The 143,748-nt window shown below is 34.6% G+C and overlaps 14 protein-coding genes, 1 long non-coding RNA gene and 2 pseudogenes across 23 annotated transcripts; 10 read left to right on the forward strand and 7 right to left on the reverse strand.

Annotated features, from left to right (window-relative positions):
• Positions 1–2,489: 2,489 nt before the first annotated feature.
• Positions 2,490–9,089, forward strand: LOC142528663 (uncharacterized). Its single transcript, XM_075633752.1, has 11 exons — positions 2,490–2,758; positions 3,244–3,564; positions 4,065–4,242; positions 4,317–4,545; positions 4,952–5,091; positions 5,336–5,625; positions 5,729–5,941; positions 6,034–6,552; positions 6,965–7,636; positions 8,018–8,569; positions 8,752–9,089. The coding sequence occupies exons 2-11, from the start codon at positions 3,301–3,303 to the stop codon at positions 8,971–8,973; spliced, it is 3,279 nt and encodes a 1,092-aa protein (XP_075489867.1). The 5' UTR covers positions 2,490–2,758; positions 3,244–3,300; the 3' UTR covers positions 8,974–9,089.
• An 8,397-nt stretch (positions 9,090–17,486) lies between these two features.
• LOC142528899 (multiple C2 domain and transmembrane region protein 16) lies at positions 17,487–21,214 on the forward strand. The gene has a single exon (XM_075634167.1). The coding sequence runs from the start codon at positions 17,991–17,993 to the stop codon at positions 21,072–21,074; it is 3,084 nt and encodes a 1,027-aa protein (XP_075490282.1). The 5' UTR covers positions 17,487–17,990; the 3' UTR covers positions 21,075–21,214.
• A 2,643-nt stretch (positions 21,215–23,857) lies between these two features.
• On the forward strand, positions 23,858–30,941 carry LOC142529562 (syntaxin-132-like). The gene is made up of 13 exons (XM_075635124.1): positions 23,858–24,013; positions 25,268–25,378; positions 25,552–25,608; positions 26,500–26,548; positions 26,891–26,979; positions 27,063–27,136; positions 28,029–28,071; positions 28,171–28,231; positions 28,328–28,353; positions 28,438–28,515; positions 28,796–28,876; positions 29,690–29,755; positions 29,884–30,941. Exons 1-13 carry the CDS (start codon positions 23,996–23,998, stop codon positions 30,055–30,057), a joined length of 927 nt encoding a protein of 308 aa, XP_075491239.1. The 5' UTR covers positions 23,858–23,995; the 3' UTR covers positions 30,058–30,941.
• An 860-nt stretch (positions 30,942–31,801) lies between these two features.
• On the forward strand, positions 31,802–44,869 carry LOC142528640 (ubiquitin C-terminal hydrolase 12-like). 2 transcript variants are annotated; one of them, XM_075633723.1, is made up of 32 exons: positions 31,802–31,983; positions 32,355–32,442; positions 32,691–32,838; positions 33,045–33,202; positions 33,515–33,780; positions 33,891–34,109; positions 34,208–34,316; positions 34,396–34,511; positions 35,028–35,126; positions 36,091–36,200; positions 36,926–37,000; positions 37,239–37,317; positions 37,404–37,541; positions 37,636–37,716; positions 37,797–37,916; positions 38,706–38,828; positions 40,445–40,522; positions 40,631–40,719; positions 40,801–40,909; positions 41,052–41,120; positions 41,237–41,347; positions 41,592–41,647; positions 41,763–41,940; positions 42,108–42,209; positions 42,300–42,371; positions 42,461–42,526; positions 42,873–42,938; positions 43,273–43,359; positions 43,535–43,651; positions 43,772–43,846; positions 43,967–44,053; positions 44,326–44,869. In XM_075633723.1, the coding sequence occupies exons 1-32, from the start codon at positions 31,954–31,956 to the stop codon at positions 44,365–44,367; spliced, it is 3,363 nt and encodes a 1,120-aa protein (XP_075489838.1). In that variant the 5' UTR covers positions 31,802–31,953; the 3' UTR covers positions 44,368–44,869. The 2 variants fall into 2 exon arrangements, with proteins under 2 accessions (XP_075489838.1, XP_075489839.1); XM_075633724.1 differs by having other exon boundaries at positions 32,358–32,442.
• Positions 44,870–46,059: 1,190 nt separating this feature from the next.
• LOC142528642 (uncharacterized) lies at positions 46,060–47,651 on the reverse strand. The gene is made up of 2 exons (XM_075633726.1): positions 47,618–47,651; positions 46,060–47,112 (listed from the first exon to the last, which is right to left on the reverse strand). The coding sequence occupies exons 1-2, from the start codon at positions 47,634–47,636 to the stop codon at positions 46,352–46,354; spliced, it is 780 nt and encodes a 259-aa protein (XP_075489841.1). The 5' UTR covers positions 47,637–47,651; the 3' UTR covers positions 46,060–46,351.
• A 769-nt stretch (positions 47,652–48,420) lies between these two features.
• LOC142528641 (ubiquitin C-terminal hydrolase 13-like) lies at positions 48,421–54,423 on the forward strand. Its single transcript, XM_075633725.1, has 17 exons — positions 48,421–49,072; positions 50,002–50,079; positions 50,188–50,276; positions 50,358–50,466; positions 50,609–50,677; positions 50,794–50,904; positions 51,149–51,204; positions 51,320–51,497; positions 51,665–51,766; positions 51,857–51,928; positions 52,018–52,083; positions 52,430–52,495; positions 52,828–52,914; positions 53,090–53,206; positions 53,327–53,401; positions 53,522–53,608; positions 53,881–54,423. Exons 1-17 carry the CDS (start codon positions 49,058–49,060, stop codon positions 53,920–53,922), a joined length of 1,419 nt encoding a protein of 472 aa, XP_075489840.1. The 5' UTR covers positions 48,421–49,057; the 3' UTR covers positions 53,923–54,423.
• A 1,207-nt stretch (positions 54,424–55,630) lies between these two features.
• LOC142529942 (uncharacterized) lies at positions 55,631–57,829 on the reverse strand. 6 transcript variants are annotated; one of them, XR_012815996.1, is made up of 3 exons: positions 57,660–57,829; positions 57,270–57,339; positions 55,631–56,715 (listed from the first exon to the last, which is right to left on the reverse strand). XR_012815996.1 is itself a non-coding variant. In XM_075635665.1 (2 exons), exons 1-2 carry the CDS (start codon positions 57,236–57,238, stop codon positions 55,955–55,957), a joined length of 780 nt encoding a protein of 259 aa, XP_075491780.1. In that variant the 5' UTR covers positions 57,239–57,253; the 3' UTR covers positions 55,631–55,954. The 6 variants fall into 6 exon arrangements, 1 of the variants encoding a protein (XP_075491780.1); XR_012815993.1 differs by lacking the exon at positions 57,270–57,339; XR_012815997.1 differs by lacking the exon at positions 57,270–57,339 and having other exon boundaries at positions 55,631–56,773.
• An 827-nt stretch (positions 57,830–58,656) lies between these two features.
• Positions 58,657–65,261, forward strand: LOC142529509 (putative E3 ubiquitin-protein ligase BAH1-like; annotated as a pseudogene).
• Positions 65,262–79,070: 13,809 nt separating this feature from the next.
• Positions 79,071–83,041, reverse strand: LOC142528758 (uncharacterized). The gene is made up of 5 exons (XM_075633908.1): positions 82,888–83,041; positions 82,262–82,615; positions 81,228–81,383; positions 80,451–81,140; positions 79,071–80,299 (listed from the first exon to the last, which is right to left on the reverse strand). The coding sequence occupies exons 2-5, from the start codon at positions 82,613–82,615 to the stop codon at positions 79,331–79,333; spliced, it is 2,169 nt and encodes a 722-aa protein (XP_075490023.1). The 5' UTR covers positions 82,888–83,041; the 3' UTR covers positions 79,071–79,330.
• Positions 83,042–106,794: 23,753 nt separating this feature from the next.
• Positions 106,795–107,294, forward strand: LOC142528251 (pyridoxal 5'-phosphate synthase subunit PDX1.3). Its single transcript, XM_075633289.1, has one exon. It carries the CDS (start codon positions 106,944–106,946, stop codon positions 107,265–107,267), a length of 324 nt encoding a protein of 107 aa, XP_075489404.1. The 5' UTR covers positions 106,795–106,943; the 3' UTR covers positions 107,268–107,294.
• Positions 107,295–107,378: 84 nt separating this feature from the next.
• Positions 107,379–109,806, forward strand: LOC142528248 (uncharacterized). 2 transcript variants are annotated; one of them, XM_075633285.1, is made up of 4 exons: positions 107,379–107,440; positions 107,609–108,505; positions 108,607–109,145; positions 109,221–109,806. In XM_075633285.1, exons 2-4 carry the CDS (start codon positions 107,644–107,646, stop codon positions 109,803–109,805), a joined length of 1,986 nt encoding a protein of 661 aa, XP_075489400.1. In that variant the 5' UTR covers positions 107,379–107,440; positions 107,609–107,643; the 3' UTR covers position 109,806. The 2 variants fall into 2 exon arrangements, with proteins under 2 accessions (XP_075489400.1, XP_075489399.1); XM_075633284.1 differs by lacking the exon at positions 107,379–107,440 and having other exon boundaries at positions 107,500–108,505.
• A 4,332-nt stretch (positions 109,807–114,138) lies between these two features.
• Positions 114,139–115,618, reverse strand: LOC142528507 (uncharacterized). Its single transcript, XM_075633557.1, has 2 exons — positions 115,364–115,618; positions 114,139–115,305 (listed from the first exon to the last, which is right to left on the reverse strand). Exons 1-2 carry the CDS (start codon positions 115,616–115,618, stop codon positions 114,139–114,141), a joined length of 1,422 nt encoding a protein of 473 aa, XP_075489672.1.
• A 549-nt stretch (positions 115,619–116,167) lies between these two features.
• On the forward strand, positions 116,168–118,928 carry LOC142528250 (protein WVD2-like 4). Of its 2 annotated transcripts, XM_075633288.1 has the most exons (9): positions 116,168–116,315; positions 116,795–116,917; positions 116,960–117,356; positions 117,449–117,501; positions 117,622–117,702; positions 117,801–117,879; positions 117,963–118,034; positions 118,132–118,239; positions 118,306–118,928. In XM_075633288.1, exons 2-9 carry the CDS (start codon positions 116,811–116,813, stop codon positions 118,642–118,644), a joined length of 1,236 nt encoding a protein of 411 aa, XP_075489403.1. In that variant the 5' UTR covers positions 116,168–116,315; positions 116,795–116,810; the 3' UTR covers positions 118,645–118,928. The 2 variants fall into 2 exon arrangements, with proteins under 2 accessions (XP_075489403.1, XP_075489402.1); XM_075633287.1 differs by having other exon boundaries at positions 116,795–117,356.
• Positions 118,929–121,110: 2,182 nt separating this feature from the next.
• LOC142528972 (fasciclin-like arabinogalactan protein 17) lies at positions 121,111–124,268 on the reverse strand. The gene is made up of 3 exons (XM_075634285.1): positions 122,831–124,268; positions 121,403–121,559; positions 121,111–121,319 (listed from the first exon to the last, which is right to left on the reverse strand). Exons 1-2 carry the CDS (start codon positions 124,140–124,142, stop codon positions 121,486–121,488), a joined length of 1,386 nt encoding a protein of 461 aa, XP_075490400.1. The 5' UTR covers positions 124,143–124,268; the 3' UTR covers positions 121,111–121,319; positions 121,403–121,485.
• A 14,093-nt stretch (positions 124,269–138,361) lies between these two features.
• Positions 138,362–140,768, reverse strand: LOC142528707 (calcium-transporting ATPase, endoplasmic reticulum-type pseudogene; annotated as a pseudogene).
• Positions 139,980–140,688, forward strand: LOC142528709 (uncharacterized). Its single transcript, XR_012815713.1, has 2 exons — positions 139,980–140,088; positions 140,285–140,688. It is a non-coding gene; the product is annotated as an uncharacterized LOC142528709 (long non-coding RNA).
• Positions 140,769–141,399: 631 nt separating the features above from the next.
• LOC142528508 (secreted RxLR effector protein 161-like) lies at positions 141,400–142,116 on the reverse strand. Its single transcript, XM_075633558.1, has one exon. It carries the CDS (start codon positions 142,114–142,116, stop codon positions 141,400–141,402), a length of 717 nt encoding a protein of 238 aa, XP_075489673.1.
• Between the last annotated feature and the right edge of the window lie 1,632 nt (positions 142,117–143,748).

Here is a 143,748-nt window from a genome sequence, read left to right on the forward strand (position 1 = left end):
CCCGGGTCCCTTCTAACGGTCTTATTCCTGATTTCAGGCTCGGGGCAATCTCGAAACCTGCGTCTGGACTAGTAACACCCGGTCCCTTCTAACGGTCTTATTCGTGATTTCAGGCTCGGGACAATCTCGAAACCTGCGTCTGGACTAGTAACACTTGCTGGAATCGGACCCTAAATTTCTCGTGAGTATCATGAACAATGTTGACTCGTTTTATAAATAAAGATACGTGAAATCATCTTAAAAAAAATGTATTATATATTTATATGATTTTTATTTAAATTTCCATAATGAGATATATTTCGACAAAAAAAAATTATATGTTCTAAAACAAATGTTGGTACCACCACGTGGTTGATATAAGTTATGTCATATTTAAGGTTTGCACTTTTAAATTCCTCTTTTGAAAAATAAATATCGAAATAGGCTTCAATTGTCATCGTCATCCCCGCCGACAGCCATGTTACTCTTATTAATTAATTGAACAAGTTTTTTTATGAGATAATATAATAAATATTTATTCATGATGATCAATTATGTTTTTATAATTAAAAATAAAAATAATAAATTTGATATAAAAAATAATATTTTTCATGAATGATTTAATAGAATATTTGTTTATTAAAATTGATTTGTAATGTCGACCTACAGGAGTTTTGTGTAACTAATAAATACATCCTAATTAAGGCACAGTTTGAAGTCTCACGTAATTAATCACTTGATAATTTATCTTATCATATCTCATGTTTATTTGGTCCTACTATTTATTCATTTACTAATTATTTATCTTAAATCAATCAAATCATTGAATTAAAATTATAATATTATACTTAATAAATAATATTATAAATAATTTATTAAATATTAAAAATAAAAAATCAAAATCTATCGTCTTATCTCAAAATATATCAATCAAATTATTATATATCAAATCAAATAAAAAAATATAATTTCTGTAGCAAAATTATCGCATTTTGAATAATGCATGATAGTACATAATAAATTTACAAATGATGTTCTTAACACTAAACTAATAAAGTTCGTAGGTCAAACATTACGTTGCTTTTGGTGTCCACTCACTTTCTACATGCAACGCATTAATTTGTTAGTTTCATCATAAATCATTTTCACAATTTTTTTAAAATCATAATTTTAAATATACAAAAACTCTTATAAACCGTCTCACGTATCATTTTTGTGAGATGAATATCTAATCCGACTCGGTTCATAAAAATGTATTGCTTTTATTTGTAAATATAAACTAGATTAACTCGTCTCACGAATATAAATTTGTGATACTTTTGACTTACATTTTTTTCACTTACTCTTTTAAATATATATCTATTATTATATTTTCTAAAATAAATATAATGGATTAGTTGACATCATCTTCTTCTCTTAGCCCTATCCACTAAGGGTGATATATTTAATGTAGGAGATTTATTGATTTTTAATGACTTTCAGTAGATTTTAAAACTCTAAAAGTATTCAATTAAAACTTTTTCATACTCTATAAAAGTCTAGTGATATTCAAAATAAACTTTCATATAGTTTTAAAAAGTCAATTGATATTCAATATTGACTTTTAAAAACTCTATAAAAATCTAAAGATATTCAAATTTCCAATAAACTTTTAATAACTTCATGAAATTCATTAACATACAAACATTAAAGTTTAATGTACAAATATAAAATGTCAAAAATTGCATTTAGTTCAAACCAAAAATTTGGATCGATTTTTAAAACTTCTATCAATCAGCGCCATCAAATCAGTCATTGGGGTGAAGAGAGGAGGGCAGCCAGCGCCATCAAATCAGTCATTTCGAGTTAATCCCTTTTACGAACCCATACTAAAAATTTCACTAATTTTTCTGATTTTAGAATAAATGGAAGATGGGAGTATCTGGTTCCAAAAGTGAATTAAATGGTGCTGATTATAATGCCTAGTCGATGCCTCAAGCAAATAATTTTAGAGATTCTTTAATTCTAGTGAATATCGAGCATATTTTAAATTATTTCAATTAAATTTAAATCTCAATTTTTTTTTATTCATCACTCGAATATCTATTACTATAATATTCATTTAAAAATCTAACAATTCGGTGAAGTCATTTTTCTAATGATACTACAAAATTGCAAATGCAATCTTTATTTTTAATTAATTTACAATTTGGTTGATATAGATTTTATTAAAAAAATTAGAAAGAAAACTGCTTTGATTTTTTTAAAAAACTATTTATTATGAGGATAAAATTTTAAATTACTAAAAATATTAATTAATATAATATTTCACGTGTCGATAAACCAAGCTGCCACAGTTGTCCTTCCACACGAGGGACACTCCAGACAGAAGAGAGAAACCGTGGCAGCTCCGACCCGACCCGTCTCTCTCGCGTGTCAATTCTGACAGAATCCGGGGGCAATTTGGTCTCCCGAAAAATCACGAGATTTGACCAAGCTGTCCTATAACTCCACGCATTTGCTTTTTCTTCAACTACCCCACCCTTCCCATTTTGCATCTTTTTGGGTTTTTTGGGGTATATTCTTTCTTCACAATTTTCTGGTTTTTTTTTTTTTTTTTTTGGGTTTGCAGTATAAAAAATCTTGAAGTGAGTGGTCACAAATGTGAATTCTTACGTCGTCTTTGATTTGTATATATACGTTTACTTATTCGGAGTTCGCTGGATTTTGAAGCCATTTCTCTGTCTTCTGCAAATGGATTAGTTCTTTATGGGTGATTGATTTGTCCCGTAAATCCAAGGTGAATCCTTTACATTATCATTCAATATTGGTTTTCTTTTGCATGCTTGTTTTGTTGGGATGTAAAGATTTTTTTTTTGTTTTCGTAATTCTCAAGCTATCGTTTTATGATGGTGGTTTGGGACTGGGGGACCTCTGTGGCGGTTTCAATTAGTTGAAATTGAGTGGAGTTTTTTGGGTTTTATTTTGGAATTTTGATAAACGCATGGAGTTTTGATGTTTAGATCGTCTTAAACGCAGAGATTAGTCAATTGGGTTTTAAGATTTCGTCGTTTTACTAGGAATAATTAGGGTCATTTTTATCGGATCGTGATTTTAAATCCAAAAATATTTGTTAGGGCTGGTATTCGAGGTTGTAACGCTCAATCGTGTCTTCTGGATGGGCTTTGCTTGATGCATTATATTTCTTGTCAATGTTCAATTTGATTTAATTTCTCTACAAAACTTGGAAGACAACTTCTTGACAGTGGTTTATTTTTTTTAAAGGGCGACGAGTATTGGCTGTTGATCAAATTACAAGTCCTTATTTAGTAATATATTTCCATGGAGGATTTGGTTGTGTCTCCATGCCAGAAGCAGACCACACATGCTTCTCGAAGAAATTCATTTTACAAGGATCTTTTGCTTGTTGCTCGAGAAGGTTCCGTCTCTGATTTAGATTTGGCTTTGTCCTTGCTGAAGAAAAATGGTGGAAATGTAAATGCAAGAAACTCATTTGGTCTCACACCTCTTCATATTGCAACTTGGAGGAATCACATACCTATAGTTAGAAGGCTGCTTGAAGCTGGGGCAGACCCTAATGCTAGGGTACATTTTTCTCTCCGATATTATATTATTTTCTATTCTACTCACTTTAAAGTCCGGTGCACGCCAAGTTATTCTTAGATGCGTCATATGTAGTTGTGGGTTTTTTGATCTCAGTCAACATGAGCAGGTCTTTTTTCTCTAATCTTCGAAGTATTTATTTGTTTTTCTTTTTTATTCCGTAATTGCCTTGAGTCGAGGCACTGGGTAATCAGAATAGATTTAATTATGAAGACACATCTATATAGATTGGAGCAAGGAGAATGAAATTGTAGTTCCCTGTTGCCGAAAATAAAGAGCTTTATAACAATCAAAATGAGGAAGATTAGTTCAACGATTTAATGTTTTCTCAAATTAATTCACTTTCTTGCGTAGTCCATTAGCTTGTCAGCAGTGGGCGATCATTATAATTCAATAAATGGGAACTGTGTTTATTTTAATGATCATTTACTTGTGGAGTTGGATTGTTACTATTATCTAAAATGAGAGTGGTCCCTAGTCAGGACGGGGAATCAGGGTGGAGTAGCCTTCACAGAGCTTTACATTTTGGCCATCTAGCAGTTGCATGCGTTCTCCTTCAATTTGGTGCCTCTTTTACATTGGAGGACTCAAAATCCCGGATACCTGTTGATCTCCTATCTGGGCCTGTAATTCAGGCTGTTGGGAGTGAGAACAATTCAAGTATGTCAATTGAAAAAATGAAATTCTTATTTTGTTTTGATCATCACTTAGGATGACTTATTCTACTTTTTCAGTTGCTACCGAGGTTTTCAGCTGGGGCAGTGGTGTTAATTATCAACTTGGAACTGGAAATGCACACATTCAGAAATTGCCATGCAAAGTTGATTCACTTCATGAGTCATTCATCAAATTGATTTCTGCAGCAAAATTTCACAGCGTAGCAGTTAGCTCCTGTGGGGAAGTCTACACCTGGGGATTTGGAAGGGGTGGCCGACTTGGCCATCCTGACTTTGACATACATAGGTGGGTGGAAATCAGTGTGGCGTTGCCACTCTTCTACTGAAAATTTTAATTATCATGGAGAACTTGGTAAACCCTTGTGTGCTGCTGAGAAATCTGAAAATATTTTGTATGATTACTCTTATTTATCCTACTGGATTTTGCTTCCGTTATGTCAATATTTGAACTTCTTGTCATTAAGAACTGTGGGGTTAGTGTTTCTTTCATTTCTATATTTATCGGTGTATTTTGTGATTTCTTATATAGAAAAAGAACTTCGGGGATTACGTGTATGATGTTTTCTTTTCATGATCCTAACATACACCTGAGTTTCTTTTCTTCGCTTGGTTTAACTGAACAATGGGGAGGATTGAACTGAATGTTTCTTGAACTTTCAATGAGATTAACTGTATGTCATGTCATTTTGCAGTGGGCAAGCTGCAGTTATCACTCCTCGTCAAGTGACTTCAGGTTTAGGCGCACGTCGGGTCAAGGCTATTGCTGCAGCTAAGCATCATAATGTTGTTGCTACAGAGGGTGGAGAAGTATTTACTTGGGGTTCTAATAGAGGTAAATTAATCCATGGATGTCGTGATCTTGGTGTCCTTGTGTTTTAATTCAAAATATTCGTGTTTTTCTCTTTAGGAGAGGCTGGATTGAAAATAGACTAGTTGTAACCACATGGATTTTCAGTTTATTTTAGATAGAGAGTAGAGTTACTGGGGGTTGGGGAATAACATGACCGATTAGCATTTATAATCATCACCATTCATCTTGTTTTACCGATTTGACCTATTCCTATGAAAATTTTCAGAGGGACAACTTGGCTATACTTCTGTTGACACCCAGCCCACACCTCGAAGGGTAAGTTCTTTGAAGGCACGAATAGTTGCTGTTGCAGCTGCTAACAAACACACTGTCGTAGTTTCGGAGGCTGGTGAAATTTATACATGGGGTTGCAATAAAGAGGGCCAGCTTGGTTATGGCACCTCTAACTCAGCATCAAATTACACTCCCAGGGTGGTTGAGTACTTGAAAGGAAAATCTTTTAGTCGTGTTGCTGCAGCCAAGTATCATTCTATTGCCTTAGGATCTGATGGAGAGGTATGGAAATGTGATTTAACTACTTCACTAAGTCTCTAGGAAATATGAATTTTTCTTAAAGGGAGAGGTTTTAATAATTTGGCTCATCTTTGATGGTTGGCAGGTGTTCACTTGGGGACATCGACTTGTCACTCCAAGACGTGTAGTCATTGCTAGAAGTATAAAAAAAGTTGGAAATACCATACTTAAATTCCATCGCAAGGAACGCCTCAATGTGGTTGACATATCTGCTGGAGTGGCACACAGTGTAGCTCTAACAGATGACGGTGCATTGTTTTATTGGAAATCATCTGATCCCGATCTTCGTTGCCAGCAGGTTTTTGTTTATATATGCGCGTGTGTTTGTGTTATTGGATTTTCTCCTAAATGAGGCACTTGATAGTTTTTTTATAATTTTTTGTTGCGTAGCTTCATTCACTATGTGGGAAAAGTATTGTCAGTGTTTCTTCTGGGAAATACTGGACTGCTGCTGTTACCATTACTGGTGATGTTTATATGTGGGATAGTAAGAAGGCAAAAGATGAACCACCCGCTCCAACTCGAATGCATGGGGTGAAAAAGGCAACTTCTGTTTCGGTTGGAGAGACACATTTATTGTTAATTAACTCACTCTATCATCCAGGCTATCCTCCTAGTACTGCTGACAGTGCAGAGGAGCTAAAGGTCAAGGATGAATCTCATGAATTGTGTGAAAATTTCATGTTTGATGATTTAGAGTTCGAGGACATATGCTCAAATGTCCAGAAGGATTCTGTGAGCACAGGCCTGACAGATCATAGAAACTTCTCTGAGAAAAGAGGTGTACCTACGTTGAAAAGTCTTTGTGAGAAAATGGCAGCAGAACATTTGGTGGAGCCTCGAAATGCTATACAACTCCTAGAAATTGCAGATTCACTTGAAGCAAATGATCTTCGGAAATATTGTCAGGCATGTTTTCAAACCTTATTTACTGTTCATGGCCCTTGATAAAATGACATTTTTTTTTCAGTAAAACTGGTAGTCTTATTTTTTTTCAGTAAAACTGGTAGTTTTTTTTTATGTGGTACTTTACTCGAGACCACAGGCTTTACTTGAAGTTGTCTATGGCTGCAGTCTCAGTTTTGTCTTAAGAATAATTTTTGTATCACTGTTATAGCCTTACCACTGAGATAATTGGGTATCAAATGATGAATGCGTGCAACACCTCTAGATAATGTGTTGACTGTCGTCCCAATAAAAAGGATCATGTGATTCTTCACTGAATTGCCTATCTTATTTGTCTGCTGTAGAAATTTGTTTTGGTTTGCTAGTGATTCTTAAATTCTTCTTATTTATTTAACACGTACAAAACTTACTGCAGGAAATCGCAATTTGCAACCTTGATTACATTCTTACCTTGTCAGCACAATCTTTTGTAAGCACTTCATTAGATGTTTTAGTAGATCTTGAGAAACTTTTAGATATTAAGTCATCAGAACCTTGGAGTTATCGCCGGCTTCCTACCGCGACTGCTACGTTTCCAGCCATTTTAGACTGTGAAGAAGAGGATCGTGAGAGTGAAGTTTTTCGTACACGTGATGATGGTTCAAAGAGATCGCTGACTTTCATGAAAGATGGAGCTCAGAGATCAGAAGGCTTTCTGCATGCCTTTGATGACGCAAAAGACGGCATCCCCAAACAAATAAGAGCTTTGAGGAAAAAGCTGCAGCAGATTGAGCTGCTAGAAGAGAAGCAATCCAAGGGTCATCTTCTCGATGATCAGCAGATAGCAAAGCTTCTGAAGAGGTCAGCTTTGGAAAGTTCCCTTGCCGAGCTTGGTGAACCAATCGAAACAGTGCAGTCGAAAGATTGTTCATCTATTTCTATTGATGAAAAAGGAAGTAAGAGAGGGGAGGTATCTAGAAAGCAAAGAAGAAAGAACAAGCACAAGACATCACAGAAGGAAGAAGAGGCTAGCAACGTCGTAAATAATCTCAACTCAGGCCTTGAAATAGGTTTCTTGGATGTTGAGGCTCCACAAGATGCCAATGGGGTGCGTACAAGTATTTTTAAAAACTTCATCATCATTTTGGTGTCAATGGCTCTAATGAGCATTTATTCACGGTCTCTTGATTCTTACTTTTTCTGATTTTTTAAAATCGCTGCACTTTTTTTTTATGATCTTGGGTTAAGATTTATATGTGGTGAAATGGGTAAAAGGGCTTCTGGGCAACTAAATTTTAGAACTTCTGACTTTCGGAAACTACTAGTTTATCACAAGATTTCATTAATGTTGAGCTCATTGCCAATAGAGTTTACTTTATTTTTTAGTCTAGTGTTAAAACGGTCTCACGAGGTCACTGTTTCTTTAGCATACTTAATTCTTAATTGTTCTTCAAATTTGTTTTGAAATATATTAGTTTTCAACCTATAGGAGAAAGATGTAGATTCTGAAAGTGCCATGCCAAGCCAAGACCCCAAGGAAATTCTTTCCAGTGATAAGAAAGCAATTAGAGACCGGGCCAAGGATAAAATTGCTACATCTGCATCATCCAAGAAGAAAAGCCGAAGAGGCGGGCTCTCTATGTTTTTGAGTGGTGCCCTTGACGACACACCAAAAAGCACCCCTCCTCCTGTGATTGCCAAAAGTGAAGGGCCAGCATGGGGTGGCGCTAAAATCTCAAAGGGTCTAGCCTCGCTACGTGAGATACAAGATGAGCAGCAGATCAAAACTAATGAGATACAGGATGAGCAGATCAAAACTAATGAGACTAAGGGTACACAACAGATAGAAGAGCTTTCTGATAACATTATTATAAAAGGGAAACTTCAATTTAGTTCTTTTGTGCCTTCCTCTCCGATACCTATGGTCCCTCCTCAGAAAGCACAGGTGCCTACTGCCGAAAAAGATACACCTCCTTGGGCTGCATCTGGTACTCCACCTTCTCTTTCCCGTCCCTCTCTCAGAAATATCCAGTTGCAGCAGGTATGCTTCCTCTCTTTGTCGTCAAGTTCTCTATTTGAATTTCTTTGCATGGTTGAGTGATGCTTGTATGATTTTCTTGCGGGCCAACCTGAATTCTAAACTTGTCAAAGATTGCTGAAACCTTTTTTCGAGATTCTTCCTCGTAACAATTTTCATGTGCTAGTACCTTATGATTTCTGCAGGGAAAACAACAGAACATTTCTCATAGTCCAAAGACTAGAGCCACTGGTTTTTCCGTAATGACAGGCCAGGGATCACCATCGGAGAATAGCGGCGTGAACCGCTGGTTCAAGCCAGAAACTGAGACACCCTCTAATATTCGTTCGATTCAGATCGAAGAAAAGGCTATGAAAGACCTCAAGCGATTTTACAGTAGTGTGAAGATCGTAAAGAATCAGTCATAGCAGGACAAGGGGTAACTTTATTTCCTTCTTTTCTTCCCTTGTTTAGGTATCATTCTTCTGTAAATTTACTTGTACAGATAGTTTCTTAATTTTTTTATTCTAAATCATCTTCACCATGATCATAATCTATCAGTATAATATGCATTTCTTGCATGACCTATGGTTCCAAAAATTAGAAACTTAAATTGTCAGAAATGATATTTTTCTATCAAGTTTTATCATGTAGCTCCTACATAATCTACTCAGACATCTTTTAACGTTTGATTTTTTAAAATAAAATTGTATGTTTTTTGTGGATCGTGCACATGTGGCATTGGAGCGAAGATTAAATCTACAATTATTAATTATATTGTGTGATTTGATAGTGATGTTAAAAAAAAATCAGAGGGCTTTTTATAGATTTTTTTGAAAATAATACAGAGCTTGAACAATCCCTCAATCATCCCGGCCCCGTACATGCGACGTAGGCTGTTTCTTTCTTTTTAATTTATCCTTTTGAAGTTACATACATGATACATAGAATGTTTCATATAATTAATGTTTTTTTGTATAATATCTAGAATATATAATATGGTTAAAATTAAAAATATTTTACTTATACTTTTATAAATTTAACGGGTACGTAGGCAGATTATTATAATTTAATATCATTTTACAACAATTGCTAATTTTGATTCAGACTAAAATAAATTAGTCATACTTATACAAATGTAAAAGGTATAAATTTTAGAAATTTGAGTGAACAGAAACTGAATCAGGCAGGCGAACTTCTCAATCACATTTTGGATCGGTTCTAAAATCAACCGAACAAAAAAAAAATTGATCGGTTTTTAAATCGACCTAATCAGAAAAGTGTTTTAGTTTGAAGTTTGTATAAATAAAAATCATATTGAACCTAATCGATCTTGTAAAATAAAAATCTTACTGAACCAAATCGATCTTGTAGATATAAAAATTATATAATATATTTTGTTAGAGAAATTCAAGAGAACTATAGTTTGTTATAATCGATTTTATTTGTATTTTAAATTTGTTTCTTTTTCTTTACTAGCATTTCATTTTGAGAATTTATAATTTTTATTTATAATAATTTGTATTGTCATTTTATTATATATTACGTTATTAAATGTTTTGATGTTAGTACTTACATTGTTATTTGTTTATTTTTTTAAATATAGAATCGATAGTGTGTGGATACAAACAAAGTCTCGTATTGAAAATACGTGAAGAAAATAATGAGTTTATAAGATGGAAAAATATTTCCGAGATCTTTTAGATAAAGTTCAAAAACAAATCCATGATGACTTAGATTCAAAATAAACAATATCACATCAGTTTAGAGTTATCTGAGTTTCATTATACAACAAGTGATATAAAAGCCAGATTTAGATTGAGCCACCCACAAACAAAGGAGGGGGGATCCCAATAATTCCGTGATACACTGAAAATACACATGAAAGATCATATGAATAAATAAGATGAAAAGATATCTCCCAATAAATCTGTGACATATTAGAAATACACTAGAAATAAATAAGATGAAAAGATATCTCCCAATAAATCTGTGACATATTAGAAATACAAGAGAAATATAAAGTGTAAATAAGATGAAAATATAACTTCATTCATACGAGCTTTTTGGGTGAAGTTCCAAAACCAAATTCATGATGGCTTAAGCTCAAAATGGACATTATTATACCAAGTTAACAATATTATACCATCATTGAGATACATGGGTTCAATTGCATAACAGGATAATCAAAATAATTCACTTGAAAAAAAAAATCAGACAATCAAACTGAGAATCTAGGTTTGGTTTGATTTGTTTGTTTTAATTAACGATTTAGTTTTGTTTGTTATTTGGCAAAATCGATAGGTTCGGGTTTTATGAAAAACCGAACTATTCTGCATTGGCTCACTCTAAATAGATAAGAAATATTTTAAAAACTTTGATAATTAATTTTTAAAAAGCAAAGCTATGAGATACGTGGATTTTTGTAAATTAGGATTTTCGATAATTTTCACCAATGAATAAATTAGGAACACTAACACTGCTGCATGATTTACAATGATCAAATATAATTATTTCAAAAAAAAAAAAAATGATAATTTCACGAATGAAAAAAGGGACACTAAACCTAGAAAACACGATTTATATACATACAAAAACAATGACTACGTTATTAATTAGTAATACAAGAATAATGAGACTTTTTTCTTGTTTGTTTGCTCATGTTTTATAAGCTTTTTTGATTTTCTCATTTATTTATCGACTGCAATAAATAAATATTTTCTCAACTCAAAATAGTTTCACAAGAAATCGGACATGACCGGTCGGTTGGCCGGCCGGCCGGATTGAATCCGGTTCCCAAAAAAGGTTTTCGAAACTTACCCGTCGATTTATATTCGTTTAGACGACAAAAAATAATTATTTCTACAATGTATTGTCTTGTACATAATCTTGTTCACTGATGAAATCGACATATACATAAGAAATAACACAGAAGGACATCATATTCAGTACCATTGCAAAAGTAGGAGACATAACTGGTCAAAATCATGTTAATAAAGATGGCATATTGGCATTACTTCTCTTTTCCACTGCCCAATTAAATATATATAATCTGAATGTACAAGTATTTATTAGTGTGTATGTGATTTGATTTGATTTGATTTGATTTGAGCAAGTGAAAGAACGATGGAAGTCCAAAAGGGAGAACAAAGAGGAACAGAGAGATTAGAAATGTTGTGGAATTGAGGAAGCTCAATGTAAAGTTGAAGGTTAGAGACATATATTTGTATATAGATATATATATATATCAAAGCTAAATGCTCGACTTGATTCTTTCGATTGGATAGATGTAACATCAACTCTACATTTTCATGATCAAATGCATTACATACAATCATATAAATTACAGAAACTTGACTAGAAAGATCATTGAAAACAAACTGATATAAAGAACTAACTAAATTTTAGGCATGCCGACATTTGAATATGTTAAAGTTCGTCGTCATATATGGACCTCAAATTAAAGAATAACAAATCGAGCTCGAGTCGCGAACTACCAAAACTAACCAAGATCTTAATTTTTCAAAAAATTGATTTACAAAAACTAGCCAAACAAAATTATTATTGGATTGATTAGATTAAATTAAATTAAATTTTAGCACGAGATACCCCACCCACAAAACAAACATATAACTCGAGTATAGTAGCATGCGAAAAAGCGAAAACAAACAAAGAGTCCATATAAAGCGAGAGAATAAGGCAAAGACCAAAACTCCAAAACCCCATCAGCCTTTCATTATTCTAAGCATCAAATGTCCTGTCTTATCATGTGCTTCAACATCCCACCCATTAATTTCCTTTTATATATATATATATATATATATATATATATGATTCTTGCTTCATTTTCTGTGTAGTACTTTATTATTTCTTTTGTTCCTCCCTAATCTCCCCCACTCTCAGGTTCCTTATAAGATTTAATGACATAGCTGCTACTATATCATATATGCTGTGGAGTTGAATTGTTTGTAGGGTTTTCTTCACTTCTTCGATCCATTGATTGCTCAATCGTGAACAAGGGAGAGGAATAAGGAAAGGGTGTGTTTGGAATGGAGACTGCTCCAAGATCTTTACTTCTCTTCATGTGTGATATATGATAGAGTACGCTGAATGATCTCGGACCAGGCTTCATTCCTTACTCTCCAATTTCCTCGCTCGAACATGCATATACTTAGTTCTTCATCTTAGGACAGGTAAAATATACTTCCCTTTTCTGGTTTAGAGTTATGTTTTAGTGATGATGATTTCGTTTTAAGGGTTTTGAGATTGTTGCATTCCTCGTATATTCTTGTCAACATTTCTATATATCTTGTAGCTAAAGCTAGTTTACCTAGGCTCTGAAGGATGCTTGATTTAGTTTTTCCGTGTTTGTCTTGCCAATATATGCTGCGCCTACACAAAAATATGAAATGTGAAGTCCTTGGATATATAAACCTATGAGATAGATATATCAAATAACAATCGCTTCAATCAAGAAAAAGTTCAAATTTTTATGTATATAGTTTCTTTTGGAAAATCTAAAGTCTCATTTGTGGTTCCTTGATGAAAGAAAAATTGAATCCAGCCATGATAAACATCAGTAACGTATCGACTTGATCCTTGCCCTGAAGTACTGGTAGTTGAATCTTCTTCATCGGGAGGGGATAAGTGATTAAACTATATTCGAGTTTAGGATAAATCGGGTTCTGGGTAGCTTTTGATTGTATGCCAATATTCTTCTTTTTTTTTTTTTTCTTTTTGAGTGATGATTGAATACTTCTTGATTATATATTATGAGAATTTGTTGGATCAATTTTATTTATATGAGCTTATATGTGAATAATTATGTATGGTGGGTTGACTATTAAGCTAAGTCCAAAATAAAATGATCAACTAAGGTTTCAGGTTATTGAGTTTTAATGTATCTAATAGGTTGTGAGTCTTTAATGTATAGAGACATATCTGTAATTTATGTTTTTATGATATATTAAAACAGAAATATAAGAAGATAATGATAAACATTATCTATATATGGGTCATGGTCCCCGGATCACTGAGGTACAGCGTTCCCTATTCTCTTTCTTCATTAAAAAAATAGTTCAGAAGAGAAAATTAAAGGATTCTCTCAAGAAAAGAGTGCGTAGATCTGGAATATCAAAACACGTTATAAAGAATTCAGAATTCTGGCTTCAGGTACGCTTACGCTTAATATTTCAGTCAAATTCTTAATGATTTATCATGATAGATTTTGCGGTTTATGAGTTTTCCCCAACATATTTAACCAATGGATTTGAAACATTTTAGGGATCATTAATCTTATAAATTAGCATGAAACCCAAGAAAGGGAAAAGAGATCACCCTTTATAGGGAAGCGAAGAGGGCTTTATTTCCTTGGATTCGACTTGAAAATATAGGTGACAAGTAAGCTGCATGCATGAATTATAATATTCAATCATCTCAATTTATTTAAAGAAACTGAATATATCATATATAGTTTTCTTTCCTCGTGATATATGTATTTTGGTTAAAGTATAAAACTATATTATATTGTTTGGATCATTTTGAATGAATTTCAGTTTATGAGAAAAATGTGGTTTTCTACTTTCTAGTATACTATCAAAGCTAAGAAAGTACACAAGTGCAAGAGCTCTACTGAGCAACCACGTTTTTCATTTAATTTATGCAATCTTAGGGGTTTTTGTACGTAATATTCGGCCAAGAAGCACATTTATATATGTTTTGAATAATTTAGATATATAAATATACACCTTTATGTTCGCTCTTGAGCTGACATTCACTTATTGGATGTGATGAAACGTATCAAAATTGTACAATCTGTTAGATGAGTGTTACATCAAAAATATACATATTGGTGAGCAATATACATATATATATATATGTGTGTGTGTGTGTAGTATATATATATTGTAATTTAACCATTAATCGAATTATGAGTTTATATATGACGTACAAAAAGCATGAAATACTACATAATAGGAGAAAATACGTGCTATTTCCTGCTTCTTGTACGTCATATATAAACTCATAAATTCGATTAATGGTTAAATTACACTTGCGGTGAGTTCACATTCTGCTTTAGCATTGGATCGACCGGGTTGTGACTTGTGATGAATGTTGTTCAAAATAGATTTTGTGATATATTAGTATTTTCTTATATTTGTGATTTTAGTTCTATGTGTTGTCAAATTTAAGTTTTAATATATCATTATATTATTTTTCGTAATTTTAATAAATTTTATGTGGTGCATGTTGACATGGCGCTTTCCAGTATCACGTACACACTCCAAAAAAAAAAAAAATGCAAAACAAAGGATACAATATTCCAATAAATGAGTGGTATAAGATTAAACTCAATTTTACGACATAGTTAACCAAAATTGCAGAAAAAACGCAAAAAAAAAAATGTAAAAAAAAAAAAAACGATTTTCTCTTTGTTGATACTAATCATAATCTCATTAGAAAAGTGATTCAGAGTTTAAAAAAAAAGGTTAATTAATTATTTAAGATAGAATATCGATCTATGGTTTTACAAATCCGGAAAATTTATTTTATTTTAAAAATAATCAAGTAACTAAAGTAATATCGAATTGATTCCAACAAGATAACATAAAGTATGTCAAATTAATATTGAAGTTAATTTTACAACATTTGTAAATACGAATTAAATAATCCATCTTATTATTTGATCAATATGATCATTTGATGAAATAATTTACATTAGTTTCAATTTATCGTTATTAAAAATGATTACATAACAATTTATTTTATTAAAAATATTGTTTGACAATATATATTGGTTGCTGAAAGGGAAAAAAAATTACATTACATGATTTAATTTAATGACCTCATTATTAATTCTGACAAGGTAGAACTTGGAAAATGAAAATGAAACTTTAAAAATACATTCATCCAACGAATTATAAGATAATTAATTAATTTTATATGATTTTAACTTGTAATATTAAACATAAAATTTTCTTCCAACAAAATTTATTTGGGAAAATTGTCAAATCCGTCATATACTTTGTCTTGTTTTCTGGTTTCGTCCGGTAAGTTGTCAAATTTGGGTACCTTAGTCATATAACTTTGTTTGTTTCTATTAGTTTTAAGTTTAAAAATCAAAAAATAAAATAAAATTATAAGATTAAGATCCAACCTTGACAAGGTATAATAACTAAAACATGACATTTAAGATAACTTAATTGACTATTTTTAACAATTTATTTTATGAGTTGTAGATTTTCCCGACACAAATATGAAACAAAAATATGAGGAAATTGTTTTTTGTCTTTTATGTGTAACTTTTTGTGATTTTGATCATCTACTGTTGTCAAATATCAGTTTTAGTTGGTTATTTTTTTTTTTTTTTGACAATATTAGTCTTTTTTTCAAAATGATGCTGATGTACCACCAATATAATACTGATGTAGTGATGTGTGTAGCGACGCACTAGCAATCTGTTGAAAAATAATTAAAATTGCAAAAAAATTGGAAGATGCTAAACTAAAGCTGAAATTTTATAATATAGAGCACCAAATTCGCAAAGAAACAACCAGCTCAAAAAGCTATTTTTCGTAAAAATATTAAGCATGGATGTGAATCAACATTTGTTTTTCTCTTTAATTTATTTCCTTTTATTTCTCGGATATATAATTTTTTTTTTTTTTAAAAAAAGAACACTATGAACACAAACAAATGGGTTGTGATATGTAAGGTTGAACTGACGATTTCACGTACGTACGACAATGGAACAAGAAATTAATAGAGTATAATTGAGTGATCAAGATGAGTATAACATTGAATCACAAATAATATTTATCGTATGAATATAAAGAGATAATTGGAGTTGGTTTGTGAGTATTTAATTCGATTTAGAGTGAGTTTGGGATATATAAATCGTAGTTTTAAAAAAGACACTTAAATAAGTCCATTTTAAGTATTTTAATTTTTTTAAAAAAAGCATAAACGATTTTGTTAGTTTGAATTAATGCTGAAAAGTTTTTTTTTTATTCTTAAATATAATTATAAATAAAAGCTAAAAAAAGTCATGAAATTTAACTTCTGAAGGAGCATTTTTAGGTATTTTTTTAAAACGACTTTTGTAAATAAACATTACATTTTTAATAAATGAGTATTTTTTTTTTAAAAAAAATACTTTTAACCATTAGCTTCTATAACCAAACGAACTATTAAGTTTGATCATCGACCATTTCAAGTTCTGACAAAAACTTGTTTGAGACGGTTTCACATGTCGTATCTTGTAAGACGGATATCTTATTTGGATCATCAATGAAAAAGTATTACTTTTTGACAAAAACTTGTATATTGATTATAAAAGTTTTTTCATTACAAATTAACCGTATATATTTCAAGACAAATTATGTAGTTTCAAATTTGTCCTCTCTCCCACGATTCTGTATCTCACATATGCTTTTCTCACTACATATGAATTGTTTCAAATTCCAAAATTAGCTTTTTCATTACCATTATAGTTTACTTGTATATATATATATATATATATATATTAATTAAATGTCATAATCATTAAAAATTAGTCAATAAAATTAAACTATTTGCATATTATCGATCAAAATAATATAATAATAAATCATATCTGTACGTAAGTGTACTGAAATTAGTATTCGATCAAAATTACTTCAATATATAAACGGTTTAAATTGGACTAAAAAATTTATTAGTCGGATATATATGATACATATTTAAAACATAATAATTAATTTACACTTCTATATTAGGTTGTTGAGGGGAAAAAATTATTAGTCGGATATATATGATACCAAATAAATCACAGTATTCGGTGAGACTTGAAAGAAACCAAACATGATCTAGGGTACTTGGTTTGACAGTCCAAAATGCGACGTCCATTATATATATTTATTTCAAAAAGATGTCAAAAGCAGGTGGTCTCTGGTCTCAGTCGGTGGAAAAGGGATGCTCATCTCTGTCAAAAGCAATGCATGCCATGCCACTCACTGTTGGGATGGCTAATTTATAGATGAGTTTTCCATCCAGTGAAAAAGTTAATGGGAATCTGAATCAAAGAAAAGCTCGATCCCGTAAATCACTGTATACCATCAAATTCTTTTTGTTTTGAGTATTCAAGATTTTAGCTGTTTTCATCTCCTTCTATAATACGAATCAAATGTCACTTTGATCTACAAAACGAACCAATCTCATCCAATAAATATTGAAAGAAATAAAGAGAAGGGATATTTGGTCGCAAATATATTCTTTTAAGGAAAACAATTCCCAAAGTGGAGACTTTACGAGTGGCATAAAGTCTTCTTGCAAGTTAAGTTAACTCCAGCACTGTAAAATTGCCTCGTCTATAATGCATTCTTCTTCCCAAATTTTCTCTATAATCTCAATGCATTCTTTCTTCCCAATAATCACACTTTCAGAGTGATTAATCAATAATTGATAAATGGCTGATGTTCGGAAGCTTGTGGTTGAAGTTGTTGATGCAAGAAACCTTCTTCCAAAAGATGGCCATGGAGCTTCAAGTCCCTATGTGGTTCTTGATTTTCATGGGCAGCGGAGGAAGACGAGGGCCATGATTCGGGACCTGAATCCTGTGTGGAACGAAACCCTGGAGTTCAATGTTGTTAAAGCCTCCGAGGTATTTGGTGATATGCTGGAACTCGATGTTTTTCATGATCGAATTTTGGGGCCGACGACGAGGAATAACTTTCTGGGCAGGGTGAAGCTGAGTTCCAGGCAGTTTGTGAAGAAAGGTGAGGAGGCCTTGATTTATTATCCCCTGGAGAAGAAGAATTGGTTCAGTTGGATTCAGGGGGAAATTGGATTGAGAATTTACTTTGTTGACGAGATTGCGACTCCTCCTCCTCCGGCGGCGCCAACTCCACCACCTGAGGAGGTTAAGCCTGATCAAACTTCAGCTACGCCGGACGACAAATCACCACCTGCAGAGACAGATGCAGTAGCAGCACCTCCACCTTCAGAAGCGGAAACCACTGAATCTCCACCGGCGCCGCCATCGGAGCCACCACCTGCGCCACCAACAGAAAGTGCAGTACCACCGTCTCCGGAAAATCCCATTCCACAAGCTGAAAACCGAGCTTCACCAGAAGACATCAATTCAGGGGATCCACCTCCACAGCCTACTCCACCCGTTGATCAACATCCAGATCAGGCGATGGCATCCGTAGAGCCAGGATTTGTTCCTCAGGTCAGAGTCAACAATATCAACGCTCCACAGCCAATCACTCGAGCATCATCCGTCGGCAGCTTTATTTCCGATCGATCGGACACACCCTCACTCGAAAGGTCCTCGTTCGACTTGGTCGAGAAAATGCATTACCTTTTCGTCCGAGTGGTGAAGGCCCGATCGCTGCCAACCACCGGAAGACCGGTGGTGAAGATCACCGCATCGGGTTGCCACGTCATCTCCAAACCTGCTCGGAAAACAAATTTCTACGATTGGGATCAAACATTTGCTTTCAACCGGGACGCACCTGATTCCTCCACAATACTTGAGATTTCCGTGTGGGACCCGCTGAACGCCACATCATCCAACGACATGGCAGGCCACGATTTCTTGGGTGGCCTCTGCTTCGACGTGGGAGAAATCCCTTTGCGGGACCCACCAGATAGCTCGTTGGCCCCGCAGTGGTATCGCCTCGAGGGAGGCGGAGCTCACAGAGGAGACCTAATGCTCGCCACCTGGATCGGAACACAAGCCGACGAGTCGTTCCCCGATGCTTGGAAGACTGACACTGCCGGCAATCCAAGTTCAAGATCGAAAGTGTACCAGTCGCCTAAGTTGTGGTACCTCAGGTCTAGTGTAATCGAAGCACAAAATATCGAGACGATCATCCCTTTGAAAGAATCATCATTTCAGATCAAAGTTCAATTGGGATTTCAAGTCCAGAAAACGAGATCAATGATTAGTAGTAATGGAACGCTGACATGGAATGAAGATTTAATATTTATTGCAGCGGAACCATTCACCGAAAACAATCTGACATTTCTTTTGATAGAAAGCCGGCAATCGAAACAGCATGTGATAGTCGGTGCTGCAAGTGTTCCGCTCGCGTCGATAGAAAGACGGGTGGACGATCGGAACGTGGCGTCTAGATGGTTCACTTTAGAAGATCCGACAGCGGAGAAGAGGGTTTATAAAGGTAGAGTCCACTTAAGGCTATGTTTCGACGGTGGATATCACGTGATGGATGAAGGAGCCCACTTTTGCAGCGATTATCGCCCAACCGCAAGGCAGCTTTGGAAACCTCCAATTGGAACACTGGAGCTAGGGATTATTGGATGCAAGAATTTGTTACCAATGAAATCAATTAATGGTAAAGGGTCTACCGATGCTTATGCTGTCGCTAAATATGGTAACAAATGGATCCGAACTCGTACAATTACGGATAGTTTGGATCCGAAATGGAACGAGCAGTACACATGGAGGGTCTATGATCCGTCCACGGTGTTGACATTAGGAGTATTTGATGGTTGGGAAGTGTTTGGATCTAATGGGTTTGAAGAGCCTGCCCGCACCGATTCTCGTGTCGGAAAGGTTCGTATTCGAGTATCTACCTTGGCGATCGGGAAGGTGTATAGGAGTATCTTCCCGCTATTTTTGTTGTCACCGTTCGGTTTAAAGAAAATGGGAGAGATAGAACTAGCTGTTCGATTTGCACGTCTGGCTCCAACTCTTGATTTCTTGCACGTGTATTCACAACCCTTGTTGCCAATGATGCACCACTTGAAGCCGATTGGCATGGTTCAACAAGATGTACTGAGGACAAGCGCTGTCAAGATAGTTTCCGCCCACTTATTGCGATCAGAGCCACCACTGAGACACGAGGTTGTTACATACATGCTAGATGCTGACTCGCACATGTTCAGCATGCGGAAGGTGCGCGCGAATTGGTTGAGGATCATCAATGTGATCGCAGGAGTAATCGACGTGTTCAGATGGATAGACGACACGCGTTCTTGGAAGAACTCAACAGGGACGTTACTAGTACACGCATTGTTTGTGATGCTTGTGTGGTTTCCTGATTTAATTGTTCCCACACTTGCGTTTTATGTCTTTGTGATTGGTGCATGGAACTACAGGTTCCATTCAAAAGCTTCATTGCCTCACTTTGACACAAAGATTTCACTAACAGAGTCGATCGACCGCGATGAGCTTGATGAAGAGTTCGATGCAATGCCTTGTATGAGGCCTGAAGAAATGGTACGTGTTAGATATGATAAGTTGCGAATGCTTGGGGCCCGTGTCCAGACAGTGTTGGGAGATCTTGCCACCCAAGGAGAGCGTGTGCAAGCATTAGTGACATGGCGGGATCCGCGTGCCACAGGGATCTTCGTGGGATTATGCTTTATTGTGGCGTTTATCTTGTATTTGGTTCCTTCAAAAATGGTGGCTATGGCATTTGGATTCTACTATCTTAGGCATCCAATATTCAGGGACCGAATGCCATCACCGGCCCTCAATTTCTTCCGACGGCTACCTTCACTTGTGGATCGGATGCTGTAGTTTGATAGAATGGATTGATAAGCAAGCCAATGTATGAGAAACTTTAAAGAGTAGATGGTTAAAATTTAAAGTGTAGTTCATGAGACGTTCTAAGTTTGAAACAGAAAACGAAATAATCAAACATGCAATTTACCTTTGAATCTTCGATGATCAAGTCCAAAAAACTTTTTAATAACCATTTTGTAGTTTATCTTTTTTTGCTCCGTTGCATTTTCTCTGAGTTTACATGCCAAAAACACATGTACCATGTAGATGACATAACGTAGTGATTAAATTAAAAAAACCAACAAGAATACTGCAGCAAGATATAATGTTGACCCTGAAACTAAAATATACTCAAATAAATACACATAGTCGACTTTGTAAAAATAAAGAATTCTCCATTCAAAAAGAAAAACAAGATATCCACAGCTTGTCCCTTTTTGCAGTTGGCTGCATTCAAAGAACCGCCACGTTTTGAGACATCACTTAGGTTTGTTGCATCATGAGAACCTTATACTGCACTAAGTGATGAATTATGGATGCATGGTTTTCAGGAACAAAAAGATACGGTGTTTATCATGGTATATTTTTACTATTCAGTCAACTCCAAGAGCCCTTCAAAAGTCAACGTCGAGCTTTTAGGACAATTGATTTCTAACCATATCTTAGATGATTTGAACTCGAATTACAGTGGGATCCGACAATAAAACTCATTTCGAATTTCAAATATAGGTAGCGTGACGACATGGCTTCCACTATGGAGTGGAAACACCGTTGATCAATAATTTATCCAAAACAGCAATGCAATAATTAAAATACTAACGAGAAATAATAAAAATAAAAGCGAACCCCACATGCACCCAACATACATCCTTTTCAACAAAGCAATCTCCACGACCCCACTCTCCTTTGGATTTTTAACTTAAAACCATCATCAATTATAGAGGGCACTGGCAAATTTGTTAGCTTGACCTATAAATCGAAATTGAATGCACCGCCCTCGAATTCCTACTTTTAGAAATTTTGCATTTTTTCATATATGATTTAACTAAAATAGAGACATCTTCTGATTTGATTGATGTATTTGATTTTAGGACAAATTTGAGAAATGTTCAAACAAGGTACATACTTTTTTTATATATTCGAAATTCACCACAATTATCAGTAAAACTGTTTATAACGTGATATGTATTTGATTTGAAATTCACTGGTCAATCATTTAGTTGTGTTTGGTGGAGAGCTTTGAAGCTATGAATTTCAAAAATTCATATCCGATGAATGTTAAATTCAGTCTTCTTTAACTTGTGTAAATGCAAAGATTAATATGATAAATTTGAAATTCATCCAAGATTTATATTATTTCAAATTTACCATTCAAATTATTTCTCAAATCAAATATCTAATTCCAAATCAAATTAAGCTCAACGCAAGACAGTTGTATATCTAACAAAAAATTATGAGTTTAAACTTGTTGAATTAAACTTTTTAAAGTAAAGAAAGCTGGGTTTATGTTTAAACAAATTGCATATATCCGTATTTTTTCTCATTACAAGGTAAATTAAAGGTTGTGTGTGGATTGATATATTTGAAGTGACGTATTTCAAATATATCGATTTCAAATTAATTGCTTTTTTTGGATGAACACGAGTTGAACTGAATTTCGAATTTAATCTATATTAACTTTTGCAATTTTAGGATTATTGTAAATTATATTTTAACAATACCAGCGCAACCAACTGACATTTCAAAATAATCAAATCAAATTATTTATACAATTAATTAGGTTAGTAGTATCAAGTTTTTTCAAACCTAATATTTTATGATGATGTATTTATTTCATATATTTGTTGATTTTTTTAAATGACATATTTTTTGTGCAGTTGATAGATATTTAATGACTTTTGTGGAATCCGACAGATTTATAAAGATTTTCCTAAAATCTTATAAATTTATTTTGCATTATTTTTATTGACAATTTGTAAAAATTTTCATAGAACTATGTGGAGTTATTTATGATTGTGAATTTGTTTTTTTTTTTTAAAACGTAACAATGATTTAAACATTAATAATAATCAAACTTAAAATAATTTAATTCATTTTAAACAAATTTTTGTATGAAAAAATATATCACTTTTGTTTTTGACAATATATCAAATAAAAAAATAAAACAATACAATTATTTGTACATGAAAATTGATGGGTAATGAGGCTCAAATTAAGTATAAAAGCCCAAGCCCACAATTATTACTAATTATAAAAGCCCAAACCCACTGTACACTCTCCAAAAAAAATCTATTTATAAATAGGAGATTATTCTCATTATTTATGTGGAGGAAGACTTTTGGATACGAAAACCTTTTAGCTCTCAATTACTTGTTGAGCGTCGGAGTATCCACCCCGATGATAGCCCACAAAGATTGTCTCCACCAGCTACTTGGATTCGTTTACGAACCAGCAGAGTAGTTTGGATAATCATCATTTTTGGCTACATAAAAAATAAAGAATAAATATATTAAATATTTATCATTAGTGTAACTTTATAAAATTTTAATATATTTAATTTATTTTAATTATCCTTATATATGTGTTTATAAATTTTTTAAAAGTATATCAATCAATCACAAATAATTTATATTCATTCAGCTATTATTTTCCTAAAATTAATTCTCATTATTTTTTGTTTGAAAGAAAATTAATTATTAAATTTTTGAGGAAAAAAATTAGTTACTATTTGATAGAGTGGGTTTTTGAACTTGAAAGAAAAGACCTGCCTTCACGCTCCCTCTCTCTTTTCTGAGCTGTTTATTATCATTATTTTTTAAAAAATTATATCACGAAACGCTGAAAACACTGACTGGGAAGAGGAGCCTTTTTTTTCCCAGGGGAGAAGAAGATCCTTCGATATAACAATTCTTCTCTCGTTTCTTCGACTACTGAAGATGAACGACCTTTTGTCGGTGAGTTTCTGCCTTATTTTGATCGATTAAATCTTGATCTGGTGCATAACTTATCTGAATTTGAAGTCTCGTGCCGAAATATAGCTTTTATCAGCTGGAAATGGTTTTATAAAACCTTTATGAGGCAATTTTGATAATTATTTATCTGGAGAAATTGCTTGTGAGAAGAACTGGGACGTAGATTGCTTTCATTTTTATTTTGACTCGTTTTTATTAACTTTCTATTTATTGAGTGTGGTCGAATTAGTGACGTAGAGAACAGATCTTCAAAACGTTGTCAATTCTGTTAATTTCGTTGGAATGCCCATTCTGTTGTTCGGAATTGAATGTTTATGGTATAAGATTTGGAAGGCGCTTGCATTTATTATTATTATTATGTTTTAATTTCTTTTGGGTATTTCATGCCCTCACGTTGATCCTGACACATGAAATTCACTAGTCTGTCGTTAAGCTTGTCGATAGGCCATAGAAGGCGCATGAAGCATCTGATATCTTGATATAATTTCAGTCCTTCAACTTTTTATTTGGTTTGGTGCAGCTCGATTTGCCTCTTTGTACTTGCTGATGTACCACATAGTATGCACGAAACCTATGTAATCATTTATTTAAGAGTCACATGGTTTAACTCAAATGATTTTCTTGTAAATATAACAGTGTTTGTGATGCCATAAGCATTCAAAGTAGAGTGTATTAAGTTAGTGAATCTTTTGGTATATGTTAAATTTTACACTAAAAAACAAGAGGCATTGAGCTACTCCTAGACCGCCTGTTCTGAATCTAAGCTTGAAACTTATCATATGCATGATTTTATATAGCTCCATTTTACATCTGGACTTCCAATTTGTTGGTAGAGAAATTTTGTCTCTCGCATCATGCTCGTCTTTAGCTACACAGTTGAAAAATTTGTTCACATGGATCTATCAAGTTTAGTATTTGAGTTATGGTTCCATTCCGACCGGTAACTTTTTGATACCCCAGTTTGTAGGTATGATTTATGCTTCTAGGTTGAGAAAATAAATGATTTTTAAGTTTTATCTTGATCCGTTCTTTCTATCTTAGACTTTGTATTATTAATATGAGATATTCATTTCTAACTCTAGCATCTGTAAAAGTGAGTGGACTCAGCCATTAATTTCTTCTCTGAAAATTTTAAACAAATCTTAGTTACAAGCTTTCCCTCCGATAGTTGTCTATTCAAAAGTGCTGCTGACAAGTTCATGAATGACCTTTTCCATTCTTGTGCACTTTTTCCAGGATTCCTTTGTGATTCCACAGGATCAAAATAATAGAAATGCTGATATCGAAATGGGGATGCAGAGACCAAATAATTCAGAGGAATTAGGCTTGGAAAATTTCTTTAAGCAGGTGACTATGATTTAGAATAATTAACTGCTCCACAATGATCCAAAAAAGGACCTCTTTGACTCCTTTCATATTTCCAAATACCCTAAATTATGTGGAATTATTTGCTCAGCTTATTTTTTTTAATTGTTTTTCTCAATTAAAAACTGTATTTGTCTTTGATTTTGTATTTCTAGGTTCAGGAGATTGAAAAGCAATATGAAAAGCTCAATACCCTATTGAGAAAGCTTCAGGTTTGTACTTGTCTGTTTCTGCCTCCTATCTTTTGTGTCCAAAGGTGTAGGAGAAGGGATGAAATACTTAACTAAAGCTAACTCTTTCTTATCTGCAAGACTACAACAACTGTATTGAATTTCTTGTGTCATAATACGGGCTTGCATGTTGCATTGTTTTGGAGTTGACATGATTTCTGACTGTATGGTCCTTTTAGGCAGTTCTATACTTTTTATCTGGAATCATCCTCATATATTGATTTGACAATTGAAAGAGGGACATCAATTCAAAAGAAGCTTATAATACCCTCTTTACTTGATCTTCATTCTTTTTAGCTGTTGTTAGCCATATGAATTCATTAGCATCTTCACTTCATACATTTTCCAGTATCTGTGTCATGTATGTGTTTGGTGTTTGTCTATCTTAAGGAGATATGTAATTCTCTTTTCGATATTTCGAATTCCTCCACCTTCGAGGTTTCACAGCAGTGATTTACTAGTATCACCCTCCCATCACTTTAATACTATTTGAATACTTCTGTTGTTAAGACTATTTGGTGTTATTGGCAACATGAAGTTTTTTAAAGTAACAAATTGCCGTAAAATACTCATTGCTGGACACAATGCTGATTTCTTAACGATTTTGCTGAAGACAATTTTGCAAGTTTCAGTTCTTATTTAATTGCAACCAGTTCTTTTACTCCCCCAGTTTACACAGGATTGTATGCACGCTATTAACAATCGCATGATTAGTTCCTAATGTAGTACGATGAGTTAAATAATATGCTGTCAACTTGTTGGTGCAAATTTCCCTTGTGAACTGCTTGGACTATTTTTATAACGAGTTTAAGCTTAGAAAATTTGTCAACTTCCAGCATGTGAATTCTGATCATTTACCATTATCCATGGCAGGATGCTCATGAGGAATCAAAGTCTGTTACCAAGGCTGCTAATATGAAAGGTGGGTGTTTCCATCTGACTAGAAGCTATTTGACCGGTGTTGCAATAGATGGATTTTCCAGTATATTTTGTATTTTGAAGTTTTTTCTAAAAGAAAATTGTCATTGGACATTGGTTGGACTTTATCAATCACAAAATGAATCTTTGGAAAGAGATTAGATTCTTCTTCCATATCTAAAAACATATTACGACGTAACTTAGAACTAGAGCAACTTCGTGATTGGAAAATTGCTGGGAGTTATGAACTTTCTTTTATCTTTTGGTCACATATTAGCCGCGGTGTTGAATTGCATGGAGCTCCCTCAACCGTAACTTCTCATGATTAATGTCAAATGATCTGCAGCAATCAAGCAGAGAATGGAGAAGGATGTTGATGAAGTTGGGAAAATTGCCCGTTCCATAAAATCAAAAATTGAGGCACTTGACAAAGAGGTGAGAAAATATGTCTAATGTCTTTTTGTATTTCAGCAATTGAGATTTCTAATAATAGAAAATTTTGGTATACTTTTTTCCAGAATTTAGCTAATAGAGAAAAGCCTGGGTGTGGTAAAGGATCGGGAGTAGACAGATCAAGGACAGCAACAACAGTGTAATCACACTATTTTATGATATCCTGGTTATTCTTCTTTCATAAATTGCTGATGTTTCACATGTTTGTGTTTATTATTTAAAGAAAAGATGTTTCATTTGATCATTTTGAAATCGGCATAATGTTGAGGCTCTGGTCCATGTAAAATCTTGTTTTAATTTGTGAAACATTCACTGGAACGTATATTTCTTTTTTCCTTACATAGCCACAGTTCAATTTCAGAATTTATTTTCCATCACTGTAGTGTCCATCTTTGAACTTAGCTGCATCTTACTTCTCTGCCTGTATTTGCCAAAGACATGCACTAGCTGTAGAATGATCAAGTGATTTTTGCCGTCTGGGTGCTGTTGGTAGTCATGTCATATTGTTTCGGTGAAACACTTAATTCCTAGGGAATATACATCTCAATAATTTGGTTTAACTTCTAACTTGAGAGTAAACCATACGTCTGGCATGCAAAAGCTGTTGAATCATTATCAGGTGAGTACTTCGATGGTAATAATCACAATATAGTCAAAAAATATTGAACCACAATCAATTTGTTGCAGTAGAGGCAAGAGCTAACGTTGATTACTTAGTTAGCTGGAGTTTTTAATCCATGACTGTCATAGCTGCCGACTGTCATCATTCCCTTTGTTTTTGGCTAAAGTCTACCAGTACTTTTACTGTTCGATAGTTAGATTAACCATGCAATGTCATGTTTGTAGCTGGCTAATTTAAGATCAAACAATTGTGAGACTTTAAATCTGTTATGGATCATGGGCTGGCTACACAGAGACGGGCTGCAACTTTCCACTGTTCCTGTCACCATTTAATGAATTCGTAGATAAGAGTAACATTTAATGATGAGATAAATTAAGCATAAGTTTTAAACGGTTGTGTTTATATGCAGCGCTTTGAAGAAGAAGTTTAAAGACAGGATGTCTGAATTTCAGGTTGGTCAATTGCATATTATGATAGGTGTGGTTTCAGGTTATTTCAGTTTAAACTTTATAGCACCTATTTCTCTTCGGTCATCGTAAATACTTTTGTAGACTTTGAGAGAAAACATACATCAGGAGTATCGTGAGGTTGTCGAGAGGCGTGTATTCACAGGTATTGATACTACTTGTCTACTAGCTCTTGTCACTTAATGCCACAGGTTTCTAAATTCTGTTTACCATTTGACGATTTTGTTTTCACGTGATTCAGTTACGGGCACACGAGCTGATGAAGAGGTGACTTCTTGAGTAACTTATTTAATTTCCAGAGCACCATAGTTTCTTTATACATTGTGCATTTACTTCAATCTTTTCCTGCAGACAATTGATAAATTGATAGAGACTGGAGATAGTGAGCAGATTTTTCAGAAAGCAATCCGAGAACAAGGCAGAGGCCAGGTTTGGTTCCCTCCTCCAATGTTCTTTCTTTGTTATTCTCTCCTCCCCGTTATGTGTCCTTTTTTTCTTGGGTATAATTCCACAGCGTCATGAATTTAAATAATTAGGTCTTGATACTTTTCGTTAATACCATTTTTTTTTCCATATGATGTATTACAGATTTGGAAATTTGTGCGAGGGATCTTCCCGTTATAATTTTCACGTAGCACCATGTTGGATTTGTGAGGAATGTTTTCGGTTAAGCACAGAAGTTATGTAGCTTTTGTTATTTTTATTTCAGGTGATGGACACTCTTGCAGAAATACAAGAGCGACATGATGCTGTTAGAGATTTAGAGAAGAAGCTTCTTGAATTGCAACAGGTATATTAGTATTCTATTGCTGATGATTGTAGGTGTTGCCAGGTTTAGAAAGAATGTTAAGGAACTTGTTTTGCATATCCTATGAGTGCCTTGGAAAACAAAAGAATATTCGTGATTTTGTCCGGTACTAAGTAACTCTTTGAAATTTTATCTTTTGGCAAAAAAGAGTTTAACATCCATAACACTAGGAAATGTGATTGAGGCCAACATATGTCCTGTGTTTTTTGAGCATGTTGCTACCTCATTAAAAGATTATGATGTGCATAATGCTATTATACAGCAAATAAATGAGCCCTAGTTTCATTTTCTTGTTGATTCTGATTGTACCAGTTATTTTAATGTACTAATAAAATAAGGATAAACTAAGCACAGCCATGCCCTTAGGTTTGACTGATTATGGTGGTCCCCTCTGTTTGGTTAATATTACAATGGGAGGGTTTTGGTCAACCTTACATTCTCACTCTTGTTGAAGGGGGGTTAACCTTTTATTGACTTTCCTCCAGGAGTGTGTCCATGTAACCATTCAACTCTCAAGGTTGACTTTGTAATTAGATGAATGATCTTATCATTATACAACAATGCTCCTCGGGATTTGGTTTACCTTACATTTCACCTTTTCTTGTAAGGGATTAACCTATGCAATGAAATTTCTTCTGAGGCGTCCATGTAACTAACTTCTCAAATCTCAAGGTGGTTGTGTATTCAGATGAACCTTGAGGGATTTGAATGTTATTATCGCTAATCTTAATTTGAAAAATAATGGTCCAGTGCTTCAAATTATGAATTATCTCTTCATTATTTTTTTTCGCGCAGATCTTCATGGACATGGCAGTACTGGTTGAAGCTCAAGGGGACATGCTTGATAATATAGAGTCACAGGTATACTATACCACAAGCATGCTCTACTACTGCTGCAGCTTTCTTCTGAAAAATTAGATTATTTTCTGGAATTCCGATCGACGTAGTTGATATCTTTATGAATTGTTCCTCATGGTTTCAAATCTCAGGTCTCATCTGCTGTGGACCATGTGCAATCGGGGAACACTGCCCTTCAGAAGGCAAAGACTTTACAAAGGAGCTCCAGAAAATGGATGTGCATAGCTATCGTCATTCTTCTCATTATCGTTGCAATCATTGTTGTCGGTGTCCTTAAACCGTGGCAGAATAATAAAGGCGCTTAGCTCTCCCACCGACCGGGTAATGTAATAATAACTTATAAAAATACATCAAGTAATGCAATTGGGATCATTTTTCCTGTCTTATGCTACTTTCTAATCATTCTTTTTCTTATGATGTTAGAACTTTCTGTTTGCTTGCAGACTTATACTCATTTTCTAGTCAACTTTCACTTGCTTGTGTGTAAAATTACTATATATTTTTTTAAAGAACTACACTTGTTATTTACTTGTGCTGGACTTTGGATGAGTACTAAAGTGTTAATAATATGAAAGACTACTTTACTGTATATTATTTTGTCCTAGTTACATGTGATCGACTTAAAAAAGAAGGGCACAACCAGAGTGCTGGTACGGTAGATCCCCTATGCTGCTCTATGCCCGGTGTTCATTTCAAATCCTTTGGTCTACACAGTATTAGGGCCAAAAGACGTAACCAGAAACCTTAGGAGAGCTTAAAACTAATGGGGCGAGAATGTAATAGAAAAATTAACGAGAGAAATGGCGACCAACCTTGTGGAGTTGGGGGTATGAAAGTGGGATTTGATTTCTTTGAATCAGTGTCTTTCTCGGTGAACTTGCAGTGCTTTGTATCATGCTTTGGCTCCAATGATACCTGTCGTCGCACGGCACACATCCATGGTCCATCTCTCAGATGGATCAATTGGCCACGACTCGTAAAAATCTTGGGCGTCTTGTCTAATTTGTCCGAGCACAATGGGGCATGTGACAGAAGACGATTGAACCTTTTCACACAACAGAACTCTTGCTTGTGCTTAGGTGGAATGTGTTTTTTTACACTGTTCTTAAAAATCCCATATGCCGCGGGCATTTAAACTTGCATGTAGTAAAAAACAACGAGACTGAAATAAGTACAAATTTTTATACAAGTTGTGTGATGCTATCAGGAGTGCCCTAAACCAGCCACCCGCTGTCTGATTGCACTCGGTAACTAGCGCACGAAAATGGATGGAAACAAGTACACATTTATATACAAGTTGGAAGAGTGAATAAAGTGCCGACATATAATCCCATCACAAGGGTTATACCCCACCTAACAGATCCTTGCGTAATCCGAGTAAAATCTCTTTTTGTCACATTTGTTTCAAAGGATGTTTATTCTAAAAAGTAAATATAAATTTCATAATAATGAATTAAAAAGATATAGTGTGGATTGCACTTTTTAGATTAATAATTTGAAAATTACTCGCCTCAATTTATGTCTTATACACAATTATGGAATGGGTCTATTTTGTTCATTAATTAATATTATAAATGACTCAAGATTTTTCCGTACTCGTATTAAAAATTCTGTTGTTTAACTACACCAGACTAGATTGGTCTTTTTTGATGATATATTTTATTATAATGAATAAGTTTACAATTGTCTGATTCCAAATATATATTCGAATTATATTTTTCAAAAATATTTTATTATTATTATTATTTATCTATTACTATCGTTAATGATTTGGATAATAGAGACAAATTTGATATCTTATAAAAATGAAAAATGTCATACTTTTGAACTATTGATTTACGTAATTGGAAATAACTAATTAGGTTTATGACTAAAGCTAGAAATCGACAAGTGATTCAATTTGAATACCTCTAGTTAAATGATCTGCGACCCAGACATTTAGCTAAATACATAAAATAAAATAAATAATAATAAAAAAATAATACATACATATATATATATATATTATATATTTATGTATATATTATGCCCGAAATGCTCTTCCCGTATCTCATATTTCCCAATATATCCCTCGCATATGAACTGAGACTTAAAACTCACTGAAGGCCTAGTCTCCCATACTTCGTTCAATCTCCCCCTTCTCTCAAAGATAATTGATTTCTCTCTGATTCACCGATCGAGCGGCTACAATCTATTAAGCCATGACGATGATGACTCCTCAGCCGTTGGATGTAACTCCGCTCTCTTCTTCTTCGCCCCCTTTTCTTATTAAGTACCATTGTCAATTTTCAATGTTGTGTTATGTGTGATTGCATGCAACTTTCAATCTGTGTTCTGTCATAAGAACTCTCGATTTATTATTTTTTCTTTTGCGGGGGATAATTAATTTTCGTCCTTGATTGCGCGTTCGTCTATGGGGCCTGAATGGTTGTGATCGACTAGGGTTTTGAGTGACTGGGAAGGGAGGTTTTAAGTGACTGAATTCAATTTTATCATGTTCAACAATTGATTTGATCTTTTTATGTAGGTTTTAAATTGGGAAAATGGCTTGGGTTATTGGATCAGACGTGTTATTCTAATTTTTTTTCTCGTCACACTGTAGCAGCAGGAAGACGAAGAGATGCGGGTACCGCAATCTGATTTGGTCGAAGGTCCCCAGCCGTTGGTTGAAGGCCCTCAGCCCATGGAAGGTGATCTTTTTTCCACCAGAGCTTGCGTTTTTGCTATCTGTTTATTTTTAGCAGTGCTTCCTTTTATGAAGTTTAAGTACTTTCCGGATTTTTTTTTTTATTTTTGTGAGATTTATTTACGACGTTCATTCTGACACGCTGCATGTGGTTATTGGGTTGTTCAGATTCCAGTATATGGTTTGTACCAAAGTAAGTGAATTTTATGATGTTTTGTTGTATGTATATCTTAAGCGCTTTCATTTTCCCAGTGGCACCAGCGGACAATACTGAAACTGTGGAAAACCAGGCACATGATGAACCTCTGGCATCTCGCTTCACGTGGACCATAGAGAACTTCTCTCGAGTGAATGTGAAGAAGCTTTATTCCGACGTCTTCGTTGTTGGGGGATATAAATGGTACTTGACAGCTGAATGCTACTATCTCTCTTCTTTTATATTGGCTTGTGTTTGGAAGGAAATTTATCTTGCTAGTCCAAACTAATTGAAGAACGATTCTTTATTTTTCTACGTCGCGATGCACTATAAAACTAGATTTCATGTTTATGTTGCTATGCATTCAGTAAGATCCTAATTGCCTTTTGGCACGCGTTGTTTTTTTGCAGGCGGGTGCTTATTTTCCCGAAAGGAAATAATGTTGATTACTTGTCGATGTATGTAGATGTTGCTGACTCAGCAACCTTGCCGTATGGGTGGAATAGATATGCACAATTTAACCTGGCTGTAGTTAATCAGGTGCATAACAGATATACAATGAAAAAAGGTATTTATGATGAATGACCTGTTTATCGTTCTTTTTGTGGGCCAGTGTGTATTGTCTACTAACGTACAAACACGTACTCTTGATACGCTAGAATCCAACTAGCGACTCCTAGTCTTCACCTAGACGTTAGTCGCTGTTCTGGCGCCCAACTATCGCTTAATGAATTTTAGAAGCTTGATATTTTTCTTTGAAATATTTGCTCGGTTGTTATATCATGGAACATCAATATTCAGTAAATTTTCCTCCGGAACAAAACATTTTCTGCCTGAATTATGGTTGTTTTGCACCAATCCTTGTTTGTGGGTATCACAGACACACAGCACCAGTTCAATCAAAGGGAGAGTGATTGGGGTTTCACATCTTTCATGCCGCTTAGTGAGCTTTATGATCCGAACAAGGGATACCTTGTGAACGATACTTGTGTTATCGAGGCTGATGTTGCTGTTCGTAAGGTCATTGATTACTGGTCATATGACTCAAAGAAGCAGACAGGCTACGTTGGATTGAAGAACCAGGGAGCAACTTGTTACATGAACTCTCTTCTCCAAACTTTGTATCATATTCCTTACTTTAGAAAGGTAATAATAGACTTTTCATTTATGTAGTTAAGATTTTCATATTTTCTTTAATGAATGGGCTTGTTATTAGGAGAGTATTAATAAGCCTCACTCGAATGATGTCATATCAGGCTGTATACCATATGCCAACAACAGAGAATGACAACCCCACAGGGAGCATCCCCTTGGCTTTACAGAGCTTATTCTATAAGCTACAATATAATGATACCAGTGTGGCAACCAAAGAATTAACTAAATCTTTTGGATGGGATACACATGATTCCTTCATGCAGCATGATGTGCAAGAACTTAACCGAGTTTTATGCGAAAAGCTTGAAGACAAGATGAAGGTAAGTGGATCTGATGTGACCGCCTTTCTAGATTTTTTATTTTCTGACGTACTATCTATATAAGGTATGATGTAGATATAGCTGTTTTACTGGAACAGGGAACTGTTGTCGAAGGGACTATACAAAAGTTGTTTGAAGGGCACCATATGAATTACATTGAATGTATCAACGTAGACTTCAAATCCACACGAAAGGAATCATTTTATGGTATAATCTGTTTCTTAGAGTAGCTCTTTAACTTTTTAGTGGACACAAAAATCATTGCATACACATGTTATTGTGGCAGACCTTCAACTTGATGTAAAAGGCTGTAAGGATGTTTATGCTTCCTTCGACAAGTATGTGGAAGTTGAACGGCTTGAAGGAGATAACAAGTACCATGCTGAAGAACATGGTTTGCAGGTTTGTAGTGATCTGATGGATAATGATTTAATCCATAAATGTTACTATAGGTTTGTTGTCCAAGACTATGAGGATGAATAATAGGTTGTATTGAGCTGAAGCATGAATGCATGCATGATCAAGACCCGGAGAATTGATTGTTGGCTTGTTGAGAAATTTAAATTTGCAAAAGTTATATAAAGAGGAGTTGGAAAGTTGACTTGGTGCTTATGAATTAGAGTAGCCAAATTAGAGGGTGGCTCTGAATTATGTTTATTTAGAGAAAAGCTTTTGTTATGCTGTTTTGAACATTGTTTCCAGTAGGGTGATTTTTCATTGGTGACTCCAATCATGGATGGCTGTTACAAAAGTATAATGAACTGCTATTTGGGGTTTTGGATTCTCTAATGAACATTTCTTCGAGGTTTTTGTTTATGTTTGTGTGAAAGTTGATTAACTATGTTCTTTGTACATAATTTATTCTACAATCAGTTCTCTTCTTAAGAAATCAGCTGAAATAATTTTTTTGGACATTAGGATGCGAAGAAGGGGGTGCTTTTCATTGATTTTCCTCCAGTTCTGCAGCTTCAGTTAAAGCGTTTTGAGTATGATTTCATGAGGGATACAATGGTTAAGGTTAGTGGTTATAACTTTTGAAGTTTCGTTGTTTGATTATTTTTCGTTTGTTTGTACTTTTTAGAGTGAAATTTGTTGCTTTTGTTTTCTTCACACAGTATTCTTTTGTTTGCCTCTTATGTTATGTTTACAATTATTGGCTTCATCCACGTAATGAATCTAAGAGGGATGAACAATTGTCACTTACCAAGTTAACTTCATGTTCAGTAGTTATGTCTTTGATTCTACTCGTTAATTGATCCTTGGTCTCTTTAAACCTGGTTGACAGCAAATTATAGTTTTCTTTTTAAGTTTATCCTAGACTTCTGGATTATCAGGAAAAAAATTTCATAATTTGCACGTAAGTCTTCATAATAATAATAATAATTAAAACAAATGACCTTTCTGGGTGGGTCTGTATCTGTTCTTGATTGTTCTCTTGGCGAACTTTAGGATTGTAATAGGAATTTATTGGAGAATTTTTTATTTATTTTATGTAGCATTCTCCTTCCCTTCTCTGATCATTATTGGAGGATTAAGCTGAATCTGTTCGTGGTTCTCCCTCCCTACTTTTGAGTATTTTATTACAATGCTATTGCAGCCTCAGTTTTCTGGTTGTGCTGGTGGCTGGTGTTCACTATAGCTTCCCAAGTTAATTTCAAATGATTGTTATACTTGGCACCTGTGGTCGATGATGCTGTCTAAATCTTACTCTATCCAATGTCATGTTGATGCGATTTGTGTGAATGTATCTTGACCATATGGTTTTCCTGTCTCCTTTCTATATTATTTTCAAGACATATTTTTCTCCAAGAAACAAGCTTCGTCAGAAGTTCATCTCTTTCTCTATCTCACAGATGTTATTTTAATATCCTCTACACAGATGATATAATTACTCAACTTTGGATTGATTTGATTTTATATTTTTCCTTTTCATAATGGCTTCCTTGTATGCAACTTTGGAAAAATTGCTTCATGGTTTCAGATAAATGACCGCTATGAATTTCCATTGGAACTTGATCTTGATAGAGATAACGGAAAGTATTTGTCTCCAGAAGCAGATAGGAGCATACGAAACCTCTACATGCTTCATAGGTTGTTGTGCCTCCTTTGTGTATTATCTATCTGACTAACTTTATCTATGTCTCAACCTTTTAGCTCTCTCTTTTCTTGTGGGTATCAATGACAACCACTTATTTGGTTGAGGAACATGTTAGAAACTCAATAAAAGTCGGCCTTCTCCTTAAATGAACTTTATTGCATGATGTCTCAGTTTCTCTCTGTGTGTCTTTGCTCCCTGTAGATTTTTCTTGTTTTTTGGCAACACCAACTTGAATTTGAGTTGGAGTTATTGGTTAATGACCTGCATTTCCTACTACCCAGTCCATTTTAGCCTTTTGTTATAGATGGTAGCCGGAAATTGAACTTGTAAAATGATTTATAGTTTATTCTTCTATTCAACGGCCATATCTCATAAAATTTTTGTGGCAGCCTTATAAAATAGTATATCGCTTGGTGTGTGTTGCATCTTTATGTACACGTTTCAACTATATTTTATCTTTTCAGTATTGTATATTATATCTTTGTAGAGTGAAAATTATTATGACATAATTTGATCAGTCATTAACTTGTCTCAGGTATGGCATAAAATTGTCATATTACTGATCTTTGAAAATGATAATTCTGTATTTTGGTTCTTGTGTGTGAGGCCTTGGCAAGGTCGTCCATGACATTAGCTACAACAATTAGGCCGTTACTTGTTTGGATTTTGAACTTGGCCTGCCTGACCTTTTCTTCTCATTTTCCCCCCTTCCCAACAGTGTTTTGGTGCATAGTGGTGGAGTGCATGGTGGACATTACCATGCTTTCATGAGGCCGACACTCTCTGATCAATGGTACTGCACATGCTTGTGAAGAATTTCCCCCCTCACCCATTCCTGCGCCCACACACACACACACACACACACACACACATCTACTTTCCCATCTTCATTTATTGTATGGACACAACATATATGCAATTTTTGTAATTCATCCATTGGTTCACCTTTACTAAGTTGCTAGATGACTACACTCTCTTTGGTATGATAAAATTGTTAAGGTACTGAGACTGCATGATGATTCTCCTCACAGGTACAAATTTGATGATGAGAGGGTCACCAAGGAAGATGTGAAGAAAGCATTGGAGGAGCAATATGGTGGTGAAGAAGAGGTGGCATTTCTTTCTCTTGATTTCAACCTCTTGCTTTCCCTTTCTGGTGTGTTGCTTATCTTCACTTTATCCTCCTGTTTCCACAGACAAATCCTGGATACAATAACACTCCATTTAAATTTACAAAGTACTCAAACGCATACATGCTGGTGTATGTACGAGTGAGTGACAACGATAACATAATTTGTGATGTGGATGAAAAGGATATTGCTGAACATTTGAGGGTAATTTTTGCTATCGCGAACATGGAATTGTCCCAATCTAATCATCGCTTTGCATAAGTTTATCATTAAACATGCCATACTATACTTTCCTCAGATAAGGCTGAAAAAAGAACAAGAAGAAAAGGAGGACAAGAGAAGATATAAAGCTCAGGCACACCTTTATACTATCATCAAGGTTATATTTTCATTCTAAAGTAAAATTGGTTGTGGCATTTCTAGGTATGGGTTGTTGAAGCTATTTATTCATGTTTGCAGGTTGCTCGTGATGAGGATTTGAAGGAACAGATTGGAAAAGATATATTTTTCGATCTTGTTGATCATGATAAAGTCCGCAACTTTCGAATTCAGAAACAATTAACATTTAATCTTTTCAAGGTACCTTTTTCTCATGTTCAATATATTAAATAGTTTATTACTTTGATCTATTTCTTTTAGGTCTTTAGAAAATGAATGTTTGGGTGCAATTAAAGCTTTTAGATGGGCTATATAGTATTTAGTATTAGCTTAGACGGGCTATATGGTAATTATTATTAACTATATATATATAGTAATTAGTGTTAGCATATATAGTTGCACTCTTACTTTCTGTAAACACTGAGGTGAGGTAAATGATTAGTGTTAGTACCTTCATGATTTGAATTCAAAGATAACCTTGATTGACGGAATGGAAATATTAATGAATTCAACCGAGATCTGTGGAGTTCAGTTGAGCGAAGGAGAATTTCACCGCATTTTAGGACACAGGGTTACACACACAATTTGTTGTGGGATGCTAATTCTCTAAATCTAATGAAAATATGGAAAAAGAAAACATCATGCTAGAATGTTCATGCCATTATACAGTAATTTTAAATGCATCTCGACATGTCATGCCATTATACAGTAATTTTAAATGTGTTTCGACATGTTTGTTCTTGACACTCCTTGTCAAAGCTAAACACAACTAGCTAGTAGAGATTGAGAGTGTAACTTCTTTGAGGAATTTTGCAGATTCATTTCTCAACCTTTTGGGTTTACTTATAAGGCTTCAATAATTTTATTTTAATCGTTTTTTTAATACTTCTTGCTTTTATTTTTATATTTGTTTAATAGAACAAGCTAAAGCATATGTCATATTTCTTTCACGTTCTGGTGCAATGCTAATGATCTGATGTTAATTTGAAGGAGGAGGTTGCTAAAGAATTTGGTATACCAGTTCAATTCCAGCGTTTTTGGATTTGGGCCAAAAGACAAAACCATACTTACCGCCCAAACAGGCCATTGACGCCACAGGAGGAGGCACAAACTGTAAATAACAATACAATTTAATTTCCATTTACCTCTTAATACAATCACAGAAAAAATCCTTTTTGAGAATTCATAGTGTGCTAACATATTGAGTGAATTCAGGATTTTAAATTGTGAGTTATGTGTATGATATGATCAAGCACAAATAATGCACTTTACCAGTAATTAATGGGTAAGAATGATTGTAAAATGTGTGGGCTCCAATTTGAGTGGAGGTAAATGGATCAGTCCAATGTGCGATCTTTGCTCAGAAATTATATGTTCGTAGTTATAGTCCCAAATTTTGTCTTGGAAATCTGTTATTAGGTGTGGATAGCATGAGCCTTGTATGGGCTTTTAATTCAAAAAACTTCTTCAGTGAAATTTTAGAGGCAGATTCAAACTTTAGTGGCTGTGGTTTTCTCCTTGTGCATGGTGAGTGGTCTAAATATCCAACCACTGATGTTGGATGTTTCTGAGCAACTACCAGAACAAACCAAAATCTGACCCCCATGAATAAGCTCCATTAAAGTTATTGAATTTTGGCTTGCCAATATTATCTTTCCTAATTATCATTCATGTAAGGTGAACCATTATAGTGCTGTATCAGTTGACACTTGACAGTGAGGCCTGGGTTAATGGTTGATCCTTACGGGAAACGAAAAATTATCAGCACCTGCTTCTTCGGCATCTATGCTAAAGAAAAGCGTTTGATTTGTGATGAAACTCCTTGGTTTGAAATGCCTACTGAGATCATTAGCATACAATTTAATAAGGAGCGTTAGTAGTGGTTTGATTATTTTTCTGCTCATAATGATTGGGTTAAGCTCCTTCGCAACTTTTAATTTCTCGTTGTATATATTTGGCTAAAGGGGGTGAGTTGTCTTGGATATCATAAATTGAGAATTCCTTTCAGATTTTTTCCTTTTGCCGATTCAGAAGCCTATCAATTTTCATATGTCGGTGGCATGGGGTGGGGGTGCTGCTGTGTAAAGGCATCAAACTAACTGATACCTAAATTTCAAAACCAAACTATCCACCCCTATGAATATTTATAATCACAAACGGCTGAATTACCTATAAAATGCTTACCTTGAATTGTGTGCTAGATGTCCAAACAATATTCCTTTAGAGTTTAGTCTGATGGAAGGACATAAATTATTCTCTTTATGCTTTTGGCTGTCTCTTAATCCACTAATTACCCTTTCTTTCCACAATTATATTTCTTCAATGATCTAATGTTCTATTTTCATTGCCTTCTGTGTATTCAAAGATGCAACCAATATTTCTCCCTGTTTCTTACCCTAATTGATCAAATGATGCCACCTTAATATATCTCATGGCATGACTAGCATTAATGCACATGTGAACGCATCGAAAATTTTTGTTTCAGCCTTTTGATTTTGATGCCCTTGCTTCTTGTTCAACTATTCCTCGTATCCATATGGATACCATGATTGCATTGATATGAGATACATGTCGGAGATGGTTTTGATTACTCATTTACATTCCATTTTGCCATGCTTCATCTATTTCCGTGAGACAAAGCACTTTATAAGATACTGAATTCTACTTTATTTCCTTTTGTTAATTCTCTAAAATTTTATTCAGCCTTTTGTCAATTATATGTTGTACAGGTTGGAGCATTGAGGGAAGTTTCCAATAAGGCCCACAATGCAGAGTTGAAGTTGTTTTTGGAAATAGAGGATGGATTGGTATCTTCTTTACCACATTTTATATGACCTGATCGCTGGCATTTGAATTGAACGTTGAAGGATATTCATTGTTCCTATTTTACCTGCATTTATGTTAATGAATTACAGGGTTTACATCCTGTTCCTCCACCTGAAAAACTGAAGGATGACATACTGCTGTTCTTCAAACTTTATGACCCTGAAAAAGAAGAGCTTCGGTATCTATCTGAATGTATATATTGTTTGTAATGTTCGTTTAATTAAAAGTACCGAGTCAAGTTGATTTTTGCAATTTTCAGATATGTCGGGAGACTTTTTGTGAAAAGCTACAGCAAACCAATTGAGATCCTAACAAAACTAAATGTGTTGGCTGGATTCGCTCCTGATGTAGAGATAGAAATCTTTGAGGTATTTCTGGCGCTATTTTACAGTCTCAGTTTGGACTTACTCTATTTAATCTGTGCTGTTGATCATATGTTTTTGCCTTTTGCCATTTAAGAGCATTGAATTATACTTGCATAACTAATGTCGTGGGTTGCAATTTCTCTAGGAAATTAAATATGAGCCATCTGTTATGTGTGAACGCCTCGATAAAAGAGCTTCATTTCGGTTTAGTCAGGTATTTTATGTTGTACGTTAGTAGTTTTTTTATTCAATTGGGTTCTTTTTTAAAAATTTTATTGTTGTTATGGCTGTTATTTTGTTACTCGTTCTTCCTCCATCTCTCCTCCCTAGATTGAAGATGGGGACATCATTTGCTTCCAAAAACGACCTCTGTCCGAAGTTCAAGAGAACATCAGATTTCCTGAAGTTCCATTATTTTTGGAATATGTGAAGAATCGCCAGGTCAATTTTGTACATTTTAGATGAAAATTTAATATTTGATTGCAACACATGAGGTGGCACAATTTCTGTGATTTGAATTTTCTCTGTTCTGTGCTATGGAGTTCTTCGTTATAATGATTTTTCCTAGTTGCATGGCTGAAAAGCTACTTCCTGTCCCCTTCCCTTTCTGAAAGAAGTATTTCTTCTTCAATCTGTAGTTACTTTTTGCTCGAACTAATTTCATTATATATTTGCCCTTCTACAGGTTGTGCATTTTCGAGCTTTGGAGAGACCCAAGGAAGATGATTTTTCCCTGGATTTGTAAGTTTTTTTGTACCATTGTATTAACAGTTGATAACAAAATAAGAGTAACATTTTGATTTATTCCTTGAAAGTTTCAGAAAGAATTTTTATCATGTTTGGATTAAATCGACAGAGCAAAGAATCACTCGTATGATGATGTTGTGGAAAGGGTGGCCAAGCGCCTTGGCTTGGATGACCCATCTAAAATTCGGCTTACTCCTCATAATTGCTACTCTCAGCAACCAAAGCCTAATCCTATCAAATATAGATCAGTGGACCATTTGTTAGACATGCTGGTTCACTACAATCAGGTAGCTCAGCCGTAAACTGTTTTGCCCACTTGTATTTTGTTATGTTTCTTTGTTTTATTTTTTTGAAGGGGGGTGGTGGTGTTGGGGATGCTGAGACCAGTTAGACACTTAGACTGGGTGTCTGTGTTATTGTTAATGGATTGATGGTATTTTATTTCTCGTGATAGATCTCTGATACACTCTATTATGAAGTGCTGGACATCCCTCTTCCAGAATTGCAATGTCTGAAAACTCTGAAAGTTGCCTTCCATCACGCAACAAAGGATGAGGTGCTACTATTGCTGTGCTACTTACTGATAATGTCATTTGTCTGCTTAAGTTTTATAAATTCATTAAACTTTACTACATTGTCTTTTCAGGCTTTAATTCTCAATATTAGATTGCCAAAACAAAGCACTGTTGGAGATGTCCTCAACGAGATTAAAACAAAGGTAACCTGTCAACCATTGCCTTTGCATAATTTTGTTTTTGTAGCAGCATAATATTGATGGGATCTCACATCTTATGCACCCAATCATAGGTAGAATTGTCTCATCCTAGTGCTGAACTCAGGTTGCTTGAAGTTTTTTATCACAAGATTTACAAGGTAATTCATCTACCCTGATATTGTTTCTTTTCTGGATATATTGTCAATTGTTTGCTTTTGTGCTGTTTGCAGCGACTAGTTTAGACAAAATTGTGTATCTTTATGATACACTAGTCAGGATAGTTTTTAATGAATATCTTAGATTTTAACGAAATTTTTTACAAACGATCTGACCCTTGCATGGTTCCTGAAATTCTGTTTAGAAAATTCTCCTTGATTTGCATTGGCTTGAATAGATATTCCAGTCGCTAATTTTCTGGAATTTTAATGTCGCATTGATTTTATTATCTTCTGAATTTCTGTATCCTTCTAATCTATTCCGGGTTCTGCTTTCTTAATTTTGCAGATCTTTCCTGTCAGTGAGAAAATTGAGAATATAAATGACCAGTACTGGACATTGCGTGCTGAGGAGGTAAATTCACTTCTCAAGATCTTTAACTACTTTGTTTTTGCACAATAGCCTGCACGGCTGTGAATCCTATTTTTAACTTTCAAAGTTGAAGCTTAGCCTGCAACATTAAAGATGAGTTTATTCAATATTATTTAGCAGATGAATTATAAGCAATGTCTGATGATGTGTAGGAATACACAAGCACAGCGATTTTGAAAAACCTTCCATCATGTGTTGTTTGGAGATCACTTATCTTATTTGCATTTTTTTTTTTTGCTGCTATGGCGAAAAGATTGACATAGTGTTTTTTGTTTGTTTATATGGTTTGTAATTTATAAATTTTGTTCTCTTTCAGATTCCAGAAGAAGAGAAGAACCTCGGGGCCAATGACCGGCTGATCCATGTTTACCATATTACAAAGGAGAGTGCGCAGAATCAAGTGGTACTAAAGCAGATCCTGCAGTAATTGCCATATAATGCTGTTTGGTTGTTTCTATACATAATCGTCGTTATCTGACAATAATGATCTTGAGTGATGCTAATATTCAATCTTATGCATGGATGTAGATAATGAACTGTGCAACTATTTAATTACTTGTTTGCATTATATGGAACAGCAAGTCACAAATTTTGGGGAACCATTCTTTCTTGTCATCCACGAAGGTGAAACATTAGAAAATGTTAAAGTGCGAATTCAAAAGAGGTTGCAGGTTCCAGATGAGGAGTTTTCTAAGGTATGCCGTATTTTTACATTTGAACTTCAGAGATATTTGTTCCCTTTTTTTTTTTCTCGAGAATGAGCTCCCTTGGTTTTGCTAAAATACTATTTTTGATCATGGGATTTCTTCCTTCAGTGGAAGTTTGCATTTTTGTCCCTTGGACGCCCAGAATATCTCGAGGATTCTGACATTGTATCCAGTCGTTTTCAGGTAATTTTCCTATCCAGGTCTTTGTTGCTTGATTTTCAGTATTTTTTTTGTTAGTGAATTATTTTACTTTTTCCTAGATGATAAATCAAAACAAATAACTTTCGTTTTTCTCTCTTCCAGAGAAGAGACATTTATGGCGCTTGGGAGCAGTACCTAGGGTTAGAGCACTCAGACACTTCTCCTAAAAGGACTTATGCTGCAAGCCAGGTAATTGCGTCCGACTGCTATATAGGTGATAGATTTTATATGATTGATATAGCTGATAGGTTTTATATGGTTGTCGCTTACCTTTTATTTAATTATGATTATGATGCAAGGCTATAAACAAAACTATAGAGGAACTTCATATGTTCATTCTGAATTATCTTTAAGTTTTGAACTGAATTCTCAGTTTTCCCGTATGATATTGTTAAACTGTTTATATTACCCAGATTATGGTCCGAACCTTATATCATATTTTACCCTTGTGACCATCACAGAACCGCCATACATTTGAGAAACCTGTGAAAATATACAATTAAGTGGGAAATGCACCTGAAAATATGCTTACTTTGATATCAAAACAAGAAGGTGAAAATCTTGAAGTGTGGATATTCAAAGGAGGAAACAAGCATAAAGATGCTTGATGATCGTTCTTTCTTCTCATCTCCTAGGGATCAAGGGTTGTTTTCAGTATTATCTTGTCTCACAACTTGAATTGGATGAAGGGCTTTGGATCTTTAGATGTACTTTGATTTTTTGGTGGTGGGTAGATATTATTCTGCTTCTCTATCTTCCAATTTTATCATTGGTTGAAGTACTTTCCTTTGTAAGTTATTTTACTTATTCTTAGATTTTGATTGATGGGGTTGTATAGTTGCTATAGTTAGGCCTCCCTCCATTTAGCGCTTTTTCTTTTGTTCGAGTTTCATATCTTTTTGTTTTGATTGTATTTCATGTTTTATAGGGGACATTATATGAATGTACAAGAGACGGTTAATCTTGCAAATGAGAGAATATAAAAAGTAGACCCTTTAATGCTTAGTATTTCTCTGCGCGATCTCATATTTATGTAATAGATAGATATATATCCACTTTCCCTGGTGAGACTGATAAGATATTTCTTCAGAGTGGCCTTTTGATACCATTAAGACAGTTAATCATTCATGATATTTTGTAGAACACAACTAACAAGCATGCTTTAATACCATTATACCCTTAAAAAAAATGGACTAGAGAAATTTTTGCTTATAGTTTGTCTGCTAAGATATGCAAAATGGTTAATGAAGGATACACAGATGAAATGCCCTTTCATTTATTATTTCTCACGGGCTATATACATATATATATGTATCAACACTGGAATTAATATAAACGACTCGAACAAACATTTTATTGATTTGTACGGTCATATAGATGTAATTTTGAAGCAGAACAAAAGAGATATAATTGATTATTAGCAAGGCAGTAGACTTTTTATGTAAAATAGACTTTTTATGTAAGAATTACACAAAATCTTTTAATATTATATTAATATATATATATACATATAGTTAAATACCAAATGCATGCGCCTGTAGCTCAGTGGATAGAGCGTCTAATTCCTAAGCAGAAAGTCGTAGGTTCTCGACCCCTACCTGGCGCGTATTTTGTACAGCTCTTATTTTTTTCTTTTTCGTTTTCCTTTTACAAAACTAGAAAATAGTCCACGACTCTACGTGCAGATCCCTTAAACGCGGTGGTCTTAATCTCTTTTTGTCACTTTGAATTCCAAGCATTCATTAAGAGGAAAATCACGACAAAAAATTGGTACATCATCAGCTTCATCATCAAGTTATAATTCTTGCCCCATTACATTTTCGTCTCTCCTACTTCGATTTCTTAATTTGTTATGTATGAAGAGAGGGACCCCAAAAATATATTATATCAAACATACATGATATATCTTTTCGTCCACGTTAAATATCTATAGGAGAAAGAGGCATAGAACCATACGAAGCAATAAGACCAATCCAAACTCTGGTTCAATTCAAATATTTGGGGCAGCAGAAACTACGCATAACAATAACTTGAATATATTGTATTTTGCCAAGATGGTCACGAACTTTTTACATCACGCAACTTGTTGTTTAATTTGTTGAAATGAAGAAGTACCTTCATTACAACCTCACCAAAAGTGGTTAAACCAGCCCATGCACTCAATATGGAATATAAGGTCCATATCACAGCTTAGAAAAGTACTTCATTACAACCTCACCAAACGCACTGCGGGAGCTAGAATCCCAAACCATAAACCATGCCATGCGTTTAAAACAACATTTTGAATGGGATGTCAAGGCACGATAATAGCTGCAATTTAACAGCGGCAATCCCAAATCGCAGCTGGTAGTGAAGTCGTGAAAGCGTACTGGACTTTCCCGAAAGATAGCTGACAAGGTGATGGCAGAAAGCCAACTCTATTTGTCCCACGATGAAGTGTTACTTGAGTCATACGGAGGCTTGTAGAAACACGAGAAGATTCCAAATTCATGCCTGCAGGAAACAGTGTGGTTCGCAAAGGCATTCAATGGCATGCAACAGCTTTCTCCGTGGGCCAACAGCATCTGCACCCATATCTTTAAGCTTTTTCATGTTAAGTTTTGCCAGATGAAATTTTCCAACACATCTCCCATGAAAAATATTAATAAATCTGCCGAGCCCAAGGGAAACTAGCCAATTTTCCAATCCTCCAGCCTTTTTCAGTTTTTTCCCGAGATATGATGCTCTCATCCTTTGATTCTGTAACACTCTACTTAAATCATACATCATGAAGCCTTTGCTCACTTTTGTGGCAGTACAAAGTCCAATATTTGAGTCTTCTCCAAACCTATAAAGTGGTGAATCGTCTAAGGAAATTCTCTGTGATGGAGTTGGTGGCTTTTGGGGTGTTAAAGTGGGTTCAGGAGGATGAACTGTTTCTGTAGATGGAGTGGTATGCTTGGGTGATAATGTAATGGATTTCTCAGTTTGGTGAACTAATTGTTTCGGGGAAGGGGTCAATGATGGGCATTGTGACTGGGAATTTGTTTTTCTGGGAATTTCTTGTAGCTGACCCTCCCCTGCAATAGGAAACGTGGACTGCATCTTAATAGGTAATGCTGGGATTATAATTGTGACTCGCTGTTTCTTGACCAGTGTCCAATCACCGTGATCAAGTGGATCAACTTCAGAGACACCTTGGATTTTCTTATTCTTGCCAACACCAAAGGGAACATGTCTTTGTTTTGGCTTCACCATTTGTTCTGGACCTGCATACATTGAATCACGTCAGGAAACAATTTCCACTTGGAGAATAAGAAATCATAACTGAAAGTATTCAAGTCACTTGTAAGAAATCATAACTGAAAATATTCAAGTCACTTGGAGAATAAGAAATCACAACCGAAAGTATTCAAGTCGACTAGTAATAAAGGCTTTATAGGTTTGTTTGTGTTAAGTGGTGAGCGTAGTGACCACCGTAGCTCGTGTAGCCGATGTAAAATGTAATGTATGTGCAATGTTAAGAAATAATTTGCTCATGAAAACTACATATAAAACAAGTTTAAGTCATACATTCAATCTGTAAGGGTTTAAAAAAAAAAGAAAGTACATGTTTTCTTTCACAAAAACATCATAGACCATAAACAAAACAACAGTTCTAACAGCATCAAACGAGAAATGATACCAAATACAGTCTACATCAAAAGTTCAAAACCAACCATAAATTCTGGGGACCGGACTGAATATAAACACAAAGTCACTCAAAAACTATACAATTCAGTACTGCAGACATCAAATCTACATCGAAGAGGAAACAGCGAAACCACGTAGCCTCTTATTTAATCATGTTCGACCGCCCGTTAAGCCAAAATTATTGTAGAATCACGTTCCAACCTGCTTTCCAACAGTGGAATGGGGGCAAAAAATATTAATGAATTCAACCGAGATCTGTGGAGTTCAGTTGAGCGAAGGAGAATTTCACCGCATTTTAGGACACAGGGTTACACACACAATTTGTTGTGGGATGCTAATTCTCTAAATCTAATGAAAATATGGAAAAAGAAAACATCATGCTAGAATGTTCATGCCATTATACAGTAATTTTAAATGCATCTCGACATGTCATGCCATTATACAGTAATTTTAAATGTGTTTCGACATGTTTGTTCTTGACACTCCTTGTCAAAGCTAAACACAACTAGCTAGTAGAGATTGAGAGTGTAACTTCTTTGAGGAATTTTGCAGATTCATTTCTCAACCTTTTGGGTTTACTTATAAGGCTTCAATAATTTTATTTTAATCGTTTTTTTAATACTTCTTGCTTTTATTTTTATATTTGTTTAATAGAACAAGCTAAAGCATATGTCATATTTCTTTCACGTTCTGGTGCAATGCTAATGATCTGATGTTAATTTGAAGGAGGAGGTTGCTAAAGAATTTGGTATACCAGTTCAATTCCAGCGTTTTTGGATTTGGGCCAAAAGACAAAACCATACTTACCGCCCAAACAGGCCATTGACGCCACAGGAGGAGGCACAAACTGTAAATAACAATACAATTTAATTTCCATTTACCTCTTAATACAATCACAGAAAAAATCCTTTTTGAGAATTCATAGTGTGCTAACATATTGAGTGAATTCAGGATTTTAAATTGTGAGTTATGTGTATGATATGATCAAGCACAAATAATGCACTTTACCAGTAATTAATGGGTAAGAATGATTGTAAAATGTGTGGGCTCCAATTTGAGTGGAGGTAAATGGATCAGTCCAATGTGCGATCTTTGCTCAGAAATTATATGTTCGTAGTTATAGTCCCAAATTTTGTCTTGGAAATCTGTTATTAGGTGTGGATAGCATGAGCCTTGTATGGGCTTTTAATTCAAAAAACTTCTTCAGTGAAATTTTAGAGGCAGATTCAAACTTTAGTGGCTGTGGTTTTCTCCTTGTGCATGGTGAGTGGTCTAAATATCCAACCACTGATGTTGGATGTTTCTGAGCAACTACCAGAACAAACCAAAATCTGACCCCCATGAATAAGCTCCATTAAAGTTATTGAATTTTGGCTTGCCAATATTATCTTTCCTAATTATCATTCATGTAAGGTGAACCATTATAGTGCTGTATCAGTTGACACTTGACAGTGAGGCCTGGGTTAATGGTTGATCCTTACGGGAAACGAAAAATTATCAGCACCTGCTTCTTCGGCATCTATGCTAAAGAAAAGCGTTTGATTTGTGATGAAACTCCTTGGTTTGAAATGCCTACTGAGATCATTAGCATACAATTTAATAAGGAGCGTTAGTAGTGGTTTGATTATTTTTCTGCTCATAATGATTGGGTTAAGCTCCTTCGCAACTTTTAATTTCTCGTTGTATATATTTGGCTAAAGGGGGTGAGTTGTCTTGGATATCATAAATTGAGAATTCCTTTCAGATTTTTTCCTTTTGCCGATTCAGAAGCCTATCAATTTTCATATGTCGGTGGCATGGGGTGGGGGTGCTGCTGTGTAAAGGCATCAAACTAACTGATACCTAAATTTCAAAACCAAACTATCCACCCCTATGAATATTTATAATCACAAACGGCTGAATTACCTATAAAATGCTTACCTTGAATTGTGTGCTAGATGTCCAAACAATATTCCTTTAGAGTTTAGTCTGATGGAAGGACATAAATTATTCTCTTTATGCTTTTGGCTGTCTCTTAATCCACTAATTACCCTTTCTTTCCACAATTATATTTCTTCAATGATCTAATGTTCTATTTTCATTGCCTTCTGTGTATTCAAAGATGCAACCAATATTTCTCCCTGTTTCTTACCCTAATTGATCAAATGATGCCACCTTAATATATCTCATGGCATGACTAGCATTAATGCACATGTGAACGCATCGAAAATTTTTGTTTCAGCCTTTTGATTTTGATGCCCTTGCTTCTTGTTCAACTATTCCTCGTATCCATATGGATACCATGATTGCATTGATATGAGATACATGTCGGAGATGGTTTTGATTACTCATTTACATTCCATTTTGCCATGCTTCATCTATTTCCGTGAGACAAAGCACTTTATAAGATACTGAATTCTACTTTATTTCCTTTTGTTAATTCTCTAAAATTTTATTCAGCCTTTTGTCAATTATATGTTGTACAGGTTGGAGCATTGAGGGAAGTTTCCAATAAGGCCCACAATGCAGAGTTGAAGTTGTTTTTGGAAATAGAGGATGGATTGGTATCTTCTTTACCACATTTTATATGACCTGATCGCTGGCATTTGAATTGAACGTTGAAGGATATTCATTGTTCCTATTTTACCTGCATTTATGTTAATGAATTACAGGGTTTACATCCTGTTCCTCCACCTGAAAAACTGAAGGATGACATACTGCTGTTCTTCAAACTTTATGACCCTGAAAAAGAAGAGCTTCGGTATCTATCTGAATGTATATATTGTTTGTAATGTTCGTTTAATTAAAAGTACCGAGTCAAGTTGATTTTTGCAATTTTCAGATATGTCGGGAGACTTTTTGTGAAAAGCTACAGCAAACCAATTGAGATCCTAACAAAACTAAATGTGTTGGCTGGATTCGCTCCTGATGTAGAGATAGAAATCTTTGAGGTATTTCTGGCGCTATTTTACAGTCTCAGTTTGGACTTACTCTATTTAATCTGTGCTGTTGATCATATGTTTTTGCCTTTTGCCATTTAAGAGCATTGAATTATACTTGCATAACTAATGTCGTGGGTTGCAATTTCTCTAGGAAATTAAATATGAGCCATCTGTTATGTGTGAACGCCTCGATAAAAGAGCTTCATTTCGGTTTAGTCAGGTATTTTATGTTGTACGTTAGTAGTTTTTTTATTCAATTGGGTTCTTTTTTAAAAATTTTATTGTTGTTATGGCTGTTATTTTGTTACTCGTTCTTCCTCCATCTCTCCTCCCTAGATTGAAGATGGGGACATCATTTGCTTCCAAAAACGACCTCTGTCCGAAGTTCAAGAGAACATCAGATTTCCTGAAGTTCCATTATTTTTGGAATATGTGAAGAATCGCCAGGTCAATTTTGTACATTTTAGATGAAAATTTAATATTTGATTGCAACACATGAGGTGGCACAATTTCTGTGATTTGAATTTTCTCTGTTCTGTGCTATGGAGTTCTTCGTTATAATGATTTTTCCTAGTTGCATGGCTGAAAAGCTACTTCCTGTCCCCTTCCCTTTCTGAAAGAAGTATTTCTTCTTCAATCTGTAGTTACTTTTTGCTCGAACTAATTTCATTATATATTTGCCCTTCTACAGGTTGTGCATTTTCGAGCTTTGGAGAGACCCAAGGAAGATGATTTTTCCCTGGATTTGTAAGTTTTTTTGTACCATTGTATTAACAGTTGATAACAAAATAAGAGTAACATTTTGATTTATTCCTTGAAAGTTTCAGAAAGAATTTTTATCATGTTTGGATTAAATCGACAGAGCAAAGAATCACTCGTATGATGATGTTGTGGAAAGGGTGGCCAAGCGCCTTGGCTTGGATGACCCATCTAAAATTCGGCTTACTCCTCATAATTGCTACTCTCAGCAACCAAAGCCTAATCCTATCAAATATAGATCAGTGGACCATTTGTTAGACATGCTGGTTCACTACAATCAGGTAGCTCAGCCGTAAACTGTTTTGCCCACTTGTATTTTGTTATGTTTCTTTGTTTTATTTTTTTGAAGGGGGGTGGTGGTGTTGGGGATGCTGAGACCAGTTAGACACTTAGACTGGGTGTCTGTGTTATTGTTAATGGATTGATGGTATTTTATTTCTCGTGATAGATCTCTGATACACTCTATTATGAAGTGCTGGACATCCCTCTTCCAGAATTGCAATGTCTGAAAACTCTGAAAGTTGCCTTCCATCACGCAACAAAGGATGAGGTGCTACTATTGCTGTGCTACTTACTGATAATGTCATTTGTCTGCTTAAGTTTTATAAATTCATTAAACTTTACTACATTGTCTTTTCAGGCTTTAATTCTCAATATTAGATTGCCAAAACAAAGCACTGTTGGAGATGTCCTCAACGAGATTAAAACAAAGGTAACCTGTCAACCATTGCCTTTGCATAATTTTGTTTTTGTAGCAGCATAATATTGATGGGATCTCACATCTTATGCACCCAATCATAGGTAGAATTGTCTCATCCTAGTGCTGAACTCAGGTTGCTTGAAGTTTTTTATCACAAGATTTACAAGGTAATTCATCTACCCTGATATTGTTTCTTTTCTGGATATATTGTCAATTGTTTGCTTTTGTGCTGTTTGCAGCGACTAGTTTAGACAAAATTGTGTATCTTTATGATACACTAGTCAGGATAGTTTTTAATGAATATCTTAGATTTTAACGAAATTTTTTACAAACGATCTGACCCTTGCATGGTTCCTGAAATTCTGTTTAGAAAATTCTCCTTGATTTGCATTGGCTTGAATAGATATTCCAGTCGCTAATTTTCTGGAATTTTAATGTCGCATTGATTTTATTATCTTCTGAATTTCTGTATCCTTCTAATCTATTCCGGGTTCTGCTTTCTTAATTTTGCAGATCTTTCCTGTCAGTGAGAAAATTGAGAATATAAATGACCAGTACTGGACATTGCGTGCTGAGGAGGTAAATTCACTTCTCAAGATCTTTAACTACTTTGTTTTTGCACAATAGCCTGCACGGCTGTGAATCCTATTTTTAACTTTCAAAGTTGAAGCTTAGCCTGCAACATTAAAGATGAGTTTATTCAATATTATTTAGCAGATGAATTATAAGCAATGTCTGATGATGTGTAGGAATACACAAGCACAGCGATTTTGAAAAACCTTCCATCATGTGTTGTTTGGAGATCACTTATCTTATTTGCATTTTTTTTTTGCTGCTATGGCGAAAAGATTGACATAGTGTTTTTTGTTTGTTTATATGGTTTGTAATTTATAAATTTTGTTCTCTTTCAGATTCCAGAAGAAGAGAAGAACCTCGGGGCCAATGACCGGCTGATCCATGTTTACCATATTACAAAGGAGAGTGCGCAGAATCAAGTGGTACTAAAGCAGATCCTGCAGTAATTGCCATATAATGCTGTTTGGTTGTTTCTATACATAATCGTCGTTATCTGACAATAATGATCTTGAGTGATGCTAATATTCAATCTTATGCATGGATGTAGATAATGAACTGTGCAACTATTTAATTACTTGTTTGCATTATATGGAACAGCAAGTCACAAATTTTGGGGAACCATTCTTTCTTGTCATCCACGAAGGTGAAACATTAGAAAATGTTAAAGTGCGAATTCAAAAGAGGTTGCAGGTTCCAGATGAGGAGTTTTCTAAGGTATGCCGTATTTTTACATTTGAACTTCAGAGATATTTGTTCCCTTTTTTTTTTTCTCGAGAATGAGCTCCCTTGGTTTTGCTAAAATACTATTTTTGATCATGGGATTTCTTCCTTCAGTGGAAGTTTGCATTTTTGTCCCTTGGACGCCCAGAATATCTCGAGGATTCTGACATTGTATCCAGTCGTTTTCAGGTAATTTTCCTATCCGGGTCTTTGTTGCTTGATTTTCAGTATTTTTTTTGTTAGTGAATTATTTTACTTTTTCCTAGATGATAAATCAAAACAAATAACTTTCGTTTTTCTCTCTTCCAGAGAAGAGACATTTATGGCGCTTGGGAGCAGTACCTAGGGTTAGAGCACTCAGACACTTCTCCTAAAAGGACTTATGCTGCAAGCCAGGTAATTGCGTCCGACTGCTATATAGGTGATAGATTTTATATGATTGATATAGCTGATAGGTTTTATATGGTTGTCGCTTACCTTTTATTTAATTATGATTATGATGCAAGGCTATAAACAAAACTATAGAGGAACTTCATATGTTCATTCTGAATTATCTTTAAGTTTTGAACTGAATTCTCAGTTTTCCCGTATGATATTGTTAAACTGTTTATATTACCCAGATTATGGTCCGAACCTTATATCATATTTTACCCTTGTGACCATCACAGAACCGCCATACATTTGAGAAACCTGTGAAAATATACAATTAAGTGGGAAATGCACCTGAAAATATGCTTACTTTGATATCAAAACAAGAAGGTGAAAATCTTGAAGTGTGGATATTCAAAGGAGGAAACAAGCATAAAGATGCTTGATGATCGTTCTTTCTTCTCATCTCCTAGGGATCAAGGGTTGTTTTCAGTATTATCTTGTCTCACAACTTGAATTGGATGAAGGGCTTTGGATCTTTAGATGTACTTTGATTTTTTGGTGGTGGGTAGATATTATTCTGCTTCTCTATCTTCCAATTTTATCATTGGTTGAAGTACTTTCCTTTGTAAGTTATTTTACTTATTCTTAGATTTTGATTGATGGGGTTGTATAGTTGCTATAGTTAGGCCTCCCTCCGTTTAGCGCTTTTTCTTTTGTTCGAGTTTCATATCTTTTTGTTTTGATTGTATTTCATGTTTTATAGGGGACATTATATGATGTACAAGAGACGGTTAATCTTGCAAATGAGAGAATATAAAAAGTAGACCCTTTAATGCTTAGTATTTCTCTGCACGATCTCATATTTATGTAATAGATAGATATATATCCACTTTCCCTGGTGAGACTGATAAGATATTTCTTCAGAGTGGCCTTTTGATACCATTAAGACAGTTAATCATTCATGATATTTTGTAGAACACAACTAACAAGCATGCTTTAATACCATTATACCCTTAAAAAAAATGGACTAGAGAAATTTTTGCTTATAGTTTGTCTGCTAAGATATGCAAAATGGTTAATGAAGGATACACAGATGAAATGCCCTTTCATTTATTATTTCTCACGGGCTATATACATATATATATGTATCAACACTGGAATTAATATAAACGACTCGAACAAACATTTTATTGATTTGTACGGTCATATAGATGTAATTTTGAAGCAGAACAAAAGAGATATAATTGATTATTAGCAAGGCAGTAGACTTTTTATGTAAAATAGACTTTTTATGTAAGAATTACACAAAATCTTTTAATATTATATTAATATATATATATACATATAGTTAAATACCAAATGCATGCGCCTGTAGCTCAGTGGATAGAGCGTCTAATTCCTAAGCAGAAAGTCGTAGGTTCTCGACCCCTACCTGGCGCGTATTTTGTACAGCTCTTATTTTTTTCTTTTTCGTTTTCCTTTTACAAAACTAGAAAATAGTCCACGACTCTACGTGCAGATCCCTTAAACGCGGTGGTCTTAATCTCTTTTTGTCACTTTGAATTCCAAGCATTCATTAAGAGGAAAATCACGACAAAAAATTGGTACATCAGCTTCATCATCAAGTTATAATTCTTGTCCCCATTACATTTTCGTCTCTCCTATTTCGATTTCTTAATTTGTTATGTATGAAGAGAGGGACCCCAAAAATATATTATATCAAACATACATGATATATCTTTTCGTCCACGTTAAATATCTATAGGAGAAAGAGGCATAGAACCATACGAAGCAATAAGACCAATCCAAACTCTGGTTCAATTCAAATATTTGGGGCAGCAGAAACTACGCATAACAATAACTTGAATATATTGTATTTTGCCAAGATGGTCACGAACTTTTTACATCACGCAACTTGTTGTTTAATTTGTTGAAAAGAAGAAGTACCTTCCCTCGTTTTTCACCTTTGCGAGCTTGGGTTGGGTGATTTACAAACTAAAGATGTTGGGTTCGACCAAAAGTGGTTAAACCAGCCCATGCACTCAATATGGAATATAAGGTCCATATCACAGCTTAGAAAAGTACTTCATTACAATCTCACCAAACGCACTGCGGGAGCTAGAATCCCAAACCATAAACCATGCCATGCGTTTAAAACAACATTTTGAATGGGATGTCAAGGCACGATAATAGCTGCAATTTAACAGCGGCAATCCCAAATCGCAGCTGGTAGTGAAGTCGTGAAAGCGTACTGGACTTTCCCGAAAGATAGCTGACAAGGTGATGGCAGAAAGCCAACTCTATTTGTCCCACGATGAAGTGTTACTTGAGTCATACGGAGGCTTGTAGAAACACGAGAAGATTCCAAATTCATGCCTGCAGGAAACAGTGTGGTTCGCAAAGGCATTCAATGGCATGCAACAGCTTTCTCCGTGGGCCAACAGCATCTGCACCCATATCTTTAAGCTTTTTCATGTTAAGTTTTGCCAGATGAAATTTTCCAACACATCTCCCATGAAAAATATTAATAAATCTGCCGAGCCCAAGGGAAACTAGCCAATTTTCCAATCCTCCAGCCTTTTTCAGTTTTTTCCCGAGATATGATGCTCTCATCCTTTGATTCTGTAACACTCTACTTAAATCATACATCATGAAGCCTTTGCTCACTTTTGTGGCAGTACAAAGTCCAATATTTGAGTCTTCTCCAAACCTATAAAGTGGTGAATCGTCTAAGGAAATTCTCTGTGATGGAGTTGGTGGCTTTTGGGGTGTTAAAGTGGGTTCAGGAGGATGAACTGTTTCTGTAGATGGAGTGGTATGCTTGGGTGATAATGTAATGGATTTCTCAGTTTGGTGAACTAATTGTTTCGGGGAAGGGGTCAATGATGGGCATTGTGACTGGGAATTTGTTTTTCTGGGAATTTCTTGTAGCTGACCCTCCCCTGCAATAGGAAACGTGGACTGCATCTTAATAGGTAATGCTGGGATTATAATTGTGACTCGCTGTTTCTTGACCAGTGTCCAATCACCGTGATCAAGTGGATCAACTTCAGAGACACCTTGGATTTTCTTATTCTTGCCAACACCAAAGGGAACATGTCTTTGTTTTGGCTTCACCATTTGTTCTGGACCTGCATACATTGAATCACGTCAGGAAACAATTTCCACTTGGAGAATAAGAAATCATAACTGAAAGTATTCAAGTCACTTGTAAGAAATCATAACTGAAAATATTCAAGTCACTTGGAGAATAAGAAATCACAACTGAAAGTATTCAAGTCGACTAGTAATAAAGGCTTTATAGGTTTGTTTGTGTTAAGTGGTGAGCGTAGTGACCACCGTAGCTCGTGTAGCCGATGTAAAATGTAATGTATGTGCAATGTTAAGAAATAATTTGCTCATGAAAACTACATATAAAACAAGTTTAAGTCATACATTCAATCTGTAAGGGTTTAAAAAAAAAGAAAGTACATGTTTTCTTTCACAAAAACATCATAGACCATAAACAAAACAACAGTTCTAACAGCATCAAACGAGAAATGATACCAAATACAGTCTACATCAAAAGTTCAAAACCAACCATAAATTCTGGGGACCGGACTGAATATAAACACAAAGTCACTCAAAAACTATACAATTCAGTACTGCAGACATCAAATCTACATCGAAGAGGAAACAGCGAAACCACGTAGCCTCTTATTTAATCATGTTCGACCGCCCGTTAAGCCAAAATTATTGTAGAATCACGTTCCAACCTGCTTTCCAACAGTGGAATGGGGGCAAAAAATGGAATTTCTTTGACTTACATTCATCTGAGACTCCAATCTCAACAACATAAATAAAATGAAAATCAGAGCAAGAAAATTTGGTTCACAATCTGATCGCATCTCGTACCAACACAGGAAAATTCAAATCAAGAGAAGAGCATCACAAATGATGGAGCTGGTCATGCTCGGAAACTCCAATAAATATCGATCAAGTTTCCAACTGTACAACAATACTATCACAATTAACAAGCAACCCAAACATTTCATTCCACAAAACTCATGATTTTGTTAATATACACAAATAAAACCTGATTATTTTCGTCCAGGATTATCGAACAAAATGGAAACCCTCGTGATTCGGGTCGGTTGTGAGGTTTGATTTCTTCACGGTTTCTGCGTGGTTACGGGTTGACCCATATTTATATCAGCAGGCTATTTGACTTCAATCAAATCGTAGAGTCAAGTTCAAGGAACAAGATGGGTCGGGTCCTTTTGTTTTTGTTTGTTATTTTGAAAGACGTTTTTTACTGATGATTTACGTATTTTATTATTAGGCAAAAATTTGTGTGAGGCGAGTCATATTTTGTGAGACGAATCTTTTATTTGAGTCATCCATGAAAAATTATTACTTCACATGGAAAGAATATTACTTTACACCCCAAAATTGATTTTCTTAAACAACAATCACTTGTCATAAATCTTATATACTATATATTAATTCGAGTCTAACAAAGATAAATTAGTGTGATGATAATTTTTTTCAATCCCTAAAATATATATTTTCCCAATGACACTTACAATTTAGTAATTTTTTTTGCAAAAAACTCAGAAAAATTTAAATTTGATTTTTCATTTTACAAATTTAATTTCTAATTTTTTTAACAATTAAAGGAAAAAATGATTACACTAACTTGTAACGAGTGAGTTGGTAAGATTTGAGATGACGTGAGAATACATTATTTGACATCATGATATCGATCTTCGTGTGGAACATATTGTTTTATTAAAATATCACGGAGATGTGTTCAAAAGGTTAGTATCTGCAGTTCTCTACCTACTTATATACATCATATAAAATTTACCTTAGGTATGTTTCCAATTCATGGGTAACCTTTATAAATTAAAACCATACAAAACAAAACAATAAAAAGCCAATAAAAAAACTCATGTCGCATCGCACGTGTACGAGGATATGCAGTCACGTGACTATTTCAACACGTACATTACATGCAAAAACAATCCCTCTTATATTCTCATCTATATCGTCGTCCGAGAATTCGGACGTTACTTCTCCCACTTCGTACCCCTCCCCCTCCTCAATCATCTCCCTCCATTTACAGACAGAATAAAAAAAACTATCAAATCGAAGCCCATCAAAATCTTTTCCGAAATTTCGGTTTGAAATCTGACATTTGGATTTAAATTTTCTTGAGAAAATTATGTTAAATAATCCGCAAGCATGAAATTCGGGGAAACGTTTACGGAGTATTTTGCAGGCGCATCAGGAGAGGTTTATTGAGGAATCGACTCACGTTGAGTACAAAATGTTGGATTAAAGGTGTGCTTTTAGGCTTATGGGCTTTCCATGTGAGTGAATGGAAATTTGGAAAGGTGGGTTTGTCCCACATTGGAAAAATGAAGTGGTATAGATAAGTTATATTGTGTTGCACTTTATGGAGGTGTAACTATGATTGGTCAAGAGGCTCTCTTTCGCGCACACAGGCGCAGGGGGGTGCAAATCATGGGCCCGATTTGCAGTGGAAAAAAAAGGCTTGACTTGTGTGCAAGCGTACGAGCGCGACCTGGGCGCGTCGAATGTCGGACCGATCAAGGCAAAAATCGCCTAGCAGTCTATGCCATCTTTTGTTATTTTTTTTGGTTGGGACCTTTCACATGCCCTTGAGACCTTTCATATTGCTTGGCTATTGATGCTTCATCTCACCAACTCTTGGTGTTTCATCTATCATCTTTAAGGCAACCTTTGGCCTTTCATATGGATGGTATTGACATGTATAAATAGGATATGTGCTTAGCCAAGAAAGAAGAGAGAAAAAAAAACACCTGCAAATTCAGTTTCCCCTGCATTCTGTTTTCCATCTTGCTGTCGTTCTGCTGAATTCCTGGTTCTGCTGAAATTCTGCTACAGTACTGAATCTGCTACAGTACTTTTGCTACAGTACTTCTGCATTGTTCTGCTACAGTACTTCTGTTTGTTCTGCTACAATACTGTTTCTGCTTGTTCTGCTTCTGCTCCGTCTACTGATAAAGTTCAGGTACTGATTTTGTTCGCTAGCATAGTGCTTTGTGCTGCAACTCTGCTGGTTTGCGCGTTGTATCCTGGGAAACAGACGTCCGCTGAATCCTCGGAGCACATACTGGAGGGGACGAATCTATTTTAAGGAAATTGTACAAGCTACAGACCTCGGTTTGATTTAATTAAGCATTATTCTATTGTTTTCCTCAAGATACTGATTTGCTGGTTTTATACATTAGTCATATTCTACTGAGAACAGCACGCTTGTTTGATTTATCTAACACAAAAGGCTTAAAAAGGTTCTCAAAAGTTGCAGGAGATGCAGGGATCTCAAGGATTCTTCTGAAAATAATGGAGAAGACGATGCTTTGTCTCCGTGTTGTCAATACGAGTCTGCCCACGTTAGTAATCTCTCGATTTTGCTGATTTAACTGTTAATACGTTTTATGTTTTTATGATTTTGTGTGTAGATGCATGCAAGACTTGGGTTTTGAGTTTATTTGCTGGTTTCATTTCAGGATGGAGTTTTTGTGGAGAAGAATAGATGGGATTGAAATCTTTTAGATATCCATATAGTTTATTTTTCGTTCATGTCACCTAAAGTGCAAACGAAAATATAATCGGAACACTACATTTTATGTGTTTGGCTCGTCTCCCAGCTAGAATTGCTCGAACTTGAACATCGGGCTCTATTGCAATCAAATTGAACTCAACCTCATGAAACTTTTATAAGCATATTTGAAAATATCATTTATAATGTTGAAGCTGTCAATCTACTGCAACAAAATAATTGACGTTTGAAAATAAATTCAAGCATACTTTAGCTAGCTTGAAAAACGCAAGCATTTAGATCTGTTTGCGTTCCCATGCCACCAGGCGCCAATAGTTAATCACATTTTTGGGGTTCAGTTTTTTGTTATCAATTCATTAAAATATGAAGAACAAACATGACTTGACTTGGTTATTTTATTTGGCTAATGACCAATGTTGAACTTCCTTTTGATGACCCACATGTTTGAATATTGGCTCGAGCTTGTTTCAGTAAGTTAGGGAGTGAGTGAATGAATGAATGCTTAAGCAATAAATTGATTGAGCCCAGTTATACTTGTATCGAGTTGAGCTCATTTGAGTGCAGTCTAGAAGCTTGATAAGATGTTTTATCCAACATTGAAAACTGTGTGAATGCATTTACTGCTAGAACCCTGTTTATGTGGGATTACATTTTTTGGTTGGGAAAGAGATAGATTGTGAATTTTTTCTGATACTGAATGTTTTCCCAGTGAACTCTTGACATAATATATTCATCTTGATAATATGAAAGCATAGTTATCACAAGCTCCCAAGATTTGAGCGTAGGCTCAAAGCCTCAAAGGTTGGAGAGGCTCAATCATTGTGCCTTGACATAGGCCAAGGTTCAGTCCTTTGGATAAGTGTCCACCTTACTCGTGATGAACCAACCCTGGTATGCTTTAGAGGTTCGAAGTACTTTTCCAGCGCATTTTAAATGTAGGAATGGTAAATCTAAGGTGAAGTAAAAGATAACAGTCAGTCCATTTTGTAAATAGACTTGTGGGTACATATTTTATTGCCATTCAATAGTTTTTAATATAGTTATTTGGTTATATCTGGTGAAATATTTTCAAGATAGTATGATCCTATCATATTATCCCTTGGGGTACGTCAATTGAACAAGACGTATCTTTTGCCTGGCATCTTGCATCATCTAGGCTCCAAAATGCCCATGCGCCTGATTGTGCATTGCACTTCTAATGTCTCATGATGAAAGGTACTTCAATTGTTCATATGCTATAAGCACTAGAGTGGGATGTAAAACTTCTTGCAAATTTTTATCCCCTTACATGAATTGTAGTATGTGATCGGAAGTTCTTTTCTGAATTTACAAAGGAGGCTTCGGACATTGCCTGGTGCTTTAGTTTGAGAGTGAGGCGCCTTTTCAATCTTCAAGACCATGGAACTAAAAGATACATCACAAGCTTCCGCCAATGTTTTAGGAGCCCCCATAATGGCAAGGCACAAGAATGTCGAATGTTAGTTGAATATGTTATGATGAATGCTTTTGCCATGCGGAAAATCCTCAAGAAGTATGATAAAGTAAGCAAGAATAAGAGTGGTTTTAGATACAGAAGCAATACAATTCAAAAAACGTAGAGATGCTATCAGATTGTTTGTGCATTTTTTCTAGTTTTTGATGTCCTAATTACTTTTGTGTCGGTGCACAGTTCTGATAATGGCAGGAAATTCAAATCTAAAATGCGGTCAAAACACATGGAGATTCTACAATCACCGTGGTTGATAGAACTTGGGGCTTTCTTTATTAATAATCTTAGCGAATCAAACAACGGAAAGCTTGATGAAGAACTCAATCCATGTGATTTAAGTTCTTCCGATTCTGTTATGACGTTGACACTTCCAGACAATGTGAAATTAGAATACAGTCTAACATGTGCTATTTGCTTGGTAAGGTTAGTTTCTGGATCAGGATTTTATTGGTAATGGTGAAAATACATTTTTTTGCTGTAACCCGAGTTTCAATTTTTATAACTTACAGGAACTTGTTTTCAAACCATACGTATTGGGATGTGAGCATCTCTTTTGCAAATTATGTGCTTGTTCTGCAGCTTCTGTAATGATCTTTCAAGGCCTCAAGGCTGCAGATTCTGATTCAAGATGCCCCGCCTGCAGGGAGGTTAGATATGTGCATACTTGTGGCTTTTAACTGCTGTTTATGTGTGCCCGTATTTATTTGTCATTTCCATTTCATTTAAACACTATTAACTTCGCTGAAATACCCTATTCGAATTGACGTCAGTGAATCCACAATATTGCTTTATTTCTTTATGGCATGTATATAAAACATGTATTCAATATCTTCAATTAGATAGCTGGGAAATAACAATTACCCGTTGGGTGTTTGAAATTTATAAAAGAAGAATCTATAATTTGGAGGCTAGAATGTGTTTGAAATATATAAAAGAAGAATCTATAAATTTGGAGGCTAGAATATATCAAAACGAAATATATTTCAATAGAATTCTTGCACTACAATTCCATTGATTTTACAATGCACTCAACTATTCTAAATTGATGCTCTCAAAATCTCTTTTCTAACTCATGCCGTGGAGTATTTTTTTTCATATGACCACGCATTAGGTTCATCTTTTTTATTTTCTACTCTGAAATACTATGCTTCACTTGAAAAGCTTGCTCCAAGTTTTGAGTAGTAAAACGGCTCATTCTTTCTCATGTGCTTTCAAAGATCCATAAGTTCATCCAAAGACAATTTTGATAAATATTTGTATTCTTCAATGGTTGCAACGATGTGCTCAAATATCGCTGGTAGTTTCCGCCCACACCACTTTTTCTATTATTTTTTTTGTCCTCAGCAGCATCACCATATCCTCGAATCTGGTTAACCACGGTAGTCACTCTGGAAAGAACTCTTGGACAGTTTCATTGTCCTTCATGGCTAAGTTGTCAAATTCACGCCATAGATTTTGCAGTTTGATGGAAATCATCTTCTAATAGCCTCCAAATTGCTTTTTTAAAATTTCCCATGCATTTTTTGATGATTTGACACTACGTGGAAGAACAGAATGGCTAATCCCTTGGTGCATAAAGGTCTGGGCTCTTGCATCTTTGTTCATGTTCTCCTTATGCTATAGGCAAGCTCGCTGCTACTTGTTGGCACCATCTTCGTATACTTACTGGATTATCAGGCCAAGGGGTGGCCCTGATACCAAATTTATGTTGGGTGTTGGAATATATAAAAGAAGAATTGATATATTTGGAGGCTAGAATATATCAAAAAATGCAATATATGTCAATAAATTTCAATAGAATTCTTGCATTACATTTCTATTTAATTTACAATGCAATCTTGATTAACTCAAACTCACTCAATTTTCTTTCTTGTTCTTCTGAGAAGTTTGCTTTGTTCTTGTCTCTATCTTCCTTGTACCAACAAACAATCTTTATCTACATGATTTGCATTTCTGTATCTCTTGCGTTTGTTGTGGCAATCTTTTCTGTCATGGCCATTTCTTTTGCAAATTCGGCAGTAGGAATTTGAATTTTGATCGAAGTTTCTTGGATGAAAATTTCCTCTGGCTAGACCTAGTGCTCGAAAATTTGAATTTCAACCACGACCTCTTCCTATTGGTCCTCGTTGCACATAATTGCTCTTTTCTTTGTTCTGGTCATTTGCACGACTTTCCTTGTTAGCATCAACGTCTTCTTGTTCTGATGGCTTTTCAGCATCAATATTTTTCTCTCCTTCCACAACTGGTTCTTCAGTTTCCGTGGCCATCTCATCAGCTGGTGTTCCCCTATCTTTACTTCTGAGGAGTATGATTCATCCAACTTCACGAACATGTCTTTATTCCCTCACGTGGTTGCTGCATTCACTGTCTACATACCAAATGTTCTGATAACTTTGCTCAAGTCTGAAGAAAGGAAGGTTAACTTGAACAAAGAACTTGAGGAAATTTTGAACAACTCAGAAAGGATGTCCGGATTACAAATTAAGAGAAGAAATTTGCAATCCACAATCTCCGGCAAGCAGCTGAATCATCATGAGTAAAATTGCTTCATTACTAAGCTAATCAAAGTCGGTCAAAGCTTGGCATAAGAATGATCCACGTTTGCTTGATGAGGTGCTTTTCTACACATGCAAGTGAAATTGCTTCTACAAGAATCCTTGAAGTCGGTCAATATGTTGGGTGAAAGAAAAGGCCGCGTGAACTTGATGCAAGAGATCAATTTGACCGCCTAACTGTTGCCTACATTATCCAATAAGATGCATGATTAGTTCTTCAAGATTAAGTTTCCATTCCCTATAAATAGAGATCCATTTTGCATTGTAAAATCAATGGTTTTCTACTGCACGAAACCAAGAAAGAAAATTGAGTGAGTTTGAGAGAATCAAGATTGTATTGTAAATTAAACACAGAATTGTAATGCAAGAATTATATTGAAATCTATCGACATATATTGCATTTTTTTTATATAAACAATCACCACTGTTGTCATGCAAGGTGAAACATGGCAATTTTTTTTTTTTTAAAAAAAAAGATGATGCAAGCTATAATTTTTGGTACACTGCGGTACTGGGTTCCTACAGTTTTTAAGCCATAAAACGTCATGCTATAATTTTCTGGTACAAGTACAGTGCTTGGTCCTAGAATTTTAAAGCCATAAAATGCTGCTACTTTTAACAAGAGTCTGGTTTTAAAATCTTGATTCTTAATGCAGGCGGGCGTGTATGGTAGCGCTGTACACATGATGGAATCATCTTTGCTCTTGAAGAAACAGTGAGTACTAATAATCTGCATGGTTATATTTTATTTCTTTGTTTTTGGTTAAAGATGGCTCATTTTTATGCATTCAACCTTGTAGTTGCAAGGAATACTGGAGTGAGAGATCAATTTCGAAACGAGCTGAAATGGTGAAGCAATCAAAGATCTACTGGGATTTGCAATCCAAGTATACGATTGGATATTGACGTTTTCGCAATCCATCTGTTATATTACCAGTGGATGCCAAATATTTCGAAGAACAAAGACTGTTTTAAAAAAAGGGCAGAAGTTATTTTTTCTCCACCAATCCTTAGTTTTTAACATCTTTAGGATTTTGAATCCTTCGTTGTAATAACATAAATTTTCAGTTAAATCCAGAGTTAATATGATAATGTTGACAAAAAATTTTGTGAGACGGTCTCACGGGTCGTATTTTATGAGACAAATCTCTTATTTGGGTCATCCATGAAAAAGTATTACTTTTGAGTAGCTTTCTTGTGAGACGGTTTCACGAATCTTTATCTGTGAGACGAGTCAACACTACCGATATTCACAATAAAAAGTAATACTCTTAGCATAGAAAATAATATTTTTTAATGGATGACCCAAATAAGATATCAATCTGACAAAATACGATCCGTGAGACTGTTTCACATAAGTTTTTGTCATTACTTTTTATGCTAAGATTATTATTTTTTATTGTGAATATCGCTAGGATTGACCAGTCTCACAGATAAAAATTTATGATATCGTCTTACAGAAGACCTACTCGATGATATTTGCATTAGCATTTTTGCTTCAATCCCTTTTTTCCTTTTGAAGGAAAAAAGTATATATCATGTATTCACAAACCAAAAAAGTTTAAAGAATCGAAATTTAAGTTACTTAAATATTAAACTATTCATCGTGTATTGATATTAAAACATTTATCCTGTAAATACTATCAAATAATTAATAGTAAGTAAAAAACTAAACAATTCGCCACCTATTATATGATAGGTAAGAGAATCTATAAAAATAGGCCGTGAGATTGAAAAGCTAAACGATTAGTGTATTAAACAAATAAACTGAACTTTAATTAAGATGTTATAGAAAAAAAAGTGTGAAAATTGAAGAAATACAGAGTGAGTGAAAAGCTCAAGTCGCAGTGTTGTAAAACTGAATAAAATATGTTTATATAGCTAAGATAAATACAAAAAAAATAAAATGACTAATCTATCATTGAGAGCTAACAATAATATATTTTAATAAAAATAATGATACTTAGAGACAACAATATTAATTTGAACACGTTGAATTTGACTTTTATAGTCCTGTAATGATGTGCCTGTGGTTAAGCTAATAATCAATCGACATGCTTTTGTTTCAACTTAAACGTTTTATTTGCAGCATCTGAATCCAAATTTATAATGTGTTCTCTTCTCGGGATCGATTATTGTATTTCAACAATCTTTTTTTCAATAATTTTATTTTTTGCATCAATGAAAATTGAACTTAATTAGAAGTTAAAATCAATAATGATAACGGTTACGGAGAAACTTCATTGGATTTTGTGCATGTCAATTACTTCGTTGGTCAAACTGGCGTGACGAAGGAAATATCAAGTGCTGCTACTCTATGAACTAAAATAGAAAAGTTGTTATAATTATTCCTCACGTATTAGGTCAATAATTTATGTGAGAGGAACTTATGGTGTTATATTTTTTTTGGAATTTGGTATTTGATAATAAAAAAATGAAATTCGAGTATTGTTTCAACTGAAATTAAAAGATGATGAGCAGGTCTCTTTGTGAGACAGTGTCACGAATCTTTATCTGTGAGACATATCAATCGAACTCATATTCACAGTAAAAAGTAATACTCTTAACATAAAAAGTACTACTTTTTCATAGATGACCCAAATAAGAGATCTGTCTCACAAAATACGACTCATGAGACCATGTCACACAATTTTTTTGCCAAAGAGATATATTGTTGCCCAAATATGACGTGGTGCGCAACATATAATTTTAATATAAGTAAATCATTTCTAATTTATTTTAGCCAAAGAAGATAAATTTCCATTATTCTAATGTTTACCTAGGGTAATTTGGGCAACTAAATAACATTAAACAAACATTTTTTAAAAAAAAAAATTGATCGTCATACAGTCGAATAAATTTGAAAATTATTATTTAAAAAAAAATAATAAAGTTCGACCAAAGTTCGGGTGCTGCTTTTTCATCGGGGTTGCTAGTGTTCAATTTCATTTGCAAAAGAAAGATATTGAGCCATCTCTTGTAGTTGATGGTTGGCCCTTCTCCACGTACGAATCAGAGGTCCACCCGACATGACTCATGGCTGTCCAGTGCGTAAAGTGATGGAAAAAAGGGGTGGTGCGGTGCGTGCTTTTGATCACTCGGGCCACACTTTGTCCCAAATTATTTCCAGGACGAAATTGCTGAAATACCCTTCGTTCGTCCACGTGGAAGGATGTGATTGGTGGATCGGACGAATCTATTAAAAGTAGTCATCCATAGCTCACTGTGCGTGGTTTCTGAAGATGAAAAAGGCAACCAAAAAATGGCATTCGTGACAACTTTTTCAACCACCCGTAATTAAAATAAATAAATAAATAAAAATTCGTTGAAAATTTTGCACTTTTATTGTTAGCAATCATCTCAAATCCACATACAAGTTTAATTATACCCTCACTTTCCAATTTAATCTCGACTTTTCCTAATTGGAATCATTAAAATAAGATGAGTAAGTTTTAATTGATCAAAGGATCAATCAGTCATACGAACTTATAATATATTATAAGATTAAAATAAAAGTAATGCAGAGAAAACAGTAAAATGGCCAAATAATTCGTATCTTAAAAAAAGCGAGTCTATAATCGTGAAAAGAGTTTACCAAATCCATCACTAGCATAATAATATTTTTAGCATAAAAAATAATATTTTTCATGAAATGAGATTGGTCGAATATCTATATCACAAAATTGACCGATGAAGAGTTTTTTTTGTGGAAAAAAAAAAGTAAATAAAAAAAGCAATCTTCTTATCAATCTTGTTCCCCAGCATATGCTTCCACTAGTCATTCTCACCCAAAACTCATCCTTCTCGATCAGCCTCTCTTTCTTCCTTTATCCCAAAACATGTAAACCTCTCATATTAGAACCGAAATTCAAGATTTTGATCCAAAAATGAAAGGAATAATAATCAGAAAACTGAAATCTCTCACGGTTCCCACTTGGAAGCCAGGCCTAGCTCAACAAAGAAGCACTCCGATTCAAGTATTTCAAGACTCCATTAATGCTACAGAACAGGACATACTCAAAGATTCTGAGCTGTACGAGGATGTTACGGAAGAAGAAACGGCTTCATGTCCCAAAATACGCGTCCATGAAAAAATAGACCAAAATCCCACCAAATTTATTGTAGTTCCAATGCAAGAAAGTCAAGAAATAGAGGGCAATTCGTCTAACTCCATCCCACCACCTTGTTTGAACCCAAAATCCAATCAAGAAAGTCACCTATACCCTGAAACAGTCGAGTGCAACATCAGCTCCCCATTGAAAGGAAATAAATCAGTCATACTTTACACAACAAGCCTCAGAGGAATCCGGAAAACGTTCGAGGATTGCAGCACGATCCGGTTTCTTCTACAAAGTTTTCGGATTGTTTACTACGAAAGAGATGTCTCCATGCACTTAGAATACAGAGAAGAGCTTTGGAAAATCCTAGGTTGTAGAGTTATCCCACCTAAACTTTTCATCAGAGGGAAATGCATTGGAGGAGCTGACGAAGTTGTGGGATTGCATGAAAAGGGAATGCTGATAAATCTAGTGGAAGGGATACCTTTGAACCGTTCGAATTATCCTTGCAAAGGGTGCGGTGGGATTCATTTTGTTCTGTGTTCTAGGTGTAACGGAAGCCGGAAAGTGACGTCAGGAGGGACAAAATGAAGGATTACCAATCCGGTGCCAGAGTTGTAACGAGAATGGATTGATCAAGTGCATGTTTTGTAGCTAGTTGTAGGAAAAAATTGTTGGATCACTTAATGTCTCATCTTGATCTTGTAAATAATTAGGTTATTTGGTATCATCGACGTTATAATTCGGAGTCTAATTTTATCCTTTTCTTAGAGTGTAGTTAAATAGTAGCCAAATTTGTTAACTGAAATTTAAGATTTTTAATAAACAACTAGTACACCGACGCACGTGTTGCGTGCTTGTATAATATTTTTTATAATTTATTTGATTTATATTTAAATGAGGATCAAAATATACTTATAAGAAATAATGATGGACTACACTGTAATTTTGATATATAAATTAAAAAATAAATTGAAAAATAAAAGAATAAAAAAGTGACCTCAATAAGAATTGAACATATAACTTAAACCCAAAAAAAATGACTATATCCGTTGAACTACATATAACTTGCATTAAAAATTTAACATTTTATTAATATATATAATTTGTAAAACAGACCATGACGCCAAAGTTAATTACTCTAAGTGCCTCAAACTTAATAAAATAGTATAGATATATTTAGTATGATATAGTGTTTTCGAAGAAAAATGACAAGAAAACCACTAAATTTGAATTATGATCACCAAACTTTGACTAATATAAGAATTACACTACAATCTACAAGATATCAACTTACGATATCAAAATTACAATTTTTTTGTACATATCTTGATAAGACGTGGAAACTAAATACATCGAGCTAGTAACCATAATAACCAAAAGGAAAAAAACAACAAATAAATAAAACAAAATATATTTACTAATTGCACTAGTTGTATACTAAGAGCATGGCCAATGATCCCAGCTTTTATAGATTTCTTCAATTATTATTAGAATCAACCGTCTCTGAAAATTTCAGTCATATCTGCACTCGATATTCTCATCATCTTGATGTGATTTCGTCATCGTTTCAACCAATAAGCTCTTCTCTTTCCTTGCTTTCTGCAAGTGAATAAAAAAAATGGGAAATTGATTATTCTAAGGGTAAATTTGAAAAAAATACAGTCTGTCCATGTTTATTTTAAGATTCAGTACCTAAATGAGTTTTTTTTACAAATCAATACCTGACACACACTATAAATTAGTTTTAACTACCTAAAAAGATAAATTTACTTTTTTGCCCTTTTATTATTTAAATAAAGATATAATTTTACCCACCAAATTAATTGTGTGTTTTCCATCCACCAAAGTATTAATACCTATTACGAGGTTTCAGATACTTGATTGTGTTTTTGAATACTCCAAATGAGTAAAAAAAATATTATATTTTTGAAAAATCACCTTAAATTCAATCATTATTGGTTTTTCATTTAAAATTCATTATGATGAATTATTCATGTCATTTTATTTTAAAAAAATATAGTTCTTCACTCATCATGAAATAAGATTAAGTACTTATTTGACATATAAAGTATCTATTTTGAAGTTTCAGATACTTGATTTGGCTCTATAAATACTCCAAATGTGTAAGAAAATATTGGATCTTCGAACGATCACCATAAATTCAGTCATTATATTGTTTGTCTTTTCATGAAAGGTGTATTTGGATGACATATTCATCTCATTTAATATTTTTTTTAAAAAAAAATCAAATTCCAAACTAAGCATGTAAATTTTAAAATACTTAGTTTTACTTGAGAAATACCTATTTTGAGTTTGCAAATACTTGATTTCATAAATGAGATACTGACAATATGTATTAAAATATTGGATATTCGAATAGACAAAGTAAATTCACCAAGTATTGGTATTTCAATGAAAATGCATTTGGATGACATATTTATCTCAATTAATATTTTTTAGTAAAAAAAATTCTCAAATAAACATGAAAATTTTGAAGTATTTAGTTTTACTTGAGAAGTACCTAATTTGAGTTGTCAAATACTTGATGTCGTAAATGAGATACTCACAATATGTATGAAAATATTGGATATTCGAATAGGCAACATAAGTTCTCAAAGAGTCCAAGTGTTGGTGTTTCCATGAAATATGCATTTGGATGATAAGTACCTAATTTGAGTTTGTAAATACTTGATTTGATATAAAAGATACTCATAATATGTAATAGAATACTGAATAAATATGCAACGTAAGTTTACCAAGTGTTGGCTTTTCATGAAAGATGCATTTGGATGACATATTCATCTCATTTAATATATATTTTGTAAATAAAAAAATTTCTCAAATAAGCATGAAAATTTTAAAGTACTTAATTTTACTTGAAAAATACCTAATTTGAGTTGGAAAATACTTGATTTCGTAAATGAGATCTTTATAATATGTATTCAATATTGGATATTGGAATATGCAACATAAATTCTCTAAGTGTTGGTATTTCCATGGAATATGCATTTGGATGAGAAGTACTTAATTTGAGTTTACAAATACCCGATTTGGTGTATGTGATACTCATAATATGTAATATAATATTGGATATTCGAATATGCAACATAAGTTCATCAAGTGTTGGTTTTCTATGTAAGATTCGTTTGGATGACATATTTATCTCATTTAATATATTTTTGTAAAAAAAAAAAACCAAACAAACAAATTCTCAAATAAGCATGAAAATTTTAAAGTACTTAGTTTTACTTGAGAAATACATAATTTCATATTGCAAATACTTGATTTGATACATGAGATACTCATAATATGTAATTCGAATATGCAACGTAAGTTCACCAAGTGTTGGTCTTTCTATGGAAGATGCATTTGGATGACATATTCATTTCATTTAATATTTTTTTATAAAAAGAAAAAACAAATTCTCTGATAGACTTAATTTAATTGTGGTGATGATAGTCAAAACCAATTGATCTCGTTAGTAAACCAGAAGAACATATAAAAACAGAAGTTCTCGTATCGTCTTAACAAAGCAGTACTTTTCGTGTACTTATCAGATTAGAAAAACAGAAGCAAAACTTGACTTTTGCTAAATCAAAACCTATCGGTCATATATTAAATGTTACCGTTACTTTACCAAGTACGAGTATTAAATGCATCAGTAATGCTGAACAAAGTCATTTAATACGTTTTACCAAATGTGGTATGAAACAAAACTTATTGTTCTGAAGCTTTTTGCAGGAACTTTTTTAGTTAATAAAGCTGATCCTATCAGATGTCAAAGAAGCCGTTTTATTTATAGACGTTGGATTCAAGACTTCTATAAATACACAAGATCAACGACGTTTATAGGTTACCGAAACAACGTTTGCATTCTTCTATGTACGAACGTCGATTTGAGCACTTAGACTTACTTATCATCTTCAAAGCTCAATATTGACACCATCAAATAATAATCGAATTTGAGTATTTAAATGGTAAAATCAAGTATTTGTGGACTTGTATTAGATATTATTTGTATTAATTTAGGTATCACATTATATACTTCTCAAGTAAAAATAAGTATTTTAAAATTTCAATACTTAGTTGAGAATTTGTTTGTTTTTTTTTTTACAAAAAAAATATTAAATGAGATGAATATGTCATTCAAAACTTTCAAGGAAAGATAAACACTTGGTGAGCTTACGATACATATTCGAATATCCAGTATTCTATTACATATTATGAGTATCTCATGTAACAAATTAAATATTTACAATATCAAATTAGGTACTTCACAAATAAAAACAAATACTTTAAAAATTTTATGCTTAATTGGAAATTTGTTTTTTCTTTTACAGAAAAAATATTAAATGATATGAATATGTCATCCAAATGCTTATTTCATGGAAATATCAATACTTGGTGAATCTACGTTGCCTATTCGAATATCTAGTATTTTAATACATATTGTGGGTATCTCATTTACGAAATCAAGTATTTGCAAACTCAAATTAGGTACTTCTCAAGTAAAACTAAATACTTTAAAATTTTCATGCTTAGTTGAGAATTTGTTTTTTTTTTTTAAATTATTAAATGAGATGAATATGTCATCTAAATGTATCTTCCATAAAAATACCAACACTTGATGAACTTACGTTGCTTATTTGAATATCTAGTATTTTAATACATATTGTGAGTATCTCATTTACGAAATCAAGTATCTGAAAACTCAAATTAAAATATTTCTCATTTAGGGAGTAAAATAAAGTATATGTAGACTCGAATTAGATATTTTTTGTACTAATTTAGGTATCACATTTTAACTTCACAAATGACACATCAAAAGTCACTCAATATTACTTGAAACTATATTTTTTTATATCCCAAAATAATCAAAATTTAGTCTTAAAAGGGTAAAATCAAGTATATGTGAAATCAAATTAGGTACCATTTGTACCAATTTAGGTAGCACGTTTTTTATTCACAAATCTCATCATCAAAAAATATTCAATATTATCTTCAAATTATATATTTTGACATACTCAATCGAATTTGAGTATTTAAAAGGTAAAATCAAGTGTTTGTGAACTCGAATTATGTATTATTTGTATTAATTTATGTATCACATTTTTGCTTCACGAATATCATCATCGGTGTCACTTAATATTAACTTCAAATTATATTTTGGCATCCTCAAATAATTGGATATGAGTATTTACGGGATAAAATCATGTATTTATATACTCTAATTAGATACTCTTTGTACCAATTTAAGTATCACATTTTAACTTCACAAATGACACAATCAAAAGTCACTTAATATTACTTGAAACTTAAGTATTTTCTTACACATTTGAAGTATTTAAATAGCCAAATCAAATATTTGGAACCCGAAAATAGGTATTTTATCGATCAAAATAAGTAATTTTTCTAATTCAACAATGAGTGAGAAACTGTTTTTTTTTTTTCAAAAATTAGATGACATGAATAAGTCATCTTAATGTATTTTCAATGAAAATACCAACAATTATTGAATTTATTGTGATGGCTCGAAGATCCAGTATTTTTTTACACATTTGGAGTATTCAAAGAGTAAAATCAAGCATTTGGAACTCCAAAATAAGCATTTTGTTAGTGAAAATAAATATTTAATCTTATTTCATGATGAGTGATGACCTATGTTTTATTTAAAAAAATAAAATGACATGAATAAGTCATCTTAATGCATTTTTCATGAAAAGACCAACAATGACTGAATTTATGGTGAATGCTCGAAAATATAGTATTTTCTTATATATTTAGAGTATTCAAAGAGCGAAATCAAGTATCTGAAACCCCATAATAGGTACTTGGTATGTCAAAATAAGTATTTACTTTTATTCCATGATAATTGAGAAACAATACTTTGTTAAAATTATATTTTAAATGGAGAAAAATAATATAATTTTTGTGTATAAAATAATATATTTATTTAAATAATAAAGGGTAAAAATGTAAAGTTTGTTTTTTGGGTAGTTAAAACTAAATATATAGATCTGTCAGGTACTAATTTCTAAAAAATAATGGCTAGGTACTGAATTTTAATTGAAACACTGACAGAGGTATTTTTTGGAAATTTACCGTTATTCTAATATGTTTCAAAGTCATAATTTTAAAAATGTCCTTCTTTATGTCTTATTTAATTAAAAAATCCTAAAATATCATTTTTCTATGAACACACATGTTCCATTTTCGTGATTCATTTGTTTAATTATTTATTATTTCTCTTTAAAAGTTGATTTAACATTTGTTCTGTTTTATTTAATTTATTATATATTAATTTTTTTAATACTACTTACTTATATCAATAAACATATTTTAATAAAATTATGAATTGTTAGTTTGAACAAGTCCATGCGAAACTATCAATGTTATAATATTTTAATTACGATTATTGCTAATCTAAAATAATATAAACAAAATCATCAATCATCATGATTATGAAACGTAATAATTTTATCAATGTGAGTTTATACAAATATAAACAAAAAATCTGATGGTCTCAATTAAGTCTCTATAAAAATGATACTCGACAAAAGAATTATCTCAAATTATCACCGCTTTATGTCCAAATGTATGATTATTCGAGAAATTGCGAAAATCAAATAAAGAGTTTGAGATAAAAAAATTGATGGTGAATAGAGTTTAAATGATAGGGGATATCTATGTAATATTGTAATTTGATATGATAAAAGACTATTTTGGTTAATTAATTTAACTGAAGACTAAAATTAATTATTGTAATTGCGTGAAGTCTATTTAAGAAAATCTCCCGTAAAAAATATATATCATTACTTACACATATACACACGCACTAATTCGTTTCGTTTTGGAGTTGAATTGATTCTTACATAAAAATGCAGTAATTATATTTAATATATTTATCACTTTCTTGTGATAGTTTGTTACTTGTTTTCAGAAAATTTAGTTATAACTAGTTTATTAAATAATTTGGCAAAAAAAAAAATCAATTATTTATTTATGTTTTTTAGGAAATCTCGTTCTCGTTTAAATCGATTAATGAATTAATTTGGATATTAATTCTGAATTAATTAATCTATCATTGCCTAGTGTTGTAAACCTAATTTGATTGGCATCAATAATTGATCGATTCCCATCCATATGTAATCACAATTGTAAGTGTCAATATTGTAATATTTTAAATACACACAAACTTCTATCAGATTGTCTCATGTTTTAATTTTATAAGACGGATCTCCGACTTGACCAGATTCAGGAAAAATATTATTTTTATATTAAAAATATTACAATTCACTGGTGGTAAGAAATGGGTCGATTCGTCTCATTGATATAGATATATGAGACCATCTCGCATGATACTTACTCAAATAAATATAGAAATAATTTTTTAAAAAAATTGCGAGTTCTAAGACTTTATTTTGGTTGGAAGTGGCTTACGATGTACACATAAATCCTACGATCAAACTAAATATAAGATTATATATATAATATACGGTACAATTGGAGACAGTTGAGTATTATTAACTATTAGCCTCCCGATACACGCATGGCATGTTTCTACTATGGTTTTTTGTGAAAAAGATTTTTTGGAGTTGAATTAATTTTTACTTAAAAATTCAGCAATTAAATTAAAATATATTTATCATTTCCTTGGGTTAGTTTGTTATTTTTTCTGAGAATTTGTAATTGGTTAATGAAATAATTTGGCAAAAAAAGCAATTATTAATTGGAGAAAATGAAATAAAGGGTTATGCAATTGAGAAAAAGACCCGCCTTCACGATAAATTTCTCGTCTTGAGCCCACAGAAAAGATAGTGGGGGAATATTATTTCAAGGGGAAAAACAACGATAGGTGGGGGAAGGAAGTCATGGGATAAAAGAGTAATCTGATTGGAATCCACGGATATATTTAGTAAGCGTAAGTTCCATGTGATACTCATATCCGAAAAACGAGTTGATCCGATCTGTTAAGATAAAAAAGAGAGTTTACAAAAGTGAATAAACTATTTTAAGATTCTCTCTAAATTTGAGCTGGTTTTAATAGTTGTCAGCTGTTAAAACTTTTTCTTACACGACTAAGTTTAACTGGACAACTTAAAAATAATTTTGAGTGCGAAAAAAAAACCCGACTAGATATAGAGATAAATTATATATTTAATATGCGAGTTTTAACAAAACAATGAACATAAAGTAAGTACTAAGTAAAGTAAAAAAGACAGATTTTTATAGATGTTCGGATACTTTAAATATGCATACTTCATCTCTTTCCCTACTAAAGAATGATTTACTAAAAGATTTTATTTATACAATCTTTGTACAAGACCCAATTTGACCTGATCGGCTCGAGTTGCTAATGCCCAACAAGAAACCTGCTAAATTTCATTTAAAAGGACAGCTGGACCTGAAACAACTCAAAGTTGTTTTATTATTATCAAAGTAATAATTTTGACATAAAAAATAATATTTTTTCATGAATCAGAGAAAATATAAGTATCACAAAATTGAGTTATCAGATAATCTTGTGATACTGACCTAGGGCTGTAAACGAAACGAATCGAATCGAATCGAATTTTATGAAATTTTCATTATTCGAGCTCGAGCTCGAATTCGAATAAACATATTCGAAGCTCGATTCGAAACTCGAACTTTTATTATTTTCGATTCGAACTCGATTCGAACTGAGGCTCGAGTTCGAATTCGATTCGAGCTCAAATAATATTATATATATTACAATATTATATATAATCTATATCTATATAAATATATGAATGTGAATTGTGAATTTACATAAATATCCTTACCTTCATTTAATAATAATCATTAATACATATTTTCTTTTTCATATATTCTTTTAATAATAATCATTAATACATTTTTATTTTTTTCCATATATTCTTTTAATAATAATCATTAATACATTTTTATTTTTAAATTTAAAATTTACCTTTTTTATATATTCTTTTAATAATATTCTATATCTATATCTATATTATCCTTATTTTCATTTAATAATAATGAATGTGAATTGTGAATTTACATAAATATCTTTACCTTCATTTAATAATAATCATTAATACATATTTTTTTTTCATATATTTTTTAATAATAATCATTAATACATTTTTATTTTTTTCCATATATTTTTTTAATAATAATCATTAATACATTTTTATTTTTAAATTTAAAATTTACCTTTTTCATATATTTTTTAATAATATTCTATATTTATATCTCTATTATCCTTATTTTCATTTAATAATAATCATTAATACATTTTTATTTTTAAATTTAAAATTTACATAAATTAATACATGTTTTCTTTTTCACATATTCTTTTAATAATAATCTATATCTATATAAATATATGAATGTGAATTGTGAATCTAAATATATCTACAATTCACATTCGAGATCAAATTCACAGAAAATCACTATCATAATGTTATAAATTGTTATTATTACGAACATTAAGGTAATAATGAGAAGACGAACAGAGATGAGTGTGATTAAATAAAATTAAATTATTAATAAATATTAAGGTCGTATAACACGTTTTTTTCCCATTTAGAATGTAGATATATTTAGATTACTTATGTATCAACAAAGATACGTGATTGATAGAAAATATTTGTATGTAAGTGATTTCATTGCAAACATTTAAGTTATTTAATCAATTTTCAATATATGATGCTAAATACATATTACTAAATAATATATTATCTATTAATCTATTAAATATATGACTTTCATTTGTGAGATTACTATTATATTATTTTTTTGGTTTTACAATTTGTCATGTTAATGGTGTTATTTAAGTCATTTTTTATCTTAGTTTAATAAGATCATTAATAGTGGTTTTAAAACTTTTTCTTACACGACTAAATTTAACTGGACAACTTAAAAATAATTTTGAGTGCGAAAAAAAAAACCCGACTAGATTTAGAGATAAATTATATATTTGATATGCGAGTTTTAACAAAACAATGAACATAAAGTAAGCACTAAGTAAAGTAAAAAAGACAGATTTTTATAGATGTTCGGATACTTTAAACATGCATACTTCATCTCTTTCCCTACTAAAGAATGATTTACTAAAAGATTTTATTTATACAATCTTCGTACAGACCCAATTTGACCTGATCGGCTCGAGTTGCTAATGCCCAACAAGAAACCTGCTAAATTTCATTTAAAAGGACAGCTGGACCTGAAACAACTCGAAGTTGTTTTATTATTATCAAAGTAATAATTTTGACATAAAAAATAATATTTTTTCATGAATCAGATAAAATATGAATATCACAAAATTGAGTTATCAGATAATCTTGTGACCAACTGTTTTGTATGGTATGCCCGCCCATATTTAAGATATAGCATATTTCCTAAAAAAAAAAAGGTATCTAAAGGCATGTAGCAAAATTAAAAATTTGTTATTTATTAATTTCTGTGTATTTAATTTTCTTTCGATCCATAATTATCGTATTGTGATTGGGTGGAATGATTTAATTTATGGAAAATATTATATTAAAAGAACAATTTGAAAAGAATAGTTTTGTTGTGAGCGAGTCTTTATTCGTGAGACAGAAAAATCTTATTTATATTTATAATAAAAAAATAATATTTTTGGCAACATGAAGTAATTTTTTTCATGAATAATTCAAATAGAATATTCGTCTCATAAAATCGATCCTTTCACACGAGTTTTTGTGTTTGAAAATTGGATTTAAATTGTGTGTATCAAATCCACCACAATCATTGTCAAAATTGTTTGGATCTAAAATAAAATAAGTTTTAAGAATTTGAATCAAGAATTATCAATTCAGATGAATCAATCCAAGCGTAATCTTATTATGGTGTTCATTAATACCTAGAGGATATGTGTGTACTCGTGATGGTGAGATAGCCAATCTATAGCAGCACATCAACCCCACAAACACCTAAAACAAAATAAAGTAAGAGATATTCACACTACACTCGGATATATACATTTTACTTGAGTGTGCTGCTGCTAACTTGTCGTGGCTAGAATACAGTAACTTCTCCTGCGTGCTAATCGTGTTGTAGTCGAGTGAAGTGAAACTCTATCTGCAGACGGTGATGGAGAGGCGTTGATTTCATCAAACCTTTCTTGATATCAGCTTCAAGTTCTCTAATCGGAATAGCAGCCAAGAAACTTTTTATGTACTCCTTGCAGGCCTCTTTTCCTCGACAAACAACCTCGTTTTCTTCTTCGTTCGTCATTTGTTCCTCGGATTCAATAGAATATTTCCCTTCTTGGGAAGCTTCGGTTGAGTTCATAGGTTTATCTTCTGATGATTGACCAGCATTCGGCTGTTTATAGATGGTTGTGTTCTTGTCAAATTTTAGTATATAAGCCTGGTTGCATCCCTCGTACAGTCGCTCCCCTAATGTGTCGATAATATAGTAAGCATCTCTTTCAACCTTCAGAACGAAAAAATGATCGTTCCAACTAACTATGAAAATTCTAGCCTCGGCATCACTAGAGGAATGATTAATCTCATCCCATATACTGTCAAACGACATTGCTCCGTGCAGAAAATCGAAGTTTCCACCCTCCACCACATCAGGAAGGAAAAACCCGATAAATGATTTCGCTGGAACTACACAAAGATCGCGGATTTTGGCTTCGATGACAGTATCCAGATCAAAATGCTTATCAGGAAACAGTTCCCTGTATGTATCATTGACACAAAGATTTCTCCATTCCCAGGAACCATCTCTGATCAAAGTATCAAACTGCGATTTAATGGGCATGAGATTATGGTTGTTCTGTAGCCAATCGGCAATAACAGCAACAAGAGCTGTACAGGCACTTTCTCCAGCAGCACGTTCGCTTCTCTGATCGATGGAAGAAAAAAATACTTGTGTTTGAATCTTCATATGCCCATCCCTGCTTGTTATTTTTTTCTGCTCCCATGTGCCAATGGTAAAACTATCATCACCAAACTCTGATACTGATGATCGATTTGTGTTGGAGTCTTCATCAGTTCTGTGCAACTGCAAAGAAAGTGCATAGCTATATTATTTGCCTTGACAAAGAAATATTTACATCTCAGACAAAAACAATAAATTTCACATTTGTGCCCAGAGACGTACTTCTGAAGCAAAAAATAACCTGAAAGTCTGTCTTTAACACAAGATTTCTTACCCCAAAAGAGAGAGATTCATCCGAGCTGAGCTGCCTACGGTCAAAGTCTATATCATCTCCACCATCTTCTCCATAAGCCTTTTTAAGTAATGGCTCCCCTTTAGTCTTAGGAGGAGACCTAAAACTCAGCTTCCTCTTCCTCCAAGGCAAAATGCTACGTTTGGAATTCTCTATCGATAATTTATCGGGCATGCAAAAACTCGAATCCTCTACGCGAGAGCAACCAACATCCGACCTACGTCGGTTGCTGTAGTAAATCAAATCCTCAGCTTCATTACTGATTCTAGCACTGGAATAATACGACACACCAACGTAATTAGCATGCGCCAGTGTCCCATAGCTAAATGACTTTCGGACCGTGGATTCTTCCTTATTTTCCTCAGTTTCCCCATCCTCAGAATCTTCAAGAGAATCGGAGTCAGCAGGGTAGGCATAATCACCCTCACTCTTGACTGAGCACCGGCCGTCGCTACCCTCCCCCTCACGGCATGCCTTTTTAGCTTTACGGGTAGAAACATACTCGGTAAATAATTTTACCTTCCTAAAACCAGCTTTTAATGCAGAAACCTCGTCTTTCTCAGTAGAAGAAGTTTCTACAGATGCTGCAGGAGATGGAACAGGTATTATTGGACTTTGCAACAGCTCCGTTGGTTCTAGTGTGGCTCTAAGTTCCAATAAGCCAAGAGATATCTGAAATATAAGCGAAGTTTACTAGATTAGTTACTTACAAGGACATATTTCAGTTCATGAATTAGTGTAAAAAGCCAGTTAACTCACATGAAGGAAGGGACAATGCTCGATCCCGCCACCAGATAATGTCAAGGGAATTTTGATGTCAATGGCTGGCTCGGTCGCCCTAGACATATAATCAGCAAGATTCAGGACTGCTGATCCAACGACAGAATATTTGTTCTTCACCCCTTGATACATCCCCTGATAAAAATCCAAACAGGTTAAGTTCACATATCCCCAAAATTTAATTTTTTAAGTCAGCTATCATTCACTTGGTAGTCCGATGCAGACAGGTGCACGTCTCACTTAAGAGAGAACGACACAATCCCTAGGTTCCATAACCATTGGCATCTCAGGCCATTAGCTCATACTTTACCAGATTTTGGTATCAGAGATGAGGATCAACAAAAAGCATTCTCAAATTGCAGAATATACAATCTCTCTCGAGATATATAAATAACCACCATTTTAGTGATCATCATAATAGTTCATCTTTCAAATAAGAAAAATATTTGACAAAAAAATCAACTAATTTCACATAGCAAGATCCATAAAAAATCTGGGTCACAAGAAGAAGAACAAGAGAAATACAAGTAGACTAGCAATTGACAATAATAAAGAAATAATTACAATCCGAAAAGAACATGGACCCTATTATGTATCCTCCTATAATAATTGGAGAGAAATAACAAATAACCAAAACCAGAGTCACAAGAATGAGAGCACGTGATGTTCAAACAAAACAAAAAAGGAATGAGAGCGCACATGCAATACATACATTGCACCAGTACTACACGCAAAACCAGTCAAGATTTTATCCACAAACCAAGATAAGCATTTATAGATACATCTTAAACCAACTGATTAATTCCATAGCGAGCTATTTTTTTCCCTGACGTCGGAGTGTTTCCAAGAAGACACCAATTTTCAAATCAAAGTATCAAATGCAGATGCAGAGGAAAAAAAGATCAAAACCCCAAACTGAACTTGAGGGATTGCACAAGTAAAATTCATGGAAAAAAATTGTAATTAAAAGGAATCCAAGAAAATACACTGAAAGGCAAGAGAAAATAACCCACATGCAAAACAGTGAAGTTGATCTCCCAAGGATGAAAAACATTGTCTTTGTACCCAGAAAGGCTGCAAATGGTCTGAAACTCCTCTCCCCACTCCACCAAAACGGCACCGTTTATCTCATCAACCCTTCTCACATTCTCCTCACGAGTACAGTTTCTTTTCACACTTCTCCTGAATGAGCCCAAAGAAAACTTGGGACCCTTCCATCTGATCTCCACCGCAAGACTGCCATTCTCCTTCTCTGGACTCTCCTGCATCCAATCACCACCCTCGAACCTCAGCTCCGCGAGCTTAACCTCATATTTTCTCGAAATCAGCAGCGGCCAAGGCCTCCACCTCATCATCTTCACCACCATCTGGGTCAAATTTCAAGAAACAGAAAAAAGGAGTCAAGAAAGACTGAAACTTTGGAAGCAAGATTCCTCTTTCTAGGTGGATTTGGAAAAAAAAATCCTTTATTCCAGATTAGGGAAAAACAATGGATGATCTGTGAATACTGAATTGGTTTTCTTTCCCAAGCAGAATGCTGATGGAAAAGAATAGTTTTTTTAGGACACCAAAATGAATTGTTAGGAGGATTTCACTCCGGAAATAACGAAAAGTGGGAGAGGAATATGCCGTTATTTACTTGGCTTTTCACGGTATAATAATTGCAGCGTGCCTATACATACATGGAAATTTGGAAATATATATACATATATACAGAGAGAGGAACAAGTGCATCCATATGTAGAGAGAGAAACATAGCGGAGATGCGAGGAAGCAGCTAAGTTGACTTGGTTACGTAATTTTTGGATCATTGAAGATCGCATTCAAGATTCGGATTACTTACCGGGATCATTATTATTTATTAATTACCTATTATTACTCTGGTGTACTGTTTTTAATGAAATCAAATGTGACCGTGCATGTGTCTTTCAAATATAGGTTGTGTTTGGTTGCTTTCAATTCAACTCCGTTCAACTAAAATCTCAAGCCAAAAAAATTCGTAATGCATTTGAAAGTTATTGAGATAATATGTACGAGGTTATCATAATTGTATGAGAAATTAAATATTAAAATTATTAACAATTGAATAAACAAAAACAAAATTTTTACAAACCTGGAGTGAATATAATGTAATGAGGTGAAGACAGTATGGATCAGTGTGTTGCTACACTGCCTAAAATCAAGTGAAACAAGGGGACCCTCCTCCATTAAAAACCTCACCCCAAAAAAATCTGTTCGCAACGTGACAACTTGGGAAAAACAGACCACAAAAACTTTCCCACTTTTGAAGGCTCTAAATTAAAGCGAAGCTGTGTCATATTTACTCAAACGTGTACGTGCTTCTCGTTTGGATGTGCAAAACGTATGTATGTATGAATGTATACATTTTATCCCTTACCCAACAGCTTAAGCAAATCACACATGCAAATATACTCGGTTGAGTCTATCCGAGAGTAAATCTCTCGGTTTTTATTTTGCATTAAGACGATTCGAAAACAAAAATTGTGAGGTATTCATAATTTTTTTTTCTTCCAATCTATGATTTTATAAAAACACTTCTACTCTACATATTACTGATATATGAGTTTGTAAAAAAAGAGTGCTTTGAAGTAAGAAATATTTAACAAGAATGTTGTGTTGGAGGAAAGATTAAACTGGAAAGTAGCCGTGCGCATGTCGTTTTGTGAAATTTGTGTGATGGCATCGTGTTCTGTCTGTTTGGCATCTTATGACCTTATATATATCTATATATATCGAATATATGATCCAATTAGAAAGGAAAAGATAGAGAATAATCTTAGAAATGTAACAAAAAATTCTATGACAGTCGGTAATTCTATTTGTCAACACAAGTGTAATGTCGACACAAGTGATTCACTTTTTAAATATTTTTTGGGTTGAAATGGTCGAGCTCATTTGCAAATGATTCTGATACCCCATAATTAAGACTTGATCTGAATCCGAGTTAAGCCGACCCAATCACTGTCGTAACCCTTAGTCAAGGTGATGGGTGGGTGCATATTAAATAGAATTAGGTTCAAGGTAGAAGGATCAAAAACTTATACAAGTCTCCGCTCATTTCTCTATCTGTTCGAGAAAAGTTCTGTCAAGTAAAGTCTAAATATCTGAGTACATGGTTATCGAGCGTCCGGATTAAGAGCTCTCCTACCCGAGTATATATCTGAATGAATGTGAATAAAGTCTTATTTGTATAAAAATTTTGAACAAATCTTTCATGATAAGAAAAGAATAACGAAAGAATATAGATAAGTTATTTCATTTTATAAGATAAGTTAAGATGGGCACAATCTTGTCAAAACTAGAGTCTTTTATCATATTTAAGTTAATTCTAACAAAAGTTCTTTCCATATGGGGTGTGACACCCGGGGTCAAAGAGGGCGGCGGGCGTAATCGTCGGTGCCATGAGGTTGCATGAACAATGAGCGACTTCTGACAGGCTTCTAGCCGAAAGGAACATGAATGAACCGATTTCACACAAGAATGAGAGGGATTCCAAAACTTTCATGTATTAGACTGTGCAGTTGATGATGACTTGAAAAGAATTGATATGTATTACTCATTTCAAGAATGTGCGTCTTTTTTTTTGGAAACTTCATCATATAGAAACTTCCAAAATTAAACGTGCTTGACTTGAGGTAGTTCTGAGATAGTTGATCTCCTAGAAAATTTTCTAGGGTACGTGTGAGTGATGACATAATACACGTCGGAAATATTTGTATTGATACAGTGGGACAGTAGTTGAGTTTTGGGCAATTTGATATATAATGTGTATAGGGTTTTGTTGCAGGACCACTGGTCCTCAACAGTATTCACAAGGATAAGAGGACCAATCTGATTACATAAAGTGATTAATCTATTTATATATAACTAATTAATAATGAATAAAAACGTGAATTCCAAGATCACTATAAGATCTCAAACTTAAAACTTTGGTGATCGAACTTATTATGTAATCTGTTTTTGAGTTCTCGAGATTAAATTAATTTTATGAAATTTATAAATATTGTATTAAGATGAAATGAATACACTAATTTTAATATATACATATATATATATTTATATATATATATATATATTATAAAACATATAAAGTTTAATTACATATAAAACTTATTAATACATACAATCATAAACTAAAGTTTTTTTTTTTTGATGAAGTCATAATGATAACTTTGAGATTATAAAATAAAAAGAAAGAAAAATCTAAGTTTTTTGTGAATAGTTATAATCTTGGTCTTCTGAAGTGTATCTATCTTTTAAAAAATAATATTTGAAATTTGGATTTATAAGAAAACACCAAAAAATGATGTTACTATAAGATAATTTTTTTTAAAAAAATATCTTTTTCTATATTTATTATTTAGGTAGTTCATATAAAAAATTAATTTTTTATATCCATTTATATAAAAATTTAAAAATCGTTGTAGAGCAGGATCACTTTGACTCTTTGTTAGAAACTTGAACACTTGTATGATGGAATTTATTTATTAGTGTTTGTTCACAAAAACAGAATTCGATATGTCAATGACTTGTAGTTCATCTGACAAATTGACACCAAGACGGGGTTTCTAATTCGATATTCAAATATAATATTCGTCTCCCCAGCTTTAAAAAAAAGAATATATATTGAGTCGATGGTTATCAAGGTCATGGAATAGTTCTAGAGGGAGGGAGCCCCCGTTGCAGGGATTGAAATGATGAATTATGGAAATTGGACCAAAACTGTATATATAATTTTTCAGGGCAATTGGGTCAATGAAATTGGTCCAGTAGGGGTCCTAAACTACGATAACAAATGGGTCCTGAAATGATAATGATGAAGACTTTGGTTGTATTGAAATTCATGTGAATCAGTTATGTGTTGGCCCATTACACCATTTCACGAAACGAAGGGGAGCTGATTTACGATTTCACAGCAAGAAGAGACTGTGTGAAAATGTTAAGTCGCGTTTCCGTAACCCTTTTATAGCGTTTTATTTTCTTTAGCGATTTAAAAGTAAAGGGATAGCAACCCAAGCACCACCCACCCCAGGATGCACGGGCCGGAAAATGTGTAAATTGGGCCTATCCAATTCACGGACTCCTACGCGATCTAAAGAAAAGGGATAGCAGCTCAAGCACCGCCCACCCCAGGGTGCACGGGGCAGAAAATGTTTAAATTGGGCCTATTTAGTTCACGGATTGTTACGCTCAAAATTATTTAATATAAGACCTGACCAAATATTAATATAATAACTAATATTAGGACCATATTTATGGGCCAACCCTACGTGTGTAAATGGAGTAGGTAAATCTCAAACTTAAACATGAAATATCTAATTATTATAGTGCGATAATCGTTCATGCTGGATAAAAAAACAATAACATAACGATTGATTTGTTGTTACGATTTGCTGGATAGAAAAACAAAAAACATAACGATTGATTTTTTGTTACGATTTAAAAGATTTGAATGATATTACTGCGACCATCGACCAAGCCAAAGGCACAAGCTAGTGGCAGAAATAGTTGTTATTAACAGCGGTGACGTCATAGTTTCAACTTCGAAATGGATTATTTGTCTCCTTTTTCAAGCTTGTAAAGTGGGATAGCCCAAATATCAACAGTCCATTACGATATCATTGTTTCAACGGCCCACACACATTCCAACATACTCCCCGAGGGATAAATATACACCATGATGGGTCGTTTAAAGTTTTTAAAATTTAAAATAACGTTTATAATAATTAATTTTGCATTTTAATTATTTTTAAAAATTCTATTTATCCATTTTTTTATTATTAATTTTATACTAATCGTTGATGATATAAAAACACGTAAAATTCCATCTCACAAAAAACTCGAAAAGTTGACGGCCTATTTGTATTGATTTTTTTTTTTAAATATGAGTTCGATTGTATTTATATATCATTAATTTCTTTTAAATTACGATGAGAAATAAACTGTGTGGTGACATTTGGGAAATGGAGATTCGTTTGTAAAGTCAACGTACGACTGTAACCGGAAGTCGTAGTAGGTTTATACTATATACGTATGCAACTTTCATGTATGCGTAGGTTTCGGAGGAGAAGTCAAAAATTCCCTTTTATCCAACAAATACAAGTTTCGATAATTATTCTTAAAAGAATATCCTATCCATTTTTTCTTTTTTCTACCTTCACCCGTGGGGCCTCTAATATTCTTTAAAGATTTTGAAATAAGCATCGGTACTGTAGGCGTCGTTAGAACCTCTAATATAATTTTTTTAATATATTATTTTATATATTTTTCAATCAATTTATACGATATGAAGATGACGAATATGCAATCGATTTTGATATAGACGAATTACCGAAGAAATACATATAAAAACAAGAAAAATCATATATTTCGGTAAAATAGAAAAACGCATCATCTTGGAAGTCGGCTGCCTGCCGTCCGCCGCTTTTTGAAACACTGATAAGTATATTGGTGCCAAAGTACTACTGTCATCGGCCCATCGCCATTTCTTAGGATTAGTTTAGGATATTGGAAGGGAAAAGAAAGGAAGATAATCAGATATGTAATCACAATTCTTTCTCCAGTCTCCACGTATATATATCTATCTACATACAGTTTTCTGTAAATCAACTTGAGTGGACGAGATTTAACGAACACTAAACTCTTTTATTATGAATCACAAATAGCTGTCATCCGAAGAACAGAATCTAACATGAAATCCCAAAGGAGAAACAAAAAAAAAACTGAAACCATGCCATGCTACAAACAGGAAAAACCTCGAAGAAACACCAAGTCCGAAAGACATGCATATTACATGGAATATATTCTGATCTATAAAGTTAGTGCCTTTTAAAGAAAGGGACAAAAAAATGTAGGAAACAGTTGCGTAATATACGAAAGAGAAGGGAGAAGATCCGACGCTTGATGGCTCCTCGGACAGGCAACGGGGGGTAGGAACTGGTAGTGTATGGCTTCATGAGCTTATTCTTGTCTGAAAATTTGCGGTGCAAAAAAAAAAAAGAGCGCAAAGGGCAATTTATACAAATTAATCAAGAGATCATGGGGGAGGGGAGGCGATGTTTCTACGAAGTTTCTCTCTTTTCTGGTTACCTACGAAGTTTATGTGGATTAATTAATTAAACGACCCAAACGACAAACCTTACATTTTTTTTTATTCATTGATTTGAGAATTGCGCCGAGTTTCTACTTCAGTTTGCCAAGATAAAGGAATATCACAAATTATATTTTATATTGATTAAAAAAAATGTATATTTTATATAATCGACTCGACTTATTTCGAACAATATTATATTGGGCAATATATTTTGTATCTTGTAGAGGAGTCGGCGGAGGGTGGTTGGTCAAGTCAGTGATGTTGGTTTCTGATGAATTTCATGAACAGAAGAACACGTCCGACAATCGGGAAAAAATAATAGAAAGATGAAAAAAAATTAATTATCAAAATCAAAATTAGAAAATTTGATGTACCGAAACTCAAAATTAGATAAATTATGATGGAACAAAAAAAATCATTTTCCCCGAAATTATATAACAAGATCATTTTATTTTCAGTTTTCGACTTCGAATTTTAACGATTAATTTTTTTTAAAAAATGATATCAATATATGTCGTGAATTCAATCCTAACTATTTGGAAATATGTTTAATTCCATTCACATTTCAATGATTTTAATAATTTTTATGTGATCAGTTATTTTGTTTTTGGGTCTTAATTAATTAACCAATATCATACATACATAAGCATATATTTATATACATATATATATATATATGTTTATATTTAATTTTTGAGCATATATACTTTCTCTTTTGTTTATAGATGAATGGATATGTTAATTTGTTATGATATAAATTAAATCTATCGGTTTTCTGTCTTTTGGATAAACATGAGAACCGAAATAATAAAAATAATCATAACCATAATATTAATAATTTATGAAGTTTCCCTCAGTCATATAGAGAACTGGACGTCATTAAAACAGGAATGAAGATTGAACGAGAACATAAATTTTTTGTCAATCAAATCATATTGGATTTTTTATTGACAGTTCAAACAGTCATTCAACTATAATGTGATGTTAGCTATGTTGACAACAATGCTTTATAAATCAGACGATCTTTGAGTCAACATAACAAAATCATTTTAAACCACATTCGACACACGAGAAACATTGAAGATTTACTGACATCTTTGTTATTTTTCACCCAACTTCCTTTGTTTGGAAAGCCATAGATTTTTCTTTTGGTCTCTAAATTTTGTAATCAAATATACTTATCAATCTCAATAATATTATAAGTTTTATAGTAATATAAATAATAATAATAATAATAATAATAAGTACGAGCCAACTAACTATAATAATAAGTATATCAGTATCGCTGCAAATAGAATCTACCCACAAAGAAGGCCCGATTAAAATATCTCTAATTAAATATTTGTCTTCGAATCTTTATGATAGTATAATTTATTATCAGCATATTAAATAGTTCATTCGAAACATTATATCATCCACCTTCTTTTTTTTCTCATTAAAATTTCAATATTCAAGAACTTATACTTCAATTTTTGTTGATACGAACAAATCTTTTCTTTTTTTTTTTTTTTTTATGTTTCTTGGTCGAGCGTAACAAGTTATATATATTAGTGAAGAATGGAGAGATGAAATGGTCAATTAATTGTGTCTAGCAATGGGATCAAGCATAATCTAGACATGGGATGATGATGTCCGGGTAAATTGGGTGAGTTGGGTGGACAATCAACGTAGTAGAAATGTGTATTTTTTCTGTGAAGATTTTTATATGATGAGATGAGTCTGACCTGATTTGGTGGGATGACCTCGGATGATTTGGTTTGATGGATGAGCTCATGTGATTTGACCTGACTTGATGGTATGACCCCGGTGATCTGGCTTGATCTCCTGGGTGGTCTGGCTAACTGATGGGATGATCCCGGATGATCAGGCCTTCCTTGAACAATTAACATCAATATATATATACCCGGGCATCATCAATATATTCATCCCAGGTGATAAGACCTTCGTTGAACAACTAATATTGAAGAACTGTCGGAGAATAATCATAATAAAAAACCCAAAATCTTATATTATCAATAAATTCGAAATTTTTTTTTTCTAACATCATAAATTTTTATATCTCACTAGCCATTTTTTTAAACCCATTTGCTACATGGGATGGATCCACTCAATTCAACATAACTTTAAAAATAAATTGATGACAGCGACGTGAGAGAGCGGGAAATCATCTCGTGTCTAGCCATTGCTCCCACGCGTCCTGTTTTGACTAAATTTTATTAAGAAAAATATAATTTTGTTTTTTTTAATATTAATTTTTTATATTATCAAATTTGGAATTTGTTTGTTATTTTTTATATTTTAGGTAAAATTTTAGTTTTTTTTAATATGATGTAGACGTGATAACGACATAGTTATGCTATATAGAGTGTAACATTATTACTCATAAAAAAAGACTAAAAAAATTGAAGAAATTTTAATTAAGCTGAAATTTAACCAATAAAAAAACCAAAATTATAAATAAATAAATATACAAAACTAAATATCCACAATTTTAATAAATGATGTTCACACTATATACATATGATTATATATTTGGGTCATCCTAATCAACAATACCATACCAGACAAACGCAATGCATGATCGAACGCACCTTTTATATTTATTAGTTTTACGATTTCACAAATTTGTATTAGTCAATTTTGTCTATATTTACAATGATAAGTAATATTTTTTACATAAAAATAAGGCTTTTTAATTTCACCGATAACTGAAATAGAATATTTGTCTCACAAAATTGACTTGTGAGTTCATCTCACAAAATTTTTTGTGTGTAGTTTTAATTGCAAGTGTATAACAATTGTTCTCATATTATATATACATTCATTGTAACATTAAATAACATTCTTGATGGTCATGTCTTCAGAATTGTTTAATTTATCAATTAAAATCTAAGTATTATTTTGTAAGATTCGAGTGTGTCATGAATATATAATTAAATCTCATCTACCCAATTTTACTATTGAAATATAATATGAATATAGAATTTATTACGAGACAACTGTAAATATATCATGTATTAATAATATGAATAGAATCTTGTAACAAAGATGGTCCAATATCAGACCATCCATAGATGGTTTTTATCTCTAACTAAATAATATCCACCTCGGTTCATATTTTATTTATCAGCCTATTAAAATAAATTCAAAACAATATTAAGCATTCACCTTACTTTTTCTCATTAATTTTTCAGTGATCATGACATAATCACTACGTATCATAAACATGGGAAAATATTTTTTTTGGTCTGGCAATTTTTTTATTTTTTATTTATGTCCAATGTCCTTTTAAGTTTTCGTTTTGATACAATAACTTTTGAATTTCGGTTATTTTGGTCAATCTACCACCAGAATGTTCGATTTTTACTTGAAAACATTTACTAGATCGGTGGCTAGTTAAATCACATTTTGGTGTCACGATAATCGACTTTATGGGGTAATGCATAGAACTTGTAAATTTTATTTGATTTGTTTGATTTTTTCTATATTAAGTTGCTTTGATTTTCCTTCAAAGTTAATAAATCTCCAATTTTTAGTTCACTTCATCTTGAGCCACCGTCTAATAAGAATTTCCCGACGAAAATTGAACAATTCAATCGTAGATATATGGATCAAAATAGTCGAAATTCAAAAGTTATTGTATCGGGACAAAAAAAATGAAAAGTAAAAAAAAAAAAAAACAAGTGACTTATTTTCCCATAAACTACTATAAACATTAATCCATGTAAAATTAAAGTCCATCGAGCTTGTAGTTCGAACTTTTGAATAATTTACGACACATAATTTGGTAGCTAGCTAGCTAGCATGCAATTTATATTTGCTTGCCGCGATGAAATTTCAAATCACCGTTTATTCACAACAGAACGCAAATAATTATTATCAATTAATAAGTTAAATAAAAAGGTGAGGTGTTGGTATTTGTCTAATTTAGATCACTGAATAAGATTTTTTAAAAAATAAATACAAAAAGTTTATTGTAGAAAGTTGGATTATTATATAGTTTTTGGTCAGTCACAATCCTATTTTCTTAAATAAATATAATATTTAATCAATTATACAAAAACCCACAAAATTAACAAATGTGAGCGAGAGTCCCAGACATTTTCTGAAAAAGATTACGTCACAAACTATACATACATGACAGCAGGTCATACGTAGGTGGATACATACAGATGTATGTATGTATGTATGTTACAGTATTAAATTAATTAAAAATATTAAATATAGATATTTTGCGTGTAGGTTTGTCGAACGACAGCTGAGCAGGTGATGAATTGACTAATGCTGATTATTTTATAATTATGTTAAAAACTTTTTTCGATTTTATTATGTTATCTTTTCTTATTTTTTTCCATTTTTTAATTACAATTTTAATATTTTTTTAATACAGCACCGACATGAGTATTCAATGTCATATAATCACTTCCATAGAAATTAAAAAGAATTAAAATTGCAAAATAAAGGATCTAATTGTCAAAAACGAAATATACAACACAAAACTACCGTTGATAATACAGCGGATCAAAATTGGAAAAATTCAAACATAAAAAACGAAAAAAGTAATTTTCTAAAAAAATGATATTTAATTAAAGTTGTTTGAGATTATTATTATTCCCTGGCCAAACTTAAACTAAAAACAGTTAATTTTGTACATTTTGAATATATGTTGGAATTAAATTTCCATTTCATATCTCAATGACATTTAAGTTAAAATTTGAGTATTAAAACGTGAAGCGATTCAAGGGACGTATGAGACTAGTTAAATTTATGATGAGGAGACGTGATTTATGCATGGACATGGGATTGATTTCTCAAAATGTCCATTTCTTAGGAGTCTTCGGCCGCGGGTGCTGATGTTGGTTTCTTCTGAATTTCTTGGCTTGAAATTGATAATGTGCGTGGAAACTATTGTTGAAGAGACTAGTCACCTGGTTGTGGCTACAGATTATTCAACGATCACAAGGCAAACCCCTGCTTTAGAAACGTTCCTTTTCTTAATTTTTTTTTAAAAAAGGACTAATAATAATAATAATAATCGATGGGCATATTGCGAACTCAAGATCGTAAACTCATGAAGATATGCATATACGTGAAAAATAAGACAGCTAGCAATGCAGGGAATGAATTAGTTATCATCAAATCTAATCATACAACGAGATATTAAACATACATCAGCAGAAGTATCAAACAACGGAATAAGATCAATTACATGCTCATCAAAAAATGCATAAGATACAAATGAATAAGATGTTCATGTATCTATCAATATATGTGCAAGACAATAAAACATAACAAATACATGCAATCACTCTCTTGGTGCCTCACGAGCCTGATCTTAAGTCAATGCATGAATCGAGCATGTTGTGGCCCTGAATAATGCTGATTGGTGGGGCCTCTAGGAGATGGATAGTTAGACTGCTGAATTAAATGTGACAGAGGATACAGCCTGAACGCCGGTCCTTGGGGAATCTGACCAGACCGTTGTCTCTCGACATTTGGACACACTTTGGCCTAATGTCCAATCTAACCACAAACATTGCAAATCCCTCAAACTCACGTACACTGTGCATTGAAATGTCTTCCACCACATCGGTCACAATACACCATACTAGACAACCCAATTGAACTTCTCCTCGATTACTGAGGAGCTATATAATGATTTTTTTCTTAAATTGCTTCCCTTTAGCTTTAAACTTTTGTTGTTGTTTTGTTGATGATAAGATTGTGGATGCTAGTAGGAGATAATTCCACTGGTATCGATAAGTTATTCCTTATTCCCGAGGAATCGAAATTGGAATTGGTCGTGGTTATCCTTTGAGAAGAATTGCTTCAATCTTCTTTGTCTTCTCAATTACCTCGACATAGATAGAGAACGATCCAATCATCATCAATGTGTAATGGGGGAGAGATGATTAGATACAATATAATATGTGTGTGCATGTCTTTTTTTATTTATATTATAAAGCCCTAATTTGTGACCCAATTTGATTTATTTCAAATCTCGTATATTATTTAATTCAAATATATATTTTATATCATCTTTAATGTGATAATTGTTAATACATATTTATAAAATACAACTAAATTATTTTAATTTTGCACTTTTAAAATAATTATTACTAAATTTCGTCAAATATTTGGACAATTAGCATTGGGTCCTTAATTACATTTTTCATATTTAATTCTTCGTTGTGTGCACGTCAAAAGTAATTTCATTGTTTCTCTTTTTCTTTTGTACGGGATTGAAATAGGTCCAATTTTAAAGTAAATTGAGAATAGAGTTGTTAAGTTATATTTATAGAAATCCTATTTGAGAACCACAGTGAGGTAATTATAAGAGAAATTGAATGATTTAATGATCATTTACATTAAAAATGCATGTTTGAAGATATTTCATACGACAATATAATTGATGACATTGCTTTTAAAAAATACAAGAAGAGAATCTTTGAAATAGTATTCGTTGTTGAATAAGTTATTTTGAGAATTTTTTTTTAAAAAAAAACATTATTTCTAATGTGTAGTTTTTCAATTGATTTACTTTGATTATAAAATTATTTATTTTATTTATATTGGACTTTTAAATTAATACGACATGACACGTATTTTAGTCTTCGCTTGGGGACTATTTTTCTCTGAAGTATGATACGTAGATATAATGAACCGTGTGGAAATCGTATTTTGTTTTCGTAAAAAAATATGACGTAAATATTTTGCAAGGCATTGGGCCCTACATGACGTTGGTCGTGGACTACCGAGTCTATGAAAGGCACGTAGAGAATTAGGATGTGATGATGTAGGTAATGATGTATTTTATTTTTGGATTATTTGTAAATAAATTCTATAAATAGCCTCACCATTTGTGAAGAAATTAACAATTGAGTAGAGAGAAAAATATTATAAAGTGTGTAGTTTGATAAATTTTGAGAGTTTGAAATTTTTAATTTTTAATATAAATTTTTACTTTTCACACCAATATATATATTATCAGGTTTATTTCCAATTATTTGAAGATTATAATTTAACAAACTGAGGATTCTCTTTTTTGGCTCATCTTTTCCCCTTATTCTATTATGGTGGGTATATCTGGAGATAGAGAGAAGGTGGGATTATCAAACTAATACTTGTTTTCATTTAATATATAATTTGATTCGAATTTATGCGTTTTAGCTTCTATACTAGATTCGCAGATGGGTGAAGGTGGAAGAAAAGAAAAAATGAAGATGAAAAGAAATAAATCCGGCGGGCAGCCGGGATTATAGATCCCGTATATAATTAGAGGGCGTGGGGTTACAGATCGATCTGTATACTACCATTGATGGAAAGAGCCGAGGCGAGCAGAAAAAATAAGTGATCGGTATGATCGAAGTGATCAAGGGGACAAGGGATGGTTTTTTTAGCCCTTCTGCCGAATTCCCACCATTTTTGTCTCTTCCACTTTGGGCAATATGAGTACTACAGTGGAATTTCTCATCTGAGTTAGGAGCTCTCCAAAGAAATACACACACACACACACACACACACACACACACACACACACACACACACACACATATAGCTCAGTAGCGTATATGCCTTTGATCCAACGATGGATCGATCTGGAATATTGAACGTAGTATTTACTGTAAATTTCAAACCAAATTTGATAAATTTGAATTTGATGATCCCACCTTCTCTCTCACTATATATACATATATATACTTTCTGCAAATCAACTTGAGTTGCAGGGATTAAATCATGATCACGAAAACACAAGGACTTTATTATTATTACATATGAATATTAAAGAACAGCTACTTGTGATGAGGAATATCACTTACTGAAAACAAGCAGTACATGGCAATATGGCATGCATATAAAACGAACAATCATGCATACCTCCAAAAACTGGAAGAAAAAAAATCTGAAACAAAAAAGTCGGGACATCTAACATTGCAGAACATCATTCATTCATAACTTACAACAGATCATATCAATCTTGTCCAGCGAAGAGACGAACAAAACCCTGGAAACAGATCCTTAAACTACGAAGAAGTCGGGAGAAAATCCTGCGCTTTATTGCCCCTCGGGCTGGCAAAGGCGGGTAAGAATTGGGTGTGATGTACTTCTTGAGTTTGTTGATATCCTTTCCCGTAGAAAGCAACAGTGCTGTTGCCTTCTTCTCGCTGACATTATCAGAATCGAACATTGTGTTGTTCTTGAAGACAGAAAATTAAGGTATGTATATTTTTATGCCTATAGATCTATGTGATACTATGATGATTGTGCTTATTTATAGTTCTGGATAGAGTGGAGGGTCAGGGAGCCCTTTTCATTTCGCCGAAGTTTCTGAACTGTCAACAAATCCGAATTAATTGCTAGCTAGCTATAAGTGCCTACATGTATACGGCTTTTTTTTTTTTTTTAAATAATAAAAAAAGAAAATATATATATAAAAATACAGCAATTCGGTAAATTAATATTATCATTTATAAGATATTATTTGACATGTGACATGAAATACAAAATTAATGGATATAATAATCTATATACTTTGATTAATTATTTGGAGTTGATGTACGTATGGATTTATAGTATTTTATCTTATATTCAAGTTTTTGAACTTTTAATAATTTTTTTATTAAATTATTTTTTCGTAAACAAAACTAAATATAAAGTGAAAATTATAATTAAAGATAATTATTATATATTAATTATTAAATTGAATTGTATTATGAACCTATTAAATAAAAAAACATATTATTTATTAATTAATTATGATGGCTATTATAATTTTTTTTAAATGATAAACATATATTTATGATAGTAATAAATAAATAAAAATTAGAATGATCTGTGAAGTGATGCGATTCAAAAAAAAAATTATTTTGGATTTATGATTGTGCGGAGAAGTTTATAAAAATTGTGTGTTTTAATTTGTGATGTGAAACGACAGATAGCTTTGTGGATTTAAGATGCGCCGATATAATTGAAAACTCAAAGTTTCAAACAGTAAAATACTAATCCATCGCTATGGTACGGTTTTTACTTCGGCAGCTAAGTGTGATTTTAGGTGGAATTCTTCAAATACTCGCAAGATTCAATACATTGTTTATTATATTAAAATTATATTAAAGGTTTCAAAATATTCAAACATCTATTCAAGATTTATTTGAACCTAAATAGTTACACACCAATAAGAATTATTAATGAGAAAATAATTAAAATGGCTATTGATGTGATCCGGGTGAAATGAGTGATCCGGGTCGGATGCCCCACCGAATCTACTATCAAGATGTTGGACAAAATAAGAGCAAAGTGTCTGGATTAAAAGCTTGCTTCCAGGAATAGATATGAAGATCTGCCACCAAGAAAGTAACCACGTGAATGAGCGCCGGAGGGGTGTCCGACGTGGCCACTCTGATGCTTATGTCAGTGAATAACTCGAGCAAGAAAACAATGTAACCAAGTGATGGTTGTGAGATTGGTGTGGAAGGTGTAGCAAATGCACAATAAATGAGTGTATTTAATATCTGAATAGAAAGTAAATGCAAAGAGTGAACCTGGTATTTATAATAGGAGATGTAATGATGAACTCGTTCTTTGAGTTGAACATTAATTATAGTAGGGCGGCTGATTATACCTTATTGTTCTGACATGTCAAATCTCATACTTGTCACATCTAGCCTACTTGATTTTGTCAACCACTTGCACTGGTGTCAGAGATAGGTCGGCCAGACACACCCTACTTTGTCGGTGTAATTAAATGTGGCACGTTTATCGAAGTGGCCCGGGTGGAGTGCCTCTCGGGCATTTACATGAGAGCCCGGGCATCCAATAGCCCGGGCAGTTAAGTCCGGGTGTTTCGATGGCCCGGCTTTTTGACTGGCTTCTCCATACATTCTCCCTGTCAAGTCACACTCTCAACGTCCGGGGCAGTCTCCATTCATATCAGTCTTGATGACCCGGGAATAATCCATCCTCCTGACCCGAACATTATCCATAACTCGGCTTCATGTCTCGGGTTATCCCGGGAACTATCCATGACCCGGGACATCCCGGGATATCAGCTATCTAAGTTTGTCTATTTTATGTTTCGGTCATATAAATTAGGTTAAATCTTTTGCTTTAATTTGTGTTTTTTTATTACTAACATGATGTCGGAAAATGCTGAAGTGTCATTAAAAAATAATGATATGATATTGAGAAATGATGATGTGTCATGTGCCGCCACGTCAGCACTCTAAAAAAAATGATAAAAACCAAAACACAGCATAACTTTATGGAATCAAGACACAAAATAAATAGTAACTCATCGGGTTTGATTAAAAGTACAGAATTGGAAACTGTTTAAATATCAATATTTTTTCATATTCCCTCCTGTTGGTTTAAGCAGTAACTCATCGAGACGAGGATCTAGGGTCGGAAGGAACGCTTATATCAGAAATACGGCCACTTCTGGAGCCTACGGCTTTCTTATCTCTGAAAATTGTGACAAGAGAGGCTAACCAAGTTGTACATCATTTAGCTCACCAAGTCGTCAAAGTCACAGTCTTGTTTCGAGTGGTTTAAGTGCACGTTGCTTCCTTGGTTATTAAGTATTGTAGCTCGTGACTTTTTCTTCGGATTCTAATGGATGGTTTTATTCTCAAAAAGACACAAAATATGCAAACTTTAATAACAATTTTGGCTACTATCTCTGATATCCTCGTAAGAGTCCGGATCATGGATGACCCGGGATATTAAATGGATTCCAAAAATAGGGTCAATATGCAGAATGCTTTCTTCAGCAGCCGGGCAGAGAGATGTCCGGGCTCTACTCCACGAACAACCAGAAGCCCGGGCTCTCATATAAACTCCCGGATGATTTTTACCCGGGCTACTTTGATAACAGTACCGCACTCGAGTGATTCAGAAGATAAGATCTTGTCTCGAGAAGCGTACATGACAGAATCCTATTGATGTGACATGATGGAAGAGTAGGGTGGCGTGACAGGAAGTCAACATCTAGAATAATCAAGTGGTAAGTAGGCACTGAAAACAAGATATCTACCACATTTTTTCAAATAAATAGCAGATATACTTCTCATTTAAAGTAGGAATCTGGATCCCATTTCTGGTTTTCTGGAGAATTCACCCTCACACATAAAACACACATATTTACACCAGTAGTCTTTATTTCTCTAAAAGCTACACTGGTTATCATCTTCACTGCTGACTTAAGCATTGAAGTGGCCACGTCGGACACCCCTCCAACGCCCATTCACGAGTTCATCTCATTGTCTGCAGGTCACGGTGGAAGCTATAGCTCACAGATTTATCTCCTCGCTCATTTCCTTAAACAAAACATAAATCAGATCCGGTGGACTTGCCCTGACTCCGCTCACCCGATTCACCCGGATCGCATCAATCTCAATTATTGATTGAGCCGAACTCTAATTGAAATAATTAAAATTTGAAATTTGGTTTTTGAGTGGAATTGAATGTATATGTCAAATTATAAGTTAGAATTTGGATATTAGTTCATGAATAGACTCGAGTCAATTAGGTTGTATTTGGATAGAAGAATTTGAAATCTATATATTTAAATATGTTTTAGTTGTTTAGATAATTTAAAAAAAATTCAAATCGTTTCTCTACTTATTTATACATAAGTATATTACTAATCACAATGGATTTCAAATCATTACAATATTAGAAGCATTTAAAAGTTATTGTAATTAAAACAATTATAGTATAATTAGTATATGAGTTTGAATTTACTCAACTTGATATTAAATTTGATTATATCTTAAATATTAGCGAGAGCTCTAAAGTTTAAACCTTCAAATTAATTCAATGGAGTTAAAAAGGGCCTCCGAGTCCTCAACAGAGACTCGGCTTTATTGGACCCATAAATGGGTCTGGGTTTAAATGGAAAGTTTGGGCCCTTTAAATTCCGTTCGTGTGGGGAGCCTTAGACCACCTACGCTCACCGATAGCAGTCCGAGTTAGTCTATGTTATACGAGTTTTTTCCTCATATTCTAATATCGTTATATCACATAGATCTCTCACATTTTTATGTAAGTTAACATATATTTTGATGAGTCAAAGATTAACACTTGACCAATAAGTAGAAAAATACTCAAAGTATAACATAGAATAATCATTGTAGCCTTTAGCACTTAGAGGATCCACGATAAATTAGGACTAGAGAGAGTACCCATGCGGTACTTTCCCCATAAACAATAGGGACGAAGGCACGTCCGTGGTGGGATTGATGTTATGTTTTAGTAGATCCAGTTCGGACATCATACGGAACTAAGATCTCTAGTACTGACTATCCGGAAATAGTAACTACTTGCCGCAAAGTAATAGTGGTTTGTAAAATCTTGCAACGGGCTATTTCAGGACGATTAGTCATACCACTCACTGGTGGTCGATCCAGTTGGCATCTGCCGAACTATCCATGGGGCTCTTTTATATAAGTTTTTTGTACGTTGTGTTGGATCAATTTTATTCTAGCTTATACTTGAATAATTATACTTTGTGGTTTCTCTGTTAAGTTAAGCTCAAAATAAAGTTATCAACTAATGTTTCGGGTAATTTGGCCAATGTATCAAATAGGTTGTGAGTCTTTAATATGTAGAAACATACGCATAATTTTTGTTTTTATGATGAGCTACAACAGAAATATCAAAATACAATAATCCTTAGATCGCGCGCAATCATGTTCTCTGTTATCTCCCTCCTCAGTTAAGAAAATAGTTCAGAAGAGAAAATTAAAGTATTATCTCAAAGATAATAGCGCGTAGATCTGGAAGATTCAAGACAAATCTTAAAAAATTCAAGTTTATGACATTAGTTATGCTTTTCAAATTGTTAATGATTTAATATGATTGATTATGTGGTTTATGAAATTTTTTCCACACGCTGATCTATCCAAATATCATTAGTCATACCACTTATCAGTAACTTAGATAATATTTGCAAATATATTTTTTTACAAAGATTCTCCAAATTTATGAAAATCATTTACAAACATTGTCTTAATCTTCACATTTAACTAATATATCACCTAAAACAATATATTATATTTTATACTTTGCACTCGCGTTTCCAATCCTAAATGATAGGGATGGGATTATTATGTTTTTATTTCAATTTTTTTTAAATATTAATCATACATACGTGGACTTCGATTTTTTCCGTGGAGTTGGCCATTTGATGCACGACGTCTACAATACTTTTCAAACCGCGTAGGCCAAATGCTAAATTTGATTTTCTTTAATTTTTTTATCTATGGTTAGATTTAATTGTCAGAATAATAATTTAAGAAATTATGTTAATTATTTCTTTCTATACTTATAATAATGTATTAAATACATTATTTTAAATATGTTGCTAATGCTCAGGTACATTGGCTCTGAATTCTCTTATTTTTCTAAAAACTATTTCAGAATTATTATAAAATTGATTTACTCTAATACTCAATAAATATAAAATAATAATTACAGTAACTATTATATTATATTTAATTTTAAAAAACATAGATTTAACATGTGATTATATGAATAAATTTGTACACAAATATTTAACCCAGTAGAATAATTATTTCATACAAAATGATATAAATATTTTTAAAATATTTCTTCCAGTGATCTGCTTGCCTTGGTATTAAATTGATCGATTAGGGTCGGCGTTCCGTCAGAAAACTAAATAATCAGAGATATACTAAAAGAATTAGAAATTTTAAAAAAATTATTTACTTATACGAAGTAAGAAATATTACTTACAAGAAATAATAATAATAATTAATAAATAAAAAGAAGAGGGCTTTTATAGTGAATATAATTGACAGTTGACTGGATTAGGGGCGTAAAAACCGAACCCAATTAATTGAAAACCGGTTTAACTGAATTGTTGGAGGCTAAGTGAACCGAACCGATTTCTCATTAAAACAGAATTAACGGATTTTTTTAAAAAATTATATATAAAATTAACAATTTAAATATCTATTTTAATCATAATAAAAAATTAAAAATTAAAAACCCCTTTTCTGATATTTTTCGTTGAAATACAGGAAAATGAAATTCATGCGTAGGTCTACTAAAAAATACATGTATATGTGTCTGTACGCGTGTGTGTATATACAGAGATAAGGTGCATGGGATGATCAAATTAATATATACTAGTTTGTTTTTATCTAAAAATTTGATCAAATTCACATGAAATAACACGTTCCAGATTCATCGTTCGACCGAAGGCATATATATATGTGTGTATATATATATATCTAAGGCTGCAGATATCTTATACTGCCAGTGATCGACACAGCGGAATGACCAGAAAATAGAAGTGAAGTTAGAAAGCCAACAGGTGGTGGCCGGTGACTATGTTGTGCTTGCAGTTCCCAAAATACTCTGGTGGCAGCCTCCATCGAACATAGTACCGCAGTGAATTGCATGGAGCTTGTAGCATTCTGCCGATCCATGTCCAGTAATGGACTACCTAGTTTCTTCAGTCCTTCTCCTGTTATTGGTGTTCTATATAACCGACACAAGAGTACTAGATTTGTTAGATATAAAGGAGGTTCAGTCCGGCCTACCATTTTCTTGTCTTCCACTTTGGGCAATATGTATGATCCCGGCCACGTTTTCTCTAGCAAGCCGCCGATTGATATACAGTAGAGCTACATATCAGATCAAATGAACACGAAAGCACAAGGACTGTATTTTATATATGAATTAATATTACAGCACAGGTATATAAACATCTATAAAATACGATGAACTGATGAGGAATATATATAGCACTTTCTGAAACATGACACAAATAAAGGACTAACAATCATACCTCACATGATCAACAGGAAAAAGCTGAAAAGCATAAAACGGAAAGGAAATTTAAATTAAGTTGTAGGTATAGGTAAGCTGCCAGGATAGTTAACATGGAAGAACAGCTTTATTTTTCATCCATAACTCCTGACAGATCAATCTCGTCCTGTAAAGAGACGGACAAAACCCTAGAAACAGATCCTTGAGGAACGAACAAGTTCGGTGAAAATCCTGCGCTTTATCGCTCCTCGGACTGGTAATGGCTGGTAAGAATTGATATTCGTCATGCTCTTGAGTTTGGTGATATCCTTGTCCGAAGAAAGCAATATTACTGCTACTGCCATCTTCTTCTTCTTCTTCTTCTCGTTGGAACGATCAGAATCAAACATTGTGTTGTTTTTGGAGCTGCCAGAAACGTTATACATTATGTGGGTTTCTAAGTGTTAAGTAATTATTACTGAGTAGAATGAAGAGAGAGGATAAAAACGGGGACATAATTTATACACTTACCCCATATTTTCTTGGTCTCGAAACTTTGTACGAAGTTTCCTGGTTTTTTCTGCACCCGCTTGAGGCGACGTCCTTATTATTAGAATAAAAACTAAGGATTTCATAAAAAGTTTTTGTGTAGAATGATAAATGGATGCTGGCCTTCTTAGCTAGTCAAACTTATAAGATTAATTATTGTAAAATAATATATCATTGTCGCTGCAAATACAAGAATCTAGAATGGTCAGACTCCCTCCTTACTTTCAAAGAAAGAGAGGAATCTACACTTTGTATATATGTCATCAACATTATATATATATATATATATATATATGTGTGACCAAATCCGCCACTTAGCAGCGATAAATTTGTTAGGCCTAAAAATAAATATTCGACAGCCTCAATAATTAGAAAAAAAAACTGAGCAATAATAATTTATAAAAACAATAAACAATTAATTTGATGCTTTATTTAGGTTTCAGTGATATAAAAACATATATCTTTAAATTTTTTTTAACAATATTTATACTATCTACAACTATGTCATTAATATGATATAAAATCAGTTATATATTACAGGGTTTCATGAAAAGAACAATAATTGACAGGTTTATGTCTCAAAGATAGCATGAATGATCATAGTGTATGACGAACTTCTGCAATCTCAATTTTGAGCCTATTAATTTATCTGATCAATGTGATTTACAAATTATTATGTTAACTTTTTAAGTTTATTCGGAAAAAATGATGATGATAATTGAGAGATCGATTAGGATTGACAAAAAAATCCAGTTATACAGGCCAGTTTTGAATACAACCTAACACCCAACAATATCCCACAACCCTTTCCTCGTCGGTGCCCGAAATTGCTTTAACTCAAATCAACGGCCAAGATCACTCCGATGGAGCTTTGTCAACCTCAATTTTCATGCACCCAGTATTTATTAGCAACACACGGGAATATACCATTCATTAGGTTCATTTTAAATTATCTATTGTATATATAATTTCATTTATTGTTAATATTATCTTATATATTTTTTTATCACATATATTGAACCTGCCGCCGATATTCTTTCTTAGATAAGCGTCTGAATTTACAAAATGTAATAGTCTATCAATGGCGTTTGTCAGATAAACTATACTGAATAAACTCTGTACTGTAAGTTCATTCGATTAAAACGTGGATAGAAAAATCAAACTTCTAACTCTCGATCAAAACGTTAATATGCTCCACTAATTCAAACATACACTACTATTGTTTTATAATTTTCTGTATATTAGATTCGCTCCGTTTAATAAATAAAATAATCTTGATTATATATGTATGTATATATAATAATAATAATAATAATAATAATAATTTGACATTTAAAAACGTTGTCCTAATTGACTCAGCTTCGCAATCAAGACAAGGTGATAACACGTCAAGAAGAGGACCAATCACATTGCTCGAAATAGCCACGTCAGCTTCCGCTGGACAGCCCCACCATGTCTCCAAGCGATCCAGTTTATTCAACCCCCCACGTTATTCTGCAGTTTCTGCTTGCACTTTGAATCAATCATTTGTCTTCTTCGTTTTGACTATATTGCCCTTTTCATTTTTTCCTGGCGAAAAAGTTATTTTACGCCTTTACCCTCCCTCAACAGAAGACAGGAGCCTCGCCATCACCATTATTTTGATTTCAAGAGACCCTTAAATATCCAATTTACCCTCCAACAAGATTGAGTTATCTCGAAGACCAAGCATCATATCATGTCATATAAGAAAGTGTGGGACAAACCACAATTTTAAGCCATGACAACTTCAATTTTTTTAAATAACATAATATATATAGAAATATCACACAAATTCTTTTGAGACGCTCCTACGTATAAATTTTGTTAGACATTCGCCTGTTTGAGTTATTTATGAAAAATTATTATTTTTTATATAAAAAATATTACTTATTATTTAAATATAAACATAGTTGAATCGTCTCACAGATAAAGATTCATGAGACAATCTCACAATAAATCTATTAAATAAATGCACAGAATTGCATTAAAATAGTTGCTTCTTGATTGTACCATGAACTTATCAAGGTTAGTGAATATCCGAGCAACTCGAGTACCTTTGATGCCTCTTCTCCAAGCATGCAAATGTCATAATTTATGGTACAATGTGGAACATTCGTTCTAACTAGTAGACATTAGGATTTCTATTTTTTTAATGCAAAAAACCATATCTCTATCCGATGAGATACAATATCACACAAAAAGAGAGAAACTCAATAATTAGTAATCAAACATTACAACCTCGCTAGTCTAAGTTATTATAAAGTAGTCCAAAGTGTAATATATAAAAAAAAATTATAACTGGTGAAAGAGCTAACCAATAAATAGAGAAATTCAACGGAAAAAACGATAAGTAGAATGCAAGATGATGCTGGCGAAATTCGGGTGGTCAAGTTACTCTTAGAGAATATCCACTACTTTCGCGTCCACATCAGTAAATTTCGGGGTCGCCACCTATGTCACGATATGAGGTTAGAGGTATCGGGAGATACCCGGCGAAAAATCCTTCAACACTCAAGCTAGCAAACGCCTCAAATATGTACTCACAAAAGCTAGAGACTTTTGGAGCATATAATGAGATAATGTCAATCTCCGTTAAAATAGTGAGATAGCTCCTATTTATAGGCTTCCTTGATGGACCATGTGCTTTGATTATCATGGGCTCTCTATTAGGCCTAATCCTTAATTAATGGCCCAATCCAATTTTACAACATTAATTACCTAACTTACAAAATTAAATCACTTTTTAGACTAATACCCATCATAAACCCCCCTACTCTGAAACACCTATACTTTATCGAAGGTGATCGAGAGTAATAATTTATCAGAAGAAAAAGCTATCTCCTACGCCCCTAATAAAATAATAATAATAACTCAACAAAAACTTACTCTGTTTTCTATTTTAATTTTGCAACTAGGTTAAGCTCTACCCCCTATAAAAGGGACCCACACGCCTCATCCTCTCCTGATTCTCCGCCGCCATGTCAGGTATCCTCTCTGCTTTGTTCTCTTTCTTTATGAGTCATTAATGTTGCTATTATATTATATTATATAATATATATTATTCAAATGCTCCTCCTTTATTCTTTGAATTTGCTCCATGAAACAATCGTGTTTCTCCTTTCTTCTATTTGTTTTACTGTTGATCTTGTGAGGCACCTTCACTTCTGTCTGCTCTAGCCCCGTCCTTTATCTCGAGCGCAGCCACTGCGATTTTACCATCACTCGATCGAACGAAAATGTCCAGGAGCGGAGTCGTCACCGTTTATGGCAACTGCACAATTACGGAGGTTTATAAACAGTCTCCCTTCTCCGTCAAGGTGGGCCTTGCCCAGATGCTCTGCGGCGGCGTCATCATGGACGTGATTAATGCCGAGCGAGCCCGTATCGCGGAGGAAGCAGGTGCGGGTGCTGTCATGGCTTTAGAACGCGTGCCGGCGGATATCAGGGCTCAAGGTGGGGTGGCGCGTATGTCGGATCCCCAGCTAACTAAGGAGATTAAATTGGCGGTCACCATCCCTGTCGTAGCTAAGGCTCGAGTTGGCCATTTCATGGAGGCCTAGATCCTTGAAGTTATTGGGTTGGGGCTTGGGTTGGTTTGATTTGGGCTAGGGATTCGGTTGGGTTGCTTTGTAGATTGGATTTGGGTTGGGGTGATTTGGGCTGGGGATTGGGTTGGGTTGATTTGTGGAATGGATTTGGGTTGGGTTGTTTTGGGCCAGAAATTGGAAATTGGGTTAGTATTATTTGTGGTTTGGGTTGGGGTGATTTGGGCTGGGGATTGGGTTGGGTTGTTTTGGGCCAGGGATTGGGTTAGTATTATTTGTGGGTTGAAATTGGGTTGTGCCTGACGCTACTTTACTTGGGGTAGCTGATAAATTTTAATTTAATTTTTTTTTTGCAGGGTGTGCGCCGCGTGGCAAGGAGTACTCCTTATTAATGGCTAGTCGTATGCACAAATCTCCTCTTCCGAGTATTTCTAGTCGGGACGAAGCTTCAGATACTTACTCCTACCACTCTGACACTCCGTCCCTCTTGAGCGATTTGGGTTCTTTGGGTGATCTTACCCTCCTTGGTGACTTGGGTTTTTTGGGTGATGACGATTTAATGGAAGATCTTGAGAGTCGTTCCACTCCCATCCCCCAAGTGCCTCTTCCTTGCCTTCACGATCCCTCACTTGGTGATAGTCCTGATCAAGAAGTTATTCCCGGGGACCTAGATCAGAGCCTTCTGACTCCTCAGGATGTGAAATGTTTGAGTGGTAAACTGGAAATTTCATCTGACTATGAGTTTAAGGCTCCTGGCCTGGGGGATTCTTATCATAACCCACCCGCAGGGTATTTCACCATGACCCTGGCCCATTTTAATAGTGGGTTTTCTATCCCTCCTCATTCCTTACTAGTCGAGGTTATTCGTACTTTAGGTATAAGCTTCAGTCAATTGTCCCCGAACTCACTTACTTATTTCCTGGGATTCTGTCATCGAGCAAAAGAGTTTCAAATTCAGGCTACTACTTCTCTATTCCATTCTATTTTCTCAATACGATGCCTTAAGCCTGAATACTCCGTCTACTTTCAACCTCGTGCTGGTTGCAAGTTTATGGTCAGACTGCGCTCGACTCGAGGGGATTGGCGGTCCCATTTTCTTTTTGTAAAAGATAGTTGGTGGGACGTACCTTCAACTTGGAGCTCTAGTTGTAGTGTTGTGAAAATGAGAATGATTCATCGACATTTGCAAGTTCAGTGTCAAACCCTGGGGTTTTTTGATGATTTATTCGATCCTAAGAGTTTGTTGGCCTGCGGTATCTCTTTTGTTGCTCTAATTGTGTTTTTGCACTATTTTTCGCTTTTACATTTGATTTATGAATTTTTTATGCTTCATTGCCCCTTATTTTCCTTGTAGGGTTGCGCGTGAACTTGGCCACCCTTCAAGCTCGCGAAGACACTATGGGCAGGCCTCTTTCTACTGGAGAAAAGAAAAGAGTTGATGACCGGCGCTACCCTCCCGCTCCCCGACCCTCTATCCCTACTTCAGGGTTGCACCCCCAGTCTGGTTGTGGAGGAGGGTCTAGTTCTCAGGGTCGTCAGGGGCCTCACCCTATGCCCACTGATAGCCATGCTCCGGGAGTTGTTATGGATAAAAGAAAGGACCAGTGTACTAGAGGACACGACGATGGCAAGAGGAAAGGCGAAGTGGCCACCCCGCCAAACTTTAAGAAAGGTCGCAGAGATCCGATATCGTCTGCTCGAGGCCCTCGGAAGAACTCTCTATTCTTGGAAGGAGTTAATGCTAAGGAGAGAGTGGGGTCTTTCTGGGATACAGACGATCCTGACATGGGATGGAGAAAGGGGAGGGAGATGATATGTGATCATGACATGGCCCATCTGGTCCCTCAACCTCCCGCTGCTCTATCCCACTCCCTGGCCTTGATAGGCTGTCAGGTGCTTTCCTCGCCCCTCATGGCATTGTCTGCAGGGATGTTTATGTGATGTAACCACTTGTTTCTTTCTTTTCAGGCCGTGTCCCTGGCCTGTGCTTACCAGGCTCGAGAGGAGAGAGGTCGAGCTGAGGAGGTTCGATTTCGCCGAGAGCTTTCTCAATTAAAGGAAGAAAATGAACGCCTTCGATCGGAGAACATGAAGTTTCAAGATGATCTTTCTTGCTTGACAAAGAGATGTGAAGAAAAGACCAGAGATGATGAGGAATTGCGTAAAGAGCTTGGTTCTCTCTATGACAAGCACCATATCGAGGTGAAAACTGGAGGGATGTTCTTGGCTTCTAAGGCGGGGAAGTCTTTCGTGACGGGTGTTGATGAGAAAGCACTAGCAGCCTTTCGTGCTTCTCCGGCCTTTGCTGATGAGGTTTACAGTCACGCTTTTGGTCTCCATGATGAGGTGGTGCGAGACTGTCGCCGCCAGCTTCGTTTGACAGGCTTGGTTCCTGAGGAGGTGGTAATGAGGATTTCACCTCATGTGTCAGAGTTGGATGACCCTGCTCATGTTGACTCTCTGCCAGAGTTTCCTCCAGTGGAGGACGCTGACTGCGAGGTCATTGGTGCACTGCACTTGCTCCCTGCAGACGGAGCTATCGAGGATGGATAATTCTTGCCTTTGCCACTAGACTCGGCTGACCTTTATTCTGAGATTGCTATTTTTGCACAACTATTTTATTTGATCGAGGTTTATATTGATTACTATGTCATCTGGGCATTAATTTACGTTTTCTTCTGGTCATATTCTATGCTTGCTGCTTAGTTGAATGTGAATTTAGGCATAATTAAGCCTCTATGGTCTCGACGGGAAGTTATTACCCTAGGGCAGGTATCCCGGGACTCTATTTTGGTGACCTCTTATAGTGTCTGAGCACTCTCCCGCTGGGCTGGCCAAGCCTCTTATGCTTCGGTGGCTCTCTGTGACATCTTGGGTCTCGCGATGGTTATTGCGTGTGCTACATATATATATATATGTAAAGAGAAAAGAAAAACATTTAAATTTATTGATAAACGTAACTCAGGAAACAACATCTTGCCACTGACGGTTCTTCAAGTAAAAACAAATAGAAACACGGAGTCTATATGTAAAATTTCTTTAAGTTCGCAATGTTCCATGTTCTTGGTAAGTTCTTCCCATCTGGTCCCTGAAGACGATATGCTCCTCCTTTGATTATCTCGATCACTTTGTACGGGCCTTCCCATTTTGGATCAAGTTTTCCTATCTGCCGCAAGACTTCTGCCCTCCTCAAGACTAAGTCTCCTACTTGAAATGATCTATGCTTAACCTTGTTATTGTATGCTCTGGCCATTTGTGCTCTGCATCTTTCTGCACGGAGTGATGCCTCTTCCCTGAGCTCGTCTATGAGATCCAAAGATAACCTCATCGCTCTTTCATTATCCGCTAGAGTATAATTTTGGACTCTCATGGAAGGTTCTCCTATTTTTGCGGGAGCCACTGCTTCTGCCCCATAAACCAAGTTGAAGGGTGATTCTCCGGTAGAGGTGCGTGACGTAGTCCTATAAGCCCAGAGGGCACTCGGCAGTTCATCCACCCATTTGCCTTTGGCTGCTCCTAATCGGGTTTTGAGGTGCTGTAAGATAGTACGATTTGTAACTTCAGTTTGTCCATTTGCTTGAGGGTTTCCTACGGACGTGAAGAATTGCTTGATGGAAAACCCCTCACACCACTTTCTTAATTTGGAACCTGAGAATTGTGCTCCATTATCCGAGACGAAGGCTTGTGGAATTCCAAACCTACAGATTATATTCTTCTACACAAAGTTTATTATGTCTCTTTCAGCTATCTTAGCTAAAGGTTCAGCTTCTACCCACTTCGTGAAGTAATCGACGGCAACAAGAAGGAACTTTCTCTGCCCAGAAGCTACTGGAAAGGGTCCCACGATATCCATTCCCTATTGCGCGAAAGGCAGGGGGCTCTCCAAGGGTTGTAAGAGCGTAGCTGGCTGATGATTGATATTTGCGTGCTCTTGGCATGCATGACAATGTCTTACTAACTTTTCTGCGTCACGCCTCATTGTAGGCCAGAAATATCCTTGTCGCAGAGCTTTTCCAGCCAATGCCCTTGCTCCTAAATGATTTCCACAAACTCCTTCGTGAATCTCTCGAAGTACGTAATTAGCATTACTGGGAGCAAGACACTTTAAGTACGGTAAGGAGTAGCCTCTCTTGTACAACTCATTCTCTATTATTGTAAATCGGGCGGCTCTTATTCGAAGCTTTCGGGCTGTAGGGGGATCTTTTGGTAGGCGTCCTTGCATCAGGAAACTGATGATTTCATCTTTCCAGCTAGGTTCATCCTCTCCTGCGCACAGAATGTCAAGAGTTGGTCCCTCCATTTCTTCCTTAGTAATTGCTAGAAAAGTGACCTTTCTATTGTCAATATTTGCCATAGAACTCGCCATCTTGGCTAGCCTGTCTGCTACTTCATTCTGGGCCCTGGGTACCTGCTTTACCTCATAGTTTTCTAGACGTGAGAGCAAATCATTAACCCGGAGCACATATTTGGCCATCTTTTCTTCCTTAGCCACGTAAGTCCCTTGAAGTTGGTTAACCACAAGCTGGGAGTCACTGTTTGCTATCAACCTTCTTGCTCCTGCGGCTAAAGCTAGCTTTAATCCTGCTATAATAGCCTCGTATTCTGCTTCGTTATTTGATGTCAAAAATTGAAGCTTTATGGAATACTTGAAACTTGTCTCCCTGCGGATTTTCTAATAATATCCCAGCTCCACTTCCTGATGTAGTGGAAGACTCATCAACAAAAAGTGTCCAAGCGGGGCTGGAACATTCTGCACCTTTTACCTCCATCTCCACTATGAAATCTGCCAGAACCTGGACCTTGACCGCTGGGCGTGGTTGGTACTCCAAGCCGTATTCGCTCAACTCCACCGCCCATTTGACCATCCTACCGGATGCCTCAGGGCTGGAGAGTACCTTCTTCAAGGGATGGTTGGTCAATACTACTACCTGATGTGATTGGAGGTAAGGACGTAGTTTCCTTCCTGCGGTGATTAGCGCCAAGGCTAGTTTTTCGATATTGGTGTACCGAAGTTCTGCCCCCTGCAATGTTTTGCTCACGTAATATACTGGCTTATGCTCGCGCCCTTCCTCCAAGGTTAGCACTGCGCTGACTGCTTCGGCTGAGACTGCCAAATAAAGGAACAATGTATCTCCTTCACATGGTTTTACAAGTAAGGGTGGTGTGGTCAAGTATTTCTTCAAGCTGTTGAAGGCTTGCTGACACTCGTCCGTCCATTTGAATCTCTTTCCTTGTTTAAGCACTTTGAAGAATGGCAGGCCCTTATCGGCCGACCGAGAGATGAATCGATTAAGAGCGGCGATCCGTCCTGTTAACTCTTGTATTCCTTTCAACGTCTTCGGAGGAGACATGTTCAAAATTGCATTGATCTTCTCGGGATTAGCTTCTATCCCTCTAACTGAGACCATATAACCTAAGAATTTTCCTCCTCCGACCCCGAACGTGCACTTTTCGGGGTTTAACCTCATTTTATACTTTCTCAGAATGCCAAAGCATTCTTTGAGATCTTCGGTGTGGGTTGAAGCCCGTATGCTCTTGACAAGCATGTCGTCTATATACACTTCCATGTTGCGCCCGATTGTTTTTTCAAACATCTTGTTTACCAACCGTTGGTAAGTTGCTCCCGCGTTCTTTAATCCGAATGGCATCACCTCGAAGCAGTAAATCCCTCGATCAGTTACAAAGCTTGTTTTTTCCTGATCTTCGGGTGCTAGCCGAATTTGATTGTAGCCTTGATACGCATCCAAGAAGCTGAGCATGTCGCACCCGGCGGTGGAGTCGACCAATGAATCAATTCTTGGCAACGGGAAAGGATCCTTAGGGCATGCTTTATTCAGATCAGTGAAATCTATGCACAAACGCCACTTGTTTCCCGGCTTCGGAACGAGCACGACATTTGACAACCACTCTGGGTACATGACAGGGCGGATGTACTTAGCTGTTAACAGCTTTTCTACTTCTTCACTGATATGTTTGCTCTTCTCGAGACCGAACGTTCTTTTCTTCTGTTTAATTGGTTTTATCTTTGGATCTGCTTTGAGTTTGTGGAGTGCATACTCCTGGGGTATTCCGGGCAGTGCTTCATCCTCCCAGGCAAACACATCTGCGTTATTTCTCAGAAAAGCTGTCAGGGCTTCGTCTAAACTAGTTAGTAAACCCGTTCCGACCTTGACCTTGCTCCTGGAATTTCCTGGTATTATTTCTATACTTTTTAGTATTTCTGCGGCTTTAAGTCTTTCGTCTCTTTCCTGATTCGCTCTCGACCACATGAACCTCGCTGTTGTCCGGATGATGCTCCATCTTCTGCTTACTTCTGTGTGATGAGTCTTTTGGGGCAGCCTGCCTCTTTCGGTGACTTGATGTCCCTTGTAAGGTGATGGCATGACATTCTCTCGCCAATCGGCTATCACTTGTGGCCTCCCCTATTCCTTCGGGGGTAGGGAACTTAAGTTTCATGTGATACGTAGAACCTATCGCCTGGAACAAATTTAAGCTAGGTCGTCCCAAAATAATGTTGTACGCGGATGGAGACTTTACTACAAGAAACCTGACCATCTTGGTGGTCCTTAGTGGGTAAAACCCCAAGGAAAGGGGAAGGGTAACCTCTCCCAATGCTTCAACTACCTCCCCTGCAAATCCGACTAGAGGGGTGTTTACCGGGGCTAGTAGGGCATTGTCAATTCCTAATTTTACAAATGCATTATAAAAAATGATGTCTGCAGAACTTCCTGAATCCACTAGTATTTTCTTCACCCAGAAATTGGAAATGGTGGCGGATATGACTAGGGCGTCATTGTGTTCCCCGCGAGGGAACTCCATGTCACTGTCACCAAAAACCAAATCTTCCTTTGATTGGATTATCTCGAGTACGGTGTGTGATTTGATACTAATCGGAGATGGAAGTTCCTGCATTGCTTGCGCGAATTAAGGTTTTTCTCGCCCTGTTCGAATCCCCACACGCCGGGCCTCCAGAAATCACTGCGATGATTCCTCCAGTAGGCAGGTTATCTTCTATCCTTTCGGGTCGCTTCCCTTGGTTGTCGTGTTCTCTCGGAGGGTTGGTCTCGCGCTGGAACTCCGAGCGCTTATTGTCCTGCTGATCTCGTGACTTATCCACAAAACTGCCCAAATATCCTTTCTTGATGAGTTTTTCTATTTCTGCTCGCAGGACAAAACAGTCTTCTGTGGCGTGACCTTTGTCCTTGTGAAAACGACAGTATTTGTTAGATTGCTGTCTTTTCGAGTTTTCTTTCATAGGGCGAGGGGGTTGCAAAAGACCTTGCTTCTCGGCTACCACTAATATGTCCGTCAAGCGCGAGTTCAGCGGAATATGCTGGGGATGAGGGCTTTGAGCTATCCATCTTTCTTCTTTCTTGATTTCGAATTTCTCATCCTCTCTTTTTCTTTTGGCAAGATAACGAGGTTCCGCTGCTTCTTCGATGCGAATGTACTTTTCTGCTCTTTCCAGTAATTCTTCCAAAGTGTTCGGGGGTCTTCCCGCTATTGACTCTTTAAATCTTCGATGACGGAGGTTCTGCTGCATGATTCCTGCTAGTAAATCGTGATTGACGTACGGGACCTCATGAACGGCTTGAGTGAATCGTTGTACGAACTCTCTCAGGCTCTCTCCCTCTCTTTGGACTATGGTGAACAAGTACGACGCTGTTCTGGGATACTTCCTATTAATGGAAAATTGTTGAAGAAAACGTCTGGTGAGTTCCCCCAGGCTGCCTACTGTCCCCGAGGGTAGCTTGTTGAACCAAGTGAGGGCTTGTTCTGATAGGGTGGTTCGAAATATTTTACAATAAGCAGCGTCACTGATGTCATACAGGTCTGCCCTTGCATAAAACTTGTCGAGGTGATCTTGTGGATCCCCTTCTCCTTTATACTCAGGTAGGTTCGCTATCTTTAATCCCATCGGCAGCATTTCCATTAGTACAGCTGTGGTGAAAGGGCTACGCTGCACAAGTAAAATTGCCAATGCATCCTCTTCTCCTTTTTTGTCGTGGAGTTTTTGACGGGAAGGAGGTGCATGGCTTATGACCCTCGTCATCTGGAAGGGCAGTCCCTTTCTTTAGGTTTGTTGGTGGCATTTCGTTGGTCCCGACTACCTCTCTTTCTCGCGAGACTCTCTCTGAGTGATGTGAACGGACTCCTTCGCCGCGCGCTCCCCTGTTCTCGATGTCTTGCTGTCGAGTCGCGAGGTACTGCGCCACGACTTCGGTTGCAGCTCGAGATGCTGCTTCCTCCATCAATGCCTTCAGAACCTCAGGCGTGATCAGGAACTCCTCATGCTGTGGATGAGCTGGAGGAGGGCGTCCATGCTCCTCTTGGGCATCATGAGTTGTACGCGACCGTGTTTGCATTCTCAGTGATCAGGTGGCAAGTTCCCACAGACGGCGCCAAACTGATGCTGGCGAAATTCGGGTGACCAAGTTACTCTTAGAGAATATCCACTACTTTCGCGTCCACACCAGTAAATTTCGGGGTCGCCACCTATGTCACTATATGAGGTTAGAGGTATCGGGAGATACCCGGCGAAAAATCCTTCAACACTCAAGCTAGCAAACGCCTCAAATATGTACTCACAAAAGCTAGAGATTTTTGGAGCATATAATGAGATAATGTCAATCCCCGTTAAAATGGTGAGATAGCTCCTATTTATAGGCTTCCTTGATGGACCATGGGCTTTGATTATCATGGGCTCTCTATTGGGCCTAATCCTTAATTAATGGCCCAATCCAATTTTACAACATTAATTACCTAACTTACAAAATTAAATCACTTTTTAGACTAATACCCATCACAAGAAAATGAAGTGACTATATGAAATAATCAAATAACTAGTAGAAGTATTTATTGTAGCAATCACATGTGGCTGGTCATTTCGGTAATTTCATCTGCCCATGTAAAGGATAGAAACCACCCCATCTTTGTAGAAGAACACACGACATGACCTTTTATAGAAACCAGCATCCAAATTTCCGCTCATAATTCTACTCTACAGCACAGTTTTGCTTCAATACGATCTCGCCGTCATCAACCCGACATCCTTCGAACAAGGTAATCCTTCTCTTTCATCGTTCTTAAATTCTTCAAATCTTGTTCTGGCTCTGTAATGGGATCAAATTTTGACTGTTCTGATCACTGCTACTCTAGATTTTCGCTTAAGTTTATTTACACCAACTTGTTCAAGATCTATGGGTTTTCCCTTCTGATCTTTCTGGAATCTCTTGTTTGAATCTGGGATTGTTAAGTATGGTGTTTCGCGAGCATAATGCTCTGTTTGGTTTTTGCCTTGTAAAATCTTGAACCGGCTTTGTTACTGTTGGAATATTTTTTTAAAAAAACTTTATATATGCCTAGTTAACTAATGTCCTGGATCCAATGTTTGTAAATCAAGACTTGAAGTTGCTTTCTCGGGCTTTCTTATACATGTCTCAGATTTGCTGACTCCGTTTACTGATTGCTTTGATTCAGTTGAAAATGGGGTGATTTTTTTATTTTGGGTAATTGTTTTGTGCTTTTTCGGATCGGTCTAGGTTTCATTTTTCTGGGATGGAATCGAATAATGGAGCTCAACTTGAAGAAGAAAAGAAGCTTAGCACAGAGAAAATTAATGGGGAAGGGTCAACTTTGGTTGACACAGAAAATATCAGCCACAGTGAACCGGGTTCTGGTGGAAATGAATTGTACAAAGATTTACCTGAACCGGGTTCTGGTGGAAATGAAGTGTACAAAGATTTGGTCAAGGAAAAAGAGACTGTTGATTCATCTGGACCAGCAGCCAAATTGTCTGAATGCGTATCAAAAAGTAGAGCATCAACTCAGAGTAAACGAGATTTCAGTGGTAATGGTCCAAAGAACAATAAATCGTCCAAGAATCAATCTACTAGCTCGAAGGGATCGGTTGTGCTTGGCCAGAATACTAAGCCTAGTTTGAGTCAGAGCCTCTCGTTTCCAGCCAAAGGCCGCCACTCGGATGTTATGAAAAGAAGCGTTGATACATGTCCGTTGAAGTCATCACAGAAAAATGGTGCAAAAGCAGAGCAGTTTAAGGGCGTAACAAGTTCAGGGAACGCACCAAAGATTCGTCAATCTTGGGTAAGCCTTAATTTCGGAATGATTTCACATTCTTTTTCTTGCTTTCTCGTTATCTTTTCTGACAATGGTGCAATTGTATGTGGCTTGTTCAGCCAGTAAAACAAGTAAATGTGAATGGAAATGAGACAAATCCGGGTTCTGATGGGTATGTCGCAGTGGCCTTTCTTTATACTTCATTGGTTTTTGTTACTTGAGAATCTCGTGATTTAATGGAATCTTTCTTTGAATGATGCTCTGATTGTTGATTATTTGTTTATATTTGAAGATTGGATGAAAAGAATTTGAAACATATCAACAACGTGTTGCCTGTTAAGGAGGAGGATGATACCGGTTCCATTACTTCATCGTATTGTTTCTGATTAGACTTCATTATCTTCCGTTTTCTTGTCTGAAATTTCTTTCCCATCGAACAGAAATGTTGATGAATTTGCATGACTTGAACAGAAATGCTACTTCTCAACAGAAGACTAATGTCTCAGCATTCCCTTTTAGATTGGAAGAGCGCGCCGAAAAGAGAAAAGAGGTCGACTATGTAGCATACATATCTCAATTTTTTTCAAAAAAAATATTGAACCTTGCGATGAATAACATGCTATTGATCATCAGTTTTATTCGAATATCGAGAAGAAAATACATGCCAAGGAAGTTGAAGTGAGCAATCTGGAAGCAAAATCCAAGGTGCGAACTGACAGGAAACAAATGTGCTGTTAAATTCTCATACCTAAGACGGAATTCGGTTTGTTCATGATTTATGTTCTTGTGTTTGATATGTTAGGAAAATCAAGAGGCAGAAATTAAGCAATTGAGGAAGAGTTTGACGTTTAAAGCTACACCTATGCCGAGTTTCTACAAAGATCCTCCTCCAAAACCTGAACTTAAGAAGGTATATGAGACCCGTAAATCTTGATGATCAACGTGATCTTTTTATTTTGTTTTTTCGTTTCATCAGATACCAACTACACGACCCATATCTCCTAAGCTTGGAAGGCGTAAAAGCACTGAATCCGCTTCTAGGAACTCGCTCGAAAATGGAGGTTCCACTCACAGTCCAAGCATAACTAAAGAAAATCACGTGTTGGACAAGGCTTCTGAGGCAAATGGAGATAAGGGCAATGTCGTTTCGGTAAAGAAATCCATCAAAAGCTCACTGTCCAAACCTCGTACTCAACAATCTTTGGCTGCTAAAAAAGTAAAGAACGGAGACACTGAGAAAAAAGAAGTGCAAATCAATGCATCTAGCTCAGAAGAAATCCGAGAACTAGAGAATCAGATTGAAGAATGTCCATAAAATAATTTTTCCGATGAAAATGGAGCATTTCTTGGTTCAACAACTTCGGCGGTAATTGCTACTGAAGTTGGTGTTCAAGGTTAAAGGGATTTTATTTATTTATTTATTAATCAAACTTTAAATTGTGGTTCTTGCAAAAGTTCAGTCTGAAGTTTTCCTTTTTGTTGTGAATATTGCTGTTATATGTTAATGTTTTGAGTCATATACATATGTTGTCTGCTGTATATTACAATGATATGTAAAAATGAGAGGCTTGATTTTATCATTTTTTGATATTCTTATCATTTGTTGTACTGAATTTCAATTTATTTTTTACGATTTCCAATTTTTCACATATTTCCTTTTTTCGCATTGACATAATTTTAATTGAATAATTTTTGAAAGTATAAATTAGCTGGGTCCGAATCTTGGACTGTATAATTTTGGGCCCTGGAGGTGAATTTTCTATAATTAAAAATAAAATAAAACGTGTTAAAAAGGTAATCAAACAAGGCCTAACAATTTTTTTTTTTTTTTAAATTTCATGGTTTTGGCCATGTCAGTGGAAATAGATTCCTTGAGACATTTGGTGGGACCCAAAAAAGATATTGCACAGTTGTGAAATCGAAGAGAAATTTTCAGAGACATTATTTATTATTTTAAGTTCTTTAGGTCATAAATCTATTCAATAAACTCCAGCAACTATATCAAACCATTGTCTATTAATTTGTAAAAATAATTTGATGAATTTTACTATGTGTAATATACTTTTTACTCTCATCAAATCCGTCACGTATGAGAGCATCCGTGTCAAAAAAATTTATTTGATAGATTTAATGGTTTTAAACAAAAAATATCAAAACAAAAAATCTAAGCTATTGGATGAAAACCAAATTTCGATAAATTGCAAAACTAAAACTTGAAACGACCAACTTACACTACTAAAATTACAATTTTCTTACTGAAAACAATACCACAACAGTCGTAGTTATCGGAGAATTTCCCTCATAACGAATATGATCTGGGAGGTCTATATTTTTTAAAAAATAATAATTATGATGTATCAAATTTTCACCCCAAAAAAAATCAAGTAAAGGCAAATCATATAGATATTTTTTTAAAGAAAAAATTTAACATATTGGCCTTATTGCGGCACGCAGAAGAAAAAAAAGAAATATAATTCAGGCTTGGTATTGAAGTTTGAAACTTTCCGAGTCGCCAATCAAAGAATAAAACTAATAATTCCCATGTGACGCAGCTCGGTTCTCATTCATTATAATCGTGATTACTGATAGTTTCGAATGTAATTAAAAATTATGATTATTAATTAAAAAAATGGTAAAAATGAAACAAATTGAAATAAAATATTTAATTAATGGATGGTGTAATAATTAGTGGAAAGCAAAACGAGCGTGTACCAATAATTGTTGTTCATTTTTGGAGATTGGACAATGGACATGGCAACTTACGCGAAAAGCCATGTACCATCTACCATTTTTATGTCTTTTTCACTTTATACCGTTTATAATTAAAAACGACTCACAGTTTCATACATAGAATTGATATTATGGGACATCGTTGAGGTATGTCCATGTATTATTACATGTGATCTAACAAGTGGAAGTTACATCAACGACGTTTACTTAGGTGTTCACGGTGGATGTTTATGAAATTATACGTTTTTGTATATGTGTAACCTTTTGTTTTTGTTATTATAATATTATATGGTTAAATAATAAGGATATGGAGATGGCTTGACAAAATGAAAGAAAAGATACAAAGAATATGGTGGTTGATTTAAAAAATTAAAGCTTTTTGTTCCTTAGTTTTGTAGTACTTCATTTATTAATAACACAACTACTTTTATATCATAAAAAATTGGAATCTTACTATATGTAATTCATGTTAATAAAGCATTTTTTGAATAAATAAAGTCAATAATTCATTATTATAATAATAATAAAATGATCGTTAAATATATAGGGTTTATGTTAAGATTGAAATTTGTATCTAACTCAACCCTAAAAGCTAGCTTAAAAGGAGATGATTGTCCAAATCCATATATACAACTTTCATGAATTTTATCCAATCGATGTGAGACAACTAATACACCCATCCTCACGTCCATGAATGAACATCTGCAGCGTGAAGTTTACGAATAACCCAACTAGGAGTAGAACGGATGACCCAACTATAGGTAGTCCAACACATAACGATAGAATCTGAGCTATGATGTCGTGTTAAGATTGAGACTTGAACCTAATTCAACCTAAAAACTAGCTCAATAGGGAAGGATTGTCCAAGCTCATACATGCAACTCTGAAATATTTTATCCAATCAATATGAAACTGGTAACAATTTCCTTGAGCACAATATAAAAACAATGAATAAGGAATTAATTTTTCTTTTACCCTTTAATTAGTTTTTTTAGTGCCGGGAGTTTTGTCTTAATATCATGAATATTTTATATAAGAGCAAACGAAGGAAATTAAATATTTTGCAGACACTGTCGGCAGGAAGAAGAAAACCCATAATTACAAATAAAAAATACACACTTAATTACAGTTTTTAAACAAAAAATTAAAAAAAAATGAAAACAAAAACCTCTACTCTCGAGGGTTCGAGCGTCTACTTCAATGCAAGAAGTCAAGCACCGACACCACACCACCCCTTCATGGGCATTCTCTAACAAAGAACTGCAATTTTAAATAAATAAATTGTTTATAGAACATATTACTACAATGTAACAATTTTAGGGAAAATCGAATATTTCACTTACCATTTCTTGAAGCATTGTGTATTCTTTTACATCATCATCATTATTATTATAATTTTCATCCACATTTCCGAAGTATAAACTTTTTAATAACAGCTAGAGAAACGAGAGTCTTGTCCGACAGACTCAAGCAATGTACATGCCATTTCTAACAATTTTCCTGCACAAAAAAAATTGTAAGAAGCTGCAAAATGCAAAAACATACAAATATAATAATTTGATTAAATAATAAAAATCCCTTTTCAAACTTGGGAAACTAAACTACATAAAACATTTAGTTATGAAATCCACAAAGTTTAATTATAGTACTTTTAATTCACAAAAACCCATGCAAATTTTTTGTGTATGTTTCATTCTCTAAAGCTTTGAACATAATTGTTGGTGCAATCTTAAACTCATTGCCACCGACGGAATAGGGAGAAATAAATTTGATGCCTACTTTATTTTTATACACATAAAGGAAATAATTAAGATACATTTCTCTGTCAACAACTGTACATAAATTCACTGAAAGCCACAACAAACCAAATTGAACAACTCATAAAAAAACAGGCTGGGCTGAAAGTTGATGCCTAAAATCAAGACTTGTATTATTCCGCACAGCTAAGCTGCTATGGTTTTTATGACTCTGTGCATGTTCTGTTATTGTTTCGGCCAATATGATAGACCGAATGATTTACATGTAACATAGATATTACAACATCTAACATGTTAATGCAGACAAAGGATCCAAGAAACAGTCCTTGATGTATGGATCTCACGTGTATCTTGTATACATGTACACAGGAAGACACCGAATTTCATTTCACATGGGTCCCTTATGTATCAAGGAAAACTAGACCCATACAACAAAGCCATAGAGGCTCAACAGAAGTCCATTGATTGTGTGCACCAAATTCTTTTATAATATCCAGAAAGTTATTTTTGGTGTTCCCTACAGCATGGGCTCGAGCCCCCAACCGACAGAAGCAAATGCCTAAACAGTCCCCAAAAAAAACTAGCAAAATTTTAGCTTCAAAAGGGTAGTGAAAGTGAAATAGGTGATTATTACAGCAAGCCTAATGGATTTCTTGCCATCAAGGTATTGAAATAGGTGAATTTTCTGAACATGTCGTGATTTTTAAGAACCAGGAAAGGTACTTTTGCGGTGGTTAAACATAGGCATGGACAGGTTCGTTAGCAGGTGAGACCCAATTTTAATGCTGGTGCCTAACACCCAAACGACGCAAGAAGTTAAATAACATAGCTGTAAAGCCTAATGCTAGTGTTCCTCGTTGACTCATCCATCACCACCATATTCGGTGGCAATTAATGACCCCCGGGGACTGCCTGAATCCCCATCGATTCACAGATTCCGGCCACTACCCATTATCTTCAACTACTTAATTAACAAAAGGGTAATTAAGAACAGTGAGTAGATAAACATCGTACCTCTTCTTGGTTTGGAAGCAATCTTGGCAACAGGAGAAGCTTTAGGAGGAAGCTTGCTTTCATCCGGCGGAAACAGGACCCCATCAATTCCCTGAACAGAGATCCTCCCGTCTGTATAGATATCAGGGTCAAATAGGTAGGCGGATCCTTCTCCTTGCCCGAATTTGACCGACCCGTCGGCCTCCTCTGCCGCCACCTTATGCGGCAGTCTCAATGTATCGTATTTCACCTTCCCAAATCTCCTCACCGCATTGTACATACTTTCCTCCGTTTGGTATTCGGGAATCAGGTGATAATACATGATTTGCTCCGGGGCACCGGGTTCACTTAATTGGTCTGTAGTCAATTTCGCCATGGCTTCATCGTTTGGAGCTAATACTGTGAGCACGTACCCTTCTGACACTAATCTTCCCATTTCGGAAGCCAACGAGGTGAGATTCACCAAGATATCCGCCATTTCGTTGTATCCTCCGTAATGCAGGAGGGTTTGAATAAAGTCTTTGACCTGACTCTCGCCGTCAAAGTGGTGGTGCGGCCCTCCAGGACCGGGAGCCGGTGCCGGAGCCAGGGACGGACCGGGAGCCAAAGCGTCGAATATGGGCAAAACCGGAGAAGAACCGACTGGTACAGGCGGCGCCGGTTTCTTCAGCCTGTGGGTCCTTGGGTCAACTTCCGGTGCACCTTCTGGTAAAATGGCGGAGGTTGCCTTCAAGTTCCGCCGCGCATTGAAATCTTGTTGTACAGATTTCGGAACCAACAATCTCTCAATGCCGTGAATGATTCCATCCGGACGAACTATGTCATCTGATTTGACAACCTTCGCCATTCCCACAATTTTCTCACCATTCTTCCCGTTCAATTGAATCTTCTCACCAATCGCATCACGGCAGAGGCTGGCATGAAGAACAGACTTCTTGTTCAACTCCACCGGCCAATGTCTGGACTCAATGCGAGCTGGAATAATATGGAAGAGAAGAAGATTTTGCAGGGATTTGAGATTTCCCGGCTCAAGCAAGAAACGCTTAAACTCCGGGTCCAAATCCCGTTCCAGAGCCTCGTTCTGAGGAGCAAAAATGGTGATATTATGCTTAGAAACAGCTTCTTCGAGAGTCTGAAGCAAGAGCGCTTTCTCCACAAGCTCCGATAGTTCGGTGTAGTGAGAATCCAAAAGGGCCACAAGAACTGAATTGGAGTTGATTTGTGGCGCCACATTTGATGACGGGTTTTCAGGCAATGCAGAAGCTGTGATAGCCAAAAAAGCGAAAAGGGTGAAGAAAAGAAGATTAGGGACGCCATAGATCTGAGAATCCATGGCGTTTGAGGAGTGAAATGGGTTGGTGTGTCTTAGCGTAGAAGAAGATTAATAGAATTGTTCCTTTCTCTGTTTGTGGAGAAGAAGGAACGGAACAGGGGGGTTCGTGTCTTTGCTTTGCTGTGTAATGTAATAATATTACGTGTTGTATTTACTGTTTCCTCCTTTTTTTTGGTATTTTTTTTAAAAAACTTCTTTAATATAGGTAATAATAATAGATACATAGACGTGTATATTTATTATGAAAATAATAATTTTATTATAAAAAACTATAATTTTTGATTAGTTAATTTAAATTGGGACTCGTTCTGCAAAATTCACTCACAGAACGATTTCATAAATTTTTGTGTGTTAATATTAACTTTGATTAATTAATTCTCAAGATATTCTAATAAATAACTTACCATTTTTCACATTAATCAAGCAAGCAAGAGTTGAGAAGAATAAATAAGATTAAAAAAATGGGGCAAAAAGGCAGGGAATTTAAAAGACAGATTGGAAGTGGGACCACGCAGAGTTAGCAGTCCGTGAACGGCTCAGTAAGCCGTCCTCGTTGCGTTTTAAGCCGATACCCATCCCTAATTCCTACCGACAGCCCATGGTTTTCTTTTCTTTTTAAAAAATTACTTATTTTACTTTTTTAAAACCAGTTTTTTAAAATAAATCTAAAAAAAATCAAGAATCATATGGCTTGTATTTATTACAATAATCAAGAGTTAGATATAAAATAACCACTTCGATAAGAAAATCAGAAGATCAATGATTTATATATGAGCAAAAACTGTCTCACGAGTGAGTCGTATTTTGTGAGATAAATATCTTATTTTTGTCATTCATGAAAAAATATTACTTTTTATGCTAAAAGTATTACTTTTTATTGTGAATATCGGTATAGTTACCCATCTCCCAGATAAAAATTCGTGAGATCGTCTCACAAGAGACCTACACTTACATATATATATATATATATATATATATATATATATATAAGGTCCTTATATATATGTATATATATTTGAATTTTTTTACCAAAAATTAAAATATTATTCTAATTTTTTTTTTTTTTTTTTTTGAAGAGGGAGCTGCAATCTTCGGCTTTGAGAGAGTATATATTTTTTATAAATTTAAAGAACAAAACTTAATTCTTAATAATTTTAAAATAAATACAAATCCGTGGGTAAGCAAGCCGTGTAAGCTAAGCTGGAGCGTCTGCAGAAAAGTCGTGAGGCGAGCTGTCACTGTCCGAAAATGAATTTGTCCACGTCCCTAAAGAAGCGCGTGCAATAACGCTTGTTTCTACGGCTCAACAAGGACGCCTCGCCCGACGGCAGATGCTTTGTCATGTCTCAATTTATTTACAATATAAAAACATGCGATAATCTTTTTCAATAAATAATAAGATTTTAAGTAATTATTTATAATCTTCAAATTAATTATCAATGATCAGCGACTTGAGTCGGGTTTTGGGTATTTCATTGTTTTTGTTTTTTTACTTCAGATATTATACACCAATTTACCGACAATTTCAAGTGATAATTCAATCAAATATCTTGTTGATGTTAGAGTAGATGTCCTGCAAGCCAACGGTTGGCTAGGAAATTTATTTACTCAAGTGAAATAAATAATCTTTATTTTAATATAATTTAACTTTTTATGGTCTTGTTATACTTTATCTGTATACACATGCAAACATCATAGATAAAGTCCTTAATTATGCTTTAATACAAATGAATCGTAATTCGATGTTGAAACTCATTTGTAAACACTGCATATTCTAAATTCGTTCCTAGTCGATTCAGCCGCCTAAAACAGGGATAAATGTCGCTTGAGCTCGAGACTAGCATCTGTGATGTTGTGTACTGCGTTTCTTGGTAAGGGCATGGAGATGTCCAAACATGCAGATAGGTAGTCATATGATGATTATACCGAACAACCCTCCCTCGGACTTTCCAAGTGGTTATCATTCATCGAGAGGATAATTCTGTGGTTATGATTGTACACCATTAGTCCTTACGATCCGGGACGACATCGAGGCTCTATATGCTAGGGCTGTGCTTTGACTCGTTTACCGGCTCTAGGAGAGTCATCAGGTGGCGAGGTTGTGTATAGTTGCGACACATATAGGAGCCAGTGCATTGTAGTCGGGGATTCACCGCTCACCTGCGGGTGTGGATATCCTATGTGATCTGATGAAATAATAGTGCATGGAATCTCTGGCAAGAGTATGAGATGTATGTTGGAGAAGGAGTTCTCCAATAGTACACGCGATGCCACAATTATAGTTATCACATAGTTATCGAATTAATATGCAACCCTCGATGAACCAATGGTTGCAGATTCAATCGGGATATATGAGATGAAGGGACCGTACTGTACGTTAATCATAATCGACTGGTTCTTGCAGGCACTATCAGTGATTCCTAGGGGATCATGGGGCGATGCTACTAGACGCTCTTACCATGATCCGATGGGTGCAATCAGAAATGAGTTCTGACATTCTTGATCAAGGTGTTGATGAAAAGAATGAGGCTAACTAGGGTAAGCCTGAATAAAGGATTATGTCCTGAATCACAAAGAGTTGTGAACCCACGGCTAGCTGTATCCCTGAACCATTGAGGGTCACACAAGCACTGGATCGTTTGTTCCCGTTGATAGAATAAATTCAAGGAGTTGAATTGATATTATGATATATTAAATTCAAGGAGTTGAATTTATAATAATTAAATTTTGAGAAAATAAATTCAAGGAGTTGAATTTATGATATAGTAAATTCAAGAAGTTGAATTTATGAAATTTGGAGAGAATAAAGTCAAATGGTTGAATTTATAAAATTTGAGAATTTAATTTATTAAACTCAAAAGTTGGGTTTATTAAATATTAAATTTTGGAGGTGATAAAATTCAAGGAATTGAATTTATAATTTTAATAATAAATTCAAATGTTGAATTTATAAAGGATTTAATTTATTAAGCTCAATAATTGAGTTATTAAATAATAAATTAAATATAATGGGAAGTGTGTTTAATGGGTTTGTAGGAGTACAAGTCCAACATACTAAATAATTAAAGTTTTAATGGACTTTGATTAATTAAACTAGTTAGACTAGTCCATTTAATTAATCAAGTCCATTAATGTTATTTAACAGGCCAATGTATTATTTTATGTAATTAGGTCATTGAGACTTTATTTAAGTAGGAGACTTAAACCCTAGCCTCCATAACACACCATAATTTCGAAAAAGCTCTCCTCCTCTCCTCTCTAAATTTCGGCCACTCCCTTTTGGGGAACAGTTTTGAGCCGTCTCTCAAACCTTGATCTCCAACGCAAAACTTCTCCCAATTTTCTAGTGCAAATTGGAAGAGGAACAGATCATCTAGTCGTGGACCTGATTAGAAGAAAAAGAAAAGAGTTTTTGAAGATCGTTCGTAGGGATTCATCAAGAGCTAGATCCGCCTATACCGGATTAGTTGGAGCCAAGTGATTTAATTCATTAAAGGTATAATTTTAACACTCTATGAATGTTTATGTTAAATCATACGAGCGCCCAAAGCAAAACACATCTTGAATGTCAAGATATAAAATTTTTAAAACTTCCGCTGCGTTTGGACGTGTAGAAAACTTAGATCCAACAGTTGATATGTCACTAAAACCACAAGTTTTGATTAATTCAATACATAATTATGACAAACTCATCGTCCAAATCACAAAAAAGGAGTTTCAGATTATATATTTTTTCCAATGTCGGGAGAATTCACCGCCGTTATTTTTCGGATACTTATTAGATAAATCTTAAGTTTAACGTATTAACATATAAACTACATCACTCGAGTAAACTTCCTTAAACAAGCATTATGCAAAAGGTTTAACCAAGATAATATTGATAAGAAAAATCAAATTTATGGATATATGATTTCACATTTATCTAGTCCACCGACTCATATTTTTCATAAATTACTTGGTGGATGCTTGGTTTTAATCTTACATGTATTATAGGAAATTATTTTTTCGGAACGGACCATTTCGATAAATAACATATTTGATCTCAAAATATTTTCATTATTTTAGCTCAATATATTACTTTTTATGCTAAGAGTATTATTTTTTATTGTGAATATCAATAGGGTTGACCCGTCTCACAGATAAAGATTCGTGAGACATTCATACAAGAGGCCTATTAAATTAAAAAACGTTCTCATAAAAGAAATTGTGTATATTTAAGTCCTTTCACTTCGAGGTCTCTCACCCAAAACCTCGAGTACATTCACTACAACAAAAATAGCTTTTCGTAGCGCGCAAATTCTCTTTCTGCGGCGCACATTGCACGCTGCAAAATTGCAAGCTGTTGAAAGTTCAAGATTATCCGCGACGTACATGTGCACGCTGTTAATACTATTATCCACGGCGTGCATATGTACGCCGTTAAGACAATTATCCGCAGCATGCAATGTACGCCGTTAATATTCATGGAACATCTAAAATCCGTCGCTAATTGGCGACAGTTCATAAAAGAATATCCATCGCTAATTTAGCGACGATCTTTAAATTTAGCGACGGTTACAAAACCGTCGCTACGTTTCGCGACAGTTCAGAAACCGCCGCTAAATTTTTCGTAAAAATTAAAAAAAAATTATTTTTATAATTTAATAATTTTTTTTTAAAAAGAAATACAATACAACTATGATAACAATACTCATGATTTTAATTAACACTTAAAAAATTAACCAAAAATTGAAACAAAAAAACGTACCTAAATCGAAACTAAAATCGTATAAAAGAGAAAAAATTTAAGTTTTGTGAAATGGTGTGGAGGAAAATAGAACTGAAATCGGATATTTATAGATAATTTGCGACTATTAACGACGGTTTTTCAATAAACCGTCGCTATTAGCGATGGTTGAAATAGAACCGTCGCTAATAGCGACGGTGTTTTATTAAACAATTGCTGATTTACTGCTATTAGCGATGATTTAATAAAAACAGTCACGAAAAGCGACGGTGTTTTTAATAAACCGTCGTCGATTTAAATCGACGACGGTTTAGTGCAAACCATCGCTAAATATAGCCACGGTTTTTAAACCGTCGCAACCTTTAAATTAGCGACGGTTTTACCAAAATCGTCGCTAATTTAAAAATTCGCACCCATTTTTCGCAGCGTGCTAATAATATGCATGCCGTTAATAATACTATTGACGGCGTGCGATTAATGTACGTCGTTAATGTCTAAACACGATTTTTTTTTAAAAATGATTTACTTTTAACAGCGCTCATAAACATGCACGCTGTTAATAATATTATTAACGGTGTGCCTTTATTGTGCGCTGCGAAAATTGTATAGGTTATTAACAGCTCACATATAACTGGATGCTGTCGTTTTTATAATTAATGACATCATACATAAATGCATGCTGCGGATATTACTATCCGCAGCGTGCTTTTAATGCACGCCGTTATTTCTGTCAAATGCAAAAATATTAACAGCGCACATATCGGTGCACGCCGTTAAAAGTACTATTCGCAGCGTGCTTTAATGCACGCTGTTGATGACGTGCTGCGAAAAATCATTTTTCTTGTAGTGATTATAAAAAATAATCATGTTTTAAAAGCAATTATATATATATATATATATATATATATATATATATATATATATATATCACTCCACATTCGATTTGCTATAGTATCCCTCCATGTATTTGCATTTGCTCGTTGTTGTTCTTCAGTGTCAAATATTTGATCAGAGTTGTTATCCTCGTAAACTTCTTCTGCTGAAAGTTGCAGAACTTCATTCTCTGGTTCAACTGAAAATTCATCATATCAACACTCCTTTTGAAGAAAATTGTACAATCCAGCACAAACTACTTCGGAGATTTTAAAAAAATACTTGAACCTGAACCCGAACTCGAACCCGAAAAAATCGGGGATCTCATCCCCGTTTCGATTTTTCCCCACGAGGCTCCAAATCCATGGGAAAAGTTGTCATCCTTAACCCCTTCTATGTCCAATATATATTTGCTTAAAGCAGGGAACTACATTTCCAACAATTTTATCAAATGAAGATTCATTTCCTTAAATTAGTAATTGAAATATCACTATTCTATCTCAGAAAAAGGAAAAAAATATCACAACTCTAAATTAATCTTCAGTATCATGTATCATCAAAATCATCATCCCCTCATTTTTTTTGAATTACATTTGCTAAGATTCGAAACTATTAATAGAAAATTTAAATTTGTTTTCATTATATATTTATATTTTAAGATTTTTCTTATTATCGTTTGAAAAATAAAATCATGTACACTACTGATAAATTCTATATATATTGGACATTAAAAAGTTACTAAACTTGAATAAAATATAATCACTTAAGTATAATATTATTTTTCAATTCAATTGACTATTATTATAAGATTATGAATAAATTAAATTAATATCGTGACTAACTTCTTCAACTTTTTCCTCTTTTTTTGTTAGTTAAGAACAATAAAATTTAACATTACAAAATGTTGAGATATGAGACAATATATAATAATGAGATAGTAGTAACAATGGATGCCCTCGTCCTGTTTTCTATGATATTTTTAGAGTTGGATTTTTTAGCTTGTGCTCGCTAGGGAATTTTTTTTATCTTGTTATTGTTTTCTTAGGTTATAATTTATACTTGTAGAGATAATCTCGAGGATATTCTGCAAAATATATCAGGATGGAGTTTTGTTTCATAGCTTGTTTATAGTTTCTTTGGTGAACTTTTCTGAAATTGAAAGTTCCCACCACATGAATGCACAAAATTGTGTTCTTGTTTTATATCTGAGGTCTGAGTCTGCTGATACTTTACCTTCCGAAAAATCAACAAACATTGGCTTAATTTAATCATACCTCTGAAATTCGAGGAACCCCCGATTTGTCTTTAGAAAGGAGAAAAGCGTCGTCTTTGAATGAGGAAGAGATATATATGAGTGAGAAAGATATTTTATTTGATTAAAAGTCTATCAAAATCTATAGAGTGAGTAGAAGACAATTTTTGAATTTCTATAGTTGTACCTAAGAGTTTTAAGGTTTGTACATAAAGAATTATATTAGAATCATTGTAAATCTATGGAAATATTGGATACCTATAGATTTTTAAAAAGTCAAGTTTGAATACCACTAGACTTTTTAAGACTTTAGAAAAAGCTAATTTGGATATCACTAAACTTTTATAGAGTTTATAAAAGTCTATGTTCAATACCTCTAGACTCTCAAAATTCTTGATGAACTAATATCCTCTGTAAAGAATACGAGCATTTTCTCTTTTTTTAGGTCACTCTCCCAAAAATTTGTTTTTTGCCTCATAGGTTTATCAAAAGACGAAAAAAATCCTCCATTTAACAATGATCATTCTCCGTTCTCATTTCTCCACTTAACACATAATACGTGTTCTGAGTGATAAATCATGATCATTAATCTAGACATCAAAATTGAATCAGTGAGCATAATTTATCCATTCAACACGCATTTCATGTGCTGAATGGATAAATATATTATCGATTTGAGTAGCATGAACAAAACATGCAGAACATGAATCGATTTTAAGTCCACAAGAAAATAAAATCTACACCCTAATAACTAAAGAAATCCCCAGAGAAATTTATCCGCTAGATCGAAACTCTTGTTGGAGGGTTTCCCGCTTCCAACTTTACTCCCTCGAGCATGGAAATTCTTCCATTTTGATTTTTTGTTGTTTCCGCGATTGATATCTCGGATTTTTTTCCTTTTTTTGCGGGTTGATGTCACGGGGATTGATAAAGATAGTAATAAGCTTTCAATGATTAAGAGGTTGTGATTCGGTTTATGTATTTTCAATTTTGGATGATGGGTTTATAGGTCTTTGTGAAGAATGACAAATTACAGTATGCTGATGGAAAGAAGTTTAAATTTCCATATGTTGATTTTGATAAGCTTAATTATGAAGATCTCTCTAGGATGTATGGTTTGTGCGGAGATAGAAGCTTCAATGTTGATTTTTTCTTCAAGAAACCAAATTTATCACTTGATGAGCTAGGGGTTGGTTATGTTAAAGAATGCTGCAGATGTTAGTGCCATGCATGTGTTTTATTATGGGTCGTGAAGACCATTACAATATGGTGTCAAAATAATAATTGTGTGCCGCCGCGAGTTGCTGATCCTAAAGGTGAAGCATATATGTGATATATTATTGATTTTGGGTGTAGGGAAAGACAAGCATCAAATGTTGTAGTTGATGAACAATTACACAGTGATGAGCCAAATGGTAGTTCGAGGATTAAATATGAAGGGGATGTAGTTAACGACGAACAATTACATTGTGATCACCTAGTTGAGAATGAACCACCCCTTGATGATGATTCATATCGAGATGAGCAACATGCAACAAAGAGTAGGGAAATTGGGGAAAGTTTGAGTTCTGAATCTGACCGTGGCAAGGATTCTGAGTCATAAAAGAAATTAATGATGATTTGGATTTAGAGGTTAACACAGAAACAGATGGAAGAAAAACCAGAAGAGAGAAAAAGAACAAGGATAAAGAACCTGTGCTAGAAAATTGGTGCACTGATGTTGAAGAGGAAGATGAGTTGTTAAGTATAGTTGGTTCTGATGGAGATGATTACATAAGATTGAGCACAAACATCTTCACATGGTGGTAGGTATGACATCTAAGGATGTGACACAATATAGACAAGTATTAGCCGATTGGGCAATTAGACGACACGGAATAGGAATGACACTTAAGAAGAATGAAAAACCTCGAGTGACAGCCGTCTGCAAGAACGGATGTGATTGTAGACTGCATGCATCAGCTATCATGGGAAGCCATTTATTTCAAGTGAAGACAATGTCAGGAAAGCACACTTGTGCTAAAGCTCCATCCAACAAGCTTGCAACATTTAAATAATTGGCTAAGAGGATTTAAAATACAATTAGAGACAACCCAAAAATCGTTGTGGATAAACTGAAGAAGACAATTTTGAGAAAATGCAAAGTTAACACTAGTAATTACAATGTGTACAGGGCAAAAAGAGGAGCTGTGAAGAACCATAGAGGACAAGATAGTGCCAAATATTTTTCTTTATGGGATTATTGCGAGACAGTAATAAAATTCAACATGACCCGCAGCAAGTTGATCCTTAAAAAAGACCATGCCTTCGATCAACCAACGTTTGGGAGAATGTATTTCTGTCTTCAAATAATGAGGTTGGGTTTTGTAAATGGTTGTAGACCTTTAATTGCTGTTGGTGGCTGCATTTTGAAGACACCGGGCAACTCTTGCTAGTTGTAGGGAAAGATGGAAATAATAACCTATTTCCTATGGTTGTGGTGAAAGTGGGAAATAGGGAAAATTGTTCTTGGTTTTTAAGTGAATTGTTGGAGGATATTGGAGTGTCTGTTGATGGAAAAATGACATTTATTTCGGACAAACAAAAAGATTTGATCAAGTCACTAAAGGAGCAAACACCAAATTGTGAGTCTGTATAATATTGTGTTCGACATATGTACCAGAATATGAGTTTGTAGTATAAAGGGGATGATTTATGAAAGTTGCTGTGGAGAGCTGACAGAACAGGTAATAAAAACGAGTTCTCAAGTTGGATGAAGATGATTTCGAGGCAGCTGAGCGAAAAGAGAACCCTAAACTTGTCGATGCAGCTGAATGGTTAGGTAAACTTTACAAGTAATTGTAAAATAACTTTTTGTAGCATGATGTAAAATACATGCTACAAAAAGGATGCTTACTTAAGGACTTATGCCCACATAATTCATGGAGTTCCAGGTGAGTGATATATTAAGACAGATTTTGAGCCTCTTCAACCACCTCCTATCGCGAAAGCAAACGGCGTGCAGACCCAAAAAGAAAAGGTGGAAGCTAAGGGGGTTTCGAAGAGAGTTTGACAAGGCGAGGTTCTAACACACACTTGCTCCAAATGTTTGCAACAAGGCCACAACAAAAAAACTTGTATTAATCCAACAAATCAAATTCCTACAAGGTACTGAAAATAAATTAATTTAGTTTACCATCAATTTTGGTGTTGGAAATCATTTTTTCAATCGATAGGTAGGCATTTCTTAGATTTAATTTTGGTGCCTGTAGAATTTACTTATTTAATTATTTTATAATTTAAAATATTTATGATTAAAATTTGATAAAAGGGAATTTTATTTTCAATAAAATCTCTAATTTTAAAAGTAAATCTATAATTTATTTTGTTTCAAAAAATATCAACACTTATTCGTGTTTAATGTAGGATTGTCACCTGGTCAAGAGGCCCGTGGTTGGATCAACGTTTTCAAATCAGTCGCCACCTTAATTAAATTTTATACTTATTATCATTGCATTTTGGCGTGTGATTGGATAATTTAGGGACAAAAGATGTCTGGAGGAGTGATGCGAGAGGACAATTTTCATGAAGCCAAAGGGGACCATTTTGTGGAAACCACCTGGACACTGACCCTTCGGTATTCAAATTACAATCTCCAGTAGACAAGAGACATGGGTAATGTATAAAAAGAAATATATTTTTATTTGTAATCTAAATACAATAGAATTATAAATCATCTCACAAAATTTTTTGAAAAAGTAATTATCATTAGAAATTAGACAAAAACTTGTGTGAGAGGATCTTACGGGTAACATTTTGTAAGACAGATCTCTTAATTCGGTCATCCACAAAAAAATATTACTTTTTATGCTAGGAATATTACTTTTTATTGTGAACATCGGTAGGGTTGATCCGTCTCACAGATAAAGATTAGTGAGACCGTCTCACGTAACGTGAAAAAGGACGTTCCTATCAAGATATATATCATTCCTAGAAAAGGAGAATTCGAAAACAAAACGCCAAGAAAATCACTAGTCATCCAGGAAAATCGAATTTATTTGTGATATATATATATATATATATATATAGGGTCCATTTAATGTCATGACATTTATGATCACGTTCTCTGTGACTGTTGACAATAACATTATTTCGTAAAAATTAATGTACCTTTTTAATCAAATGAAGTTATAATTATAATAAATATTATAAGAAAAATTATTTGGTAAAATTTAAAAATAATTATTCGTAAAGCAGATCACAGAATTACACATTAGCAATTACAATAGTATAAAAACAATTTTGATCATATAAATCATTAGAAAGATAAAAGAGAATTCACTCTTACTTTAGCAACTCTCGGTGTGTTCAAGTCAGATTTGTGTTGCTATTTCCAAGCTATATATTGCCGTTTTAACTCAAATTCTTGGTCAAACTTTCTTCACCGCGACTCATATTTTACCATATCCTATGTGTCTCAATAATATTCTAGTATGACTGTTGTTGAGACTCGATCCATATTTATATTTGTTTTATGGATCAGATCGAACAAGAAATTAATTCGTCTTATGAAATTAATTTGAAGTCAGTCTCAAAATAATGTTTGTGATAATGTATTTATTAATTTGGGAATCTGGCCGGAATTTTTCACATTAACGTGACAATGGATTACGAAAACAGAGCAGGAATTTTTTAAGTTTTTAGCAATATGTACGGATAGCATTAAGAAGAGTTTCTTTTACACCTTTTTCAGTAGGCAATCAAGAAAATTACTATTACACAATAATAACCTCGTAAGTATCGAACATTTTCCCCGTAAGTTTTCGAGCTTGTTTTTTTTTTTTGCAGTTTTAATTTTCACTTCTCTGAGAAGAACTCCTCCAGAATCCAGCGCTGTAAAATTTTTCCCACATCTCCTTCTCTAGCTCAATCACCTCCTTGTTGTCAGCCATCTCCAGAGCATTAACCATGGCCACAGAATGCATCTGCACCTCCTTTTCATCGCACCCGCACTTTCGCGGCGGCAGCAGCCCCTTCTTCATCAGCCTCAGGCGCCGCTTCCAACTCAAGGCCTTCCGGCACAGCCCCGCCGGCAGCTTGTACACAGCTAGCACAAAAAGGTTGACAATCCCGCAGGGACAACAGCAGCATACCACTGCGCACTCCGCGGCCGTGGCCCCCGCCACCTCCGCAAGCCTCACCTTCCTCACGCCGCCCGGTGACGAGTAGTCCGGGTTCTCCAGCAGCGGCTGCCTGCGGTCCACCATCGAACCCGGCGGACGCAGCAGGATTTGCCTTGTCAATACTATATATATATATATATATACTCGATCAATTTCTTCCAGTCTCGCAGTTCTTCTCTATAAAATCCCGCAGTCCCCACCTGAAGAATCACAAAAAATCATCTGAAATTAACATATCCCACCCAAGAGAATTCATCCCATTTCCTGATCACCCGAATCAATCAACAAAATATATCAATGACAATAAAACTAAAATACCTGGAAATGTCAGAACACTTGTTCACAAAAGTTGCAAAGCGGGAGCCTGTCCATGCTCGTGGGGATATGAGAAGAGTCGACCGTCGGGGCACGCAATAAAGTCGGCGAATCTGCGGCGTGAAACCCCTTTTTCTTTCTTTTCTTCGAAAGAAAAGGTTTAGAATGTCACCGATTTCAACTGATCGGTTCCCCTAAGGTTTTACTATAATATCAATAGCTGTTTAATCATTCGTCCAATTTTAGATTAAGGTTATTTGGTCATCCTACAATTAAAAATAATTATCAATTCAGAAAAGATCAAATTTATAGAAACAAAAATCGAAGTATTTTTACATTTTGTGTTTTTTTTATCTTTACCATGACAGAAAAACAACAATAAAAACAGAAAAAAATAACATATTCTATATTAATATTCTATTTCAGAGTTAATCCCCATTTATATTTTTATTAATTAAAATACCTTTTTGCTCCTCCTATTTTTATAAAATTCTCTCTTTTTTTTTACCATATTTTAAATTTCTTACCCAATTATGTAAAATGATTCTATCAATGCATTTTCTAAATATAAAGATTAAAGTTTAGGCGATGTAATAATTATTTACCAATAAGAAAACAATTTGGTCAAATAATGAAACAAATAAGATATTTGAATGTTCATAATTTTAACATTAGATAATATGTAAGTCTAGTTTTCAAGGCACGTTGTATTACGTTATTCACATGTACGTGATAAATAATCGAGTATTATTTTAAATAAAACTAATATTTTAAAATATCAATTTCTTAATGGTTTAAAAAAAATTGAAAAATTTACACATTATTTTTTATAACAAAAGCATCCTAATCCAAGTGTCCTTTCATAAGAGTTTATATAGTTGACTCGTCTCATAAATAAAGATTCGTAAGACCGTCACAAGATACTTATTCCTAATTAAATACCAATCACGCCTCAACTATCTCAACTTAACTCCTTGTTTTGAATGGCAATGATTTGTGATCAAACCAATCTTTTTTTTTTAATTTAATTTTTTTTAATCTTATAACATAAGTATCCGGAATTTTTCTGACTAATTATGGGGAAGACGATCTTCCATCATTATTAGTTTAAGAAAATTTCGGATGCAGTCATAGTTCCACTCTCATGAGATAACTACCTCCTCATGTTTCTATAAATATCAGGTATTGGTCTACGATTTTATGGACTTACATTTTTTGTTAACTTAGCATTATTATATATCTCTCTCAAGTTTAGTCCCCGGACTGACTTAAGCATAGGACGAGTTACGTCGAAAACTCTCTCGTGCCCCTTAACCCTATTTATGTCGTCCAAAACCCATAATATTGACTCAATCTACTCAGCTGTAAAGATTCGAACATCCGTTCTTCAGACTTAAACCAAAGCAAAATTTTGATATCATCAAAATATTTATTTACGTGGAAATAATAGATTGTTTTCTAGATCCACCTTCTTTGTATTAGTCAAGAGAGAGTAACGTACATACGGGTTAATTAACTTAATCACGTTTGAAAGTAGCTAGGTGTGGCAGCCTGTTCTTTCAAATTTTTAATAATTTTGACTTTATTATTAAATTACAAATTAAAGTAAACGGACTACTACTTTGAATATGTGGCTCAAATTGATCCTTTTATGGGTCACGTGAAATGGATGATGCCAATTGTGTTCATCGAAACGATCTATGTTTTTATTTATAATAATATATCTCACAATATGCTATAATTCGTGTAATAGAAAAACTCGATTATCTTAGATAAAAATAATAATAGATACGGGAATTGATGAGTGCAACGCTTCATATTCGACAATTGTCCACGTCGTATTAAGACGAGTCTTTACAACGTGCTTATTTTCTCACACGTACAAATCTCGTATATGAACAGTTTTGGAATTTCTATACAATCGATGTAAGATCAGTTCATTCAAATGTAGCAGCTGTTTTCAATCTTATGTTCCACCACTCAGCAACACGCTAAAGTTAAAAGTGATTAAATATAGAGTAATGTCGCAGAAAAAGGTTCAACAGAAATGATGGGATATGATCACTCACCTAGTTTAACTGTGTTGCAATCAATCAAAGAGCTTGACAAAATCTTCGAATTACGGACCTTGTTGCTTGCCTCACTCTCTGGAATTCCCATCTTTTCAACAAAAACCTATAGAGCTGCTTCAGTTGGCAGTCCAGTTGCTCTGAATAAACGACCATCACAAAATATTCCAGCATCATTGCAAACTGCACAAATTTCAGCCACAGCTTGCAAATTGGCATCCATATCAGAGCATTTCCAGTCCACCATTCCTCATCGTTAGGATCATAAGTTGTACCTTAAACGTGGAAAATTCTTGACGTTCTAGGGTCCCGTCCCAATGTAAAGAATTCTGTCACAGACATCTGTTGTCAATGTACCAGTTTTATCCGAACAATTAACAGTTGTACATCCTAAAGTCTCCACACTAGGAAGCTTCCGCACTATTGCATTTTTTTGGGCCGTTTTTCTTGTACCAAGTGCTAAGCAGGTCGTAATTACAGCAGGAAGACCTTCGGGAATGGCAGCAACTGCAAGAGCAATCGCTATCTTAAAATAACAAATGCATTTGTCAAAAGAGAACCGGAAATTAAGAGGCCATCCATCCACAACCTCCCATGTGAGAAAATATTTGTAATTTATTATCCACACCATGAGACAAATGAGGCCAATTGCAATAGTAAGCCTATTACCAAACTCGTCTAGCTTCTTTTTCAAAGGGGTCTCATTTTCTTCCAGCGATGCCTCATGTATTTGTGTCTGTATCTTGCCAATTTCGGTGCACATTCCAATGTTCAGAATGATGCAGATGCAACTAATATTAACAACTGTTGTTCCAGCAAAAACCATGTTCTCTTTGGCCTGCAACTCACAATCATCCAAGAATATGGGATTGGTTCCTTTCACGACCGGCATTGCCTCACCAGTCAGTGAACTCTGCTCAACTCTTAAGGTCGATGTTCTCAAAACGGCAACTCGCATGTCCGCCGGAACTTTATCCCCAACTCGTAATTCTACAATATCTCCTGGTACAAGTTCACGTGCGGGTAGATCTGGCGCCAGATATCCATCTCTCAATGCCTTTACAGAATCACATTGCATTTTTTTCAAAGCTTGAAGCGCTTTTTCAGCATTACCCTCTTGCCAAACACCAACAATAGCATTAAGGATCAATATCAAGACGATCACAAAAGGTTCTACATATGCTTCGAACCCTGACTCGCCGTTCTCATTTCCATTTAAGTAAGCCAGAACAAATGAAATGAAAGCTGCGACTAAGAGTATCTTCACAAGCATGTCATCGAATTGTTCGAGAACGAGTCTCCAAAGGGGTTTTCCTTTCTCTTTCGTAAGTTCATTCGAATCATATCGCTCTCGCCTGTTCTCCACCTCGCTGGTGCTTAGACCCTTTTCAAGTTTCACTTTGTACTCTTTCAAACATTGCTCAACAGACCATGACCATACCTTGAATGCAAAAATTTCCTCCATTTCAATCTAAGACACGAGTTCACACAACTTTCCTAAATCTCATCCCAAAACTCATATCCCTATGGAAATCCAGTCATCCATAAAGTGGATTATCAGCATACAGTGGAAAACATAAACGTAATTATCGCAAAAATAAAAAAAATTCGGAAGGGGAACAGCCCATTTTATCAATTGACAACACTTACCTACACAATATGGGCCAAAGAAATTAATGTAACAAAAAATAAACGGGTACAGCTTTAAATTTTCCAACAAGTGTTATTTTCATAAATGTAATCAGTAAACTCACAAAATTATGCCAATTTATTGCCTCTCCATCAAACTCTGAGAGAGAGAGAAACACACAGAGGGGGGACACTGGAAAGGGAACCAAAGAAGGTGGTCGCCCATGATTTAATTAAATTTAAACGTTACTAAATAAGCGAGAAATCAAATGGATACTTAAAACGAAAACATATTAAAGCAATCAAGACAAATTCATTCTACACAAGTTCCACTTACAGAACGAAAATGGCATACAGCGTGAAAAAGATCCAGTCTTTCGCATATTTTAGGGATAAACGGTTGTGCGTGAGAAGGAAGATAAGTCAGTTGGCTTTCAGACAAAGCCACCACAAAAAAAGTTGACGATACATGTTGATGATCCAAGTAGCATACAACAATCCAAAATCCCAAGAAAAAAGATACAGAGCGCAAAAGAACAGCGTAATTGGAACTCAATTTTGCAGCAGTCGTTGCTTTTGAAGTGGGAATGTACACGTACCAATCTGCTTATGAGCACGAACATCCAATTATTTTTAATCAGCGTGAGATTATTTATGATGTTTTGTTCTATTTTTTAAAAAAGTATTTTTTTTCCCAAAATAATAAAAACAACACGCTATCAGCTAATTATTTATAGGGTAAGTCTCTTGTGAGACGGTATCATGAATCTTTATTTGTGAGACGTGTCAACCCTACTTATATTCACAATAAAAAGTAATACTCTTAGCATAAAAAGTAATATTTTTTCATGGATAAACCAAATAAGATATCGTCTCTCAAAACACGACTCGTGAGACCGTCTCACACAAGTTTTTGCTTAAGTCAATAATCCACGATAACTTTCTGTTGAGAACCTCAATCTGTTTATAAGATTTTGAGAACAAATATACAACAAACTGAGTATCAATAGCTCAAGTTTTATTGCTAATGATATTGGCTTTATATAGCCATACAATTCAACGGAAATAACAACTCAACAATAATAAAGGAAAAGATAACAGAAATATAGACCAAGTACAGGACTTTATTTAACAAAGATCAGTAAACCCCTTCATTTCCTCCCTTAAACTAAATGCTATTTAGCAATTAGATTATGCTCGAGATCTCGCAAACTCCCAACATCTTTCGAAGCTACTGAAAGGCTTCAAGCTTCAATGGTTTAGTCATTATGTCTGCTACTTGATCTTGACTGCCACAATGAATCAATTCAATCTTACCATCTTTGGTAAGATTCCTCAAGAAATGAAATCTCACATCTATATGTTTACTTCGACCATGCATAACTGGATTTTTTGACAGCTTGATAGTAGAACTGTTGTCGCACATCACAGTAATGCAACCTTCATCAGAGCATCCCAGCTCCTTTAAAATTCTTTTCATCCAAACTCCTTGACAAGCACAGACGGCAGCCGCTACAAATTCAGCTTCTGTAGTAGATAAGGTCACGATTGGCTGCTTCTTTGAACACCACGAAACAGCACCTGAATTCATTAAGAAAACATATCCCGAAGTACTCTTCCTATCCTCCATATCTCCAGCATAGTCACTGTCAGTGAATGCCAACAACTTACCATCTCCTTTTTTCATATAATGAATTCCATAGTCCATAGTCCTTTTTAGATATCGGAGCACTCTTTTAGCTGCTTGTAGATGAATCTCTTTTGGTTTTGCCATATATCTACTTATGAGACAAGTGACAAACATTATGTCAGGTCTCGTGGTAGTGAGATACATTAAACTCCCAACTAGTTGTTTGTAGTAAGTTTCATCAACAGAGATTCCATCTTTATCTTTGCCTACTTTGAAACCTGGAACAATTGGACTCTCTACTGAATTACTTTCATTCATGCCAAATTTTTTCAGAATTTTCATTGCATATTTTCTTTGGCATATAGAAATACCACAGATTTTTGCAACACCTCAATTCCAAGAAAGAATCTCATCTTTCCCAAATCAGTCATATCAAACTCTCTCAACATAGAGCTTTTAAATTCGGACATCATAACTTCATCATCACCAGTAAAAATTAAATCATCAACATAAACACTTACAATGATAAATTTTCCTTCCCTGTTCTTCTTTGTGAATAATGTCTGCTCGCTATCGCACTTTTGGAAACCTTATTTGATAAAGTGTGCTTCAATTCGACTGAACCAAGCTCGTGGAGCTTGTTTTAATCCATACAAGGCTTTGTGTAACTTGTAGACTAGATGTTCACTGCCCTTTTTTTCATATCCTCTTGGTTGTTCCACATAAACATCTTCACTAAGCTCACCATGGAGGAATGCGGACTTAACATCTAGTTGAAAAATTTTCCAATCCTTGTGTGCTGCTAGAGCAATGATCATCCTTACTGTATCCATTCTTGCTACTGGTGCGAAAACTTCTGTGTAATCTACACCATATTGTTGAGAGTACCCTTTCGCAACCAGACGTGCCTTGTGTTTCTCAATCTTGCCATGTTCGTTGTACTTTGTTTTATAAACCCACTTCACACCAATCTTTTTTGCCCCAGCTGGTAGCTCAGTAAGAGTCCATGTTTTGTTCCTCTCGATGGAATTGATTTCACTATCCATGGCCTTTCTCCAATCTGCACTTTTCATGGCTTCTTCAAAGTACAACGGATCAGCTGATACTACTTGCACTATATGAGCCTCATCCTCAGATAAACCTTCGCCACTGACATAGTCGCTCATCCAACTAGGAGGTCTCCTCGCCCTCTCGTCACCTTCATTAGAGCTATCTGTCTCACTTCTAACTTCTTTATCTGTCCCAACATTGATATCACTATCCTCAGTGTCACTTACTCCTTCATTTTCACCCTACTCTAAGGCTACTTCAGTGTGTTTTCTATGACTCTCGTCCCAATCCCATTGTTTCACTTCTTCGAAAATTACATCTCTACTCACAATGATTCTCTTAGCAACAGGATCAAATAACCTGTAGCCTTTTGATTCCTTACTAACCCCCAACAGTACACAAGCAATGCTTCGATCATCAAGTTTTGTCCTCCCTGCCTTTGGAACATGGACATGTGCTATACAACCGAAAACTCGAAAGTGTGCTACTGATGGCTTCAGTCCACTCCAAGCCTCCTCTGGAGTAACATCTTTAACTGCCAAAGTTGGACACCTGTTTAGGACATAGATGGTCCAGTTTACTGCTTCTGGCCAAAAGGATTTGGGAAGGTTTTTGTCAGATAGCATCGATCGAACCATGTTCATGATGGTTCTATTCTTCCGTTCAGCAACACCGTTCTGCTGTGGTGTGTAGGCAGTGGTCAATTGCTTCTTTATTCCACTTTGTTTGCAGAAATCATTGAACTCGTTTGAATTAAATTCGCCTCCTCTATCAGTGCGTAAACATTTGATGAACATCCCTGTTTCTTTCTCAACCATAGTCTTAAAGCATCGGAAAAGACTAAAAGCCTCTGATTTTTCTGTCAAAAAATACACCCAAGCTTTTCTACTGTAATCATCA

Source organism: Primulina tabacum, chromosome 16, assembly GCF_025594145.1.
Source record: "Primulina tabacum isolate GXHZ01 chromosome 16, ASM2559414v2, whole genome shotgun sequence".
In the NCBI taxonomy this organism is placed as follows: domain Eukaryota; kingdom Viridiplantae; phylum Streptophyta; class Magnoliopsida; order Lamiales; family Gesneriaceae; genus Primulina; species Primulina tabacum.

Bases quoted from the DNA above. Each gene is read 5' to 3' on its own strand.
- LOC142528663 (XM_075633752.1), top strand. From the start codon at position 3,301: ATGGAGGATTTGGTTGTGTCTCCATGCCAGAAGCAGACCACACATGCT. The intron at 4,546-4,951 runs GTGGGTGGAAAT...GTCATTTTGCAG, and splicing joins CCTGACTTTGACATACATAG to TGGGCAAGCTGCAGTTATCA. The intron at 5,942-6,033 runs GTTTTTGTTTAT...TTTGTTGCGTAG, and splicing joins CCGATCTTCGTTGCCAGCAG to CTTCATTCACTATGTGGGAA.
- LOC142528899 (XM_075634167.1), top strand. From the start codon at position 17,991: ATGGCTGATGTTCGGAAGCTTGTGGTTGAAGTTGTTGATGCAAGAAAC.
- LOC142529562 (XM_075635124.1), top strand. The intron at 25,609-26,499 runs GTTTGTACTTGT...TATCCATGGCAG, and splicing joins CCCTATTGAGAAAGCTTCAG to GATGCTCATGAGGAATCAAA. The intron at 28,072-28,170 runs GTTGGTCAATTG...ATACTTTTGTAG, and splicing joins ACAGGATGTCTGAATTTCAG to ACTTTGAGAGAAAACATACA.
- LOC142528640 (XM_075633723.1), top strand. From the start codon at position 31,954: ATGACGATGATGACTCCTCAGCCGTTGGAT. The intron at 41,348-41,591 runs GTCAATTTTGTA...GCCCTTCTACAG, and splicing joins AATATGTGAAGAATCGCCAG to GTTGTGCATTTTCGAGCTTT. The intron at 42,210-42,299 runs GTGCTACTATTG...TTGTCTTTTCAG, and splicing joins ATCACGCAACAAAGGATGAG to GCTTTAATTCTCAATATTAG.
- LOC142528641 (XM_075633725.1), top strand. The intron at 50,905-51,148 runs GTCAATTTTGTA...GCCCTTCTACAG, and splicing joins AATATGTGAAGAATCGCCAG to GTTGTGCATTTTCGAGCTTT. The intron at 53,609-53,880 runs GTAATTGCGTCC...TGACCATCACAG, and splicing joins GGACTTATGCTGCAAGCCAG to AACCGCCATACATTTGAGAA.
- LOC142528758 (XM_075633908.1), bottom strand. From the start codon at position 82,615: ATGGTGGTGAAGATGATGAGGTGGAGGCCTTGGCCGCTGCTGATTTCG. The intron at 81,384-82,261 runs GTGGGTTATTTT...GATTTTTATCAG, and splicing joins TCAACTTCACTGTTTTGCAT to GGGATGTATCAAGGGGTGAA. The intron at 80,300-80,450 runs GTAAGAAATCTT...CTTTCTTTGCAG, and splicing joins ATGAATCTCTCTCTTTTGGG to TTGCACAGAACTGATGAAGA.
- LOC142528251 (XM_075633289.1), top strand. From the start codon at position 106,944: ATGTCCAGGAGCGGAGTCGTCACCGTTTATGGCAACTGCACAATTACG.
- LOC142528248 (XM_075633285.1), top strand. From the start codon at position 107,644: ATGGCTAGTCGTATGCACAAATCTCCTCTTCCGAGTATTTCTAGTCGG. The intron at 108,506-108,606 runs GTATCTCTTTTG...TTTTCCTTGTAG, and splicing joins TAAGAGTTTGTTGGCCTGCG to GGTTGCGCGTGAACTTGGCC. The intron at 109,146-109,220 runs GTGCTTTCCTCG...CTTTCTTTTCAG, and splicing joins TGGCCTTGATAGGCTGTCAG to GCCGTGTCCCTGGCCTGTGC.
- LOC142528507 (XM_075633557.1), bottom strand. From the start codon at position 115,618: ATGCAAACACGGTCGCGTACAACTCATGATGCCCAAGAGGAGCATGGA. The intron at 115,306-115,363 runs GTAGTCGGGACC...CTGCCCTTCCAG, and splicing joins GAGTCTCGCGAGAAAGAGAG to ATGACGAGGGTCATAAGCCA.
- LOC142528250 (XM_075633287.1), top strand. From the start codon at position 116,811: ATGGAATCGAATAATGGAGCTCAACTTGAAGAAGAAAAGAAGCTTAGC. The intron at 117,502-117,621 runs GTATGTCGCAGT...TTATATTTGAAG, and splicing joins ACAAATCCGGGTTCTGATGG to ATTGGATGAAAAGAATTTGA. The intron at 117,703-117,800 runs GTATTGTTTCTG...TGACTTGAACAG, and splicing joins ACCGGTTCCATTACTTCATC to AAATGCTACTTCTCAACAGA.
- LOC142528972 (XM_075634285.1), bottom strand. From the start codon at position 124,142: ATGGATTCTCAGATCTATGGCGTCCCTAATCTTCTTTTCTTCACCCTT. The intron at 121,560-122,830 runs GTACGATGTTTA...TTTTTTGTGCAG, and splicing joins TGCTTCCAAACCAAGAAGAG to GAAAATTGTTAGAAATGGCA.
- LOC142528508 (XM_075633558.1), bottom strand. From the start codon at position 142,116: ATGAATGAAAGTAATTCAGTAGAGAGTCCAATTGTTCCAGGTTTCAAA.